Here is a 122,212-nt window from a genome sequence, read left to right as displayed (position 1 = left end):
GTCTGCACACCATGGCATTCACTGTTTTTGCTGCCACTGTCCCCGGGCTCAAGGGAGAGAAGTGGCTGAATCAACATGTGGATTGGCATCTGGTTCATGGGGCCTTTTGATTTTAAAAAATGTTGGAAACTCTTTTTTCTAAAAAGTAAATAAAATGTCAGTTCAGCAAAATTGGTATGTTTGGCTGTAGCTGTGTCCCTGGTCCTGAAACTGCTTCCTGTCAAGAGAATGTCAGTGGAAGGTGTGATTAGAGAACCGGCGACCCTGGACTTGAAGGGCTCTGGGCCACAGTGCTCAGCCAGTGCCACGTTTTGGGGCTGGAAACCACTGCTGCCTCCTCTAATTGGGGTGGTTCCTCGTTCACCCTCCTGAAGGCAGGTGGGGTGCTGACCACACAGGGTGGAACCACAGGAACACTTGCAATTGGATCTTCAGCCAATCTGCTGTTTCCCTCCAGCACCGTGAAGTTTAATGCCTACCTCCAGGTCTGCTCGGGCCCTCCTCCCTGGCAGTGATAACTGCCTCCAACATAGGGCTCTGTGTGTGGGCAGACTTAGAGTCAGCTCTCAGATCTCCAAGCAAATGGGGGTCTGTAGATATTGGGTATTACAGCTCAACCCTCCATGCCCTGTATGGGTGGCCTTGGCTAGACCTCAGGATGGCTCCTAGCATGTGGGTGAGATCCTCTACACTTGCCCTGAACCAGTCTTCTGGTCTCCTGCTGGGGGTCTGTACACAGCCAATGTGTTGGGGAGCAGACGGAGGGTAAAATTTTCCTGGAGATGCTGGGACATCTGGAACAAAGCCTGGTGGCTCTGACCCTTTGACCTGCTCAGGGTACCAGTTTGGGCTGGATTCACTCATTCTATCACTTTAGCCCAAACCTCCCATGGCAAGCCAGCGCCAGCAGCCAGCCCATGGTTGCAGGCGCTGTCTTGGTTGCCCCAAGATTGTCCTCTCTCCAGCCAGTGGTGGCTCTCCTCTGGAATCCACCAGAAGTTCCTGGCTCCTGGACAGTGTTTTGTGCCCTCCCATCCTTCCTGAATCTCCTAGTAACACCGTTTCAACCACTATGCTATGATATCCCCTCTTCATGAGGCTTCTCACTCATTGTCCCATTTAGAGTTACTTTCTCCCTCTCTCTGTCCTCCATGCCTTGACGTCAGGCCAGACATCAACCCTCTGCTACCGGTTTGTCCTCATGGACATGAAATCAAGAGACACATTTGTGTTTTTTGAAGACTTAGCAACATAAACATACCAGGGCCCAAGGCTTCAGTGATATTGGGGGCTAGTGACACCATGTTTCTTGCCTTTTAAAGTTCATCTACAGGGCGGACGGGTGGCTCAGTTGGTGAGAGCACAAGCTCTGGGCAACAGGGCTCCCAGTTCGATTCCCACATGGGCCAGCAAGCTGCGCCCTCAGCAACTAGAATGATGACGAGCTGCAGCTGGACGCATGCTGTCAACCACAAGGTTGCTGGTTCAACCCCCACAAGGGATGGTGGGCTGCTGCACCCCCTGCAACTAAGATTGAACACAGCACCTTGGGCTGAGCTCCCGGGTGGCTGGATGGCTCAATTGGTTGGAGCATGTGTTCTCAACTACAAGGTTTCCAGTTCGACTCCCACAAGGAATTGGGAACATTTTCAATTTAATACCATCCCTGCAACTAACAACTCCATCCAAGTCAAGTTGGCGACTGGACTTGGAGCTGAGCTGCACCCTCCACAACTAAGATTGAAAGGACAACAACTTCACTAGGATGGAGCTGATGGGTCCTGGGAAAAAAACACAATTCCCCAATGAAAAGTCCTGGAAATACACACTGTTCCCCTTCCCCAATAAAATCTTAAAAAAAAAAAAAAAGTTAATCTACAGAGGCAAAGTGCTTATTTCACTGTGGTATGTGACAGCAGGGCAGTGTCAATTTATTTTCTCACAGTCAACGAATAATTTAGTGACAGTTATGAACAAACATGCATGTCTTCATAGTAATTAGAGAGCAGGACTGAAATTCTGAACATCCTTAGTTTGATACCTGGTCTTATAAGACTGCCAACACCATTTTTGCTTTGAGGAAGCCCGTGAGAGGGACCTTCCTCATCTCTTAGTGTCTCAGTCTGTTCTAGCTGCTGAAATAAAATAACACAGACTGAGCAGTTTTAGAGGCTGGAAGTTCAGGATCCAGGTGTTGGCCAATTTCAATCCCGGTTTCTTGATGAGAACTCTCTTCCTGGCTTGTAGATGGCCGTTTTTTGTTTTTTTGTTTTTTGTTTTTTGCTGTCCTCACAAGGTGGGGAGAAAGGATGCTCTGGGATCTCTTCATTTCTTATAAGGACACTAATCCCATCACAGTCCCTACCCTCATGACCTCACCTGAACCTTGGTTATTACTGTCATATATGGGGCTGGGACTTTTGACATATGAATTTGGGGGCATGCAAGCATCCAGTCTATAACATCATATAAGGAAGCAAACTAATTCTTTGTGACTCTGGTACATAAAGAACTTAAGTCTTCACAGTGACAGGACACGATGTCAGTTTTATAAAATAAAACAAATTGGTGACAGTTGTGAATATTAACACCAGAAGAACAACACTGGAACTATTGGGAACATTTTCAATTTAATACCATCCATCCATGAGGAACATGCATCTTCCCAAGAAGACCAAACTGGACATCCCTCAAGGGCCTTCAACCAGTATGGGTTCAGTTCATTCCCTAACCCTGTCAGAGGCAATGGAAATGAAGCCATTCTAATGGGGCAAGGACAATCTTGATTCCCTCCAGAAAACCGGAAGGAAGGCACAGGGAGCCTTCTCCATGCATATGCAGATAACTGCTACAAATATTTGGATCCAGGCAGTCTGGAAAGAGGATTATGCTCCGACAGGGAGACAACTCTGCCCAGGTTCCTGGGCTGCTCAGACAGGCGTTTTCACATCAGTGGTACATGCAGGTAATTTCTCTATGGGAATTCTGGGGCATGAAGTTTTGACTTGGCTGAAGATTTTCTCACAATGCTATTTCCATAAGGCTCCACTCAGATATGAATCCTTTTATGCTGAGTAAGGTTGCAGAGGCGGCTGAAGATTTTCCCACAGTGGCCACACTCATAAGTCCTTTCTCTGGTGTGAACTATCTGGTGTCGCACAAGGGTGGACCTTTCACTAAAAGCTTTCCCACACTGGCTGCACTTGTAAGGCCTTTCTTGTGTGTGAATTCTGTGGTGACGAACCAGGTGAGAGTTATTGCTGAAGGCTCTTCCGCACTCACTGCACTCATAAGGCCTTTCTCCAGTGTGAACTCTCCAGTGATAAATGAGGCTGGACTTTCGGCTAAAGAATTTCCCACACTCACTGCACTCATAAGGCCTTTCTCCAGTGTGAACCTTCTGGTGTTTAATGAGAATGGAGTTTTGGCTAAAGAATTTCCCACATTCATTGCACTCATAAGGCCTTTCCCTTGTGTGAATTCTCCAGTGCTCAATGAGACTGGAACTGTGAGCAAAGGATTTTCCACACTCACTGCAGTCATAAGGCCTTTCTCCGGTGTGACTCCTCCAGTGTTGAATTAGGCTGGAGCTGCGGCTGAAGGCTTTCCCACACTCACTGCACTCATAAGGCTTTTGTCCAGTGTGAACTTTCTGGTGCTGAATGAGGGTGGTGCTGTTGCTGAAGGATTTCCCACATTCACTGCACACAAAAGGCCGTTCTCCAGTGTGAACTTTCTGATGTTGCAAGAGGTGGGAGCTTTGGCTGAAGTCTCTCCCACACTCACTACATCCAAAAGGTCGTTCTCCAGTGTGAACTTTCTGGTGCTGTATGAGGGTGGAGCTATTGCTGAAGGATTTCCCACATTCGCTGCATTCAAAAGGCCGTTCTCCAGTGTGAACTCTCCAGTGCTGAATGAGAGCAGAGCTGTGGCTGAAGGCTTTACCACATTGAGTGCATTCATATGGTGTTACTTGGGTGTGAACTTTCTGATGTCGAAGGAAATTGGAGCTTTGGCTGAAGGCTCTTCCACATTTGCTGCACTGAAAAGGCCTTTCTCCAGTGTGAACTTTCTCATGTCGAGTGAGGTGTGACCTGTTATTGAAGGTTTTCCCACACTCACTGCACTCGTAAAGCCTTTCTCCTGTGTGAACTCTGATGATGAACAAGTGTGATTTTGTGGCTGAAAGTTTTCCCACAGTTGCTACACTCATAGTATTTTACTCCACTGTGAAATTTCTTGTGCTTCCTCAGTTTAGATGCGTGACTAAAGGCCTTCCCACACTCCTTACACACGAGATGCTTCTCCAGTGTGAAACTTTTGGTAATTATCAAGGGTTGATTTCTCCTCTAAGAAATTTCCAATTATTGGACATCTAAACAGTATCTCTTCAGAGTGCATTTTCAGGTGGTTTAGGAGGGCGGAGCTCTTCTGGAAGTCTGTGCCACAGTCACTGCACTTGAGGAGCTGCACAGGATGGGAACTGTGTGGGAAGGCCCCCCTGCACTCTGTGCTTCTATGTGGCTTCCCACCGCTGTCGATGGCCGAGTGCCAGAGGAGGTCATGGCTGTCTGAGACATCCTTACTACCTTGCCTGCAAGTGAAGGGCTTCTCTGACAGACAGACTACAGTACTCTTCACAAACGCATCCCCGTCCTTGTTCCGTCTGAAGGGGTTGTCTCTACTGTGCTCCTTCTGGTACTGGGGAAGGCTTGCACTAAACCCAGATTCTCTTCTACATGTGTAGGGGGTCTCCTCAGGATGTGCTCCTTGCTGCCCATCTAGGTGCAAAATGTCTTTCAGGAATGGGCCACATGTGTCACAGATATCAGTCTTCTGGGTGAAAGAATGTGCACTGGGGATCCTGATCTGTGACACCCCTTCTACAGAAGCATTCTGCTTGGAACAGGCCTCCTCATCTTCCACTCCATGCCAACAACCTGAAAGCAGAGAAATTTACAGTTAATGGAGTGTCCCATTTGATGGAAAGGTGACTTCATTAGAAATGTGTAACTGACATATAGGAATGGCTCCAAGGGATTACTGACAGGCCAAGGGGGCCAGAATAAGAATGAAGGGCCTGCTGTGCAGGACAGTGCACAGCCAAACCACAGAACAGAGACCTCACCAGAGGCAAGGACTGCTATGGGCAAAGGACTTGAATGAACATTCCTCAAAAAAAAAAGATACACAGTTGGCTAATAAACATATGCAAAGATGTTCAACATCATTAGTGATTAGAAAAATGCAAATCCAAACCTGAGTGAGTTACCACTTCACACCCACTAGGGTAACTGTAGGAAAAAAAGACAATAATAAGTGTTGATGAAGTAGGAAATTGGAATGTTCACACTCTGCAGTGGGAATATAAAATGGTGCTGCCAGTTTGGAAAACAGTTTGGCAATTGCACTCCTATGTACCACCCAAGAGAAATGAAAATATAGCCACACAAAAACCTGCATGTGAATGTTCATAGCAGCATTTTTTATAATAGCCAAAAAGTGAAAACAAGCCAAATGCCCATCAACTGATGAATGCTTAAACAAACTGTAGTATTTCCCTAGAATGGAATATTTTTCAGCCATAAAAAGGAATGAAGGACTGATATGAGCTAGAACATGGATGAACCTCAAAAACACTACGCTAAGTGAAAGCCAGTCACAGGAAAACATATATTGTGTAAATCCACTTATATGAAATGTCCAGAATAAGCAAATCTATATATAATCAAAAAGGAGGCTGCCCGTCACTGGGGGGAAAGGGATGAGGGAAGATGGGGAATGACTGCTAATGGGTACAAAGTTTCCCTTCACGTGATGAAAATGTTCTAAAATTACGTTTTGATATTTATACAACTATACAAACATACTTATTTTTGTTTTTTAAGATTTTCAGTTTACAGTTATTACAATGATAAAATTTGGTTTGCTTTAATTTCAGGTTATTCTTTTTCATTTTTCCTCTGATAGTGTAGATAAAACATACACTTTAAAAGGGTGAACTTTATGGTTTATCTCAATAAAGCTGTTTTTTAAAAAGTCTCGGGGGAGGGGTAGGACCTGGGTATGGCCCCAAATTGGGTCAAGCTCAGTGGGATCCGTTAGGCCAACTAGAGATGCCTGAATCCGAACCTCTGCTCCCACAATGCCCCTGGGCATCAACTATTAGGATTGCTCATGAGGCTGCTCAGAGACAAAGCCTGGTCCCAGTACCCACAGCACCTATAACAGGAAACCTAGGAAAGAAGCAGCATCCATGGTCTGGCTTTGGGACAAACAGAACTTTCTATGGGAAAAAGCCTGGGCAGAAGTTGGTTACCACAGTGGAGCAGGGCATAAGGACCTTACCAAGAGAGGTCATGAGCTCAAAGTTCTCCAGCATCACATCGTGGTACAGGTGCATCAAGGAGGCCCCACTCCTCCTTGGAGAAGTACACGGCCACATCCTCAAAAGTCACTGGGCTCTGCAATGATGGGAGAGCTGAGTCAGGGTGCCAATAGATGAGCTGAAAAACAAAGAAACAAAATAGTCAAATGGACTCGTCCAGGCCCTTAACCTGTGACTACATTTACCACTGGCATCTCCTTGTAACCCCTCAGTCCATCTTCCCCTTCCCCACCTGCAACTGATCCTCCTTCTCAGGCCCCCACTTCAGAGGAGGTAACAGGTTCTGGCACCATTGGTCTCTCTCTCCCCTTGTAGTCCCACTGATAACTGCTTCCAGGTCACTCCAACCTAGAGGAACAAAAGGCAGGTGGGCATGCTTTCTGAGCTCTGGACTGGCATGCAGCCCCCCTCCCCTCACTGGCCAATTTCCAGATATGAGAAAATTGGGGCTATTCTTTCTCCCTTAAGCCTCTAGTACGAGGGCCCATTAGTTCACATTCCCTAACCTTGTACACATTATGCTTTCGACCATACCATCCTCCTATTTCCACCGACCCACACCCCTTGACCACACCACAGGCATCTCCCTAGAGTCCCCACATCCCACTATGCACATGGCATACCTGAGAAAGACAACCAGGATCCAATACTGAACTTGACCTGCCCCAGGATTCCCACCATCCCCACTGCCAGAGACAGTCATCACCCCTCTAGTTAATGCCTCCCCTCCTTGCCCAGCTGTTTCAACATTCAGCTCCCTGGAACCATTAGTATATCTTAAACACCCCTGGTTCTCTTCCACCTCTGCACTTGTACATATTGTCCCCTGCCCAGTCAGAGCTGTCCTCCCTCTTCCTAATACACAAATCCCAGACCCATGGGCCCCCAACCTTGGCTTGGGGACTCAGCTTGGCCTGACTCTTTCCCTGCTACTCCACCAGACGGACAAAATCCCCAGGCCCCAAAAACCTGATGAGCTGTAGAAAGGTAAACCAATCTAATCTCAGGCCTCACTGTCATCCTACCTCTGTTGCTTCTATTCTTCATTTTGTAAAAATTCCAGGTCTACTCTCTGCTCAGAGGCTTGGTCACCATCCTGAACCCAAGCCACAGCTGCACACAGTGTCCACACCCAAGCCTCCACTCCTTGGATGTCTCCAGCCTGGACATGTCATAAAGCACACTTGTTACCTCAATTTGGCAGTCTCTGGGACATCTCAAATACAATATGGTCAAAACTCAACGCTTTATCTTCCCTGTGAAATTTCCTCACACCAACTTCCACATCTGAAAAACCTATCAGCGTCAACCCTGATATCTCTCTGCTCCACATAAGGAAATCTAGTCCACCCTCTTTAAACTTATATGCACCTCCAAGCAATTTGCACATGCTGGTCCTTGTGCCTGGACACTCTTCCAGACCTTTTCCCATGGGATTCCAGAAACGTGAACCCCACCATATAACCTCTGGCCTGGACTCAGGATGCTAGGGGAAAGTAATGATCAAGGCCCCGGATTCATGTGTAGGCGGAGGTCCAGAACACAACCAGTTCCTAAACCGGGGATCCCGCGGGTGAGGGTCTGAGGCACCTCCACTCACCTGTGGCGAGTCCATCAGCGACGGCCAGCCTGGCCGAAACCTGCGGGCTCATCCGAACCCCACATACCACTGGACTGGGCGGCCGCAGGCTGACAGTCGCACTCAAGACGAAGACACAAAGCGTCGGTTCCACATCCGGGAAAACCGAGACTCAGGAAGGATGAATCATTAACTGCGAGTGAAAGCGCGTGCAAATGTGCGGCGAAAGTCCCGGAACTTCCCTGCTTCCTTCTCCTCGGGTTCCAGCGGCCCGCCTGTGCAGCGACCCACCGGGAGAAAAAAGAACACAGCAATGGCGACGACGGAAGTCCCGTCTAGTCCGCTGCTTCCCCCACGGAAACGCTCCACTCGTAGCCTGATTGGCTCAAGGCCCGCAGCGGACTATGACACTTTCCTTGAGTCAATCGCGGCTTGATCGTTGCCTAGGTGACCAACAGGGAGGCACCTCTCATCGCTGCTCACGATACACGAACTACATTACCCAGAAAGCCCCTCACCGTGCGTTGCAACAGTGCTGACCAATGAGAGCTCAGAAGAGGGGCATTTCTGGGCGGACCGCACGTACTGTGGTCAATGATAGCCTAGGGGTGGATGTTTTGGAAACCGCCACGCAGGCTGGAGTGGGACTTCCAGTGTCGGACCATTGTTTGGCGTCTCCCTATTATGTCCTTACAGGGCTGACGCACCAGATTGCCGGGCTGTGGGCGGCGCCCGAGAGGCTTCCCGGGAGCGGAGAAGGCGCGAGAGACTGGAGGTCCCGCCTCTGTTCCCTGTAACCCAGCGATTGTCATGCCTCCGCGAGCCCTCGTGTCCCGAGCCGTAGCGGGGCGGCCCCGGGCCCTCTGGCCGCACCAGACTGGGGTGTCCGCCAGGGCCTCCGCCAAAGCTCGTACGTGTCCTCAGTGTGGTGTGCGCTTTACCGAGCGGGAGACGGAGGCACAACAGTCACCCGTCCGGATCCAGCATATGGCTGGACTGCGAACGTGACCAGTGAGCTGATCGACTAGGCACAGACAGGTGAGGAAGTGTCTCCTGGCCCCTACCCAGCTGCACTCCAACCCCCGTGTCCTAAGTTCCCCACTGAGTCTCAGGCGTCGGCGTTCAGGACCGTGGAGCGTTCACAGGTAGGGGTCTCCATTTCAGAATCCAGCATGGTAAGATGTAGGGGATACAGGCAGGTCTGCACGTGCAATAAATGGCTCGCCGTGAGACCCAGAGCGTTTGGAAAAGTCCTCGTGTCCCCACTGCAGGGAACCAAGGGGGTGAGGAGAGGAGTCCTGCCTCTGTTGGCGGGCTGAGTAGAAAATTTTGAATAGAAGAAGGATGACCATGATCTAGGGTAGGATTTTGCAAGTATCCCAATGGATAGTGAGTGAACACACTACACTGGTGGGAGAGGGGTTGCAGAGGGGCTGAGAATAAGGAGATTCATGAGGATGCTGCTGCAATATTCTTCAAGACGGTTATAATGGTGGCCTGTCTGGAATAGTAGTAGCAGGAGAAGTGAGAAATTACGATTCCGGATCGATTTTCAGATGGAGTCGATGGGGTTTCCTGCTGTACTTGGGGAGTGAATGTAATTGAGGGATGAAGGGCCATCCCACATGTTTAGGAAGAATGAAGATGGAGGTTGGCAGGAGGAGAATGTTTTGGGGAAGATTAGCAGTTGGATTTTATAGGTATAGAGTCTGAATTGTCTGGAGACCTCTGAGTGGAGGTGACACATACGCCGGTGAACACACAGGGAGTTCCTGTTTGGCTACCGGGTGTCGAGGTTTCAGTGCACTGGTGGCTGGGACTTAGAGAAGGGGCTGAGAATGGGATTTTGGAAGGCGAGTCGTAGGCTGTGATTACAGATGGGCCATGAAGTGAGTGTGGGGTGTCCAGTTTAAGGACCAGTGACTGAGTGGAAGAGGTGGGTGCAAAAAGAGAAGCACTGTCCCAAGACCAGTAGATCTTGGAAAAGTGCACATGCAGGAAGAGGGCCAATGCTCTCAGATACCTCAGAGGTCAGGGTTTGGGAGACATAATGGGAGGTGGCTGGTAGGACAGAGACTGGGGTCCCAGGTCCCGTGCCCAGTGCTTAGATCACATCTATCTGCTCCACGACCTGGTGTTGTAGGAACCAGTGACCTTCCAGGACAAGGTCATATTCCTCTTTCAGAAAAAGGGGAGCTCATTAGTGAAGTCCAGTGCGGCTCCTACTGTGACATGATTCTGCCCTCACCAGGTCAGGCTGCTGTGCTCCCTGTGGGAGGTGCTGTTGGCCCTGGAGCTGGCCCATCTCCTGCTACCTCTTTTCCGAGACTGCTATATAAACAACCCCAACACCTTTTGCCTTGGCTTCTTGACAACCGTGGTCCAGGGTCAAAAGTATCATAACCCAAGTAGCAGATCACATCCAGCTCAATGATTTTCTAGCCAGGTAACCCAGACAGGGTCTGTGGCTTTTCTGTCCCCTCTATCACACTTCTTCAGTCCAGCAGAAATTTTCTGCCAGCTACCCCTTGTCAGCCCCCATATGGCATCATGGGCACTGACATGACCATTGATTATGAGGCCACTGAGCTTTTCCAGTGAGATCTTCCCTGGCTGTTCATTTTGTGAGGTTCAGTTCTCCCAGAGGCATACATGATCCTTACCCACCTTGGTCTGTCATGGGGTGAATCACCCTATCCTGGGGCTGACCTCTCACAAACCACTTGATCTCCTATAAGAATTACTTCCTCCACCCCAGTGTGGTCACCCAACTTGAATACTGCAAGGAGTCCTGGCTGGTGGACATGGCAGCTCGAATCAGTCCATGACCAGAGAGGCCCACAGAGCACCAGTCCTGGTGAGTGCAAGGCTGGTGTGGGAGGGCCTGGTCTCTGATCTTGTATCTGACCTGTGACCTCTGTTCCCTTAGTATCAAAGTGAATAGCCATGCCTCTTTTCTGTCTTTCTGACCCCTTCTAACACTTCATCCTACTACCCCCTGACTCCTGTTCCCTAGCTGACTCCTCTCTGTCATCTGCCTCACAGCTTTTCTCCTTCTCCCCTCTATGGCTAGGTCCTCCACCACTGGCATGTCCTCTCCTTAACATGTGCTGAGCTGATACTTATCTTTATATAGTTCTTTAAACCTGCTCCTTTGTTTGGTAAGCTCTGGCATAACCAGGGAAATACTAAGATTCCGATAAGCTGGCGGTGTGTACAGAGCCCTGGTGGGGAGAGCAGAAGGCAGGTTCAAGACACCACCCATGCACTGCAGGCAGCCATAGCCACACAGGTACAAGGAGCTGTGCTTCTGAATATCCATGTCTACCCTGAGGCCCCAAGTTTCACTTGGACTTTAACTCTGATCTCAAAACCTCCATGTTAATAGAAGACAATTATTATACCCAGAAGGGACAGCCTGAGTCAAAGGGTGCCCTCACCCCTAGGGATGCTGGGGAGAGCTGAGGCCAACTTGCCAAATGCTTGGCTGACCACAAGCCTGCCTGGGATGCTATCCCTTATGTGGTCAGCTTCAGGGAATGAGGGAAGAGAGTCACCGTGAGTGTGGTGGCTGCAGTGCCACTGCCCATGCTACATGCTATGGGGTAAATTCTGTGGGCCCACAGCCTTCATGTCTGGAGGCCTGGTTTGCTTATTTTCTGAGAGTCACAAATGTTGGCCCAGGAACACATGTGCAGCTTATATACCTTTAAACTTTGTATAAGTTTCTGGGAAATCGTTCTCAACATTTATACAATCAAAAGGCTCCACATAAAAATATGATCTCTCACTCCTCTAGGAAAACCAGAAAATGGGGAAACAACCATATGTTGATTCCACTATTTCTGACCCCTATACTCAAGGACAGCTCTGCCTCAGTGGCAGCAAAAGCCAGCATGTGGTGAAGACTGTAGCCACCACACTCACCTGGAATACTCGCAGGGCCACAGCAATCCTGGACTACTGGGTCGCTTCTCAGTCCCTTGTTCCTGCCTGTGCAGTGATTGCCTTGCAGTGAACAGCCCAGGGAGGATGTAGGAGTTCTTTATCGGACTCTTCGCTCGGGGAGTGAGCAGCAAACTGCTGGCCGTGCCTGTTCTAAAGGGGCACCCACACTTGTTCCAGAGGACAAGATGAGAGTGTGCAGGACTTCCCAAGACCTGCAGAGCTGAATCTCTTCTGTGGCCAAAGTCACTATCAGCAAATTGTGCACAATGCAAATCAGGTTTTCCCAGGGTTTTGTTTTGAGATTTTATTACAGAGAGCTATTGCTTGCTAATTTTTGTGGTATAAATTCCACTATGGCTGATTTCAGGCTACCCATGTGATGTCATTAAATGTGGACTCGAGCACAAACAGCTCCTATGAGTGGCTGTGATGTGGCCCAGGCACGCCCTGATGATAGATACCTCCTCCATTTGCCAGAATCTCCAGTTCCCTGACCTTAGAGCCACTGTTTCTGCACTCACTTATGGTCCCACCTGGCCCTGCAGATCTTACACCTACCTACAAATTCTGAACTCCAGGGTCCTTACTCATGGGCAGGTCCCAGGAGCCAGTCAGAAATTTCTGACAGGAAAGGGGGACAAAGAGCGGTGTGCACAAGCCCAGGAAATCCAGCTGCAACTTAACAGTACTGGGCCCCTTGACAGTACTGAGCAATGTGGGACATTCCCAGGAATAAGGGAATCCTGCCCAGAAAGTACTAGAAATTGCCACATCAAATACCCAATTTCCAAAAAGCTCTGGGCCCAACAGGTAGTCCTGGCTTCCACAAACAAGATAGCCCAGAGACCTTCAGTCTGTCCCAGGAGGCCTTGCGCCACAAGGCAAATTAGATTAAGCCATTCCTTGACATCCTGCTGTCGAAGTTGGGCCCCCTACAAAAGCCCTTCCCCGTTTTTGCTCTGTTAAAGCCCAGGTCTATTCTCAGTCTCGCCCACAACAAGAATGGAGCCCCAGGATTAAAGATGGCTTCAACAATAAGGCCTTTATCATCACACTCAAGGCAGGTGGTTCCAGGGCTGGGGAATTTGGAGACTGGATAGACCTACTGTCAGCATCCTCTGTAGATTCAACCATGCCTACAAAGAAAGGAAACCTAGTCAAGAAATCCTCAGACTCCAGTCCAGATACTGCTGGAACTAGGCCAGGACAAAGCCTGACCTACTGGGGACAGAAGGGAGGTGGAAATGAGGCCACACCAAAGGGCTCCCATCACTCACAGCTCCTTCCAGGGAATCAGAGAGCACAAGGTCTGCCTTCCCTGAGTATGCTGAGATGACAGGCACATGCTGTGGGGACCTGCCAGCTGGTAGAGGTGAGATGGCATCTGGCAGTGACATTATCTGGCAAACGACCTGGACAGGTTAGAAAGTGCAGTACAGCCCCCACATATCTGGAAGTAAAGCTTCCCACATATCTGGCACTCATGGCAATCTCCCAGTAGGGGTGTGGGGATGTGTAAGTTTACATTTTTGGCTGATGGCTTCCTCACAGAGGTTCCTTTCACAGTTTTCTCAGGAGCAAGTCCTTTTATGGTAAACAAGGAGAAAGCCCAAGCTCATGGTTTTCCACATTTGCCATACCTCTAAGGCCTTTCTCTGTTGTGACCCCTCTGGTGCTGAGTGAGGCTGGAGCTCTGGCTGAAGGCATTCCTGTGTCCTCTGCACTCCAAAGGCTCTTTTCCAGTGTGACCCTTCTGATGCTTAGAGAGGTTTGAGCTGTAGCGGAAAGCTTTTCCGCATTTGTTGCACTTGTAAGGTTTTACTCCAGTGTGAACTCTCTGGTGCTGACTGAGGATGGCGCTTTCGCTGAAGGCCTTCCCACACTGGCTGCACTCATAAGGCCTTTTTCCAGTGTGGACTTTGCGGTGCTTAACAAGGTTAGAGCTGTAGCTGAAAGCTTTCCCGCACTCACTGCATTCATAGGGCCTTTCTCTGGTGTGAACCTTCTGGTGCTGAATGAGGGCAGAGCTTTGACTGAAGGCTTTTCCACATTCGGAGCACTCATAAGGCTTTTCTCCAGTGTGAATTCGCTGGTGTGGGATGAGGTTGGAGGGGCAGCTAAAGGCTTTCCCACACTGGCTACATTTATAAGGCCTTTCTCCGGTGTGACTCCTCTGATGCAGAATAAGTTTGGAGGTCTGTCGGAAGGCTTTCCCACATTTACTGCATGCAAAAGGCCTTTCTGTGTTGTGCACTTTCTGGTGCCGGACCAGATGAGAGCTGTTAATGAAGGCTTTCCCACACTCACTGCACTCGTAAGGCCGTTCTCCGGTGTGGATTTTCTGATGCTCAACAAAGTTGGAGATACAGCTGAAGACTCGCCGGCACTGTCTACACTCATAAGGCCGGTCTGTGTTGTGCACTTTCTGGTGCCGAACCACATGGAAGCTGCGAGTGAAGGCCTTCCCGCACTGTGCACACTCATATGGCCACTCTCCAGTGTGGACTCTCTGATGCTGGACCAGCAAGTGTTTGCGGGTGAAGGCCTTCCCACACTCACTGCAACTGTGATTTGTTTTTCCAGCATGAACATTCTGGTGCATCCTCAACTTAGATGGGTGGCTGAAGGCCTTCCCACAGGCGTTGCACACGTGTGGTGCTTCTCCAGTGTGAACTTTTCGGTGATGAACAAGGGTCGCATTCTCTGTGGGGGCATTTTGACCTACTGGGCAGCTGAAGGGTGTCCCTGTGGAGTGAGTCAGCAGGTGATCAAGGAGCACGAGGGCCTTCAGGAAGGCCTTTCCACAGCCACCACACTTGAGGGGCTTCTGTACAGCATGGATCCCCTGCTGCTGGTGACAGGGGCTGGGTCAGGGGGATTCCCCGTGCCCCGGGCTCCTGCATGGCTCCCCCTCACTGTGGGAGGCCTGGAGGAGATAGTGGCTGTCCATGATGTCCTTACAACACTCCCTGCATGTGATGGTTTTCTCCCCACTGTGCTCCTCGTGCTGGCGAGAGTTTGCACTGAGTAGGAAGCCTTTCCCGCACACCTCAAACTTGTATGGTTTGTGCCTAGTGTGTGTTCCCTGGTGTTCAGCCATATGCAACATGCCTTTCAAGACCAGGCCACACATGTCACAGGGATTGACCTTCTGGGTGGAAAGACCTGCCTCAGGGGTCCTCAACTGGAGCACTCCTTGTATAGAAACACCCTGCTCAGGAGGGGTTTCCTCTGCTCCACACCGACAACCTGAAAGCAGAGAAATGCTGGTGATGTATATGTCCTACATTTGTTGAAAGGGGGAAGCCCCTTCACAGATGTGTGTCTAACACATTCAGAAATGAGTCTGTAGGATGAAGTCAGGGTGAAGTATAGCCAGTAGTGCAGGATGGGGCTCAGGAAGGCCACAGAAGGCAAGGCCTCAGCATGTGTGACAATGCAGGGCTGGGGTTCAGGCTGGGAGCAGAGGCAGGGACTCCAACTCATTCCTCAGCTCTTAGCAGGACCCAGTACAGGCAAGCCCCAGGAAATTTCTGACAGGAAAAGGGGACAAAGAGTAATGTGCACAAGCCCAGGAAATCCAGCTGCAACTGGGCATCTGGTGCTCAAGTCTATGAAGATAGGTGCACATTCCTGATACATTGACTGTAGGCAAGTGTGGGATGACCCTACAAAGGGACTGGAGGAGGAAAATGAGGGAAATGTAGAGATCAGAGCAGTGGGGTCATCTGTCATCCAGGACCCAGGGACAAAGTAGAAATAGCAAGAAGGTAGTGTCCAAGAAGGTGTGGCTACTGGCCCCAGCAACAAACACTAGTGGACACAGGGCAAACGCCAAGTACAATGTGAACCCAGCCCCGATGTCACCTCTGCCCCCAGCTCCCACTCACCAGAGCTAGGCCCCCTCCTGGCCTCTCTTGCAGTGGCTGGAGACATGTCCACTCTATTGGGTACCCAGGGCTCTTTGCCCTGTTTCAAGTGGACAACCACACAGGACTTGGTCCTATAAGTCCTAGGAGAAAGACAGGGTGGGTAAGTGGCTGGCCCAGCTCAGGGCAACCCACTCTGTGACAGACTAAAGGGAGCTCATGCCATTTTTCCAACTGGGAAGAAAACAATATTAAAAAATAAGCCTCTGAGGAGTGCCTCACAGGAACAGCCCAATGGTCAGTGTCTGCAGTCCATGGCATAGCCAGGTTCCTGGAAATGTCTGACAGAAAAAGGGGACAGTTAGGGCGGACAGGTGGCTCAGTTGGTTAGAGTGCAAGTTCTGGGCAACACGGCTGCTGGTTCGATTCCCATATGGGCCAGTGAGCTGCACCCTCTACAACTAGAATGAAGTCAATGAGCTGCCGCTCAGCTCCCAAGTGGCCAGGTGGCTCAGTTGGTTGGAGCACAGGCTCTCAACCACAAGGTTGCTGGTTCGACTCCTCGATTCCCTCAAGGGATGGTGGGCTCTGCCCCCCGCAACTAAGATTGAACACAGCACCTTGAGCTGAGCTGCTGCTAAGTTCCCGGATGGCTCAGTTAGTTAGAGCGCATCCTCTCAACCACAAGGTTGCCGGTTTGACTCCTGCAATGAATGGTGGGTTGCGCCCCCTGCAACTAACAACGGCAACTGGACCTGGAGCGGAGCTGCACCCTCCACAACTAAAATTGAAAGGACAACAACTTGACTTGGAAAAAGTCCCAGAAGTATACACTATTCTCCAATAAAGTCCTGTTTCCCTTCCCCAATAATAATAATAAGGGGTGGGGGTTACAGAAACTGGGCACAGAGGTCCCACCAATTTGGACAGACTCAGCCAGCCAGACTAAGGCTCCCAGCTGGGGAAGGCTTCAGAAGCAGGTGTTGGGGCTCCTCTGGCCCAGTTCTGCACACACAGTAGACAGTCCAGGGGAGAAAGCAGTGTCTGTGCTCAGCTGTGGGAAGACAGCTGCTCCTGGGAGAAGAGGAAGGGCAGAGCCTAGAACAGGAGTCTGGGTGGGTAGGAGGGCCTTACGCAGCGAGGCCACAAGTGCCAAGTTCTGCAGCATCACATTGTAGTACAAGCATCTTTGAGCCTCATCCAGGAGCTCCCACTCCTGAGAGAAGAACACAGCCACGTCCTCAAAGGTTCCCCAGCCCTGCCATGTTGAAGACAGCTAAGTCAACCAGACCAAAAGGCGGCAGACAAATGAACAACAAAATAAACACACACAGATGAACCCATCCGGACCTGTGCCTGTAAACCTACTCTCTCCGCCTCTTGTGGGCAGTCTGGGATCCCCAAACAATGCCCCTAACACACTCGTAGGTCACCCTCCTCCCCAAGCTCCAGTGCCATGAGTGTCACTGTCTCCTCATATTCCATTGATCACGGTGTCCTTCAAACAGCAGGCAGGTGGGCAGTAGATGCCATCTAAGCTGTGAGGATCAAGAACAGCTGGTGAGCCCATGAGGCCCAATCCCACTGGGGCTGAATAAGCACCAACGCCAGTCCCACTGTCATCCTACCTCTACCTCCAATATGCTTCAACCTCCACCCCAGGGACCTTGGTCACCTTGTGGACCCTCCTCTCCCACACACACCTTCCCTCGTAGCTGTTCCTCCCTGCATCTGACTTTGTGATACCCAGCACCGCTGCCCAGGTACACAGGCCAGCCACCCAGTCCTCAGCTGTCCTGTAGGGCATCCATTACCATGACCCAAAGATGCCCCCTCTTAAATCTGAACCAGAGTTCTACCTCAGGTCACAGGCTGGCTACTGCCAACTGGTTATCTCCAAGCCCAACCCCTCTGTACAACTTAGACCACATTCAGCACCCATTCAATGCTCAGGAGTCCCTGGGGCATCTCAGCCTTAACATGGTCAAAATCCATGTGCTGATCTTCCCTGAAGCCTGCTCCTCCCACCAACTTCCCCATCTCAGTTCATTCTCTTCTGCTTTCTCGTTGCTGAGGCCAAAATCCAGGGGGATGCCCCTACCTCCTCTGCTTCTCTCTCTCATCCTCCACATCATAAAATCTGGCTGGCTTAAGTTAAAAGATCCAAAATCCAACCCCTCCCAACTCCTCACAGCTCTAGCCCAGCAGCCACCATAACCCTTTCTCCTCCATCTGTTTTCCATTCTGCAGCCACAGGAAACCTGTGAACACCTGAGTCAAATCACCTCCCTCCTCTGATCCAAACCTTCCAGGGCTCCCACCCCTCTCACATTCCAAGCCTGACTCCACCAGTCATAAGGGAGACCTGCAGTTCCCTGAACACTCCCAGCTCAGCCTGGCTTCCAAACATTTGCACATTCGGGTCCCTATGCCTGTAGCAGCTTTCCACACCTTATTCCACTGGACTCCAGAAATGAACCTTTCCACCTAACCCCTGGCCAGGACTCAGGACCTTGGGCTTGGGGTGACTCTAGGGTCTCCAGTAGCACAGGAAGGGGTGGAAGAGAAGAGTCCAGGGATATCCCTCTCCCCTCTATCTGGGGTCCTGGGCCATCTGGGTAGGAGTCCGAGTGAGAGGGCCGCGGGGCGCCACTCACCCGCGCCGGGTCCATCAGCGCCGCCGCTGCCGCCATTGGACCTGGACTGGACCTGTGGGGTCAGCCAACCCCACACCTGCACTGGACTAGGTGCCCGCCCGCCGCCCGTCACACTCGGGGACTCAGTCTCCACGGTATAAACGCGCACGAGTCCAAGGGCACCGTCTCCGGGGGCCGCGGGGATCCAGAGCGGGGCGGAGGACGCCTCGTTACAGAAGATCATCTCGTAGAATGCGAGGGGTTCGGTCCCATCCTGCTGTCTGTCTGGTCCCGAGGAGACGCCTGAACAGCGGCTGGGACCCAGCGTTAGAGTTCCCAAAGGCGGCGTAAAACGACCTGTAAAGAGCAAAAAGAACGTCCGCAGGGGCGCTACCGGAAGTCCCGCACCCACCTACTAGAACCACAGGAAATAGCTCTTCTTGTAGGCTGGCTGTGATTGCTCCAGGGGCCGCCGCCATCCCCCCGGAGCCTTCTGGTCAATGTAGTTCGGCCCCAGCGGCTCCGCGAGGGTCGCTAGGAAAAGGAGTCCCGACATGAAGAATGGCAAAGTCGCGTTTTAGCTTCTTAAAGGATCCGCTCCTGGATTTTCTCCTTCAGAGACGTCCAGCAAGCGACCGGTGTACTAGGCGTGGGACTACTTTTCTCCAAGGATGTGAAATGATAATGTCTCCCTCACGGAGACTGCTCTGTAACATTAAATGTTTCTAATTCATAGGTCCCTAACTGTGGTCAATGAGTCAGTAGCATCAGCATCACTGGAGAACTTGCTAGAAATATAAGTTCTTGCCGCCACCCCTACAGAATCTGAAACTAAGGTGAGCCCCAGCACTGTGCCTTGACAAGCCTTCCTGGGGATTCTGATGCTTACTCAGAATTAGCTCTACTTCAGAGTATAGTGAGAAAATTTGGAAAATATAACTTTGCTTCTGAGTGGTGACATGAAACTTTATAGCACAGGGCCAGGCACGTAGTGCTAAATATATGAGAGCTATTAGTGCTCTCATGAACATCATCCTCGTACAAAGGCTCACACACACTGCTCGGAAGGGGAAATTGGAGATGCCTCTATAGAATCACAAGGGTCCTTAAAACTAGAAGAGGAAAGCAGTGGAGACAGAGAGAGAGTCGAAGTGATACAATGTGAGGAAGACTAAAGTCACCATTGCTGGTTTTGAAGATGGAAAGAGCCACAAACCCAGAGATCCTGGAAACCTCTAGAGTCTGGAATAGGCAAGACAACAGATTCTTCCCCAGAACCTCTGAAGGGAACACAGCACTGCTGACACCTTGATTTTTAGAGCAGTTGACATAAGTGTCAGACTTCTGACCTCCAGAACTAAATATTTTTTATAATTTGGGTTGTGTTTCTTTACTTTCAAAGCCTCATGTGATTACACTGGACTCACTCAGATAATCCTGAAAAACCTTCCCATCTCATGATCCTTAACTTAATCACACCTGTAAAATCCACCACGTGAGGTAACATATTAGCAGATTCTGGACATCATTGAGGAACCCTGATTCTGCTTACCACACTGAATTCACATGGCTATTAGATATTTTAAAACAGGTGTCAAAATTATAAAAGCAGAAATTTCCACACAGAAATCTGAAGCTCTGGCTCCTCCAGACACACGATCTGGCAACCACCTTGAAATTTCCTGCCTTCCTTCCCTTCTCCATCCCTGTGTTGGGCCGACCATGCCTCAGTGGCCATGAGACTGGACAACCATGAAGGTCACATTTTCTTAGGTCACCAGGAACCCAGCCTGGACAACAGAAGCCTCTTGGTTCCTGCTGGAGGGGTGATGGCTATCAGGAAGACACCTCAGAAGAATACAGGAGGCAGGACAAATTTATTTCCTCATGCAATGACCTTGGCTGTGGTAGATAGAAGCTCAGACCCTGTAGTTCTCTTGGTATCCCCATTATCTATGACCTACACCCACCACTGTCCATCGACTCTCAGTTCTGACCTGCCCCTGCAGGTTTTACAGCTGAGCTGGTTTTCCTGACCAGGCACAGAAAGACAGCTTCATCTCAAGCTTGTGGCTGAGACATGCCTGGGATAAGGAACCTGCTTCCTCATTTTCTCAGACCACTGTACCTCTGAGATCATCTACTTGCTCCTCAGGTGAGCTCTGGGCACACAGATAACTATGAAATCCATGTCACAGGTTCTTTCTGCAAAGTCTTTAGTCTCTCCCTGGACGCCTTGAGGCAGCAAAGCCTCTTGAACCACAATAAGACAGAGTGCCACCTCCTCGCCCTCCCCCTACATCCTCAGAGGCAGATGTTGTCACCACCGAGAATCCTACCCCTCTACTCACAGGCAGTGACCAATTCATGTACCCTGCCTCCCCAACCATACCCCTGGCTCAGAGGTGAGATAATCAACCTGGCTTTTATTGTCAGAGTCTGAAGCAGTCCCAGGTGTGGATGGAAAGGAAAGCTCAGGAGATTGAAAATAACCACATAGGATGGCGTGAGCATAAAAAAAATTTATAACTAAGTGGGACATGGCAGGAAGTCACATCTTTAGCTTCCTTCATAAAGTTAATCTGTGCCTTTAAGTGGGCCTGTTGTCGTTTTGCACCTAAGATAACAACGTTGGAATGTCAGTAATCCTTTTTCCGAGGATGAGGGCTGGAAACTGCAAAATTCTTCAATATTATGCTTGTCTCCTGATTACCATCTCCATATGCTGTAAAAAATGAACTGTTAACTATCCTGTTACCCACCTATGTAAAAGAAGTACCTGTCTCTCCAATTTATTTTTATCCAATCCCAGAGATTTCCCCCTTTTCTCGCACCCCCTTAATCTATGAACAATAGATTTCATGTAACCTTCCTCCTTTGATTTTATGTATAAAATAAGCTGCAAACCGCCATTTCGCTGAGCATTTTCTCAATCCATTGAGATTTTGCTTCCCAGCAATTGTCGTTCAGTTTGACTCAGATAAACTCATATAAGCGTTCTCTTAGGTTGGATGTTTTTTGTCGATGTTACTTGGTATAGTCGGCAGGATTCCAAAGAAGCCCACCCAGGACCACCCTGCAGACCCAGATTCGGTGCTAGGTACCAGCAGGAGCCCATTGTGCCCCACTGGCTTCCTGCTTCACATCATGCGAATTTGAGTGAGTTTTTCTGGAATCCTGGATCTCCCTGTTTTAAAGTAGGGGGACCTGACTTTATTTGAGCTGTTTGTTTGTTTCTTTCTTTGTTTGTTTGTTTATAAGTTTATAAATCCTGGAGGTGGCGTTAAAGGTTAAGGGTTGAGATAACCCAGGCTAAGGACAAAAGTTAAAGATAGCAAAAGGACAGAAGGGAAAAAATGCGTGGCTGGTTTTAATTTTGGCTTTTCAATTGGAATTGGTTACTGAGAGTCTGAACAAAACTTTTTGCTGGATAAATGAAAATCTAAACTTGTTCAACTCCAAAGTTAAGTAGCATTTACTCCCTCCAGCTTGAATTTCAGATATTTTTATGTGACTAAGAATCTTTGTGAAAAGAAAAAAAGAATCTTTGTGGAGGTGTTTGAGGGTTCTCCTCAAAGTGTGCAGTGGCCCCATAGGAATTCCAACACAACTGTAATTAAATATTTGACTCGTCCAGGGATGTGCACATAAAGGCTGGTTACCTAGTGCTCCAAGTCCTCACGGTTGTACTAGACAACCAGGGAGAGAAACTGAGGCACATAAGAGGTTTGAAGCGACTTGGGAGGTGACAGCCCCTTGGAGTTCAACCCATAAGCAGCACACTTCAAACCACTACATAATATCACTAGAAATTTGTTCAGACTCTGTAGATCTAAAAAAACAACCCCAAAAACAAACAAAAAAAACCCTAAAAATTAACATGGGAAATTGTGCCTCAAAGGCCAACAAGCTCCCCGACCCCAGCCCCATTAATACTCCTGCTGATGTACAGTTCCTAGGAGTCTTGCAAGTACTTACAGAAATGGAAAGACTAGCAGTAATATCAACTTAAGATGGCCAAAATGGAGCTCTTTTAACATCTAAATTTTTGTGTGCACAATTAGAAAAGGCTTGCTTAAAAATCCAACAAACAGGGGCGGCCGGATGGCTCAGATGGTTAGAGTGTGAGCTCTGAACAACAGGGTTGCTGGTTCAATTCCCAAATGGGCCAGTGAGCTGCACCCTCCACAACTAGATTGAAGATGAGCTGCCGCTGAGCTTCTGGAGGGGTGGCCAGATGGCTTAGTTGGTTAGAGGGCGAGCTCTCAACAACAAGGTTGCTGGTTCAATTCCCACATGGGATGGTGGGCTGCGCCCCCTGCACCTAAAAATTGAAAATGGCAACTGGACTTGGACCTGAGCTGCTCCCTCCATAACTAGATTGAAGGACAATGATTTGGAGCTGATGGGCCCTGAAGAAACACACTGTTTCCCAATATTCCCCAATAAAATTTTTTTTAAAAATCCAACAAAGGGAATGGGAGGTTTACCTCAATTGGCAAATAACAGCTGTTGAAATGGCAGCGAGACCTTCTTCTCTTCAGGAAGTTAGTAAGAAAAGTTAGTAAGAACATTTTAGAGACTGTCTCTGAACTACAGAAGGTTTCTGAAGCTGCTCAATGCCAACACCCCACTTTTCCCTCTTTGGCTATCTCACTGCATGCTTTACTTTGTCTGGACTTGCTCTCATTTTCTTCTCTCTCTCTTCTGCAGCTCTGTTGCAGCTCCCTTCGGAGAGGAGCTGGTTTGGGGCAGAGGGGAATCGTGGTTGTATGCAGGCAGAACTAAGAAATTACAAAAGATTCCCCCAACCCTCTCTAGGACCCTGATAAGTTCGCAAAATACTTTGAATTAACTGTTAGAAGATATAATACTGGCTTTTGTGATTTATTCCAATTAATGCCTCTACTGGTTTTTGAGAAGCAAGCAACAGAATTATTAAAGGTTTGCTAGGAAAACTCCTGTAGAGGAATCTGCTTTTATTGTAAAAAGACAAGTCAACTAAAGGATTGTAGAAAAAATAGGATTTAGAAACAGAAAGGAAATAGAAACAAGCATAGGGCTGCTCCAAGGACTGTGAGGGCATTTTCCCTTCCTACTAACACTGGGGCTACTTTACCTCTTAACACCACCTGGCTAAGTTGCCCTCTTCCTTGGAGTAAAGCTTCTGTATAAATGGTAAGGACATCTAATCAACTAATGTCTGTTTAAATCAGAACCTATTCCTCTCCAATTAGAAATTGTTAAGGGGCAACATCTATTTTTACTACTGAAATCTGCCCCAATTCACCTGATAGTGTGAGACTTTCTAACCAATGATGCTCACATATCCTCCCAGAAGGGTGACATGTATTTAGGACTAAATGAATCCGATTGGAAAAATAATGATTTTAAAAGAGACAGAAAGTAAGAGAACCTGGGAAAGTAATAGAAGGGTTGTAAAGAAAAATCTTGAAAGAATTTTATGTATGGTTAAGCTAAATGTGATTAAGTAAATTTAAATATCAAAAGTAAGCTGGTACAAAATTAGTTAAATTTTCTCTCTGCTAAGTAAGACAAAGTTTGTTACAAGACTTTTGGTCTGCTACTGATATTATAAAAAAGTTTTCTGCCTGAAAAGCAAAGATTATGTGTCATCAAAATATTTTTATATGTTTTATATTGTCTTAATTAGGTCTTTAGTTACTAAAAAAAAAACACACACCTAAATCTAAGAACTAAATTTTGCTAACAGTTATGTAAACTTTTGTATTTTAGAACTACTGAAGTTCATGTGCTTTCCTGGGGCGTCAGAGTATATGCCAGTGTAAGGAAACTTAGCCTCTTGGGTATTGTAATGGTTATGGCCCACTGTTACATCCCTGATAAAGAGGCTCAGATCCTGAAAAAGACCAGGAAATTTGCTTAAACGTCTTTAACAACCGAGACAGGGAAAACGACAAAAAAGGAACAGTGAGACTGGTAACAAGGCCAGAGACAAGCCAGATTTTTGGCTAAAGTTAATAAATAGGCCAAGTCTAGGGCCACCTCAGGGTCACCCCACCAGCCCCAGAAGAGTTGATACTGATGAAATGTTTATTACAGGATGTCCCAGTACAATTTTAGGCTTTTCCCAGTACAGATATTGACAATATTAAGTCAGCCACTCCTATTAAAATAACTATTGATAGTACTTTGCCTCTATCTAATATTTGCCAATATCCTTTGAGGCCTGATACACCAGCTGGAATTAGCTCATTGTACAAGATTACTTTTAAAAGAGGGGCTTATAATTCCATGTATGAGCACCTGTAATTCTCCCATCCTTCTAGTAAAGAAATCCAATGAGAAAGGATGGAGATTTACACAAGATCTCAGAGCTATAAATAGATATACTGTGGTTCCAAATGCACATACCCTATTATCAGCTATTCCTGTGTGTACTGCCAATCTTTTTCAGTGATAGAGTTATGTAGTGCCTTTTTCAGCGTTTCTGTAAAATAAAAGACAGAAAATACCTCTTTGCTTTTCCACCTGGGAAGATCAGAGTTTACTTGGACAATAATGCCCCAGGGGTATACAGAGTCCCACCTATTTCTCTCAGATACTAAAAGCTGATTTGAATAATGTTGAATTTTTCTAGAAATTCTACACTTATCCAATATGTGGATGATTTATTCTTATGCTATGTGCAATAACTTTCATTGTAAACATAAATTTAAGTTTCTTATTTACTTGAATAAGATCAGCCCAACAAGATGAATTAATTGATCTAACAGGAGCTTGTAAATGAGCCAAAGATCAAATAGCCAATATTTACATTGGTAATTGCTATACCTTTGGTATAGCTCATAACTTGTTGTGGAAGCAATGAGACTTCTTAACTTCCTTAGGGCAGTCCATAAGAATGGAAAACATGTTACAGAATTTAAATTAGATGTCATACAACAACTGAAACAATTGACAATTATCAAAATTCCAGGACATTCTAAGGCTGCCATCATAGAAGGAAAAGAAAATAATTTAGCTGATACTGCACCTAGACTGACAGTAATAAACAGCCAAATTATCCAGACTTGAGAATGTTTCTTCTCCCTATGAAATCAATGAAAGACTTTTACAGTTCCAATGGGCAGCTGCAGAAGAAAAGAAAATATGGCAACAAAAGAGGGAATTATGACCCAAACAGATATAGCTTAGCATGTACGTGAGCTAATGCATTGGGGTCTTGGAAAGATGGTTTCATGGAGTAAATATTAGAAACCCCTTACTATAGCTCATAAGCTGTATAACAGATGTTCTATCTGTCCAAAATATAACCCTGGGAAATCACTCCATGGGTCCCAAGGACATTTCCCATTTCCTTTAGGTCCACTTGAGGTATAGTAATTGGATTTTATCCAAATGCCACCATCTCTAAAATACAAATAGGTATTAGTCATGATTTGCATGTTGTCTCACTGGGTTGAAATATCCCCTTGCAGGAGAGCAACAGCCTTAATGGTAAGGAAGTTATTTAAAATAATAATAAATAATCCTGGGTTGGCCCGGTGGCTCAGGTGGTTGGAACGCCATGCCCCTAACGCTGAGAGCACCGGTTGGATTCCCACATGGGCCAGTAAGCTGCACCTTCTACAGCTAAGATTGTGAACAACAGCTCTCCCTGGAGCTGGGCTGCTGTCAGCAGCCAGAGGTTAGTGTAGGTGGCCCAGGCTGCTGAGTGCTGCCATGGGCTACCATGTGCCGGCAATGGCTTGAACAAAACCGGAGTGGGGTGGGGTGGGGGAGGCAGAAGAAGGGGGGAATAATTTTAAAAATAATAAAATAATAATAATAAATAGTCCTTAATTCGAAAATTCCATGTGAGTTACATAGTAACTGAGGGACTTATTTTACTGAGCCAATAATAATCTATTTGTAATATTTGGCTCATTTTATAGCATTTTCATTGTGCTTCTCACCCCAGTCCTCTGGATTAGTAGAATGTACAAATGGTCGGTTCGATTCCCACATGGGCCAGGGGGCTCTCAACTACAAGGTTGCCAGTTCAACTCCTCGAGTCCTGCAAGGGATGGTGGGCTCTGCCCCCTCCAACTAAGATTGAACACGGCACCTTGAGCTGAGCTGCCGTTGAGCTCCAAGATGGCTCAGTTGGTTGGAGTGCGTCCTCTCAACCACAAGGTTGCCAGTTTGAGTCCCACAAGGGATGGTGGGCTGCACCCCCTGCAACTAGAAATGGGAACTGGACCTGGAGATGAGCTGCGCCCTCCACAACTAAGACTGAAAGCACAACAACTTGAAGCTGAATGGCACCCTCCACAACTAAGATTGAAAGGACAACTTAACTTGGTAAAAAGGCCTGGAAGTACACACTGTTCCCCCAATAAAATCTTTAAAAAAACAAAAATAAAAACAAAACAAAACAAAACAAAAACCCAATTAGGTAAATTTTCAGAAGCTTTCAATCTCTCTTGGCCAAAACCTCTTATAGTGCTTCTCAACCTGAGATATATTCCTTTTGGTAAACATGGGCTTTCTCTTCATTAGTCATTGTTCACCCTATGTGCAAGAACATATGAACCAACCTTACTAAAAAGAGACAATTCTACATTATTATCAAGGACTTAATCAACTATCTTAAATAAATTAATAGCTACTTCACTTCAGTCGGCTCCTGGGAGATGAACACTTTAAAGACTATGACTCACAACCAGGAAATTTTGTCCATTTGACTCCAATCTTGTCAGAAAGGACCTATCAGTGGATAACAAAGAGTCCTCAAGGATGAGAAGCCGCCAACCTCAGAATAGACAGCTAACCCAAGACATTGAGGCAGACTGTATATTTACATAATTGATACTGAAGTTAAAATAACTATTTGTTTTTACCTGTCTGCTAATATTAGTAATGATAATTATACTTGTTCTTTAGGTGTTTTTCAAACCCTGTGCTTATATAGCCCAACTGTTAATTGCTAAAGATATACAAGATAACTTCATTATCAATATTATATTTATGGTTTTGAAATTTAGAAGGAATGCTATAGAAAGAACGGATGTGTATTTTTGAGAGAAGTTAAAAAAAGTCATTTGTCCTAGTAAGTTGATTATGTCTGGATGAGAAAAAGGAGAGAAATTGAAAAGGACGAGTAAAGTTGTAGGAAGGTTAGTGGAAAATATTGATAAATTTTATATATATAAATATTAGAGGGCCAGCCCGGTGGCTCAGGTGGTTGGAACTCCATGCTCCTAACACCAAAAGCTGCCGGTTCGATTCCCACATGGGCCAGTGGGCTCTCAACCACAAGGTTGCCGGTTCGACTACTCGACTCCCGCAAGGGATGGTGGGATGTGCCCCCTGCAACTAACAACAGCAACTGGACCTGGAACTGAGCTGCGCCCTCCACAACTAAGATTGAAATGACAACAACTTGACTTGGAAAAAATGGTGGAAGTACACACTGTTCTCCAATAAAGTCCTGTTCCCCTTCTGCAATAAAATCTTTTAAAAAATATATTAGAAACCAACTATGTTTACCCCCTAACTCAACATAGACTACTAACTATATTAATTCATATAGAAGTTGAAAAAGATGTATACTTAAAAATCAGTCCCCTATAATGGCTGCTGAGGCACAAAAAATTTATGAAACTCTTACTGTCCTGGCCTCTAGAAGTTTTTAGGTAATAATTGTAATTTACACCATTATGTTCTTTTAGCCTTGGCCCCTATTAAACCTTAAAGTTACAGTTCCCGGTTATACAACTAACAGAAATCAGATTAATAAATGCCACTTGAGTTCTTCCAATATAAACTAGATAGGCTATATTAAATCAAAAAGGTAAATGGTTATATCTATAATCATTTCTATATCTATATCTATAATCTATATAGAGTTCTGAATTCACCCAATCCTGACCTATCGTAGCCACCTCAACAAACTATATGTAGTATATGGGAAGGGGATGTTTTTATTGGGAAGAGTTAGAAAATTCTTGTCATATTAATGTCTATTGTAATGACACCAGATTTGTAGTAAATGCTATGAAAATAGGGTGTAATACTAAAATCAGACAAATTAACTTTGCCTGAGGTTAATGAAACCTATAATAATATTGATACTAAAAATCCAGTGTATTGGTAAATTGAACTTATCCTCCCCATGAAGTCATTTCTGTGGAAACTAATTGGCCAGAAACAAATTAGAGCTTTTAGATCATGAAATAGTAGAAAGTCTTCATTCATCTAGCCAAACTTATCATAAGGTACAAATAATAGCAAACGAGGGAGGAAACATACTTTTAATAAAAAATTATAATAACACATGTAAAGAGTTCTTTGGTGGTGTCATCTGGCCAAATAATTCTTCAGATAATCCACCAAAAGAAAATGGTTTGAGGCCGGCCCGGTGACTCAGGTGCTTGGTGCACCGTGGCCCTAACACGGAGGTCGCCAGTTTGCTTCTCACATGGGCCAGTGAGCTGAGTCCTCTACAGCTAAGATTGTGAACAACGGCTCTCCCAAGAGCCGGGCTGCCAGGAGCAGCTGGAGGTTGGCGTGAGATGCCATGGGCTACAGTGTGCCGCCTTGAGCAGCCGGCACAAGGCTCATAATACCAGCACGGGCCAGGGAGCTGTGTCCTACACAACTAGGCTGAGAAACAATTGCTTGAACTGGAGTGTGGTGAAGGGAGGCAAAAGAAAGGGGAAAAGAAAAAACAATTTGGGGAAAAAAAGTAGAACTACCAGAGTGCAAGCACACTCGCAGTTGGACTGCCTGCTGGCCACTCACATGGAAAAAGGGGGGAGCCCTAATGTTGTCATGCAGCTGCCTGCCGGTCTGTCCCCTTGTGCCTATTCCTAAAAAGAAAGAAGAGTCTGTGAAACTGTTCCTTTCAGGGACTTTGCTTCACCTTTGTGCTTACACCTCATTTATCTCTGTTTGGCCCCCAAAAGATGGCTGGCTGGCCAATGACGGGTAAGATTCCTCAAGAGAGGAATGACCTAAGACAGGCACAGTCACATAGGGGCCATCAGGAGAACTCACGGGGTCAATACAGGGGGGCACAGATCCCCACCTTCCACTGTCTAAGGCGAGCGTCTGCCTATGTGGCTATATTCCTTCCCACAACCTGCTTGGGTAGTGATTCTAGATGTGATAACATCAATTCTCCATCTCAGCAAGTTTCAGCATAAAGTTTTTGTCCCCTGGTGAGGTACAAACAATAATTACTAATACCTCATGGGACTTTCGGCAGGCAAGGGTGATTGGTTTGAACCAGTTTCCTGGTATGGTGTGTGGGACTCACAGACTGTAGAAAAAACAATGTTACTTCCTTGTATGTGCATCAATAAAAGCCACACGGTGGCCTGATTCGGGGCTCTCAGTCCTTTGAGGCTGTGAGACCCTTGGTCCGTTTCAAAACTTTCTTGATTTCTGTTTCTTTCTTAACCCTTCACCGCCCCTTCTCGTTCTCCCACTGCCCGTGTTGCACTGGATGCGACACCCTAACATGGTTTCTCCCTTTATTTGCATCCCTCACCCCTCCTGTGGTTACCATAGAGGTAAACAGGAAGTCAAGATTAGGCAGTTAAGGAGCCCATCTCCACCCATACCGTGTTTCCCCGAAAATAAGATCTAGCTGGAAAATCAGCTCTAGTGCATCTTTTGAGCAAAAACCCGGGTCTTATATAAGACCCGGTATTGTATGATATGATATATTATATTTTATTATGGGGACAGAGTCGAGAGAGCAGTTTCCAGGCTCTTGGCCTCGCGTGGGGGGTGCTGGTTCGGGTGGTAGTTGGCCGTTTGCTGTAGCCAGTTGGCCAATTGGCTGCTGATATAACTGCTGTGAATGTGTTGGTTGGTTGGGAGGCAGAAAAGCGGACAACGGACGGCGGACCATGTGGATCCTACTTTGTGTGTCTCGCCTGGCTGCCAGCGAGAATATAGTGGTATGACTCCCCTATCTATGTCTCCATAGGTGTTCCTTTTTGGCCTCACCATATCCTGCGTTCTTATGTGGGGAGCCAGAACTAAGACCTTGTATGACACCCTGCATGACACATGGCACAGCGAGCAGGACTTGGTGTTGGCCAAAACTCTCTGTAAGGTAATGGAGCAGTTTATACGTATGAAAGCTCAATTTTAGAGGAGCTGTACCAGGAACGGGAGGCGCGGTCTGCCTGGGAGACTCAAGCCTCCAGATGGCACACCACCCTCTTGACCATAGAAGGCGTCGCCTTCCTTTTGGTGATCTGCTGCTGCTGTAGGTTCCGAGGGTTGTGGACATCTTGCACTGAGGCCTCCACCCAATCAGATTCCTGGCATGGCAAGCCAGATTCCGACCAGGTAGAAATGGTGTCTGACTCTGGGCAAGAGGACAGGTGGCCCCACACAGTCTGTGGTACCTGGTAGCCACTGTTTTCAGAAGTTAAACCCCCAAGGAGGGGTGGGAGGACATGGATGGCTCTCTGGCCAGCATGGAGAGGGCCCTGCAGGTTCTAGCTGAGCAGTTGCCAGAGGAGGCAAAGGGTACAGCCAATCATGTGGGATGGATGTTCCTCACCGCGTTGCATCATAACATGGAGGATGCGCTTAATGAAATAGCTCAAGTGCTGGGTCAGCAGCCTCGGGAGGCGTTGGAAGCTCAGGACTGTCGGTTGGAGGAGATTCTCACCGCAGTGCATCTTAACTTGGAGGAAGCACTTGCTGGAACAGCCCAGGTGCGGGTCCAGGTGTCCCGGTGGGAGGTGTTGGAAGCTCCGGTCCACCTGTTAGAGGAGCCCCACAGTGGAGACTCTGAGGCAGAGGTAGACAACATGAGTGGAGAAAATGTAGCTCCCAACCCCTAAGACCAGCCCATCTTGAAGCAAAAGGTAAAGCATGAGAAACCTTTGGTTCCTGGGGGCACTGCTGCCAGTAACCCAGCTGTGACTAAGTTCACAACCTACACCCCTTACACTCCCACTGAATTGCAGGAACTGGGGAGGCAATGCCGACAGCACCCTGGAGAGCCAATCTCGGCTTGATTACTATGTTTATGGGATGAGGGGGCAGACAACATTTTCTGCTCCCCAGGCAAAATGGAAAAGCTAGCCTTCATGATGGGGCATCCGTCCCTGAGACAAAAGTTATAGAATTGCCATAGGTTGGCCCAAGACCAGAGCAACCACACTCTAATGGAGTGGCTCACCACTGCGGTACGCACAGTATGGGGAAAGGCTGGCAAGCTTCCAGACACTGTGAGTAAATGGCAATCATATACTGAACTTACTCAAATCATCCGTGAAATGGGTATGCCAGATGACAAGCGTTTTCCAACCAGCATTAGAGATCTGGTTTTGGATACTGCCCCTGCAAGTGCTTTTGGATCCTTGGTTGCCATTCTTACTCCCTGTGTGGGGAGGCAGATCCATGAAGTTACCATTGCCATGGCCACCCTAGGGGACATTGAAAGCTGGTGGCAAAGGAAATTAAGACAGGAGGTCCGAGAAGTTGAGACCTGGAAGCCCAAGCCGAAAGTAATGGTGCGAGGTCGCAGGCCTCAGAGAGTAACACGCACGCAGATGTGGCATGATCTCATGGCAGCTGGGGTTGATCGGGGAAAAATAGACCGACAACCCAATGCACTCTTGTTGGAACTTTGGAAACAGTTGTGTCTGGAACAGCAATTCCGGAGAAGCCTAAAGGAGAAGTCTGGGAAAGTGCGACCCTTGTAGTTTTAGGACTTTGTCGGAGCCTGCCGACGAGACGAACGGTTCCTGAAGTGGGGAGTGAGGATTGAGAAAAAAATAGACAAGAGACAAAGATGGGATCGGGAGGGCTAGCAGTTCTAATTAGACTGCAGCACCTGTTTTATTTTCCAGCTTTCTTTTATACACACAGAAACAAGAAGGTTATATAGAGCAGCTGAGGCAGCAAGTACAGATTAGTTATGTTTTTTCAAAGTTTGACCCTGACTGTCTTTACCTTTTTGATAATTCCTCATCCCCAGAACAGCTGGTGTCTGTTCTTTATGCTTATCGGAGTTCTCCTTAGCGATCCTCCCAAACTCTGCTTGAAGTTACATTTTCTTAACCCTTAATGTTCCAGCTCCCTACAGGACTTCATGCGGCCGCTTGAGGCCGACTCCTTTCAGCTTGATTAGGGGTGGGGCCAAGATACCTGGTCAGAGGGGACGAGCAGGGACCGGAGGCCCCACGTGGAACTGTCCATACATTGGTTCCCTCCTAATGTGTAGAGGGTTTTGGCCCTGACACTGGCGTAGACTGCAGTCTTGTTTATGGGAACCCTGGCTGTGCCCAGAAGGATTGACGGTGCCCGGGGAGCTCTGGCTTGCCCAGAAAGTAGGTGGACATCAAAGGACACCCCCTGAGACATTACTTGAACTGGACTGTGACCTTCTTTTCTCATGAGCTGGGTTCCTGACACAGGCCCCATTGTAGAAGATGCTTGTCATGTAGATTGTGAGGTGAGACCCTGGAGGGGTGGAGTGTGGGGACAGAGTTCCAGAGAGCAGTTTCCAGGCTCTCAGCCTCGCATGGGGGGTGCTGGCTTGGGTGGTGGTTGGCTGTTGGTGTAGCCTGTTGGCCAATTGGTTGCTAATGTAACTGCTGTGACTGCGTTGGTTGGTTGGGAGGCAGAAAAGTGGACGGCGGATTGCGGATTGTGTGGATCCTACTTCGTGTGTCTCGCCCAGCCGCCAGTGAGAATATAGTGGTATGACTCCCCTATCTATGGCTCCATGGGTGTTCCTTTTTGGCCTCACCATATCCTGTGTTCTTATGTGAGGAGCGGGAGCTGAGATCCCGCATGACACCCTGCATGACAATATTATATTATCCGGTCTTATAGTAAAATAAGACCGGGTCTTATATTAATTTCTGCTCCAATCGCATTAGAGGCTATTGTCTGGCCAGGTCTTATTTTCAGGGAAACACAGTAGTCCTCCCAGTTCTATGGTTAAGCATCTTAACACTTTGTAAGTGGGCATTTTCCTGCCAAATCGCGTTGTAATGCGGGGCTTTTTTGACATTTTCTCGCCAAAATTAGACTTTCCGTAAAATATTCATATCTTTCGATCTATTTGATATTTTTCTATGAAACTTTCAGTGTTTTAGTTTAAAAAGAGGTCTCTATTTATTTACTTTGCAAAATTTTTGCCGGTTCCAACTAGAGGCGATATGACGAGTTTACTCGTTTCCCGCAAAAAATGTGTTAAGATGTCAGTTTACTTTTGACATTTCCCTTCTCTTGCTCAAGATCTTTTCTCTAAAAGCATCATTGATCAACAGGCAGGTCTTCTAGTCTCAGGTTTCCAGTGTCCAGCTTTTTGTCCCTCGTCGTCAGAAGGGCCTCTTTTGGGTATCATCTCTTAAATCATGGGGAAGAGTATATGGATCAGGAAACACCTGGTGTCCAGTGTCCACCGGCATCAGAAGCAGAGCTTAAATAGATCAAAGTAAAAGAGAATTAGAACATAGAGGGGCCGGCCCCGTGGCTCAGGTGGTTGTAGTACCATGCTCCTAACTCAAGGTCGCCAGTTCGATTCCCACACAGGCCAGTGAGCTGCGCCCTCTACAGCTAAGATTGTGAACAATAGCTCTCCCTGGAGCTGGGCTCCCGTCAGCAGCTGGAGGTTGGCATGAGCAGCTGCAGGCTGTTGGGGGCTGCTGTGTGTGCTGCCATGAGTGACCGGTGGCTAGCGTGAGTGGCCAGCAGGCATCATGAGCTGCTGTGGGCTGCCATGAACCAACAAGAGCTCCAGCGAGCTGCTGTGAGTGGCTGACCAATGACCGGCAACCAACTGCCTCAGCTGGGGGCAGTGCAAGGCTCATAGTACCAACATGGGCCAGGGAGCTGTGTCCTACACAACTAGATTGAAAACAACGGCTTGAACTGGAGTGGAGAGGGGCAGGCGGAAGGCGGGGGGTGGGGGGGGAAGAACCTAGCAACCTAGCTTATGTGGCAGGCACAGACCAGGAACTCAAGTTCCTTAGAGGTCACCTGTTTTAAATCTTGACAGTTTTAGTTTCAGCTCATCAGACATTTTTTCAGTCAGGGTTTGCTGCCTTTTTTAGGTGTGACACACGTATCCAAGAATCTGCTCCCTGCAGTTTAAAAATACAGGGGTTAGTCAATAGTACCTGGTAAGGGCTCTTCCAGCATGGCTGGAGGGAATCCTTTTTGAGGTGTATTTTCCAATAAAAATCTCTAGGTTGTAAAGCATGAATTTTTAGTTTCACTTCCCAGAGTGTATGGTGAAATGATTGCTTGATTAAAGCATGATTATTGTCGATAGAATCAATTAAGCCCTTACAATATTCAAGTATGTCTCCTTTCACCAGCTGTGGATCAAGAGAAGCAGGGGCCAGATGCATAGGGTGTCCTGTAATTATCTCAAAAGGTGAGATCTCATGCATAGATCTGAGATTTAAAAGGATTAATGGCAATGCTTTTGGCCAAGGTATTTGAAGTTTCCATAAATTTTGCCAATTGAGTATTAATAATGTCATTAGTGTGTTCAACTAATTCTGAAGATGGGATGGTGAGCACAGTGAAAATGTTGTAGGAATGACCAAACAGCATAGACTTGTTTTAGCACCAGACCCGTGAAATGGGTTCCTCGATCACTGTGGAGTGAGTTTGAGTTCCCCAAGTAGGAATAATCTTTTCTAACAGTACTTTGGCTACTGTAGCTTGTCTGCAAGGGAAATCTTCAGTCCAGTGAGAAAACACACATATTATGACTAGAACATACTTATATCCATGAGATGCGGAAACTGTATGAAGTCTATTTGCCAGACTTCAAGGGGGCCATTTGGCAATTTAAAATGTCCAGGGGCAGTACAAATAGGCTTCCCTGAGTTATACTTTGGACAGGTGGGACACCTGAGGGAGGCACTTTTTGTGGCCTTATTAATATTTCCCCACCAATATTGGTGCATGAAAGCTACCCTTTTGTCAGTAAACCAATGGTTCAATGCATGTACAGTGGTTAAAAGTGGGAATTTCAAACTTTCTAATAGGGTTGGGTTGTTATTTGATCCAAACCAGAGTCTTTCTTCCTTATTAAACCAACAATTGTTGGATTTCCAGTTGTTTTTCTTCTTCAGAAGTTGGTTGTTGGACTTCTCTGGCCAAGTTTTCTGTCATCAGTGGGAGAAGATTCTCTCTGGACTATGACAGAGACCTGACTACTGTTGATGTCTTTAAGGGCAGCATTTTTAGCAGGAATGTCAACGAGGTGATTTCCTTTGGCTTCCAGGGAATCAAGTTTAGAGTGCCCCAGAACCTTTTTTTTTTCCCCTCTAGTTCACGTCAGATGGGTAATGTGCCGATTTCGTAACAAGGTTTGTGGGAGGCACATCTCACACAAAAGCGTGAACACCCAATCATCACACTTATGAACTACAAAAGGATCTCCCCAGAATCTTAATAATGGCTAAAGCATCAGGTAAAAGTATAGTGTCTAATAATTTCTGTACATATGGACCATTTTTAATTTTATCTCCATTGGAGGTAAGGAAACCACACTTTTTCCATAGCATTCCAAAGTCATGAGCCACCCCAAAGGCATATCTGCTGTCGGTATAAATGTTGACAGCTTTACCCTTTGATAAAATGCAAGCTCTAGTGAGGGCATATAATTCAGAAACCTGCTATGCCGAAGTAACCAGGGGCAAAGATGCTGCTTCAATAACTTCAGAAGGAGTTACAAAAGCATAACCAGCACAGTACTCACCATTGTCATTCCTTAAGAACAATTAGTAAACCATGAGAAATTAGCTTTACCAAGAGGAGTTTTCTGCAAATCATCTTGAGGAGTCAGGAAGTCATGAGGGGCTTCCTCAGTCTCATAAGAAATCCAGCATGATATGTCTCTAAGAAGTCTCTGTCTAATAAATGGCTAGGGGCAGAAGAACTAAGGATAAAACAATGTTAATGTTTATCTCTTAAGGGACCTAGACAAAAGGGAATAGCTTTAGATATGTAAACCTGTTTTTCTAAGATGATTTAGGGGAAGTACTGGAAAAAAAAACTCCTGTAATTCCTCAGAGCCCTGTCACTCTGAATTAGGAAAACCTGAAAAAGACTGGTTAGTTGGCAGAGAGCGTCTTGTACACTTTAACTTATGACAATCCCTTTTCCAATGTCCTTGTTTCTTGCAGTGGTGGCAAAAAGTTGTAGTTCTTTGATTTCCCACAGGGACTCCCTTTTGCCATGGCTGAAAGTCAAAAGTCTTGGCGATCTTGTGTTTAGGCAGCCCATCTAGGGTACTAGCAAGCTCCTTAGCGAAATTTACCAAGTCTAGGGTAGGCATAGTTCCCCATCCTATCCTGAGTCTCCTACCCAGAAGGTAAAGGTTTTTATTTAGCCCTTTTACAAAGAATTAAAAACTGTCCCTGTGTGGCCAGCATCTAAAGGAAAACCTGAATGTTCCTTAAAAACGGCCTGGAATCTTTTATAATAGTCATTAACAGATTCCTCAGGCTTTTGTGAGCAATCCTGAATTTTGTTCCAATCAACCTTTGGAAAAGCCTCAGGAAATGCTCGATGTTGTTTCCTAGCAAATTGCCTGGTTTCCTCCCAATAATCAGGAGTTTGCTTTTCTAAATCCCTTTCAGGATGTTCCCATCTGACAATTCTCATTCAATATCTGGCTTGGACTTCACCAACCAACATATTAATTAGCTGATATAAATCAGAAAATCCAGGCTGATAAGCTTGAATAGTAATATCAAATTCCTTAGCAAAATTACCAGAATCCTTAGTTACTATAGGAAATTCCTCCACTATAGCTCATAACTCAGCTTTAGTCAGGGAACGAAAGAGATGTGGGGTTTGCTAGGATCCCCAGGTGTCATCTTAAATGCGAAAGTACTGATAGGTTCTGAGGAAGTTGAGAGAAGATTTAGAAGTTTGCAGCCAGGGGCTGATTTGAAGGTGGTGGAGGTGGCAAAGAGGAACAAGATGGCATTGGATGTGGAGTTTGAGACAAAGAAGCAGTGGGGGAAGGACAAGGCAATGCACAGGAGGGAGGACACAAGGTTTCAGGTGCCATTCTTTTTAAATTTTTAACAGTCTCTGTTAGCTTTGAGACTTTATTTTGTAAAAATGTAACTTTAGATTCACAATCTCAATCGAAGGCCTCCATTTACCACTCCAAATAGGCTTCTATTCCTCTTCTTAGTTTTAGCGTTGTAATTACACAATCTAATTTTCAGAAATTCAAGTTTGGGAATATTGAAAGTTCCTCAAAGCGGCCACTGATATTTATCCATAGTCAGATCTTCCCATTCATTAAATACGTGCACAAAATTTCTCTGTGGGTTCCAAGCATATACTCGGCGGGTGTCCCAGGAGGAGGGACAGTTTGAGAAAGCTTGGATATCAGAGATCCCTTTAAAAAAAAAAAAAAAAAAAAACTGGGCTCAAACAATTTACTACTCAAATAACTTGCAGGTCCTTTAGTTCACCTCATATTGGAACAGCCGGATCACTGTGAACCAGGCTGAAGGCTAGAGCCAGTTCCAAGCAGATAGGAAGGCTAGAGCCAGTTCCTGCTTTCCGAAATCAAGCCAACATGCCATGAGTACACAAAGAAATAAGCCGTAAAGCCGTCACACATATGCACATCAACAAACAAATAAGTGACAAAAAAAAATTTTAAACAATTCCCAAATAAAACCTGGAGAAAGCCAGATGCAAAACCTATTGGCTCGGACCCAGGAAAGGAACTCACCAGAGGATTCTAAGCCAGGGAGCAAAAATCCAGCAGAAAGCAGCTCAGTTAGGCACCATAGTTTGCTCACTGGTCAGAAGCCGTTGGAGTGCCACTACTCTCTGGGCCCCACATAGGGCACCAATAATGTCGTCTGACCAAATAATTCTCCAGGTAATCCACCAAAATAAAACAGTTTGTTCAGGAAAAGAAAAGAAACGGAACCACATTCGCAACCAGACTACCTTCCGGCTGCCTACATGGAAAAAGGTGCAAGCTCAAACATGCCTTCTCCCTTTATTTGCATCCCTCTCCCACCCCCACCCTCTCACCCATGGTCACCATAGAGTTCAACAGGAAGTCAAGACTAGAGCGTTAACAAGGGGCCCAGCTCCACCCATAGTCCTCCCAGCTCTATGGTTAAGCATCCCAAGATATCAGTTTACTTCAAACAGTGGGCTAGGATGTTTGCTCCCCTCAGACTCATACTTGTCTAATATAGGACATTTTCTGCGCTTAATCGGTGTTACTGGTATAATACTATCTCTCTTGGTCCTAGTTTGTACATGTTATACTAGATACAAAAAAAACACATAAGGGCTGGCCTAGTGGCTCAAGCGGTTGGAGCTCCGTGCTCCTAACTCTGAAGGCTGCCGGTTCTATTCCCACATGGGCCAGTGGGCTCTCAACCACAAGGTTGCCGGTTCAACTCCTCGAGTCCTGCAAGTGATGGTGGGCTTCGCCCCCTGCAACTAAGATTGAACATGGCACCTTGAGCTGAGCTGCCACTGAACTCACGGATGGCTCAGTTGGTTGGAGCACGGCTCTCAACCACTAGGCTGCCAGTTCGATTCTTCGACTCCCGCAAGGGATGGTGGGCTGCGCCCCCTGCAACTAACAACGGCAACTGGACCTGGAGCTGAGCTGAGCTCTCCACAACTAAGACTGAAAGGTCAACAACTTGAAGCTGAATGGCACCCTCCACAACTAAGATTGAAAGGACAACAACTTGACTAGAAAAAAGTCATGGAAGTACACACTGTTCCCCAATAAAGTCCTGTTCCCCTTCCCCAATAAAAAAAATCTTTAAAAACAACAACAACAACAACATAAAACAGAGGAAAAAAAACTCGATAGCTCAAAGATTAAAAATGAGCTAGAATATATTTAATTTAGACATATAGGATCTGATTGCCTCCCATTTTCTCACATTTTCTTTTAAATATAAATAAATAATTCAGCCTTGACTGCCATCTAAGATTATGGTCTTCCCCACCCACAATGGTCCAACAATCAGCAAGACAAATACTGACACTAAGTCTTCTAGGAATGAGCCTTTCTAACACCGTAGGACCACATTATCCAACCAAAGGATGGTCATCAATGCATCCTTTGGGTTGATTTATGACCAAAAGAAGGAAGTGTGGACAGAAAAAGGGCCACATATTAAACCTGACAAGCTCAGAGACTGAAAATTTCGGGACTGTTTTTTCATGCAGGCACGGCTAGGAGCTCCATCCCCCTCCTCCTCCCATACCTTATTATCGGAGATGTCTCTGGTGGGCACCATAGTTAGAGGCCTCCCTGTCAAAACAATGTTGAGCGATCACAGCTGCTAGGGACGGACCTCCCCAGCACTCCAGCCAGATTTCCCCCTAACCCGGAGGCCAAACCTTATAAAACAAAGCACCTGACCCCAGTTAGTGCTCAGTGTTTGGGAACAATCCCACTGAGCCCGCTGGCGTAATAAAGCTGTGTTCTCCCTGATCTCTACGTGCCGCTTGAGTCTCTCAGTCTTCATCATTTTTCCGCAACAAAATAACCACATAACATGGCGTGAGCATAAAAAATTTCATAACTAAGTGGGACATGGCGGGAAGTCACATCTTTAGCTTCCTTCATAAAGTTAATATGTGCCTTAAAGTGGGCCTGTCTGTTGTCTTTTTGCACCTAAGATAACATCTTTGCAGTGTCAGTAATCCTTTTTCAGGACCAGAACTGGAAACTACAAAATCCCGCATTGTTATGCTTGTCTACTGATTAATATCTCTATGTGCTGTAAAAAGGGAACTGTAAACTATTCTGCACCCACCTATATAAAAGAAGTACCTGTCTCTCCAATTTACTTTTATCCAACCCCAGAGATTTCCCCACTTTGCTTTCTCCCACCCCCGTAACCTATCACCAATAGATTTCATGCAACCTCCTTTCCTTGATTTTATGTGTAAAATAAGCTACAAACCACCATTTCGCAGAACATTTTCTCAGTCCATTGGGATTTTGCTTCCCAGCAATTGTCAGTTTGGCTCAAATAAACTCTTATAAGCTTCCTCTTAGGTTGGATGTTTTTCACCGACACAGGTAAGGATGGGAGTGGTCCCCAAGATATTACAGGTGCATGTGTAGACCTAACTATGTATGTCCATGAAGCAGCGCAGCATACTATGGTAAACTGCCAGCAGACACTCCATGGTTCCCCTTAGCCAGAGTAAGTCAGTTCCCAACCACTACACACTGACGGCCCTATGGCTTCTCCCTTCTCACGGAGATTCCTGCTGAAGGGTCAGATCTGTCATGGGCGTTGCAGGTGGAGATCAGAAGAGGTACGCCTGTGCCCCTTCTGTAGCATTTCTCTCCACTGGCTGCTTCTGGTCCTCGTGGAGGTTGGTGCTGAACCAGGAGCCTCTCCTCTGTGTTCCCCACATGAACACTTCAGCCAGGAGTGCAACACTGGTGTGTGGCCAGGTAGCTTTGAAGATGTGTGCACACATGTCACTGGGTGGGCTTTCTGGGGCTGCCTGGTGGTCCTGGCCTGTGACACTGACCACGTTGGTACAGGTGCACTCTGCTCAAATCGCACTCCCCCCCACTGCCCCCCCCCCGCACTCTGTGATGACCTTGGGGTGGGCTGGGGACTTCTTCACAAGTGTGTGCCACACCCAGAAGGGATTCCATGGGCTCCAGGGCAGGACAAAGACACTGAGATTTGGGTGAGGTGGGGGCCCAGCCAAACCACAGCACAGAAGAGCCAGACTAGGGACTAACCCACAGGATTGGTGCATGTGAGACAGGTTAGAATATCCTTAGGTAGACAGGGAGATCCCTGGTGGAATCAACAAAGACAGCCATATCCTGAAACTTCAGGTTTTGAAATCACTCCTTCGCTCTAGGACATAATGTAACAAGGCCTTGAGGTTAATCATAAAATTCCTTTTGGCCTGACAAATGGAGCAGATCTGATAGATAAGAGTGGGTTACTTTGCTAATTCCTTCAGGATGGGCAAGTAAACAAACCTGGTAGACGAATTTCATTAGAAGGTGCCAGTTCCCTTCTTCAGACAGCAACCTTTCCCCAAACAGGCAAGGGAAGGTATAAAAGTAAGAGCTTTTGCCTCAGTCACTGGGCACCCCCATTTGGGACCCCCTCCGGCTCGGGAGCTCTGACCGTTTGCTTTCAATAAACGATCCTCTTTTTAAAACTCTTGCCTCTGCTGGGTCCGTGTTTCCATTCTTCGGTCTCACGAGACACGATCTTGACACTCACTCACTCACTCCAAAGTCCCCTACATCATTTGGGGACTCACAGAGACATATTCCTCCTTTATATGTGTCAACAAAAAACATCCAGGCTAAGAGAATGCTTATGAGTTTATTTGAGCCAAACTGACGATAATTGCTGGGAAGCAAAATCTCAACGGATTGAGAAAATACTCCATGAAATGGCAGTTTGCAGCTTATTGTATACATAGAATCAAAGGAGGAGGGTTGCATGAAATCCACTGGTGATAGATTAAGGGGGTCAGAGAAAGCAAAGCCGGGAAATCTCTGGGATTAGATAAATTGGAGAGACAGGCACTTCTTTCACATAGGTGGTACAGGATAGTTAATAGTTCTCACAGAGAAGTTAATCAATGCACAAGAATAATAATGAGGGTTCTATACTTTCCTGCTCTGGTCTGGAAAAAGCGATTACTGACATCCCAAGGATGTCATTTTAGGTGCAAAAAGACAATAGACAGGCCCACTTAAAGGCACAGATTAACTTTATGAAGGAAGCTAAAGATGTGACTTCCCACCATGTCCCACTTAGTTATGAAATGTTTTAGGCTCATGCCATGTTATATGGTTATTGTCAGTCTCCTGAGCTTGTCAGGTTTAATATGTGGCCCCTTTTCCATCCACACATGCAAGGAGGGCCTGCTTCTCCAGTTAGCCTGTCTGCAAATGGGATTCATCCCACCCTTAGTGATGGTGACAGGAGTGCCAAACTATTGAAAAGTCAGTGACACTAGGGCCCCAAATCCTCAGAGGGAACAAGTGCCTGTCTGCCTCTAAATAATGACTTTCTATGATTCAGGAAGTGAGCTGCTCAGTGTTGATAAAAAGGGGCCATGTACTGAACCTGACATGCTCAGGGGAGGCCAGCAGGGCAGGCCCTACAAACTCAGAGACCGTCTCATTGATAGCTTGTTCCCCAAATACCATCACTATGTGCTGTAAATGTTAATTATTAATCATGTCAATGAAAAAACATCCAGCCTAAGAGAAAACTTATTAAGAGTTTGTTTGAGCCAAACTGAAATAATTGCCGGGAAGCAAAGTCTTAATGGATTGAGAAAATGCTGCGGAAAATGGCTGTTTTCCAAATTATCTTACACATTAAAGGAGGAAGTGTACATGAAATAAAGCAAAGCAGGTAAATCTCTGGGATTGGATAAAAAGTAAAATGGAGAGACACACACTTTTTTTTACATTGGTGGGTACAGAATAATAGTATTTTACAGCACATATAGTATTTGGGGAAAAAGACAACAATGAGGGATTTTGTAGTTTACTACTCTGGTGTGGTGGGTTGTGCCCCCTGGGGGTTCTGGAAAAAGGGATTCCTCTGATATTGCAAAGGTATGTTATCTTAGATGCCAAATGACGACAGTCTCACTTAAGGTAAAGATTGACCTTTGTCAAGGAAGCTACAGGCCAAAGACGTGACTTTCCGCCATGGTCCACCTTAGTTGGGAATTTTTATGTTCACGCCATCCTATGTGGTTATCTTCAGTCTCTTGAGCTTGTCAGGTTTAACATGTGGCCCCTTTTCCATCCACAATTGTCATGGACTCGCCCATATAAAAGAAGTATGTCTCTCTGTTATACACAACCCCAGGTATTTCCCCGCTTTGCTTTCTCCCACCCCCTTAACCTCCTACCAACGGATTCTATGTAACCCTTCTTATGGCTTCTTTGATTCTAATGTATAAAATAAGTTCCAAAACTGCCATTCTATAGAGCATTTTCTCAATCCGTTGAAATTTGACTTCCCTGCAATTGTCATCAGTTGGGCTCAAATAAACTCATTTAAATTCTCTGCAGGTTTGGAGGACAGCAGAGAATGTATTGGTTTCCTATGCTGCTGTAACAAATTACCACATATTGGGTGGTTTAAAACAACCCAAATTTACAACTCTGGCGGCCAGAAGTGTGAAGTCAACTTCACTGGCTAAAATCAAGGTGTTACACTGTTTCCTCCTGAGATTCTGGAGAGAATCTGTTTCCCTGCCTTTCCCACATGTAGAGGCCCGTATGCACGCCCTGGCTCCCCCACCCTCACAACACCCCACCTCTTGCTTCAGTTTTTTCATCTCCTACTTCCTCTTTTCTTTTTTCATTGACATTTAATTTTTCAGGTAGCAAAGGGACTTGTTAACAAACAAAATCCAACCAAGTAAATTTGAAGACTAATTGATTTGTTAAATGATTCATGAATGGGCAGCATCCCATCTAGCAACTAGAGGGGCACTCTTAGGGGTGTACCAAATGGAAGGTTTCTATAGGAAGCAGGGTGGGGCAAGAGAGCTATTGACAAAGAAAAGGATGTTTTCTGAGCAAGGATGTCTTTTCTTTAGGGGAGGAGAACAGGAAGGGTTTTTATCATACAAGATTGCCTCTTTTTCTATTGAGGGGGACGGGGAAGGAGAGGGTCCACGTGACAGATTACCTTACTGGTGTTGACAGGAAAATTCAAGACCGGTTGATTAAGATTATGTTTCCGGGAAAGATTGAAACTGCGATGATATCAGGTAGTAAATCTAAGTTTGATATCTTAGGCTTTTAGCAGGAGTGACACCATCTTGGATCTAAGGTTTTCTCTTTGACATTGACCCACAGAGAAGTCAAACTGCTGGGGGTGGGGGGTGGGGGGAGAGCACACAGCCACCAAGAGCCAAAACTGGGTTTTGAACTCCTCCGCCTTTTAATCCACCCCTCTTGTTAACTTTATACTTAGTGCTCCGCACTGGGGTCGCCTCTGGAACCTCAGTAGTTTCTAGCGTTTAGTCTTGGGGGCCGCTTGTATGGGCGTGGGTATCTTAGGACCCCAGCAGAACGACCCCACAGAGGGTGGTGCGCGACGTGGGACTCCACCTCCCAGCATCCCGCGCAGTGATGTTTGGCAGTTGCCCTGGAGATCCGGAAAGGCATCACCTTCCAGCGCGGAGAGCTGCAGGAAACTACGCCTCCCAGGAGACGCTGCGCGTACGTCGCGCGCACATTGGGCCAATGAGGGTGACGGGGCCGGACTTCCGGCGTCCGGCACTGTCACTTTGCTGCCGGGCGTCGGACCACGCCGGTGTTGTGGGCCGAGCGCCGCTGGTCGGGCCAGGTTTCCAAGAGGTCTGGAAACCCGAGCCACGGGCACGAGGAAGGCGTGGGCGCAGGGCCCGCTTCGCGCCCCGACGGCTCCGCCCCCCAGCCTGGGTTTCTCCGGGGGTAGTGTGGGCGACCCCGTGGGGCCTTCGGGCTGTTCCCGGAGCCACGTGCTCTTCGGCCCCTGAGCGGCTCTGGAGGCAGCGCCCTGCTGCCTTGACGGACCAGGAGACTGAGTCCAGGGGCGTCTGGGTCGGCCGCCTCAAGTGCAGGTTTCGATGTCTGCAGCGGCACAGGTTAGTAGAACCTCAGACCCCTCACCCGCCGGGACCACACCTCCATGGACCTAAGACCCGACTGAGGGAGGGACTTCACCTGGACGTCTTGTCTCTTGATTCGCCTTAGGCCCCGGTGTCCATGCCTTTGGGGCATTCACGTGTGGGATTCCCCACTACTGGCAGCGAAGGGGGTGAGGTGTGGAAGTTCCAAAGGAAGGATCCCGCACGTACAAAAGTTGGGAGGGGTGACAGCCTAGGTGCTTACGCAACTGAGCTTCTCAACGTGGAGCTCGGGCGAGAAGATAGGTGTATCTGAAAGCCAAGCGGAGGAGTTAAGACTATCCCGAGAGCTCAGGAAGCCATGTAAGATTTTGACCTGAAGCTGGACATGCTTTAAATTAGGATTTTTAAAGTATCCCACCGTTTGCCGAGTGGAGAACAGGCGCAGAGGAGGCGGGTGGTGTGCAGGGAGGAAGCACGTGGACCATATTAGTTCAGTGGAGACAGGAAAGTGGTTGAATTCTGGATAGATCTGCTGATCATCAGGTACGGGGTATGAGTGAAGGACTGTCAAGTTTTTTAGTCTGAACACCAGAAGAATGGAGCTGCTGTAGACAAAGTAAAATTTAAAGGGAAAGCAGGTTTCGGGGGAAAATAAGGAAGAGTCTGCCGTGTCCCAGAGTGGAGGCATCACATGGACCTGGAATTGTAGATATCCAAAGACAGAGTCCTAGTATCCTGAATGGAGGCAGGACCTGGGAATCAAACGTAAGAGAGGATTTCACGGACTCAGCAAGGGATGGGCAGTTGGTGCTCTAGGGAGATCAAGAGATGCTGGCAGTCCCTGGGGCACTCAGGAAGTCTGGCAGGTGGCTGAGAAAAGGGAGGGTGGCAGCCCAGAGAGGAGGAAATAGAGGGAACTGGCTCCTGTGTGCCCACGCCATCGTTGGGGCCACCACTGTGGAGACTGGTGGGAATCAGCCAGTCCTTCAGGCTGGGGCAGCAGCCTTAAAAGGTCAGGCAAATTCAGCAGGGGCATCTAAGGCTCAGATAGGTGAGGGAAGTTGCATCGGCAGAGCCCTGGGGATGGAAGGTGAACGTCGGAGGGACATCAAGGAGGTATCATTGGGACAGGGAGTTGGGTCCTGGGTCACATGGCCATAGCTTAGATTATGTCCATCTTCCCCTACCCACTGTTATAGGGCCTGATGGTCTTTGAAGATGTGGCCGTGTACTTCTCCCGGGAAGAGTGGGGCCTCTTGGATGCTGCCCAGAGGGCCTTGTACCACCACGTGATGCTGGAGAACTTTGCACTCGTGGCCTCTCTGGGTAAGGCCCTGGGTCCTCCATGGGAAAGCTCAATTGTTGCCAGGTTGATCCAGCAGCACTAACTCCTTACCTCCTGGCGGCCTGTGAACAGCTCCATACCCAGTGGCTGAGTGTCCCTGTCTGGCTGTGGCACCTCTGTGCCTGGGCTCAGTACCCTTCCTTGGGCACTGCCAACACATTTCTCCTCACAGGCACCACTGAGCTGTTCCTATGAGTCCTGACTTGTGGTGCAACCTGTGGGTTTTCTTGGTTGCACAGATGACACTGTCTGTGTCCCATGAAGCCCTGACTCCTACCATCTGTTGGGCAGTTGGTTGTCCTGAGCTGGGGCTGGTCCCTCACTTGGTTGTTTCTCACAGGACTCTCTGCCTCCCGACCCCGTGTAGTCATCCAGCTTGAGCGTGGTGAGGAACCCTGGGTCCTCAGTGGGACAGATGTGACCCTGGCCAGGAACAACCAGAGGAGGCCCAGCCCTGGTGAGTGGCCAGGCTTCTGTCCCCTCTCCCCACCCTCCTGGACATGTTCCTCTCCTGCCTTATACCGATTTCCTTTTGTTCTCCTTCCACCATTAGCCTCTCCTGAAGGCTCCAGCCTTGGCTTCCCTCAGGGGAAGCTCCAAGAGCACCCCCAGGCCATGCTGAGACCTGCTCAGAATCCCACCATAAGTCAGGGTGTGTGGCGTCAAAGCTTCCCTGTCCTACCTCACCACCTCATCTGTGACGCCATTCCTTCATTCATTTATGTGTTCATTGTTTCTTGAGCACTTGCAGTTACCAGTCCTGTTTCCGGCACTGGGGGCACAGCCTTGATCAGGACGCTCCTGGTCCTGCCTTCGAGGGGTTGGCCGTGCTAGGGGAGAGGCAGTCAGTAAACAGTTTGTGAGTAAAACTATAGCATCGGGGAGCCATCAGTGTAAAGAACAAAAGGAGGCTGGGGTATCCCTCAGACAAGTGAGCTACATATAGGAAGGGTCTCTGGCTCCTCTTCTCCCCAGCTTCCACACCCAGACCTTAGGGTCCCCCTTGCCCACTCACTCGGTCTGCCTTGGTCACGCCCTCCTGGTGAGGATGACCCCCAGGCATCCACTGTTTTCTGTGTCTTCAGGTTCCCAGCATCTGGCAGAGGACAGAGATGTTTCTGGAGAAGCAGTGTGGCCAAGAACCTTCCAGAACACCAGGGTCCCTCCCACCACTGCTGTCAGTGTGCGTGGGAAATGCCTGGGGAGCCGGCAGGCCACCTCCTCATCCCGGGAGAGAAAACCCACGGGGGTCTCTGTGATCTATTGGGAAAGGCTCCTGCTAGGCCCTGGCAGTGGTGAGGCCAGTGTCAGTCTGCGACTGACTTCCCCGCTGAGGGCTACCACGGGCAGCCCAATCACGGAGAAAGCCCTCACAGACCACCTGGAGCCAGGCAAGCAGCCAAGGGTGCCCGAGCAGCAGAAGCCGTCCCCGCGGGAGGCCCCGGGGAGAACCTTCCCGAGCGACCCTGTTCTTGAGGCCGGTCACTCTGGGGGGGGTCGAGGAGTGCGGGTGGTGTGGCACGAGCCTCAGAGACTCCCCGCCGGCCAGGAGCCCCCGACCTGGGATGAGCTGGGCGAGGCCCTCCACACCGGCCCTGGCCTCCTCCCAGGAGAGAAGACCTTCGAGTGCAGGGCGTGCAACAAAGTCTTCGTGAAGAGCTCCGACCTGCTCAAGCACTTGCGCACGCACACCGGCGAGCGGCCCTACGAGTGCGGGCAGTGCGGCAAGGCCTTCAGCCAGACATCGCACCTGACGCAGCACCAGCGCATCCACAGCGGTGAGACGCCCTATGCATGCACGGCCTGTGGCAAGGCCTTCCGGCACAGCTCTTCGCTTGTGAGACACCAGCGCATCCACACGGCTGAGAAGGCCTTCCGTTGCGGCGAGTGCGGCAAGGCCTTCAGCCACGGCTCCAACCTCAGCCAGCACCGCAAGATCCATGCGGGCGGGCGGCCCTATGCCTGCGCGCGGTGCGGCCGCCGCTTCTGCCGCAACTCGCACCTGATTCAGCACGAGCGCACGCACACAGGCGAGAAGCCGTATGCCTGCGCGCTCTGTGGGGCCGCCTTCAGCCAGGGCTCCTCACTCTTTAAGCACCAGCGCGTGCACACCGGGGAGAAGCCCTTCACTTGCGCGCAGTGCGGCCGCGCCTTCAGCCACAGCTCCAACCTCACGCAGCACCAGCTGTTGCACACGGGAGAGCGGCCCTTCCGCTGCGGTGACTGCGGCAAGGCCTTCGCCAAGGGTGCGGTGCTGCTCAGCCACCGGCGCATCCACACGGGTGAGAAGCCATTCGTGTGCGCGCAGTGCGGCCGCGCCTTCCGCGAGCGCCCAGCTCTCTTCCACCACCAGAGGATCCACACGGGCGAGAAACCCATGCGGAGGCTCAGGGCCAGGGCGGGCCTGAGCTCCCATGCCAAGCCTCCGGAGGCACCCTCAGCTGGCACTCCTGGGAGGGAAGCCAGGCCCACTTCCAGCTCAGGCCCAGCCAGGGTGCCGAAGCCAGCTGAGGCCTGAGGTCCCAGCTCCCCGTTTCCGACCTCTCCTGAGTCCTTTCCACAGCTAAAGGGCCACGCGTCCTTTGCAAATCCACACTCTGGAGAAGCTCTGTGTGCACTCTGCAATTCCATCTGTATGTGGTGACAGGATTTGCCATTTCAGCCACAGCTGACTCCTTCATCCCCAAGAGGTCAGGCTGCGGAAAGGTCTAGAGGAGGGATATGGAGGCTGGGACTTTGGTGGGGCTGAGACATTGCAGAGCCAGTGGCAGGACAGCAGGATGGCGCCACTGCTTGCATGTCGTGACTGAACGCTAAGAGGAGGGCAATGCCGGGATGGGGTGGAGGCAGGCCGAGAAATTTTTTACATCGCACATTCAGGATATTCCCCCCAGGCCTGGATTCATCCAAGGCTTCCTGGGAGCTGGCCCAGTGGACGAGAGGTCATGTGTGGGTTGGGTGCTGGCCTTGGGTTAATAGCTGGGCTCTGAGCCTCAGCTTCCTCCTCTGGGGGAAAGAAAGGGAAAAAAGGGATTTCATCCTACAGAGGGTATTTGCCATACCCTGACAGACAGGCTCTTGATAAGGCCAACATGTGCCAAGTGCCAGTCCCTGTGAAATTGCTCCAAACAGCCCCGTGAGGTGGCTGCTGTGGCTGGTATCCCCACTTCTCGTAGGAGGAAACTGAGGCACAGAGAAGGGGTATGAATTGCACAAAGTAGAGCCAGGCCCCACATCCAGACAGCTTACCACTGCACATCTACGCTCTAATCTGCTTGCTGTGAGGGCTGAGAGAGGCCTGGCCTGGCTTCCTGAGCATGGCCGACCCATAGGAGGCGGAGGTCCGCAGGGGAAAGACAGATGGAGAATGATGGCTCCTTAACCACAATCGTTCCAATTCTCATCCAAGCCTCAGCATTTCCGTGTCCTACTACCAAAGTCAATGTGATAGGAGCCTTTATAACCTACTATCCTGACAGGAGGTGACTGAAGTGACAGGTTCAGAGGACACAAGATGGGGCTGCTCATTTCTGCAGGGCCCAGGGGCCACATGCCTACCTGTACTCTGCCCATATGAGGTACCCTCCCGAGATCCCTCCTCAGTGTGACACCTCCACACAGCGGGAACACTGAGGTAGACAGGTGCGTGGGTGCCCAGTTTACTTCCTGTGGCCCTTAGCAGACTGAGGCCCATCTTGACTTCAGGCCTCATGCCTAGGGAAGTTAATGGTCTTTTTACTGGGAAAAAAAGACTAGAAGTTACAACTTGGAACGGGCATATATTGTAAATTCTTGCACAGCGCTGTGGAATTCCACCACTTCAGCCTCCCTTCCCACCAAGTCCAGAGAGGCTCCCTGATAAAGGTTTCTTTTTAAAAACGTGTGAATGGTAACAGCCTGATTTCACCCTAGCACAGTGCAGACATGCCCTCAGGGCATATCACTGTCACAGAGCTGTGGGGACTTGGCTTCAACCTGAGTCCCTTTGAGAAGCCACAGGGAAGAGATGCAGCCTGTCTGTGGCCCTGAGGGGTTGGGATACCTGTGTCCCCTTGGCAGCCAGAGGTGGGTGGGGAGCCACAGGAGACCTGGGTAGGGTCTACTAGGAGTTGGGCCTTTGTGGATCCAAGCTGTGGAGTCTGAGTCAGGGGCCATCACAACCAAGACCTCAGAGCCATCTGCCATATACAGTGAGCACAGACATAATCTCCCTACTCCCCACCTTCCAGCAGGACCTATCTTCCCCAGGAACCTCACAAGTTCCTACAAGGAGGGGAGACTTGGAGGCATAGAGAGGAGTCATGCAGGACCCAGCTCCCTAAGACCCTTCAAGGGCAGGTCCTCCAAGCCAGGCCTCCTGATACCCTGTGGGCCCCTGAGCCATAGTCTGCCCTTCCTGGACTCATCCTCTCTGCTCTGCTCTGCTCGACACCCTCACCTTTCCCCAGGCTGTCTTCCACGAGGCAGCCTTGAACATGTCACATCTACCTCAGTCTGCACAGCTGTGAAATGCAGACACCCTCACCCTGATAAGGATTTTTCTGGGGACCCATAGGATTCAGGAACAAAAACATCTGTCGAACTGCAAGTGGGTACCCAGAATCACATGCAACCTTTTCTGCACTTGGGACACGCATAGGAGCCCAGTTTCCACCATGAGCCCTCCAGACCACTCATGCTGGCCCTGATGCCCTTTCCTGTCTTCTGACTAGCCGCCTCCTGTTTTCCTTGAGCTCCTCCTGGGTAAGGCCCTGGGTCTCTGTTCTTTCACCCTCCACCAATCCACCCCTACCAATACCCAGGACTGGTCAGTGGCCTCCACCCTGTTCCTGTGGGAACAGCAACCATGAGCACTTTCCTTCACCCATGTCTTGAGCACCCAACTTCCCCTAAGTTACTTTCCCCAAAACCTCTGTGGCATGTTGGGCCCTGTACTGCCAGACTGGCTGCTCTTAACCCTGAACAAGCTCTGAGTGTAAGTGTCCCTGGTCTTTCTGGGTCAAGATGGTGAACTGAATACATGCTTCTCACTTGGTTCAGAAGCCCACTGAAACCAGAGTTTAAAACACAAATCCTGTGGGTTGATGAGGATGAGAATGGTGAAAGAGGAGGCAGTTACAATGGTATTTTGAACCCAGGTGGGGATGCTGGAGCTGTCAGTGACTTACAGCAATTCAGATAATGAGTTGCTACTGGGTGAAGTAGACGGACGTCCCGCCAGCCTTACACTGCAGAACTTCAGAAGGCTTGAAAACCAGCCACCTCCTGGGAGGGGAGACCTAAAATATGACAGGTGGGAGAATACTAGAGAAAGCTATAAGAGCTTCAGCTCTCTATCTACATGGTGGATGGTGGGAGAGTCATTTCTGGGGAACCCACACAGTCCAGAGAAAAGACCTAAGCCCCCCCACAAAACAGCCCAATCCTGTGACACACTCCTGGGAAGACTTGACAGGCCCTAGGCTGAGAGCTCCCAATCATGGCAAGATGGCAGTTAGGGATTCCTAGGTATCAGAAAGAACCATGACAAACAGTTGCAATTTATGATTGAATATACAAGTCACAGTTCAGCCACCTGATGTATGGAAGCAAAACTGGCCCAGTCCCAGTCAGATTTTGATAACATTGCCTGTTGAGATAAACTAAAAGGTCACCTTACTGGTTCTGGCTACCCAATTAAGTAAAAGGTTGAGCATGTCCCATAAGCCTGGACAAAAACTTCCATCCTTCACTTTGCAACACAATACTGATATCTGAAGATATGTCAGACTAGGTATAAATCATGGGACAGTTCTCTCATCAGTAAATGGGTGCCCACTAGGGGCAGGGCCCTCAGCGGAGATCGAATGAAGGACTTCCTCCTCCCTGGAGAATGCCCATGGATCAGGCCGGCCTTCCCAGGTGAACCCCGCTTCCTCCTGGGACCACCCGGAGGTGCTTTCTGCCGAACTATTAACAGTATATTACCTAGGCCGTCACTTCTGGCCTCCCGGGAGGGCAGGGCGACGCTCCAGCCGTTGCCTTTGAAACGTATGCAGGCGGGGACATGCTTTAGTGGTTACCAAGGGGACCGATGAGCGACCAAAATGAAGCCTCCGGAAGAGCGCTGGGGGAGGAGCCTGGACGGAGTGCAAGCTCTGATTGGTCAACACATCATGCTCCTCACCTCGCTTACCAATAGGAACCAGGTGCGCTGTGCACATGCGCAGGATTCTAACGACCCGTCCAGCTCGGCAGTTGGTGAGTCCTAGGGCTCGGATGTAAAGGAAGAGCGGCCTCCAGTAAGGGGAGGGAATTCCCCCCAAACTCTGTTCCTCTGCAGGTTACAAGGAAGAGAGCACCTCAGTTATGAGCGGCCTCTAAAAGTGAGCATCTGCCGACAGGCCGCGCCTGTCCTTATTTGCTAAGGCTCATGGGAAACGTAGTCCGGAGCGGGGGTGGGGGGCGGTGTCTTCGGAACATGAGCGTGATTGGCCAGGGCAACGAGCTGAGGGGCGGGGCGGAGGGGGGCGCTGCCATTTACCGGAAGTGGCCTTCCAGGCCCGGCGCTGAGGCTGAGGTGAACGTGGTCCCCGCTGGGCTGAGAGCGATTTCCATCACAAGGACCTGCTGCCTCCTGCTCCTTGCGCTCGGAGCGCTCACCTACCTTCCAACGTACCCTGCGTGCCCCACTCCAAACTTTTGCCTAGGACTTTCCTCCCACCCAGAGCACCGTTCCGCCGCCTCCAAGAAGACTTCCTCCCAGTCTTCCATTTTTTGGAGACCGACTCCCGGGGTTAGGCCTAGTGGTGCCGGTCTGACAGGCCCCCCCAGGTGGGCGTTTCAGTCCAGACCCTCTTCAGGGCCAGGTCACAGGTGCCTGCTCACGACTCCATGCAGCTCATGGTTTTGCTTTGCTTTAGCTTTTTATATGCACGGCGCAGATGGTATCCACAGCTCGCTGTGGTCAGCAGGCTCGGAGTCCACAGCAGCCCCTGCCTCAACCTAGGGTGCAGATGTGCCCCGTCCGTGTAGCCAGCCCCTCAGGGTGCCCACTTCAGTCAACATGTCTCGCTATAGCCCAGCCTGGTCCCACAACAACCGTTTCCGTTCCCACCCTGGTTCACCGCCTCCCTGGCTTCAAGTCCCCCAGTCTCCTGTGAACTGACTACTTCCCTTCCTCCTCTGCTGAGCACTTCCCCTGGCTCCTCAGCCTGACCTTGGAAACCTGTGATGACTCCCCGTGACTACATGTAAACCATCATCTCCCAGCAGTCCTCTGTTCTACCCAAATGTTGGCATTTTCCTGGAATCTCCATTGGACAACCTGCTTCCAAGCATTTGTCCATAAGGCTTCCTTCTGTTCTCAGTTCCCGACAACAGCCAGCTCCTGTGACCCCTCTCTCCATGAAGCATCCCCACCAGGGTCCTCTGTCCTGACCTCAGCCCCCAGGCTGGGCCTGTCTGCAGGTGTCTTCCTTGCCCAGGTGGTGGCCTCTTGGCTAGCATCCTGACCCCTCCTTTTCTGCAGGTCTCTCAGAGGCTCCAAGAAGACTTCCAGCACAATGCTATCCTCACTGGGCCCCCCATGCCTGCCCTCCGTGGACCCCACAGCCACCCTGGAGGAGATCGATGCAGCTCGCCTGCGCTTCCGGGGGTTCTGCTATCAGGAGGCAGCAGGTCCCCGCGAGGCCCTGGCCCAGCTGCGTGAGCTGTGCCGTCAGTGGCTGCAGCCCGAGGTGCATACCAAGGAGCAGATGCTGGAGCTGCTGGTGCTGGAGCAGTTCCTGGGTGCGCTGCCCCCGGAGATCCAAGCCTGGGTGCGGGGGCAGTGGCCAGGCAGCCCTGAGGAGGCTGCAACCCTGGTGGAGGGGCTACAGCATGACCCTGGGCAGCTGCTGAGCTGGGTGAGTATGGCCAGTTTTGGCTTGGAGGGACAGAGCAAGACTAGAGCCCCTGTGACTTGCCTCTCCCCTTCAGATCACAGCCCATGTCCTGAAGCAAGCAGTGCTCGCGGTAGCACAGAAGACAGAGGAGTCCTTGGGGAGCCCCCACCCTTCACGGATAGTGGAGCCCCTCAGGGCAGCCTCTGGGGAAGGACCACAGGATGCCCAGATCGAGGGGTCTGCCCAGCTCAGTTGCAGCGTGAAAGAGGAACCTGATGCTGATGGGCAGGAGATGGGTGAGAGTGGGGCCACATTAGGTTGAGCTTCTGGCGGGAGTGTGGGCATCCTGGGATGGGGACCCAGGAGGGACCACAGACTGCAGAGCTGGGTCTCTGGGAGGCAGAAGGAAAGGACTAGCTGGCTGCATGCCATGTGACTGGCACACAAAGTGGTCTCCTGCCTGCTGGCAAAGGAAGGCCAGGGCTGTAGTACCAGCTCCTCCTCTGCCATGGCTCACCTGGGCAGCCCCTGACCCCCGTCTGCCTCACTTCCTAGCACCCTCCAGTGCCCCAAATCAAGCCCAGTCCCGCGAGGGGCCCCTTGGACACCGGGCACCAGACTCCGAGTCCTTCCACCCATCCAGGATTCAGGTGAGCAGCCCCAGGTGAAGGTGCAGGCAACAGTGGGAGGACAATGTCCTGGTGACCACTCCACTCTGCCAGTTTTCCAGGCTCCTTGGTCAGCGGCTCTTGTGCTGTTTGCTGCCCAGAGTGGAGTTGGTATCAGGGTGCCCTGCAGGGCCTAGGGGACAGAGGGACAGTCTGGTGGTCTCCAGTTGGGAAGGCTTTTAGAAATCTGGTTTAGAGTGACTGGAACTAAAGTGAGGGCTGGCTTCATCACTTGGAGAGATGTCAGTCAGGGGGTTGCAGCTCTCAGCAGTCTTGAGCTGGCACCCTCGTGTGCAGTTGGGGAGGGGACAAGATGCCCAACCTTGGCAGGAAAGCCTGAGCACCACGCAGCTGTCCGGCCTCCCCAGTACACCTGACATCGGAATGGAGAGGCTCTTCCTTGGAAATGCCAACAGCCACCTCTCCAGCTGGGTGGAAGCTCAGCTGAGGGCCCTGCTACCTGAGTGGGTAACACGGATCCTGTCCTCTCCCAGCAACCTTGCTCCTAAGCCACTCCCCTCTGCTCATCCCAGCCAAAGAGCTGGTTGAGATGTGCTTGGTGCCTGAGAAGTGGCACAGCAGGAAACAGGCAGGTGGCAGAGACACCCTCCACAGTCTCTTCACTTCCAGCCAGCATCACCCTGGCTGTGGGTCAGTGTGATTGCCGCCTCCCTGCCCCTAACTTGTTGTGGTTTGTCTGTCAGGACTATTTTTCCCAACCCAGCAAAGCCCCACCTAGATGATGGGAATTCTGGGAGGAGAGGAGGAAAGACCTCTCCCCGGAAAGTCTGCAGACCTCACCCTCTGGCAACAGGCAGGACCCAGCCCACCACCCCCACCCCCACCCTGTCCACACACATCATCTGCGACCGGTGGGCGTGGGGGGGGGGGGCCTGCATCTCCTAACACAGGTGCCCACATCCGGGAATGCTGGCAGCCCTCCACAGCTCCCCAAGAAGTGTCTGTTAGGAGAGGGGGCTGGGGCCCCGAGGCCCCTGGCCCTTTGCTTTCCATGCAGCACACCACCCAAGGCCCGGAAGTGGGAACAGCCACATTTGTCCCTGCCACTCCCAAAACCCAGGAGGCCTCAGCTCAGCCTGTCCGCCCAGAACGTGGGGTGGGGGCAGCTGAGGAGGACGGGTATTGGCAGCTGCCAGGTTAGCTTCACGCCGTTCCCTCCTCACCCCGCTTTCCCAACACTCCACGATGCGGAGTGGAGGCCGGCAGTGATGGGCTGTGTCCCCGCAGGAGGAGTGGGGGCTACTGGATCCCTCGCAGAAGGAGCTGTACTGGGACGTGATGCTGGAGAAGTACGGCACGGTGATCTCCCTGGGTGAGGACCGTCCTCGACCCCCTGCTCTGCTGCCTACTTCCTGCTTTCCTTTGTGCGCACCCGCCTTCTCCCTCCTTCCCAAGGGGAACCCCTGTTACCCGCCAGAGCCCCCACCCTGTCCCTCTTTCGCGCCAGCCCTTCACCTGCAACTGAGCCGGGACTGGCGCCTGACTTCCCCTCACCCCAACAGGTTTACCGCCCCCCAAGCGGGATGCGCTGGTGGAGTCGGAGACCCGGGCGCCGAGGGCAGGGACGGACAGCAAAGGAAGCCTCTGCCTGGGTGAGTGCTGCTCCGGGTGACGCGGGTCACCCAGTTCTCGGGTGGGTGGGAGCTTGTGCTACGCGGGGAGAGGCAGGCTGACATTCTGGGGCCACTGGGTCCGCTGCCTCTCCTTCCCCCAGGAGACGATAGCGAGAGCCACCGCGAGGGTCCGCCCGACTGCCCAGAGGCACCGCTGCCCTGGGAGGGCCCGTCTGAGACTGCAGCATCCACCACACCTCCACGGGTGCTGAGCCCTGCGCTGAGCAAGCCCTACACGTGCGACCAGTGTGGCCGCAGCTTCGACTGGAAGTCGGTGTTTGTCATGCACCACCGGACACACGTGGGTGGGCAGGGTGCACAGGCCCTGGCGCTGGCCGTTGGGGATACTGAGAAACCTCCTCAGGGCCCCCGGGAGCCAAGTTTGCCTCACCACCATCGGCGCACGACCCCGGGGCCCCAAGGCTATGTGTGCGAGGAGTGCGGGTGCAGCTTCAGCTGGAAGTCGCAGCTCGTCATCCACCGCAAGAGCCATACTGGCCAGCGGCGCCACTTCTGCGGTGACTGTGGCCACGGCTTCGACTGGAAGTCCCAGCTAGTCATTCACATGAAGAGCCACAGGCCGGGGGCCCCATGAGTGGCTAGAGAAGGCAGCCTCGCCTTGGGGTCCTTGGAGTCCTTGGATGCAGCCCCTGGGCCTGGGCCTGGGTCTGGGAGAGGCAGCAGAGGTCACCAGAGTAAATCAGGAGGGTCCCTTGCCCCTGGCTGTCTACCCCCAAGAGCCACCTGGGTACAGGGAAAGAAGCTGCTCCTTACCCTCTTGCCTGCCTTCTGGAGTGAGGCCTGGGTTCGAATTCATCACCGAGCAAGCTCGGATCGCCCTGCCGGTGACATGATGCAGACTGACGACTCTCCCTACCCCTGGGACCTCACTGGCCGCAGGTAGATTCTCAAAAACTGCCCCTTCCCACCCCTCCTGAAGCAGTGGGGTCCTCAGTCTCTGTTTGGAAGGTGCACAAGAGCATGGCCTGCTTCTATTTGCAGGCAGATGGAAAACTAATGCCCTTCCATGTGTGTTGTAGATTTTTAACAAATTGCACTTTTATAATATGGAAGTCTCTGCATAGGAATCCTGATTCCTGGTTTCTGCTGGTTAGAAGGTCAGCAATGCTGCTCCTCCTGCCTGGCAGCCTGAGCCACAGAGCACCTACCCATGAGAAGGTCCACTGGCCCTGGCCCCTGGCCCCTGGCCTACCTTGTTTCTGAGCTGCCCACATCACTCCCCTGGCCTCCTTGTCCTTTGAGTTCTCACATCCCAAATTGAGTGGACACTAAGGGAAGTTCCTTTTCAAATACGGGTGGACAAGGGTGTTCTCCGAGAAAAAGGGCCACAAACAGATGTCACTTAGTCCATGTACACATGCAGGTCAGGGCTGCATCCCTACAGCCCACACTTTTGGTCAGTTGGTCACAAAACAGGAGAACAAGGGCTCAGCTGCCTACTGTCCACAGAGGTCCGTCTGGATTCCTGCGCAGTCATTTGGGATTTTAGTCAATGTACTGTGCTATTTTTCTGTTGTTGTTCTAACAACTTGGTGGCTTGAGACAGCAAAAATGTATTCTCTTATGGCTCTGAAATGAGTCTCACTGGGCTAAAATCAAGGTGTCACAGGTCAGGTTCCTGGAGGTTCTAGCGGAGGATCTGTTCTATTGTCTTTCCCAGCTTCTAAGAGAGTGCTGCATTCTTTGGTTTCCTGCCGCTCCCGCCATCTGCAAAGCCAGCAGTGGTGGTCAAGTCTTTGTTATGCTGCCATCTCTCTGGCTCTTATACTCCTGCTTCCTCCTTATAAGGACCCTTGGAGTGGCCTTTAGGGCTCATCTAGTAATTCATGATACTCTCCCTATCTCAGGATCCTTAATCACATTTTGTCTGCTCCTGACCTGCACACCTGATTGATCTGCAAAATCGCTTTTCCGAGTGAGAGAATGTATTCACAGGTTCCAGTGATCAGGACCTGGATGTCTTTGGGGGCCGTTATTCAGCACCCTTCTCTGAAAATAAGGGGCATTTTTGTGGGGGATGGTTTTAGGAAACAGGTGCACTCAAGAAATCCTCTGCAGCCTGGGACACATGCCGGAGTGGCAGGTGGGTGGTGAAGGTGGCTGCTACCATGGCTACCCAGGTAAGAGGGGGGCTATCTGGGGGAATCACTTGGGCTGGGGGTGAGCTGAAGCCTGAAGCTAGGAGTGGGAAGTCTCTGTTTGGGGTGGAGTGTTACCTCTTCCATCCACAGCCTTCTGAGGACTTGTTGACCTGTTGCTCTCACACTGGGGCCTGGGGAAGCACTGACAGGCTGGAGATGGAGCTGGGGGCGTGATCTGATGGGCAAGCAGGAGGCGAGATCACACTGGGACATGGAGCAAGAGGATGGTGGATCCCCTCGTCCCTGATAGTCCCAGGTGTCCCTGGGGAACCCCAGTGTCTCTGGTGGATCAAATCATCCCTAGTGGACCTTAGAGGATCCTGGTGTCCCTTGAATCTGGTGGTCCTGGGTGACCACTAGTCCCTGGTGGATCCCCTTGTCCCTGGTAGATTCTGGCAGCACTTCTGGACCGTGAGGCCTCTCACTACACATCCCAGAGGACTAGACATCCACTGCCCTCGCAATCTTCCACAATGCTCTGGGTGGTACCTCCAGACCCTGTGGAGGCCCAGTCTAAATCACAGCAGCCTCACCATCTGCTGGCCTCTACCTACAGCTCCCACAATGCCCTGAGCAGCACTTACAAACCTTGATGGCCCTCCTACAATGTTACTGAAGGCACAGTCAACGTTACAGAGGATTCGCCGTCGACTGTCCTCTTCCTACAGCTCCCAAAATGCTGCATGCGGCACTTACAGACTGACAGCATACCTCTACATGTCACTGGTGGTGGAGTCTACATGTTCACAGAGGCTTTGCTGTCTGCTGGCCACTGCCTACAGTTTCCACAGTGCTACAGGTTGTACTTCTGGCCCATGATGGCGGGCCAGTATATAGAGCATTTAAAATATATATGTAGATTGAGGTTTGCAAAACAAGTTGTTTATTAGTAGGGACAGGACTATGGCCACATATGTGTGAAACTGATAAGAGTGAAGTAAAAAACATGTTTTTGTGTGAAACTGAGCATAACAAAATTGAGTGATAAATACGTTCACCAAAACAGCTTCTGCTTATCACCTAAGAGGTAAACAACTCCTGGCAAACAACTTCTGGTTCTCACCTAAGAAGTAAACAAGTCCAGAAAAAGAGGATAAAAGCAGACCTCCAGAGCAATGCCATGAGTAGTCTGACTGGGCGCTCCAGCTAAGACCCTCTGTGAAGCTCTGAGGAAGACATTCCAAATGACCCTCCAGGACATTCGTCTGGGCGATCCCACAGAGTCCTCTGTGAGATGCAAGCTGCAATACTCTGGAACTCTCCAAAGTTCTTCCTTGCGAGACCAGCTCGCCTCAGACCCGTCCTGGGCCCAGTCGTCTCTCCCAGACCAGGGACCTTCTCCACCTCGATTTGACTCTGGACTTGGGTTCGTTATTAAATTCTATTTTATCTGTATAACCTGTGCTTGCCAGATCATTGGCCTCTGGAGGGACATTGGTTCCCAAATAAAACTGTGTTATTCACTCTATCTGAACCTGTGTGCCTGGGACTTTGTTCCCCACTCACGTCACAAGTACCATGTAGGGATGTAAGGCCCTGCTGCGGGGTTAATGTCCCCTTGACTTTCAGGAAGAGACTGAAATGTGGCGACTGCCCTTCCAGAGCTAGAAACTGATGGCATAGTCGGCATCATAAAGGCCACAACATCCACTGGCCTCTGCCAACAGCTCCCACAATGCCCCAGGCAGCATTTCCAGCCTTTGAGATACTCCATGGAGGGTTGGGCTATTGGGGCTGCCTCTTCTTCTTTCTCTTTTACCCTTCTATCGATCCCACAATGCCCCGGGGAACACTTCTGGCCCCGAAGACACTGTGGACCCATTTTTCAGAGGACTCTGCACCTGCTCCCCTGCTCCCCAGGACTTGCCTCCGGGGTTTTGCAAGTGTACTTTACTGGGACTGCTCCTCTCCCAGTTACTTCCTGTTCACCCTTCATGCCTCAGTCCAATGCCTCAGTCCAATGCCTGCAGGCTCCTGTCACATCACCCATCGGACTTTTCCCCACATCCTCCGGAGCACATGCATGTCCGCTGGCCCAGGCCCATCAGAGGCCCAAATAGACCAACAGATGGAGTCAGTGCCCTCCTCTCTCCACCCTGGAGTGGTTGTAAGGTTGCTGGCTCCTCCCACACCCTTTGCCTTGCCCACAGGACTACTCCTTGAGGCTAGCTGAGGTCTTGGTTGGGAGACCAACGGGGGCCCTGAAGTAAGGTTTTTGGAGAGCCACTGGGCCCTGCATGCCTCACTTGTTTCTCTATCCATACATGTCACGTCCAGCGCAACATGGGCAGTGAGGGTGCGAGAAGGGGTGGCTTTGGGTTAAGTTTTTAAGAAAGAAACATACAGAGACTTAATGCAGTTAAATCTCAGAAGGCCAGGGGTCTCACAGTTCTGAAAGACTGGAGCCCAGATTTGAGCCAACTGGAGGTTTTTATTGATAAGTATACAAGGGAGCAGCAGTGTTTTTGGCACGGTCTGTGAGACTCAATTATCACGTTATAGAAACAACCCAAACCAATTATGTTGATCTTCAAACAGCTGAAGCAGAAAGTCCTTGAGGTGAAGTATGCAACTCTTTTAAGGGACATATATTATATGTTGAAATTGTTTCACAGAGCTGAGCAGAGAAAGTTTAATCTTAATCACTCTCAAGACTTTTCTCCCAATTAGGTGAGAAGGGAAAGCCAGAGTCAGCAGTCGCTTTTCTCAGGCAGGGGGAAGGGGAGACAAGGCCCCTTCCCAAATCTTTCTAAGGCAGCTCATGGGGGGGAGGGGGTCTCCATGGGGTTCCGCCTGGCTTGAGTTGTCCCCCTGGTGGGGGATCTTACTTGTCTTTGGCCACAAACCCTCTTTTGGAGACTAAATAGAGAGAAATATATAGTCCCAGAGATGCACAGTCTCACAGACTTGTCTTTCCTTAAGGAAAGACACGGGGGGACAGTCTGCTAGGCTGCTGTGTGACAACACATACAGACATCTGTGTACATGTGAGTTTATTCTCGCTGATGCGGGGTCCAGTGTCAACCCTCTCTGTGCAGCTAGGATTCGGGATGACCCATGAAGGTCCATGGTGGAGAAGACACTTCAAGCAAGCGTGGTGGTGTTAAAAACAAAAAGGCCTTACAAAGTGAGAGGAAACAAGCATTTATTTGAAATTTTAAAAGAAAGAATAGACACTCAGGAAGAAGCCAAATTTGCATTCCAAGTAGGACACAGAGACAAGAGGTATTTATGGGAAGGGGAGGGAAACAATTAGATTAACAGAAGGAAGTCATTGGTGCAGATTAACACAGTGATGTTAATTCTAAAGAATGTTTTTAATTTTCAGTCTGGTAGTCATCAGTCCAGTAATCATAATATGTGCTTTCTTCTTATCTTTGAAAACAGTTTTGGGACACAAGTTTCCTTTAGTCTCAGTCCAAAGGTTCTTTTGCCCTGTTTTAACATCCAAAGGTATGAGGCATAAGACATGCAAGGCAGTTCCTCTGGGATGGCAGCTCCTGCTCCATTTTAAAGTGGCTCCATTTATTATTTATTTTTTGACAGAGGCCAGCATTGGGCCCTGCCCCTTCAGATGTCCTGTTGACTGGCCAAATGGTCAGAGTTTCCAGGTACCCTCACACACAGCCTTGTACGTGTCAGGCGTCAGGGGCCGGAAGGTCTGGGCTTGGCTGTCCAGCACGAACAGGGAGTCGGCAATGACGCCCACGTTGAAGCCCTCACGCACCAACTGGGACTTCACCAGTTTGAACGTGCTGGTGATCTCCATGGTGTCCTGCAGGGGCAGTGGCTGTAAACTCACTGTGACTACCACCGCCAAGACTTCCCACCTACCGACTACAGCCACCCTGAGCTCACCTGGATACGGATGAAATGGGGAACAGCATAGGCAGGGAGCCAAGTACAGACGTGCTGGTACAGTCTCTGCCCATCGAAGGTCTGGCCGGGTGCCAGGTGAACAGCCGCCATGCCCACCTTTCCCTCACACCCTGGGAAGCACGCCAGTCACTCTTGGCTGACCCACCTCACAGAGCCCACTGCTGATCCTCTCCCCCTCCCAGTTCTGCTCACTGATTGTGTCCCAGCAGCTCCCCAACCTGTAAAATCGTGGTAACACACCTCCACCCACAAAGCTGTTGGAGGTTAAAATGAGGTGACCCCTTCGCACCTGGCACAGACACACCATACACATTCACCTCCTGCAGGAAGTCCACCAGCGACAACACGCCCTCCACCTCCCGCGTGGACACGTTCTCACCCTTCCATCTGCGGGGTGGAGCTCGTGCGTGTGAACACGCCCTTGGTAAAGTGGAGGCCCCGCCTCTTGCCCACCAAGCCCCGCCTCCCAGGGAATCTGATAACCCTCTCTGCCCAACTCCACCCCCTTCATGATCGAGAACCCCGCCCCCTCTGGCACCCGGAAGTCCCGCCTCTTCAGCCAGCCTCCCTCCAGGATCAGGAAGCCCCAGTGGCCCCGGCTCCCAGTCCTGCCCCGGGAAACCCCTCCCCGGACCGGAAGGTGTCCCCGAGGCGGTCGCAGAAGTAGAGGAATCCTTCACGGTCCATGGAAAGCAGGTCCCCTGAGTTGTAGTAAACGTCGCCGTGGCGCCGTACGTCCCGCACCAATTTCCGTTCCGACAGTTCTCGGGGCCCGTGGTAGCCCACAAAAGGGTGGCGGCCTAGCACCTGAGCCAATAGGAGCCCGGGCTCCCCTGTGGACCAGAGTAGGATTTGGGACATTTACTATGTACAAGAACCTCAGGAGCCCAGCAGCCCCCGGCCAGAGGTTTCCGACAGCGATGGACTCCATCACCCAGGACCCTGCCAGAGAAGAGACAGAGACCCAGAGATACAGACGGCGAGATCCGGAAATGGGAGAGACAGAGACTCAGAGACACAGGGAAATAGAAAATGAGAGACAGGAGAGAAAAGGTGGCATGGGAAGCCCACTTAAAAAACAGGAAACTGAGAACTAAATGTATTGACCAATTACTTTCCTCACCAATGCCTCTTCCATTCTGTTCCTTCCATTTACATTCCAAATTTTTCTTACAGTCTTTAGTTGAATTACTGAATTGTGAATGTCCCTGAGAACTAAGCTCTGTCCAAAAGGGATGGAGAGGGACAGAGACAAATGGTGGGAAGAAAGAGATGTGTCTAGGACCTTGCGAGGCCCCAGAAGAGAAGACCCTAGGTAGAAGGCAAGAGATTGATGCCTGGGAGGATGGGGCTTCCACAGAAAGCTCGAGATAACTCAAATGGACACCCAAAACCCAGGCGAGCAAGAGATTGAGGCGCGGAGCTGGGCAGAGTTCAGAAGCTGAGAGGCAGAACGTCCCAGACAGTGGTCAGACAGGCTGGGGACTAAGGGTCCAGGTGAGAACTGCCGACACCACCACTGGGCACTGACCTCAAGGCTTTGGGTAGCTTGTTCCAGCCAAGGAGGAGACAGGGTCCCCATCTTTCCCACACCCAGGGAAGGCTCCCCAACCCCCTACCTGGCCCCACAGGCACACAGAAGCCTTGTTTGTCCCTCACAGGCTCTACGCCTTCCGTGTCGAACTGTACAAGCTCGAAGGGGGACAGCATCTGAGTGGAGGGTGGGGAGGTGTCAGCAAAGGTCTTGTGGGCTCAGCCTCAATCAGGACCACTGTCACACCAACCCACTCACTCGAAGAAAGCAGCTTGTCTTGCCCACTGCCCCACAGCGCCCTGGATAGTTGACAAAGCCGATGTTGCCTTCTGTGGAGCCGTAGACTTCCAAGATCCGAATGGGGCCAAAGCGCTGCTGGAAGGTTTCCCACACATCTGCCCGGAGTCCATTGCCCATTGCCAGGCGGACTGTATGTGTCTGGTCCTCTTGCCGCTGCAGGGACATGCCAACGCAGGTGACAAGGAGGTGACCTCGGGTGTGCCCAGATACCATTTCTGCGGAGAGCTATCTTGGGTCCTCACCTGGGAGGTGATGGAGGGCCATAAACCTAGGGGAAATACCTGGGGTTCTTACTTGAGAGTAGTTACCTGGAACCTGTACCTGGAGATTATCTGCAGAGGTTGCTTGGGGATGGAGGAGTTACCTGGGGGCTTTACCTGGAGGTAACCTGGGGAGTAACGTGAAGCTTCATCTTGGGGAGTTACTTAGGGGCCTTACTTGTGGGTAGTTACCTGGAGACTCCCTGAGGGCTTACCTTGAGGCTTTATCTGGAGGGATATCTGGGCACCTTGCTTGGAAACAAGTTACCTGAGCTCCATACCTCATTGCTCTGGAAGGATAAGGCTGGTTCACGTCTAATGAGTTTGCCCTGAGTCACACCCTGTTCTAAGCAATTTAGATATGTTTAATTCTCACAGTACCCCTTGAGGTATTATCCTGTTTTCCAAATGAGGACTCTGAAGCAGTGCAAGGAAGTGCAGCTGATCACCAAAGGATCCATGATTAGAAACCTTGTGTGGGACTCATTAAAGTGGCTCTTGCCTGGGGAGTTTTACCTGAGTGACATTGCTTGAATCCTGTACCTAAATCTACCTGAGACCTTTACCTGGGATGACAGCTGGGGTTTCATACCTAAAGTATGGAGCCCTAATATTAGCCCCTCACCTGGGGAGTGTTACACAGGTACCGCAGGACCTCGCCCACATACTGGATCACAGTCACACTATGCTGCCGACAGTCATCCCAGAAGCAGGAGGCAGAGAACTTAGGGGCCAGGACACAGGTTGCTCCTGGGAGGCAAGAGAGGAAAAGGTTTCAGGTCATGCTTCCAAGCCACTGTGAGAAACTGCATTGATCCCTTGACTGTGGCCCCCTGAAGCACAGGATGGTATCAGACTCCTGTTAGACTCATCTCTGCGTCCCTGGCTAAGCCAGGACGGCCTCTATGAGAAAAGCATAGGCGGGCCTGTGTTCACATCCTGGATGTGTGGAAAGCTCGGTGCCTGGTACAAAGTGAGTGCTGCTAAATAGGGCTATAAATATTAATCATTCTTGATTACAAATGTTTTATGAATGTTTAGCTGAGCAGATGGATGGGTGGGTGGGTGGATGGAAAGGTGAGTGGATGGATGGATGAAGAGGTAGGTGGTAGATGAATGGGTGTTTTGGTGGATGGATGGATGGATGGATGGACACATTGATTAATTAATTTTAGGTGCCACAACATTCACTCCAGGAAAGCGACCCCTCCTTTTCTGATCCTCTTCTCTACAGCTGGCTCTGTGGAAGGCACTCTCCCTAACTCAACTTTTATCCTCAACAAAACCCTACAAGCAAAATATCATCTCTGCACCCAAAGGGACAGTTGCGCATATGTTTGATGAGTAGCAAGTGTGTGTCTTCTTTGAGGCTGGATTTTTGACAGGGAGGTAAATACAGTGCCCTTTCTGTGAAAATGGGTGCTGGGTCCTTGGATAGCTTGATTTGCAACCCCTGATGAAACACCCGATTCAGGAAAGGTCTTCAAGAGGTAGTAAAACCAGAAGGAAGGTTGATGGGGAGTTTTCCAATTAAAGCTCCCCAATTCATCTTAGTCTCTTGAAGGAAAAGTAACAGTTATGAGCTGCCTCCAGTGTGACAAAGTAGGAAGCACAATGCACCCCAGCCAGGTTCTTGCCCAGAATGACTGAATGACTCTAACAACATCTCTAGAGGGAATTTCCAGTCTAACAGGAAACACAGGAAAGAGCAAAGACCAAACCATGACGAGATTAACTGTAAAGACAACGAGGTAACTAGGGACATTTGAGCATGAAGTGGGCATCAGGCAATATGTTAATTGTTAAGGCTGGGTAAGGACATGTGAGACTTCATCCAACTATGTGCTCTACCTTTGTGTATATTTGAAATTGTCCACAATAAAACAAAAAATATTTTAATAAAATATGAGAGTAAAAAAGACAAGCAGGAGTGAGGAGGTGATAAAAGAAATAAGTACAGCAAAATGCTGATGGTGGCTGAAGCTGGGTGGTGGGTACATGAGGATTCATGTGGAAACATTTAGAATTTTTATGTTTCAAAATTTTTGTGATAAAAATTTGAAGGGAAAAAAACAGACTATATAGAGATCCCAATGTGGATTCCTAGTAGGGGGTTCAGGGAGACAGCACAATGGCATGGACTATCTGGGTGTCCCAGGCTCTGCCCAGGATCTCTTGGGGCCCTCTGCTGCATGTCCCTTTTTAAAGGTAAGAATCCAGGGTGTTGGGTAAGGTGTGGGTTCTTGTCACCCTGACAGCCCCACCCTGACTTCCAGTCTGGCAGTCCCATGGATTGGAGGGGTCTTCAGGGAAGGGCTTACCGAGCTCCAGGCAACCAAGGACCCCAAGGACAAGCCCCATCACATGGTACAGAGGCAAGACCGTGTAGACCACGTCATCAGCTGTGACCCCGCTCAGGGACAGCATCCTGCACATTTGTAGAACCCGCTCATGCGTGAGAATGGCTGGTTTCGGTAGCCCTAGGGGATGAAGGAATGGGAAGGGTAGGGTGGTTAGGACAGCACAAGAGGGACCAGCACCCAGGGGTGGGTCTCCATGGTCAGGTCTGCAGGGCCACAGGTATGGGAATTTGTGGGTGGGTTCAAGGAACTCAAGTTGGGTTTGGGGTTCAGAGGCTGAATTCTAAAAGCTGTTTGCTGGGAAGAGGCAGGGTCCTGGCGCTGACCACTCAAATCACACTGGGAGTCAGAGTTCAGGCCAGATGTCTCAATCAAAGCACATGGTAGGTTTCAGAGGTCAAGTTAGAGGCATGGGTCAGTGTGGCTTGGGATCAGGTCAGCATGAGAGTTCAGAGGTCAGGACTAGGGTTGCTGGGTGCCCTCACCGGTGGTCCCTGAGGTGTAGATGAACAGGGCAGGGCTCCGCGGTGTGATCCCAGCACGCAGGTCTGCCGGCACAGGGTCCGGGGGTGCATCCTGCAGGGCAGCCCCCAGAGCCCCCACCCCCGGTGTTGGGGAGGAGAGACTGAGGTAGAAGCAACGGATGTTCTCTTCCTGCAGTCTGGGAAGGACCTCCTCCAGGTTTTCCCGGAGGTCTGCAGGGATGGATCAGAGGAAAAACTGAGGCAAGGCCCACCCAAAACCCAGAGATGGAGAACAGGAGCCCACAGCCGGCCACAAAGGAAGCAGCCAGCAGAGCAAAGCTTCGGTGTTCTTCTGTAAAGAACCCCATGGTTAGTATTTTTTGGCAGAAAGGATTGAAATAGCCACGGTGAATAAAAAAACAAAACTGTGGTGTCCTCAGAATTACTTTGTAGAGGCTAAGTACTACTGCCTGTGGGGGTGGGTGGGGAAGAAGGCGCTTCTTGCCCAGGACCCTATGAGCAGCAGGCCTCCACGTCCGTCCCCGCCCCTTTCTTCCTCCACTGGCCTCTGGGGTCCTCACCTGCGTCCACCACCAGCACCCGAGCCCCAGAGCTCAGTACCGAGTGCACCAGGGGCGCCCCTCGGCTGTGCGGATTGATCCACGCCACGGGGCAGCCCAACTTGGCCAGCCCCAGCCACAGGCCAAGGGCGGGAACGACCTGGGAGGCCAGCACCAGGAGGGCAGCGGGCTCCCTGGCACCCCGGTCCGTTGGACTGCCCAGCTCCGCCTTCAGGGCCCACGCCGCACGGCAGGCCCTGGCGTCCAGCTCCCGGTAGGTGACCGAGCGGCCCCCCGGTCCTGTCCACACCAAGGGTGTGTGACCCGGCTGCGCCCGCGCGCGCCGCTCAAAGGCATCCACGAAGGTGTCGGGCGGCATGCGGCTCAAGCGCGTCCTGATATCCAGGCCCGCGTGGAGGATCCCAACGATGAAAGCCACGTCTGCCGGCAGCCAGCGCAGCCCCGGTGGTGGCCTCACTGGCAGCAGAGCCAACGTGAGGGCCGCGGCCGCCAGACTGAGCCAGTGGGGCATCCAAGGTCTGAGCCAGGGCCGCGCCAGCGCGGCCAGGCCCAGCAGCGCACAGCAGGCGGGGTCCCCCAGGAGCCAGCGCAGTGCCAGGGCCACAGCGGCCGGCCACGTATGCTGCCCCAAGCCGCGCAGCAACAACAGCAGCAGCAGCAAAACGGCCAGTCTCGACCAGACGCCCATGCTCCGTCTTCAGAGGAGTTCCTCGGAATGCTCTCCTCCGCGGGCTGCCAGCCTCAACCTCTGGCCCGCTCGGGAAGCCCATCAGCCCCGCCCCGTGCTGTGGCCCAGGCGCTGTTGACAGCGGGCTCCTTGCCCCAGACTCCGCCCCCAGCCCTCTGTATTTGTTCAAATACAGTTCACATTCAATATTATATTATTTTCAGGTATACAGCACAGTGGTTAGACATTTATATAACTAAGTCATCATCCCCATAAGTCTAGTGCCCACCTGGCACCACATTACAATTTTATATTCCCTATGATTATTTACATCCCTGTGACTATTTTGTGCCAATCCTTATTTCTTAATCCCTTCCCTTTTCACCCAGCACCCTAACCCTGCCTCCAGCCCTTCTGAACCATGTTTGTTCAGCTCTGCCCATGTGGTCACCTGCTGTGGACCAGACACTTGGAAAACAAGCCCAAGCACACAGAATCAGCAGAGCAAAGCGAGTGGGCTTCAAGCACTGCTTGCTGCTCTTCACAGCTCACCTGGAGGTTCTCCTGTGACACCCACTTAAGCTGCACTTAAGATGGTGCTTGGCCAGACCGAGCCTCTAGCCAGGTATACAGCAGCTGCTCAGTAAATGCTGAAAGGGATAAATGCAATGCCAGCCCTCCCACCCATGTGCTGCACTGACAGCCATACCCTGGCATAGGAGGGGACTGTGCTTAGGGTTCAGGAGGCTGAACTCTGCCTGGAACGTGGGAGGTGCAGTCAACACATGGTGGGATGCCCCCTCACCTCTGAGAGGCAGTCACAGGGTGGAGCTCAGAGATGTGCTGCCATTGGACCAGGAGTCAACAGGTCTTCTGGGGAACCTCCCTCCAAGCTACACCCGCCCCGAGCTGCCCCAAATCCTAAAGGCAGGGCACCCAGGTCAGCTGTCACACCAGCACTGGAGGCGGGAGGTACAGCCTTGCTCTGGGCTGGCAGTTTAAGTGACACGGGGTTGCGTGACACCAGCTCACCACCACAGATTGCCCTCAACAGCAGCCCAAGGGTGTAGCTGCCACTCCCCACCACCCTAACCTGCCCAGCACTCAAGCTTGTCCCCCTGAGCAGGCATCCAGGGGCTAAGGTCTTCTCATGGCAGTCTGGCCCCAAAGACCCCCTGGGTCCTCCAAAAGGAAGTTCAAAGGGTTTGGAGGATCTGGGGGCAGAGGCCTCAACATTTTCAACTTGGACTGCAGCAAATGTGACTGGGGTGGGGTCCCACATGTGGCCTCCCTCCCTGAGACCCACCTCGTATGGAGTTGGCCTGTACCCCACCCCACAGGACCAAGGGCTCTAGGACGCAAGCACTGATCACATGTGCACCCCATTGAGGCATGAGATGACCAAGCCCAAGTGGGGAAGCAGGGGTGTGGCCCAGGGAAGGGGGCGCTGAGCCCTGATGCCCACAGCCAGTCTGTGAGTGAGAAATGCACGGTTTTGGCCCCATGGGCCACAGTCCTTTATTACAAAGTGGGTATCCCAAGGTCTGGCCCCAGTCCATGATGGGTCCATCAGAGCCCTCTTAAGTGCCAGATGAGGGAGGGGTAGCTTGGGGTGGGGCACCCAGCCTGACACTGGGTTAGAGAAACAGGCCTAGACCCCACCCCACTCATGAGAGGTGGGGTGCGAGACAGTTGGAGCCACGAATCCTGGGCCCTGCCCCAATTCTGAGCGTCCAGTTCAGACTAGAGATGATCCAGTTCTCAGGTGGTTAGGTCTCTCTGACCAGCCCCAGCCCCAGCCTGCCACTACCTGGAGGGTCCGAATGTAGGAGTTAGGCAGGTTGGGCTCCTGGTTGATGGTGAAGAGGGTGGGAGCAGGGGGAGGGTCTGCACTCAGAGGAAAGCCTGGTCTGGTGGTGGGAATATGGTCATGGTGCCCATGGTGTGACCAGGCTCAGCACGGATATTACTAGTCCTGCAGTGGGTCTGACTTAGCTCCACAGGATATACAGACCCCGCCGTGGGTATGGCCAACTGCGGAGTATGGTCAAACCCACGATGAGCGTGGCGAGACTCCGGCCTGGATCAGGGCGCAGGGTGGGAGGCCAGGTGGCGCTCCAGCAGTGCGCGGTGCGAGAAGACCTTGCCGCAGGCAGGGCAGGGCGCGCGCTCTGGCCGGTGCGTGCGCATGTGCACGTTGAGCGAGCTCTTCTGCGTGAAACGCTTGGCACAGACAGCGCACTGGAAGGCACGCACTCCCGTGTGTGTGACCATATGCTTGAGCAGGTAGTCGCGCAGCGAGAAAGATCGCCAGCACACGGCGCACTGGTGGGGCTTCTCCCCTGCGGGCGACATGGGGGGCCGCGCACGCAGGGTCAGCTGGGAAGGAACCCCAAATGCCTTTGCCCTGCATCCCCTCCCCGACCAACCATCAACCCGGAATCCCCCACCCAGCAGGGACACCTCCTCCACTCTGGGACCACCCCATCACTCCCGCACCTTACTACCCAACAAGGGCCCTCACACATGGCCTGGTGTGTCCCCTCACCTCCGCCCAGCTGTAACATCCCCCTCCAGACCCTTATCATTATACCAGGACAGTGCTGTCAGTGTCCCCCACCTGCAACAGGTAACCTCCCTGCAGGGAACCTCGCCAGTGTGGGACATCACTGCGCACTGGAACTGACCACTCAGGTCTCCCCTGACGTCGAGGGATCTTCCCTCACCCGTTCCTCCCATGCCCATAAAGCATTCTGAACTCTGATCTCTGGCCATTCTAGGGACAGTCTGGCAAGGCTTAGCAACCTTACACTGGGAGAGAGCCGGGTACACCCGTCCCCTTTCTTCTGGGAGCCCCTGCTGCCCAGAACCCCTGCCTGCTGGTGGGTATAATGTCCCTCAGGTGTTAGAGCAGGCTACCCCACCTCACCCTGGATCAGAGAAACGGAGGCCTGCTGTGTTGGCCTCTAGAGTCAGCCAGTATTAACAAAAAGCCTTTCTGAGCAGCAAGCGGCTGCAGGGAAGTGTCTGGGAAGGGGTTCTCCCAGACCACCTGGGCCTGGCACCTAAAATCCCAAATTCCTGGCCCAGCAGTCCTCCCCACTCTATTCCCACTGGCCTTCCAGCCACATCTTTGCTTTTCTTAACAGCCAGCTAGGCCTTTGGAATTCCACACCTCAGTACCCAGGGAGCACCCTAGCATCCGCCCTTCAACATGCCAGCTACTACCTTGGCCCCTCACTCCACAATCCCCAGGGCTCTACTTCTCCCCCAGCGACTGAGGAGCTGCCTCCTGGACACACAGAGGTCCAAGGGGCCCTCTCTGCGGCCATGGGGAGCCCCATCTCTCTTTTCCAGCCCTGATCAGGCCACCTCTCTGCTGGCTTTCCACACTTTCCCAAGGCCGGCAAACCCACCCTCCCATGCATCCAGTCTCAATCACTGGACCTGCTGACAGCCGACTAGACCCGGGAGGGTCCTTTAATCACTGCTCCCGAAACTGGCCATGTTCCCTCCCTCCAACCCATCTCAAGCTCTGTCATGGTGACTAAAGGCTCCACTGCCAGCTTTCCAAAGGCCCTGGGCAGGTTACTTGCTCCACAACCCAGCCTTAGGATCCCTGCACCAGCCCCTCTGGCATGCTCACCCCAATAAATTGAGGTAGGGGACCAGCAGGAGAGCCTGCTGCTGCCCACAGGCATTGTACTTGGGGCTCAAATTCCGGGTTCCCCTGGGGACATGAAAGAGCAACAGAAGTGCATCACTGCCCCCACCCAGCACCCAATCCTGCCTCAGGTGTGAATCTCAATGACCCAGGGGCTCCGAGACCCCACCACGGCTCACCGGAGTGGATGAACATGTGCTTTGTGTAGTTTTTCCGCGAGCTGAACGTCTTGCGGCAGTGACTGCATTCATAGGCGGGTGGCTCAGCACCCGAGGCACGTGCAGGTGTGGCAGCAGGAGCAGAGGGTGGGTCGGGAGCCTCTCCCAGAGGCACACTGGAGGCCCCATCAGGCTGAAGCGCAGTGTAGAAGGCAGGCGGGGGTGCAGCGGCTAGCCCAGAGGGTGCGGAAGGGGGTTGAGCCGATGGCCCTGAAGCGCCCAGATGGAAGGGGAAAAGCGTGACAGGCGACCCGGGGGTCTTCACACCAGGCGGTTGGGATCCGGACAGAATGCAGTCTGTGGAACAGCTTTCGATGACTGTACCGTCTTCCTCTTGCCACGGGGATACGTAGCTATCGGGGAACACGTCCTCTGCACCCGAAGGCCCCCGAAGGAAGTCCCTCCCGGCGCCACCATAGTCAGAAAGGACTGCAGACGCAGGCGGCTCCTCTCGCATGCTGTCAGCCGCGGTGGTGAGGAAGCTGGCGGCGCAGTCAGGGAAGGATGGGGGTGCCTGGCCCTCACCCCTGACGCCGCCTTCGCCTTCCTCACCGTCGGTCTCATCATCGGTCTCGTCGTCGTCGTCACCACCGCCGTCTTCTGGGGCCATGGGTAGGGCGAGGTCGGTGTCCGACCCCTCTGTTTTGGCGGGCGCCGAAGGCGCAGGCAGCTGCAGGCGTGCGGGCTGGCGCTGCTTGCGGCTATGTGCCGCACCAGGATGGCTCAGGGGGCGCGCGGCCAACAAGTGGCGCAAGCGGTGGCGCAGTTGCGCGGGTGCAAGTGAGGCCGGAATGGGAGTGGGCAGGGGTGGGGGCACGGGGGTGGCAAGGGCGGGGGCGCGGGCGCGGGCGATGATCTGTGTGCACTCGTCTATGACGGTCTGGATGCGCAGCACCGACGCTGCCGTGAGCACCTGCAGCGCTTCGCCTTGTGCCACCACGAGCGAGCCGCTGTAAAGGAACTCAACCAGCTGGCGTACGGTTTGCGCAGGCACCACCGGCGGCACGCGGATCTCGGAATGGCCAAGCAGCAATTTATCCTGGAAGAAGGGCGAGCCAGCGGCCAACACGCAGCGGTGTGCACGCAGCGAAGCCTCACGGATACGCACGGTCACGTCACAGAAGTGCCCACCCAGCCGCTGCCCGTTGAGGGTCTCAAGCAGTGAACGTGAGAAGTTCTGCAGGTGGATGTGGTGCACCGCCTCTGCCGCTGCCATCTACACCAGACGAGGGAGGGGGGGTCAGCCAGGGACCCCCCCTCTGCGCTAGCGTTCCCAGTCCCTTAAGCCTTTTTTGCAGGACAGGGCCCCAGGGCAAACCTCAGCCCTCCCCAAGGGACTTGCGCAGTCCTCTGCCCAGCACACAGGTCAGAACAGGACTTTCTCTATTCCAGGACTTACGCATTTCCCTCCACCTCTGCAGCCCCCAGTGAGGGAGGGTTAGGAATATCAAAGGTCTACTTGCTCCCAGTCTTGCTTACTGCCCAGGGGAGGGTCCAGGGATCACTCCCCCTACTTAGGCCGTCACCCACCCTTCTACCAACTCCAAAATCTACAAAGGCCATCCCCACAGGCCCCTCTCAGGGGGCAGCCCTGTAGAGAAGAGACCAGCACCCAGAACTGGCTGACTCCCCAACACGATGGCTGCAATTCCCTCTACTCCTGGTCTTTTGTTCTGCCTGTCACACTGTCCAACCTTAGAACATCCAAGGCCCTATGCAGACCCAGGTCTGCTGCCTCAAACAGGTTATGTTAAACAGTGTACACCGAGATCTTCACGGGTGGGGTGACATGACCTGCCTCTTGGACTAAGCAATCAGAAGTCTGCATAGTCACAAAGGGTTGAGAGATTAGCCTGGCAGGCGCTCCACAGGAGGAAAACACAGCCTGGTGCTTCTTGGAATACGGAGGGGCCAGTGGGAGCATAGGGCATGTGTAGGGGGGTCACAGAGAAGGGGCTTCTGTGGACTGGGCAGGGGTGTGTTGATTGGGTTGGTGCAGTGGAGCAGCAACAGCCTCAGATCAGCATGTCTGAGCAATCCGGATACTTGTCCAAATGTGACAAGAGGAGGGGTTACCACCACCCCCTGGGGACTCTGAAACCCAGCCTATTTCCCCTCTATCGAACAGCGGTGAGATACCTGGTTTATCCCACATCCTGGCCATACACATCTCCAGTGTAGGGGGAGGAGAGTCAGGAGACCAGACAAACCCTGGGACCCGCCCACACGTCACCAGGCCTCACTCAGGCAGGGTCATACAGTCCCAGGGTGAGACCTCTCTTAACCCTCAGCGTCTAATGGGGTCTCAGACTCACCCCATCCGGCTCTTTATACCCAAACCGCCTTTACTGTGACCAGACCCCTTCGTTTCTTGTATGCCCCACATCTGACCGCTCAGACTACTTCGCACACCTCCACTGCCCGGGTAATGCGGGTCTAGACTGATGGCAGTAACCGCCTCGCGCGTTCTCTTACCTCCGGGTCTCTAACCCACGCGACAGCCAGAGGGAGCCTGTTAACACCTAACGCATCTGGACCCTCTGCTCACAGCCCTCCGTGGGAAGAATTCTTGGCGATTCCTCAAACAAGCCTAGTCTTTGCACGTGCCGTTGCCTCTGCTACAACACTTAAAGTCTTTATTCACCCAGCATCCAAAGGACTTCAAATCAGTGCCCGGACGATGAGGCAGAAACCAGTGCATCGGCCCGCAGGGCCTAAGCCCTTCCTTTTCCGATCCACTACTGCGCTACTCTCCGACTCCTCGGTCCAGATGCAGCAGGGCCTTCCTGGCGCCTCAGAACAAAGGTCCACCTGGAGACGCGGCTCCAGGCCCACCTTCCCGGGTACGCGGCGCATTCTCGCCGCCACGCCTTTGCCCACGCCATACACTTCGCTCACAGCACCCTCTCCCTCACTCTGCGCCACTGCGCGCGCCCTACCCTGAGACCACAGCACCCCTCTGATCCGTCCTGGCTGCATCCGCTGCAGCCCCGACCAACCTAGATTTCCAGCGTCCGCGACCTTGCCGGCGCCGTGCCCCCATACTGCAGCGCCCCCTCACGTCCGCAGCGTGCGCTCCACCCCTAGCGCCGGCACCCCTCCCAGGCACGCCCCAGCCTCCCTGCCGGTCTTGCGGCAGGGGGATGCCCGCTCGACCCCACCTCCGGCTCCTCCTCAGGCACCAGGCTGCCGTGGCCGCCTCCAGCTTACCACCGCCAAGGCCGCACTTCCGGGCCTCGACAATAGCAGAACTGAAGCCCGCAGCCGCTGCGGCACTGGGAAGCACTAGGTGGGAGCACGTTTCCGGCGTTTCTATGGAGATCAGCTGCCGCCGTCAGTCAGCACTTCCGGCTCTCGTCAGAGTTGGAACCAAAGTCGCAGAGGCGGGGACGGAGCGGCGAAGAGGAATCTCTGGGCCACAGCGTGCTTCTGGCGTCGCCGTAGAGACGGGGCGGAGGCGGGGCCTGAGCTGTCAATCCGCGGGCCACGCCCCCGTGCGCCGCGGCCGGCTGAAGCTGATGCCCAGTAATGAACGATGGGAAAGCAGTCTGCGGTCTAAGTTCGCGATCGGCTTAAACCCCACTGCGACCTCGGAAGGCGGCTTTCTCCCCATAACACGGGTAGAAGGAGTAGGGTTCGCGAGTGGGATGGGGGAGCAGACGCAACCCTGGCCTTGGTGGCCACCTTCTGCCCTGCCTGAGCTGGGATCCTAGGTAGAAGGTGGAGACAGCCTGACTGGATGCCCCCCTACCCCACCTCCCCAACCAGGCCCACTCTCCCCAGGGTGAATAATGACAAATAAATGAAGTGATATCGAACTGAAAGCCTTCTGCACACCACTATGGGCCGGAACTCAGAAAAGAAAGGGAGTGGTGGTGGGGGGGTGAAATGGCTGGTACCTCTGCCAGGAGAGTGGTGAGCAGCCAGACTCCAAAGACTGGAAGTCGCAAGGGACAGAATCTGTCGGAACAGCTGTCCAGACAGGGAACAGCATAGTCTGAAGAGACCTTGAGATAGGGCTGGCTGTCCAGGACATGCATGAACCATGCCCACTAGATGGTGAGGCTGGAGTGGTGGGCTGGCCTGGCTTGCTCTACTCATGGGGGCTGAAGGGAAGCAGCAGGGCCTGGACCTCACGGTCGGAAGATGCCCCCGGGACCTTAGTGGACCCCATGCCTTATGCAACAGGTGTGGAGTCCAGTGGGAGGGAGGGGGCTGACTTTTCAGCCTTTAGTATTGGGACAAGGTCAGAGTGCCTGTCTCCACCTCTGGCAGCTGCTGGGCATGTATTGGAAATGTGTTGAAGGTCAAGGAGGGCAGGGGATATACCAGGCAGGGAATCACCATCCCCACTGGCAGCCCATCCTGTGGGCCACGATCTGAGAAACCTTATGAAAATCCAAGTGTAATGGCCTCATTGTCCTTGTTCAGAATGTGGGCCACTCACAATGGCCTGCCTCGTCTACTGGGTCTGCTCCATCTAACCTCAAAGATGCCTCTTGATTCCTCTCCTCCCCAATTCCTATTACTGATCATTCCTCTCTGGCTTCACAGGCCACTTTGCTGTTCCCACTTCAAGGACTGCCCTTGTAGTTTCCTATGTCTATCGCACGCTTTCACACAGCTAGCTGCCACCACCTTCCCCAGGGAAACTCCTTGACTTCAAGCCCATGGCCATCTTCTATCACAGCACCTATGAGAACAGGGTTTCATCTGTGTCCATCACCTTGACAGTTGCTGCCCCTACAACTTACACAGGTGCCAACAGCTGCTTCACCATACCCTGGATCTGATTCCATTGCATTCAGGGGCATTGTAAGTGTGGACGGAAAAGGGGCCACATATTAAACCTGATAAGCTCAGGAGACTGAAAGATGGCGTGAGCATAAAAAAAAATTTTTAATAACTAAGTGGGCCATGGCGGGAAGTCACAGCTATAGCCAAGAGCTTCCTTTATAAAGTTAATCTGTGTCTTTAAGTGGGCCTGTTTATTGTCTTTTTGCACCTAAGATGACATCCTTGGAATGTCAGTAATCCTTTTTCCGGACCAGAGCTGGAAACTGCAAAATCCCTCATTATTATGCTTGTTTCCTGATTACCATCTCTATGTGCTGTAAAAATGAGCTATTAACTATCCTGCACCCCACCTATGTGAAAGAAGTACTTGTCTCTCCAATTTACTTTTATCCAATCCCAGAGATTCCCCCCACCCTTTACTTTTTCCCACTCCTTTAATCTACCGCCAATGGATTTCATGTAACCCTCCTCCTTTGATTCTATGTATAAAATGAGCTGCAAACTGCCATTTCGTGGAGCATTTTCTCAGTCTGTTGAGACTTTGCTTCCCGGCAATTGTCATCAGTTTGGCTCAAATAAACTCATAAACTTTCTCTTAGGCTGGATGCTTTTCGTTGACATAAATCATCTGATGTAGGGGGGTAAAATTTTTTAAATGCCCGCCCCCCCCAAGATCCCATGCCCAAATCCCCAGATCATGGCAGCTATAATTAAGATTCCTGATCAGCTGACCTCAAAATATGGAGACAATCCTGAATTGTTTGGGTAGGCCCAGGGTAGTCACAAGGGTCCTTAAAGGTAGCAGAGGAAAGCAGACAGACTTGAAAGTAGGACTCCAAGTACTTTGGAGGTGGAGGGTCCATGTGACAAGGAATATGAGGGTGATGGTGGACTCCTGAGTCTGAGAAGAGCCCTGGATGACAGCCAGCAACAAAATAGGGATCTCAGTCTTACAACTGCATGGAAGTGGATTCTGCCAACAACGTGAATGAACTGGGAAGCTGATTTTCCCCCAGAGCTTCCAGATAAGAGCCCAGCGCTTCCTGCAACTTGACTGCAGCCTTTGTGGGAACTGGAGCAAAGGATGCTGCCTGGGCTTCTGACCTACAGAATGGTGACCGAATAAATAGGTGTTGTTTTATGCTACTGAGTTTGTGGTAATTTGTTAAGTAGCAATAGAAAACCAATACAGCTGCCAGAGACCCAGGGCGTCCACAGAGAAAGTGTCTGATAAATGCCAGTTTCCCCATCTGATTCTGATGAATGCCTTCCCATTGCCTCTCTCTTGACAAAGGCTTCATGTCTGCCTCACCAGCATTTACCTGGTGGTCTTTCATCCTACAAGCAGAGGGACTTGGGCATGAGAGGGGGAACCAACTGTCCAGACACAGGACTAGAACAGCATCAGGGCAGGTGGAAAGGCATGTGTGAGGGCTCTGAGGAGGGAGGGTGTGGGAGGCAGGAGGGAGAAAGTCAAACACTGACTCTTCTCAGGCAACCAAAGAGGTGAGAGCTGTGGCCTCCAGCATCACAAGCCTCTAGAAACATGTTTTGCTTTCCTGTCCAAAGACCTTTGTCACTGTGGTTGTGAGGGCATTTTGGGGAATAGTGTAGCTTAGCGCACAGGTTTAATAAGACAGGGAGGGCCAATGTGGCCTGCAAATATTGAAAATTCCTTGATCTGAGAGTCTTGAGAGTAGTGGGGGATAACAAGGGACAGGCCACACTGGCTCTCCATCCAGGGAAGAACATGTGAGGTCACAAGGATCACAGGGGGCAGAAGAAATTGAGTTCCTGAGTGGCTAGTCCTCCTCAGCTGGCAGAAGCAGAACCCCCCACCTCCACCCCCAAGGCTTAGATTAGAAGTCAGAAGGCTCAGCCCGATCCAAGCTCAGTCAGGGACCCCAACCTCCTTCCACCCTCCATTGTTACTAGGACAGCTCCTCAGGCAGGATCCCCCACTCTAGCAGAGTAAAGCCCAGCAATCAGGCCCTAGTGTCTATAAACCCAACTCTCTCCTAATGGGTGTGGGCTGTGCCAGGTATGTGATGCAGGTTCCAAGACCCAGGTACACACCTCTGTCAGCCAGGTGTTTCCCCTTGGCCCAGGGGTTAGATGCTAAGCATGTCCCTAGAAAAATGCTTCCTGGTACAAGGTGGATAAGGTGGAGACTGAGGGAGGTCCCTGGCAAGACAGCTACCAGCAGTTTAACTCTCCTGACTGGATTGAGAGGAAATGAGGAGCCCTTTTGGGTGGTTAGGGGCAGTGGCAAGATCCCATTCAGACACCAGAAAGGCTGACCTGGCCCGGTGGAGATTACTGAGGCTAGGAGCAATGGGTGGGACCTAGAAAAAGCTTACCAAGAAAGAAACATCCGGCTGATCAAGGACTGTGGATGAGGAGGTGAGTGAGGGTGGGGTGAGGAATATTTGCAACACAGAGAAAGGTTTAATTTGCTTTCATATGTAAAAGAAAATCCTATTAACTTTCTAGACAGAGGCCTAAGGAAGCCAAGTGGGAAGGAGGAGACTTAAACTGAAATAATCTTTAATGACACAGCTATCTCTGTCATTTTTGCAGGGCCTCTACACCTGGGCCATTAATTTTGAAGTAAAAAACCTGATAAACACTACAATACACACTGGAGCGCTCACATCCTCAAATTAGCAAATTTGTTTTCTAAAAAACATATATATATTTTTTTAATTAAATTTATTGGGGTGACAATTGTTAGTAAAATTACATAAATTTCAGGTGTACAATTCTGTATTACATCATCTATAAATCCCATTGTGTGTTCATCACCCAGAGTCAGTTCTCCTTCCATCACCATATATTTGATCCCCCTTACCTTCATCTCCCACCCCCCACCCCCCTTACCCTCTGGTAACCACTAAACTATTGTCTGTGTCTATGAGTTTTTGTTTCTCATTTGTTTGTCTTGTTCTTTTGTTGTTTTTGGTTTACATACCACATATCAGTGAAATCACATGGTTCTCTGCTTTTTCTGTCTGACTTATTTCACTCAGCATTACACTCTCAAGATCCATCCATGTTGTCACAAATGTTCCTATATCATCTTTTCTTACCGCCGAATAGTATTCCATTGTGTATATATACCACAACTTCTTTATCCATTCATCTATCAAAGGACATTTTGGTTGTTTCCATGTCTTGGCCACTGTAAACAAAGCTGCAATGAACATTGGAGCACACGTGTCTTTATCTCTAAATGTTTTCAGATTTTTTGGGTAGATACCCAGGAGAGGGATTGCTGGGTCATATGGCAATTCTATTCGTAATTTTTTGAGGAACCTCCACACTGTCTTCCATAACGGCTGCAACAGTCTGCATTCGCACCAACAGTGTGTGAGGGTTCCTTTTTCTCCACAGCCTCTCCAACACTTGTTACTATTTGTATTGTTGATGATAGCCATTCTGACTGGGGTGAGGTGATATCTCATTGTGGTTTTGATTTGCATTTCTCTGATGGTTAGTGATGTTGAGCATTTTTTCATATGTCTATTTGCCATTTGTATGTCCTCTTTGGAGAAATGTCTCTTCAAGTCCTCTGCCCATTTTTCAATTGGGTTGTTTGTTTTTTTGGTGTTGAGTTGCATGAGTTCCTTGTATATTCTGGATATTAGCCCCTTATCGGAGGCACTGCTTGCAAAAATCTTCTCCCATTCAGTTGGTTGCCTCTTTATTTTGTCGATGGTTTCTTTTGCTGTGCAGAAGCTTTTAAGTTTCATATAGTCCCATTCGTTTATGTTAGCTTTTACTTCCATTGCCTTTGGAGTCAAATTCATAAAATGCTCTTTGAACCTAAGGTCCATAAGTTTAGTACCTATGTTTTCTTCTATGCAGTTTATTGTGTCAGGTCTTATGCTTAAGTCTTTGATCCATTTTGAATTAACTTTGGTACATGGTGACAAATAGCAGTCCAGTTTCATTCTTTTGCAAGTGGCTATCCAATTCTCCCAGCACCATTTATTGAAGAGGCTGTCTTTGCTCCATTGTATGTTTTTAGCTAAAAAAAAAAAAATATTTTTGATGCAGTGTTTAGTATATTAAAAACAAAATTTAAGTAAAAAACAACAAAAACATTTTTATTTATTTATTTTTTAAGTAAAGCTTGTAGGTGAAAGGGAAAGCCCCTCGAGGTGGCACGCCTAGGTAGTTCTGTTCTTTAAGGCCTCTAGTTCCTTCCCGGTTCCGCCACTGGACACCAACACTCAAACAATGATCATTTCAAGAGTATCTATGATCCTATCATTTTCAGTAAATTTACCTTGTTGTGTGGCCCTTAGCACCCTCCCTTTTTTGGACACCTGCGCTTTCACTGGGAGTCCCTGTGCCCACTCTTGTCCCAGGATGCCGCGAATCTAAGGTCACTGTATATTGGCCTCTGCTGGACATTTCACATCTGTGTCATCACACAATGAGGTGTAGGAGATTGTGCCTCCGGCTCCTGTGCCATCTGTAAGTTGTGAATTTTGTCTAGTTAGAGAGTTTTCCATTCAGGAGCTGTGTCCTTGGCTTCTGGTCTGAAAAGCACTTCCTGCCATTTGAGATGGGGCAGAACACCACCCAGCCCTGATCTTTGTGGCTATCCTCCATGGTGGCTGACAACACCCTGACCTGGTCCTGTCCCCCAGGATAAGGGCTGTTCTCCACCCTGCCTTACATTGATTAACTCCTTTTTTAACCTCCCAGTGCTCCTTTTAAAAACAAGTATGAAAAACAAAAACAAAAACAAGTATGGTTTCCTACTTGCCTGTCTTCTGGAGAGCACTCACGCCTTAGCACACCTAGTCTACATCGCCATGTCACAAGCTGTCCACAAATGCTCCCTGATGGCTGGTTTCTCTCTGCCTGGGACCCATTCAGGGCTGGGCCCTGTTGACCCAGAAGTCCCACTCCCCCATTTAAAATTAAAGTGAAATTCACATAACACATTTAACCATTTCAAAGGAAAACATTCAGTGGATTTTAGTATACTTACAATGTTATGTAGCCACCACCTCCATCTAACTCCAAAAAAGTTTACTCCAAAATAAAAACCTGTACCGGTTGGCAGTTGCTCCCAGCCCCCACCCCCAGATTCCCCACAACCACTAATCCACTTTCTGTCTATGAATTTGCATATTCTGGATAGTTCATATAAATGGAATCATATAACATGTGGTCTTTTGTGTCAGATTTCCTTCAGTGCGTAATGTTTCTAAGGTTGATCCATGCTCTAGCACATATCTGTGTTTTCTGCGTTTTTATGGCTGAATAAGACTCCATTGTATGGAAAAGCTCATTGTTTTGTTCATTCATCAATTAATAAACATTTGGGTTGTTTTCCACCTCTGACCACCGTGATTAGTGCTGCTATGAACATCCCTGTATAAGGATTTGTTAGAACACCTAATTTCTATTTCCCTGGGTATGGACCTGGGAGTTAATTCCTGGATCATATAGTAAATCTATGTTTAATTATTGGAGAAAGTGCCAAACGTTTTCCCACAATGGCTGTACCATTTTACATTCCCAACAGCATGTAGGAGGGTTCCAATTTCTCCACATCCCTGCCAACTCTTGTTATTGTCCATTTTTTTAAAGCCATCCTAAGTGGCTGTCAATCGGTATTTTCGTAGTCATTTGATTTGCATTTCCCTGATGACTAATGATGTGCAGTCTTTTCATGAGCTTATTGTCCCGGCCATTTGTACATATTCTTTGGACCACTACTAATCTGGTGTCAGGCTAGAGATTTACAGCCCCCTCTTTGAGGACTGGTGGAGGACAGTGGACCCTAGCTGCTGGCAGGACATAACACTGCTTCTGGATGGACACACTGGCGGTTGCTCTTTCTCCCTCTGACATCCCCTTTAGTTCCCATAGACCGGAAGTTAGATCTAAAGACTTGGTTTTCAGGTCAAACATTGCTGGCTAGAACATCTCACAGGGCGTGTTGGGTGGGTCCCACTGCATTCCATGTAGGATCTCAGTGTTGCTGACCCTAATGTGGGGGCAGTGACAGCCTGACTGTCTACTGCCCACTCATGTGTCCACCCCGGATGGCCACAGTGACACCCCACCCTCCATTCACCTTATAGTGTATACAGTAGATAATTCTGGCCTGCTCAGGAATCTCATTATGGGTTGGGGAATGATGTTTTCCGAATTTCAGCATGTAATTATCTAAGCAAGAAGAGGACCATGTGTTCCTCTGAAATACAGTTTCCCTTGGGAAGACAGGATCAGTGCTGAGTTCTCAGAGTGAGGGGCTGGCTTGAAAGTGGCATCATGTGGTGACAGATGGGCTTATTTTTCTCTTTTTTGAGAACCTTTAAGGACTCACAGATAGGTGGATTCATTGTGAGTCAGTCAATAACAGTCTTTTTTTTTTTTCTGATTGCTTGAGTTATATATCGTCATTCAGATGAAAAAAGGGGGTTCTAGGGAAAGTAACCCCACAGGGTGATAAGATCATAAATTCCTACCTGGGCAGGTCATGGTGGGTAGTCACACCCCAGGTCTATAACTTCTTTAGTGAAAGGTTTTAAGCCAGCCCTGTCTATTGCTCCTGTGCATTTAGGTTATCATACCTTTATAATGCCAGAAATAATGCCCTCAAAGGGGGCATTAACCCTCAAGAGAACACATAATCTGGTTAGCTGTCCTGTAATCCATCCCTGCCTTACTTTCTCCAATCTTCCTTATGTCCTCTCCTTAATGTCAAATGCATAAAAGAAGCTGCAAAAGTGTCCTTCTCCAGAGCATTTGAGATCTTGCTCCCTGGCATATATCATCAGTTTGGCTCAAATAAACTCATAAAAATTCTCTACAGGTTTGGATGTTTCTTACGTTGACAATCATGTTTGGCTTCTGTGTCCTTTTAACGTGTTCCTGTCATTCTTTGGGTACTTGTTACTTTGTGACATAACAAGGTGTTCCAGGCTCACCCGGGAATTTCTCTGTACAGTCCTCGAATCAGTCATCTCCTCTGGTTCCTCTCTGCAGAGAAAGGAATGACACTTCAGGTTTTGGAAGACTCCTGTCCTTTCCCTCCCCACCCTCCCTGGGGGACATAGATTCCTCCAGAAGGCAGCTGATGGGAGGGTGAGGGCACCCACTGAGCCCAATAACTGGGTTGGACTCATATAGGCTGTGGAGCTCTGGACAACTCCTTTTGGTCTTGGGCATGGGCTTGCCTATCTGAAATGTGGTAGGAGGGGAAAATGGCCCCCAGGGATATACACAATCTAATCCCTGAAACCTGGTAGTATTACCTTATAAGGATAAAGGATCTTAGCAATTGTACTTAAAGATCTGGAAATGGGGAAATTACCCATGAATTATTTGAATTCACATACATCCTTATTGGAGGAGCAAGGCAGAGGGAAACTGGACAACTGTCTTAGTCTGCCAGGCTGCCATAACCAAATACCATAGACTGGGTGACATAAACCACTGAAAATGTACTTCTCATGGCTCTGGAAGCCAGGAAGTCCACGATCAAGGTGCTGCCATGAAAGGTTTCATTCTGAGGCCTCTTCTCTGGGCTTGTAGGAGGCTGCCATATTGCTGTGTGCTCACATGACCTCTGATGGTGACAACAGCAAACTTGCTCTCTGGTGTCTCTTCTTAATAGGACACCAATCCCATCATGAGGGCCCCACCCTCTTGACCCCCACCTAACACTAATTACATCACCAAGTCCTCATCTCCAAATACTGTCACATTGTCAGAGCTTCGATATGTGTATTTTGGAGTAGACACAATTCAGTCCACAGCAAGGGCACACAGAAGAAAAGGCAATAGGAAGGTGTTGGTCTCGAAGACTAATATGGTGCAGCCACAGCCAAGGGATCCCTGGAGCCACCAGAAACTGGAAGAGAATGTCGACAAAAAAAATCCAGCCTAAGAGAAAGTGTATAAGAGTTTATTTGAGACAAACTGATGACAACTGCTGGGAAGTGAAGTCTCAATGGATTGAGAAAATGCTCCAGAAAATGGCCATTTTGCAACTTATTTTATACATTAGAATCAAGGGAGGAGGGTTACATGGAAATCAATTTGTTGTAAATTAAGGGGGTGGGAGAAAGCAAAGCAGGGAAATCTCTGGGATTGGCTAAAAAGTAAAAAGGAGAGACACACTTTTTTTACATTGGTGGGTACAGGATAGTTAATAACATTTTACAGTGTAAATAGAGATAATATTTGGGGAACAAGATAACAATGAGGGATTTTGTAGTTTACTGCTCTGGTGTGGTGGGTTGTGCCCCCTGGGGGGTCCAGAAAAGAATTAGTCTGACATTCCAAAGGTATATTATTTTAGATGCAAAAAGACAACAGATAGGCTCACTTAAGGTAAAGATTCACCTTTGTTAAGGAAGCTACAGGCCAAGCATGTGACTTCCCTGCCATGGCCCACCTTAGTTAGGAATTTTTATGTTCACACCATCCTATGTGGTTATTTTCAGTCTCCTGAGCTTGTCAGGTTTAACATGTGGTCCCTTTTCTGTCCACAAGGCAAAGAAGGATTCTTTCTCCCCTAGAATCTTTGGAGGGACTGTGGTCTGGCCCTCCCTGTACCTCAACCTCAGAATTCTGGCCTCTAGGACTGTGAATTAAATTTTTGTTTTAAGCCATCAAGTTTGTGGTAATGTGTTACAGTAGCCACAGGAAACTAATGGAGGAACAATCATGATTTTAAAGGGTGATTTAGAGGGTCTAGTGCCTTCTCTGCCTTACCTGCATGAATGCTTATCTCTTGCTTTCTGTCTCCAACCCATCTACTCCCCACCTGGAACCCTTAAAATGGGAATCAGATCATGTCATTCCTCACAATTAAAAAACAGCCCAATCAGAAGCCGTATGTGGGACAGCGTTTGTGTGCATTACAGCACAAGAAGGAGGGAGGCCCAAATGTGATCAAGAGGAGGATGCACAAACCAACTAGGGTATTTGCGTGATGGGGCCCTGTCGTGCAGGAGACCCTGCTCGCTGCGCCATTTGTCGTGCGGGGCGGCCTGCGGGGTCTCTGCTCCCGCTCCCCATACAAGAACGCAGGATATGGTGAGGCCAAAAAGGAACACCCACGGAGCCATAGGTAGGGGAGTCATACCACTTTATTCTCTCTGGCGGCACTATACTCTCACTGGAGGCTGGATACACACTGTCCGCAAACCGCCATCCACGCTTGCCAGCCCAGCCGCCATCTCCTTGCTAGCCCCATCCTTCTTCTCTTTCTCTTCCCTCCTTCTCCTCCTAGCGTAGCCACAGCAGTTATATTGTGGCCAATGGCTCACTGGTTACAGCTGACGGCCAACTAGCCACAGCTGATGGCCATGCAATCACAGTTGGCCATTTACTACCTGAGCCAACACCTTTCTATGTGAGGCCGAGAGCCTGGAAACTACTTTTTTTGGGGCTCTGCCCCCACAGGCCCACATACAGCCACACGGATGTACACTCAGGGAAGGAAACCAGGCAGATGTGCAAACTCTGCGTTTCATTATACAGACCAGCGAAGCTTCTGTGTTGAGAGAAGTCAGGATGGCAGTGGCTATGAGGGGCATGGAAGGCTCCTGGGAGCCAGAGACGTTCCGTTTTTTTTTTTTTTTTTTTCTCTCAGAGCTGATTCTGCAGGGAGCTTGCTGTATGTAAGATGTGTGTGCTTTCCTCTACTTATTAAAGCTTCCATCAAAAAGTTAAAAAGTTCATAGAAACAGAAAGATGATCAGTGGTTGCCAGGGGCTGGTGGGAGAGGGGAAGGGGAGTGCTGATGGATACAGGGTTTCCTTTTGGGATGTTGAGGTGGTGATTGCACAACATAGTGAATGTATTAAAATGCCACTTACTAACTGCATGCTGTAAAATAGCTAACATGATGAATCTGAGGTCATGTGAATTTTAACCACATTTTAAAAACAGCTTTAAAAGTAGTAGAACCCAAAACTCATCTTGTAGCCTACAAAATTGGCAGACTCCAGACAGTCATCATCTCCATGCATCTGTTTGCCCTTTTATACATGTACTGAGTGCCTATGGTGGACTAGGCCCTGGGCTAGGCATGGCAGATAAACTGCAGTGAGCACAAACAACTTGGAGCGCCTGTCTTTGTGATTCTCTGTAGTTGAAATGTGTAGGAAGAGGGGAACCAGGCACAACCCCAGCTCTTATCAAAATCTGATTTTCATTTGTGTGGTAAAATATACACAACATGAACTGTCCATTTTTACTATTGTAAAGCATGCAATTCAGTGGCATTAAGTATATTCATGATGTCCTACAACAACTACAACTGTCTAGTTCCCAGATGAAATCTGTGCAGATGGAGTAAGAGATTGGTGTGATGCAGTCACTAGATCTCCCAGAGAAATAGCTTTGGGGGTGACACCTGAAGATTGGAAGGAGAGCCAGGTGTAGGTGTGGGGTGTGGGGAAGGGAGAGGGTGGCTGCCTGCAGGCCTTGGCTGCCCTTGGTGCAGTATGAGTGATTCCTATAGTCTCAACCCTTGAGACCTGTCTGCAAAGCCAGGATGTAGACAATTTCTAATGAGCAAGGACTGGAAAGGGTGAGATACTGTAAAGGATGGACAGGGAGCACAGGGGATGAGAGCACAAATGACACTGACTGCTCTGTCAGACCTAGTAGCCCGGGGTGGGGGTGGGGGGCAGAGCCAAGATGTACCTGTGTCTTCTGGATCTCTGGATAGGCTGACTCCTCAGAGAGGACCTTTGAGCAAGGGTTCTGCCCTGGCCTTGCTCGCTTGTATGCCCACTCTAGCTCAGCTAGTCTTGGGATGCCCCTTTTGCCCGAGTCTGCCTGAACCTGGTTTCCAGTTGATCCCCCTGTCCCAATGCCGTCTTGGCACTTCCAGAAGCCTTGGTTTCCCCATTTGGACAATGGGGCTGGCAGTGGCCCAGCATTGGGTGGTAAGGCGACTCTCCAAGGCCTGCTGCTGGCACCCTGCCTGTGTGGCCATGTACTGGGAAGGTCCCGAGTCCAGGAGGAAGGGGGCTGTTTAGAGAGAACAGGATAGGCCTTGGCAGGCCGTTGAAACCACAGGACCAGTTACCAGAGTCTAGTGAAGGGCCTGTAACCAGGCAGCTGTCTGGCAACTTCTAGGTATGATGCACCCCTGCTCACTTCCCTGCTCCGCATGTGCCCAGTCAGCTTCAGGCCTTTGCACTTGCTTCTGCCTTAACTGTCCTTCCTTGAAGGTGTTTGGGGACAGCACCTACGGAAGTCCACTTCTACACTCTTTACCATCAAGTACTTATTTTGACTCCCTGACCCACGTGCCCCCCTACCCCCCCTCCCTCGTCTGCCCCTGGGGCCAGGGTAGGTATGGGTTACACCCCCTTTGGGGCCCAGCGCGGGACGGGGTCGCCCAAAGTATCCAGCGAATATTACTAAAGGACGTCACATCTCACCCTATGGGCGGCCAGCTACCAACTTTCCCTCCCAATTATCAGAGAAAGGAAAAAAGAAAACAAGGGCCCGCGGCCAGAGCCTCGGAGGGGGGTGGGGTGGGGAGGGGGCGTGGCCCCACCCGACGAAGCTTAGGGGGCAGCGCCAGGGTTGGAACAAAGGCAGGCACCGAGACAAAGCCCCAAGGCCCCCAGTACCCTCCGGGAACAAAGGCTACGTCAGTCTCTCCTGGACCAGACACGCCTCCGCCGCCAAGGGTGGGCGCCTGAGGAGCTAGGTGAGGGAGGCCGCAACTGCTCCCCCTGCAGCCTCGGCGTGTGCGAGCCGGGGAGACTCCGAGCAGTGTCTTGCGGCTGGACGCCCAAGCCCCCGGCTCTGCATCCTCTAAAGAGCTGACCCCCGCAGACAGGATTCACTTCTCCAACCCTGCTTCCCTGCTTAGAACTCCACCGCTGTTGAGGTTCGGTTCGGCCACCTGGAAAAGCATCCAAGTCAACATAGCTGCCGGCTGGAAACGGAAAGGGGCGCTTGGTGGGCCAGGCGTGATCTCAAGACTCACTGCTCTGTAGCCCCTTGGGACCTATTCGATTCGGGCAGGTTTCAGTGTTTCTCATGTTAAACAATGAAAAGGTTAAAACCGAAAAGTCAGCCGGCCGGATCAGAACGCAACTTCTTTCTGGGATGGGAACCCTCCGCCCCTTTCTCGGGCCCGCCGTCTCCTCCAGATCTCGGCCCCGCCCCCTCTCCCGAATGCCTATTGCAATGACTGGAGACGTCTCCCGGCCGCCAAAGGGGCGGGGATTGAGGCGGAGGCCTGGGCTGACTACGCGTGCGCAGCACAGCGGCCAGACTGTGGGCCAGAGGGGAGGTGAAGCACTCTAAAAACCGTGAGCGCGGACTATGTTGTAGCTATAACGTCAATGATGCTCCGCCCTGCCGCACAGGCGGCGCCAGGGTGGTGCCGGCGAAGGTAGGAGGCTCCAATTCAGGCGCGTGCGTACTCGCTGCCTCGTCTATAGCGATCGGCCCGGGCCCCGCCCCCAAGCTCAAGGCGCCCAGCGCGCGTGCGCAACAGCGTCGGCGCCAGTTATTTCTGTCCCGCCCCCGAGCCGCGGCTCTTTCTGCGAGTGGGCGCACGGGCGAGCGGTTGTTCGCGTTGCGTGTCTTGGGTCTTCGAGGCCACCGAGAAGGAAGCGCGGGCGTCGGCGGCGGCGGGAGGCGAGCAGGCGGCGGCTGGCCGTGCCTCTGCAGCGCCCTGCGCGCAGCGGGCGGAGGCCCAGGCGGCGCGTGGCGGCGCTCGGCCTCGCGGCGGCGGCGGCATCGGCAGCGACCCAGCCGTTGGCGGCGAGTGCATCTGCGCCTGCGCGGCGGGCCCCGCGCCCCTCCTCTCCCTGGGCGCCCGCGGCGGCGTGTGAATGGCGGCCTCAGCAGCAGCGGCCTCGGCCTCGGCGGCGGCGGCGGCAGCCGCTTCGGGCAGTCCGGGCCCGGGTGAAGGCTCGGCGGGCGGCGAAAAACGCTCCCCTGCCGCGGCCTCGGCCTCGGCCTCGGCGTCGGCTTCCGCCTCTGCATCGTCGCCTGCGGGGGGCGGCGGCGAGGCGCTGGAGCTGCTGGAACACTGCGGCGTCTGCCGGGAGCGTCTGCGGCCCGAGAGGGAGCCGCGCTTGCTGCCCTGCCTGCACTCGGCCTGCAGCGCCTGTCTTGGGACCCCGGCGCCCTCCGTCGCCAACAGCTCTGGGGACAGCGGCGCGGCGGGCGACGGAGCCGGTGGGTACAGTTGGGTCCCGCTCTCCACCCGGCAGCTTTCGATCCCACCTGGCGTGCAGATTGGGTGTTTGTGCTCAGTGTGTGGCGGGTGAATCGGCTAGGCGAGAGGATAGGGTCCTAGAGAGTGCTCTACCGGGCGCTGAGATGGGGCGTGTGCTTCAAGTTCGATGAAAGAAGGGTTTGGCTTCTGCTCTGGGAGGGGAGGTCCGGCCCAGTATGGGATGTCTGAGATGGAAGCTGGGGTCCAGTGGGGCGATGGGTGTATATATAGTCTGGATGTGAACATGGAATAGTTTCAATTCTTTTTATCCTCAGCAGTCGTGGATTGTCCTGTGTGCAAGCAGCAGTGCTTCTCCAAAGATATTGTGGAGAATTATTTTATGCGTGACAGTGGCAGCAAGGCTGCCGCTGACTCCCAGGATGCAAATCAGGTATATTTTGTTCTAGCAACAATTAGGAGGCTTTGGGCCTTGGGGGCGGGGGGGGGGCGGGTCATCAGCTCAGGGGCATGGTTATATCTCCAAAGTTTACTCTTCTTACACTGAGCATCTGGGTAAATTGTTAGGCTAGGGAAAGGCACCACTTAACATTTCTTGGATTGCAAATGCCAGCATTTCTGGTGGTTCTGTTTCCTGACTCTATCTTTGTCTGGCAGTGCTGCACTAGCTGTGAGGATAATGCCCCAGCCACCAGCTACTGTGTGGAGTGCTCTGAGCCACTGTGTGAGACGTGTGTGGAGGCACACCAGCGGGTGAAGTACACCAAGGACCACACCGTGCGCTCCACTGGTACACAAGGCGGATGGAGGGGGGCCTTGGCTGCTCTTCTACATAAGTCCTCAGCTGCTCAAGTGGGTTGCAGATGGTGGATGTGTCCCAGGAGCTTCACTAGGGGGCACTACCTGAAAGGCCTGGTGGCAGAACTCAAAATCAGGAGATTGGGGCTCTGGTATGCGGTCTGATGGTCCAGGTTCGGGAGGGGAAGAAAGGCCCCAGGCAGGGGGGTTGGTGCTGGGGGGAAGAGGAGACAGAAGAAGCTTACAGGGACCTACCTCATTGTGTCTCAGCGTGTACAGAGGGTTCAAGGAAGCTCATCAGGGGAGGCTCCCCCCCCCCCCCCGTGGTGGAGGAACTGCCCTGTGCAGACAGGAAAATGCAGTGTATTTTGGAGAGCGATGTGAGGGGCCTTTTTGACCTGGGGTTCCTTGGCACCTGCCTTAAGGCTCTGTAGGAAAAAGGCCCCCCAGCCACAGCGTCTTGACAAGCTGTGAGGTCTGGCCTTCGGGCCATTACTGACAGTCCTGTTTTATTTTTGGGGTGTGGGTGTCTTAAAGCGCAGCTGGGTATTTCTAGATTTTCTGTGAATGTGCTGGCAGTGGTATGGTAACCGACTTGTTAGCTTTCTGAGTGTAGCCTGGTTTTTCATCTACAAGTTCTGAGTGGCCTTTGGGTAGTTAAACTGGCAGCTTCAGCACAGAGGACAGTACTGGTGGGAAGATGAGGATGGCAGTGGTGGCTGTGCGGCATGAGGAGCGAGGAGAGACAGGCAGAGGATCCTGGATTTTAGGCAAAGGTCAGGGTGTAGGATGAGTTAACATTGAAGGAGCTGATGCCTGGTTTGTATCCCAGTGTCGCGTAACTCAGGCTGGGTTGGTATTGCCAGGATGTTTTTGGGATTGGGGAGGAAAGCGGAACAGACTCCCAAGCAGCTTTCTAATGGTGACAGACTCTGGGTGGGGCAGGGGTTGTCAACGTGGTATACTGGTCTTTGGGTGGTGTAACAGCACCAGGACCTGCCGCCCCCAGGGGGCCTGACACCTTTTTGAGAGTCCTGGTCTGACACCTCATTTCTGCCAGCCTGAGGAGGCTCTGCAGTGCCGCCTGTGGGCCTATGGCTTGTAAGGTACACGGCCTTTTCTGACCAAAGAAGAGGGGAGGTCAGCAGGCATGGCTCCTAAGGAAGTTGCCTGAGTGGTGCCTCTAGGCCCTGATTCGCTTTCTGTCTGTGCCAGAAAGCAAATGTTCTTCGTGCCCGGGATGCCTCAGTAGCCAGAAAGCCCCCCTGCTGGACAGAGCCTGCTGTGAGTGGAAGAGAAAGGGAACCCAGTGGGGGGTTCGGAGGCGGAGGAACTCTTTGGAGTGTCCACCTGGAGAAGGTTCCAGTAGAGGGACCAGCAGGGGGGAGGTATCCTGTCAAAGGCCATCATCCTCACAATGCCAGAAGCTGGAGGGGGTGGTCTCTTGGTCAGGCTTGGGACAGGAGGTTTTGAGAGGAAGGGTCTGGGCTCGGGGGCCTGTGCTCTTCCTGGGCCCTGGTTGCAGGGCCCCTGGGTTTTCCCAGTAGGTAGCCCAGGGCTGCAGGACAGGCAGGAAGTGAGGCCCGGAGTTGGACATGCTGAGGTTGGGCTCCCTCCTTAAGGTACCCATTTCCCAGGGCCAGCCAAGTCCCGAGATGGCGAGCGCACAGTGTACTGCAATGTTCACAAGCACGAGCCCCTCGTATTATTCTGTGAGAGCTGCGACACCCTCACCTGCCGGGACTGCCAGCTCAACGCCCACAAGGACCACCAGTGAGTCCTGCGGTAGGACCGGGGAGGGGGCCCTTCTTTGTCCAGCGCCCAGGCTCATCTCTTTCTGCCCTTAGGTACCAATTCCTGGAGGATGCAGTGAGGAACCAGCGTAAACTCCTGGCCTCTCTGGTGAAGCGGCTTGGGGATAAGCACGCCACCCTTCAGAAGAACACCAAGGAGGTTCGCAGCTCGTAAGTGGATGCCAGCGCCATGGGGTGTCCCCAGGTGAGGCCTGCCCGGCTTGTCCTGACCCAAACTGCCCCTCAGGATTCGCCAGGTGTCTGATGTGCAGAAGCGTGTGCAGGTAGATGTAAAGATGGCCATCCTACAGATCATGAAGGAGCTGAACAAGCGGGGTCGCGTGCTGGTCAATGATGCCCAGGTGATCTGTGTGGTGGGAGGGTCCTGGGGACTGGTCCCCTCTGCTGGTCACTGGCCCCATGTTTGGCGGGAGGGTCCTGTGGCCTGGCTGCTGATGCTCCCCTTTCCACCCGTGCCTACAGAAAGTGACTGAAGGGCAGCAGGAGCGCCTGGAGCGGCAGCACTGGACCATGACTAAGATCCAGAAGCACCAGGAACACATCCTGCGCTTCGCCTCCTGGGCCCTGGAGAGTGACAACAACACAGCATTGTTGCTCTCCAAGAAGCTGGTGTGTGCTGGGGCAGCAGGCGGGATGCAGGCAGGTGCCCCTAGCCCCCTGTGGTGGCCTCTCACTGCTGTGCTCACATGCGTCCCGCCCCCAGATCTACTTCCAGCTGCACCGTGCCCTCAAAATGATCGTGGACCCTGTGGAGCCACATGGCGAGATGAAGTTCCAGTGGGACCTCAATGCCTGGACCAAGAGCGCGGAGGCCTTTGGTTGGTCCTTGTCTGTCCCCACGCTGCTCCTTGCCAGCACCTAGGCACTGTGACTCATGTCTCCCTCCTTCTTGCAGGCAAGATTGTGGCAGAGCGTCCTGGCCCCAACTCCACAGGCCCTTCGCCCATGGCCCCCCCACGGGCTCCAGGGCCCCTGAGCAAGCAGGGCTCTGGCAGCAGCCAGGTGAGCAGGGGAGGGTCCTGGGTGGTGGGATGGTGTGGTCCTCTGGGATGCCTGCCCACTGAGGCCCAACCTGCTTTGTCCACAGCCCATGGAAGTACAAGAAGGCTATGGCTTTGGGTCAGGTGAGTGAGTGTGCTGGTAGGTGGGAGACCCCAGAGCACTGGACCACCCCAGCCCACTGTCCGTTTTCTGTCTTTGAACAGACGACCCCTACTCAAGTGCAGAACCCCACGTGTCAGGCGTGAAGCGGTAAGTGTGGCTGTTCTGGGACAGCGGGTGGATGTAGGGATAGAGGTGTTGACACCAAGCTATATCCATAGGTCCCGCTCAGGTGAGGGTGAGGTGAGTGGACTCATGCGCAAGGTGCCACGGGTGAGCCTGGAGCGCCTGGACCTTGACCTCACAGCTGACAGCCAGCCACCAGTCTTCAAGGTCTTCCCAGGCAGCACCACGGAGGACTACAACCTGATAGTCATTGAGCGCGGGGCTGCGGCCGCTGCTGCTGGACAGCCAGGGACTGCGGCCCCTGGGGCCCCTGGGGCCCATCCTCTGCCCGGCATGGCCATTGTCAAGGTAAACTTGCCTCCAAATGACCACAGCTGGGAAATGACTACTGCTGCTTAGGCCTGCACCGTGCTGAACACCCATCATTTTTCTTCTAGGAGGAAGAGACAGAGGCTGCTATTGGAGCCCCATCTGCTGCCACTGAGGGCCCCGAGACCAAGCCTGTGCTGATGGCCCTGGCGGAGGGCCCTGGTGCTGAGGGCCCACGCCTGGCCTCACCCAGTGGCAGCACCAGCTCAGGCCTGGAGGTGGTGGCTCCAGAGGGTACCTCCGCCCCGGCTGGTGGCCCGGGTGCCCTGGATGACAGTGCCACTATCTGCCGCGTCTGCCAGAAGCCAGGCGACCTGGTCATGTGCAACCAGTGCGAATTCTGCTTCCACCTGGATTGCCACCTGCCCACTCTGCAGGATGTGCCAGGGTGCGGGGCTGTGGGCACTGGGGTAATGGGCTGGCCGGGGTGGGGGCAGCTCCTCATTCTTTGTCCCATGTAGGGAGGAGTGGAGCTGCTCACTCTGCCATGTGCTACCTGATCTGAAGGAGGAGGATGGCAACTCGAGCCTGGACACTGGTGACAGCACTGGAGTGGTGGCCAAGCTGTCACCAGCCAACCAGCAGGTGAGGGTGGGACCTTTCCTTTGATGGTTCAGCAGCTCTGTGCCCCATACCCACTAACGTTCTCCATATTGCGTTCCTCTATAGAAGTGTGAGCGTGTCCTGCTGGCCCTGTTCTGCCACGAGCCTTGCCGGCCCCTGCACCAGCTGGCCACTGACTCTAGCTTCTCCCTGGTGAGTCCTCGGACTTGTGGGGAGTTCCGGGCAGGACTGGGCACCCTGCCTCACCTCCCACCTGTGGCCTTTTACTGTAGGATCAGCCTGGTGGCACCTTGGACCTTACCCTGATCCGGGCCCGCCTCCAGGAGAAGTTGTCACCCCCCTACAGCTCCCCCCAGGAGTTTGCCCAGGATGTGGGCCGTATGTTCAAGCAGTTCAACAAGCTGACAGAGGTGAGCCTCTGGAGAAGGGCAAGGTGGGGGTCGGCTGGGGGAGGGGGAGGGGCTGGAACCCACCCTACCATGCCACCCATCTTGCTCAGGACAAGGCGGATGTGCAGTCCATCATTGGCCTGCAGCGCTTCTTCGAGACGCGCATGAACGAGGCCTTCGGGGACACCAAGTTCTCTGCTGTGCTGGTGGAGCCCCCGCCCCTGAGCCTGCCTGGTGCTGGCCTGAGTGCCCAGGAGTTGTCCAGTGGCTCTGGTGATGGCCCCTGAAGCTGGTCCCCTTGAGCCAGCTCAGCCTATTGGTCCTGTCAGCCCTGCCCATCCCCCTCTGGTGACCTGGCTCCCACTCCTTGGTACCCCATTCCCCAGCCCTTCACAATATGGTTTTTACTTCTGTGGATTTAATAAAAACTTCACAAGTTCCTCAGCCTTGGTTGGTGGGGGCAGTGTTCTGGGGCTTGGTCTCTTTCTGCAGCTATCTCACCAAGCCCTGGTGGGCCCTGCAGGGGTAGGGCGTCCCTCCTGGACAATCCCTGATGTGGTGAGTCTCAGTTGAGTGGGAGGGGGTGCCCTGTGGGTAGGCAGGGGGAAGCCTGTTATCTGCTTAGTGGTGGCCCCTTTTTCTGAGCACTTCCTGGACTTGGCATGACTAGATGATGCACTGGTGAGCTGGATGGGCTGAGGCTCCAGAATTCTACCAGAGTATTAGGAGCCTGCTGTTTTGGTAGTGATAGTGCAGTGTTGAGGCCAAGGTACTGGAGGCCTGGAAGGGATGCTGCAACTGGACCCAGAGCCCCAAGTGTGAACATGGGTGAGCTTGGCCTGTGTACCCCTTCCTTCCCCAACCCACACCCCAAGTAATCTGGCACTTGTCCTCTTGAGAGCCATGCCCTGAGTGATTCAGGCCCCAAGAGACCTATGTGAGGCCAGTCACAGGCCCAGGAATAAGTGTCCAGTATCTTTTATTACAGACAGGGTAAAGTGAAAGTGGGTGTCACTGGCCTTGGATGGGATGGGGCAGTCAGTCCCTCCGCAGGTTCTTGAGACGTTCCTCCAGGTCCGCATCTGCATCCACAAGGGCTGAGGCTGAGGCCGCAGCCTCTGCCTTCTTCCCACTGGCAGCCACACTGAGTGAGCCTCCAGTGGATGGGAGGTCTGCAGAGAGATGGGGGTTAGAGCCCCTTGTGGGAGACAGTGTTGGGAGGGAAAACCGAGCCCAAGCTGTGGGCACTCACTGGACAGCTCGTCTGTCAGGCTCAGTCCCAGCTCATCCAGGACCTGGGACACAACTGCGTCACTAGATGAGAGAAGACAGAAACTGAGGGTCAGGCACGAGAGGGGCAGTATCCACTCCCACCCCTACTGGTGTCCGTACCTCTCCTCTTCATCTTCCTCATCGCCCATGGCATCGTCAATGGCATCATTCATCATCTCCTCTTTCATGTCCATTATCTCTGCCTGCCGCTCAAACTCCATCATGATTTTCTGGATCTGGGGCAGCTTGAGCTATGGGAGGAGGGGTGTGTGTGTGTGTGTGCACGCGCGCGTGCGAGCCTGGTGCCTGAAGGGTATGGTGGGGGCGGGGGCCCAGGGCGGGAACAGGCTTACCTACCTGCCTGTTCATGGTGCCCATGGCCTTGGTGACGCCTTTCATGGCTTGTGCCATGGAGTTGTTGGACTTGAGCGTCTGAATCTTGAGGGACACAGCCTGGATGTTGGCCCGCATCAACACAAACTTGCGCACGTAGCGCCGTGTGCGCACCAGATCCTTGGCCATGATGCGCACAGCATCCTGAGAAGACGGGACAGGTGGCAGGCAGAGGCCCTGTGGCTAACCCCAGCAGTTACTGATCCCTCTTTCCAGCTTGGTCCACAGGCTCCTCTCTGAGCTCACATGCTGGGAGGGAGGCTGGGCCACACAGTCACTGCCTTGACTTACACACCCTGTCTTGGCCATCTCACACCTGGCAGTTGCAAACCTGCCCAAAGCCAGCTTTTCACTTCCTCCCCAAACCTCTTCCTTGCCTTGCCCATCCCAGAAAATGGCACCTCCTCAACCCAGCTGCTCAGGCCCAAACTGTCACCCATCACAGGCTTTGCTCACTCCTGGTTCAGTCAGGCTGTCTCCTCATGGCCCAAAGGTCCGAGTACCCCAGGCCCTGTCCTTCTCGCAGCAAACCCTTCGGCTCAGCTTCCACTGTGGCCCAGGTTTCTGAGTGGTCTGAGCTCAACCATCACTTCACCTAACATTTGCTGCCTGGATCTTCACAGGCACGCTGCATTACTCATGGTTCAGCTCTGATCACTTCCTGGGAGGCCATTTTCCTCAAAGCACGTATCTGTTGGTGTCCTGTCCCACTTGCTGCAGTCACAGCAGTGCCTGGCCCCGTGTCCCAGCTCCTGCCCAAACGAACTCACCATCTGGCCCTGCTTGGCCATCTTCTTGATGTCTGCAATGATTTTCTTCTCCTGTGTCTCCAGCTTCTGTCGTTCACGGTCTAACTCTCGCATGGCCCGGTTCAGGGCCCGTTGGTTCTGCCGCAGTAGCTCCTCCGGTGTCTTCCGGCGCCCAAACAACAGGTCCATGGCAGCAGGAGCCTGCTGGGGGGCCTGGGACAAGGGCAAAGCCTAGCTGCAGGGTGGCAGAGGCCCAGAAAGGTGGCCAGAGGCAGAGCCAGGGTCATGGCGTGTATTGGGGGAGGGATGAGGGAGCCAGCAGGGAGAGGAGTTGGGGATGGAAGACAAAAACAGTGCAGCATGAAATATCGGGGTAGGAACAGGAATGGGAACAGCCAAACCTGAAAGTCATCCACAGCGTACCCACACAAGCCCCATCTCCATCACAGAGCCCCAACAGAGGCTCAAGGTTTCAGCCTCCCTCTCCAGACCGGGAGGTGAGGTCTTGTTGTCTCTGATGTAATGAGACTGGAGGTGGATGTGTGTGGGTGCACTGGGGGCATTTGGGACCCTGAGCGACAAGGGCAAGGCAGTTGTGGGGGCTTGTGATGGCAGGGCAGGGTAAGTGGAGACCCTCGGTGCCAAGTTGACAGCATATGGATCTTATTCGTACCGGGAGGTCCTTGAATGCTGAGGGAACCTGGTTTTGGAGAACACGGTTGGGGGCGGTCGGAGACCCCTGTACCACGAGAATGGTATGGATGTTGGGGCGCCCTGTAAACACAGGCCAGGGTCTGGAGTCGTCGGGGACCCCTGAACATCGAGGACGGGATGGTGGGCATTGGGGCGCTCTGCACATTCAGAACAGAGTCTCGCGGTGTTAGGGGTCCTGCGCTCCAACAGCAAGGCGGCGTAAGGCACCCCGATGGTGAGGCCAGGGTCCCAGGGAAGAGCAAGGTCCTCGACGCCGGGGCGAAGAGGCCCTCGTACTTGGCCGCCCACGAGCCGCCCCCCGGACCCAAGGCCCAGCAGGGGCCACTCACCGGAGCTGGGACAGGGACCCGCTTCCGCTTCCGGGCCTCTCGTTCGGATTTCGGGCGCGCCCACCGACAGCCCCTCCGATCTGTCGCCTCTACCGTCGCCGTTTCCGGATTAAACGACCTGACGTCATATACCCCGCCCGCACCCGGAATGCTGGGAGGTGGTAAGAACGCGCGTGCGCACGCGCCGTGGAGCAGGCCGGCGTGCACGCGCATGCGCACTATTTCCCGTTTCTCCGTGTCAGGCCTGAGGGTGTGTCACACGTTTGTGTCCCGCCTCAGGAAGCCGGGCCACACCCGAAGTCCCGGTGCCCGCAGGGTTGGTGCACCTTCCGACACCTTCTCCCAAGCCACCCCAGAGGTCTTGCATTCCATCACTTCACACACTAGAGGGCCCAGCTCATCCAAGGGCCCCTGAAGTCTCCCTGATGTTTTTGGATCTCAGGCACCTGGTAGTACCAGGCAGGGTCCTCTCCTGTGGGTCCACCAGGGCAGGAGGGGGCTGAGGTGGAAATGGCGCACTTTCCCCTAACCTAGTCTGCTAGCCAGATAGTCAGTGCTTACTGGATCCCACCCCTGCCTCATCCCAAAGTGGGAATCGTCCCACACAGCCCAAGACTTGGGGCTTGATCTCCCCATTGCCCAAGGTAATGGACATCCTGCTGAAGGGTGCCCCAATGCCACCTGGGACCACACACCTCCCAGCACTCTTGTCCAAGGAGCCCTGCTGGATATCACCTGCCCCTCCCCGTCCACAGAAGGAAGAGGCGGAGGCCATGCAGTAACATTCCCCTTTAATAGCCTGGAGGAACCTCCAGTGGTGGAGGGATGGGGTGGCAGGGCCCAGGCCACCCAGTCCCCTTGGCTACCCACCCCAGTGCCCAGAGTGGGGGGTCGGACGGCACCCAGCGGGGGGCTAGACAAGCCAATTCATTTCCCATTGCTGAGCAGGTCGGGGGGAAGACAGAACCGACCTTAATCACACGGTGGTTAAAACAAAAAAAAAAAACTAGGAGTGGGTGGTAGAGAGGAGGCAAGGCCAGGGCATGGGATCTCCCCCCACTTGCCGCCCCATGCTCCCCACCTGTGGGCCCCAATAAATATTTGCAGGGGACGCCAGGGCTGTTGGCCCTGGCAGGGGTGGGTACGCGCCAACCCTATTTCAGGCAGCGCTCGAAGTAGGTGGAGCCGATGTAACCACCTCGCATGGAGCGCTGCACATTCTGCTCAAACAGCCGCCGGTTGTTCTGCAGGACCTCAGCGGCCTCCTTGTTCAGCGGGTCTTCAGGGTTGGGCTCCTGTGGCCAGTATGGGCAGGGGTCAACATGCCCAAGGGGCCGACAGCTAACCTCCCCAAACCCTACCCATCCAGCCCTACTCACCAAGAAGAGATACTGCAGGCCATAAATTATGGAGTTTATCGTAAGGACTGGCTTCCAGTCCTCTCTGTGGACAGAGAGCATCAGGTTCAGGGACTGGTGAATGTGCGGCTGCCACACGCCCTGCTGGAACTGGACATGTCAGGCCCAGGGCGTGGGACAGTGCAGATGTGAGAGGCTAGGGGGAGGGTGCAGAGCAGCCCAGGCCAGGGAGAAAGCCAAGGTCTAGCCATGAGGAAGAAAACATGGAGATGAAGAGAGATAGGGACACAGACCACAGGGGGAGGGAAGGGACACTGGTTCAGTGCAAAGCAATGAGGGGGGCCTGATAGGGCTGGGTAGAGCAGTGGAGGGCCAGCGCCCTCACCTGAGGATGTTGAGGCAGACGTTGCCCTCGAGGTCAATGTTGGGATGATAGACCATCGTCTCACACTTCACCTTGGGGGGGTCATGCGGGTAACCCTGGCCCACCTGGCTCCAGGAAAAGAGAGGGGGAAGTGGATAGGTACCCAGGCAGTGCTTGGCTGGGGCTTCAGCTGTTGCCTCCTCAGCCCAGGGAGCCACCCCTGCCCACCTGGAACTCACCTTAAAACTGAACACAAACTTCCCACTCTTGTAGAAGCCCTGTGCGGAAAGAGAAAAAGGTGTTAGGGCCCCATCCTGCAGGGCCTGACAGGTGAACCAGGTCTCCCTACTTGGGAACCAGCCCCTGGACTGTGCCTGGGAGTCCAGCTGAGTGTGCCCTCACCTCATCAGGACAGATAACCAGTTTGAAGTTGAGGAGATCGTCGGGATCTGAAAAGCTGATGTCACACGTCTTGGGCAGGTTTAGCTCGTTTATGTCTGGGTTTGCACAGCAGAGAAAGGGAACAAAGAGGGAAGAGTGAGAGAGGAGGGTGCTCGGAGCACGTACAGGTGCCAGCAGAGCCCCTATGGCTTCATCCAAGACTCCCGGGGCTGTCCTGGGCTGTGCCCCACATCCCCAACTCTCTCCTTGCTCTTTCTGCACCTCAGTCTCCAAGCAGGATCTTCTGGGTCCACAACAACACCCCAAATATGCATCTTCAGTTGTGGCTGTGCCCTAGCTCCCGGCCCAGGATAAACTCTGACTCTTCTGAATACACTGCTCCCAAGTGGCCCCCAAGAGTCTCTGACAACCCCAAACCACAGGATCCCCAGCCTTGACCTCCAACTTTCTAGTGGACCCTGCTCGTCCCCACTTGTCCACCCAAACTCAAGGACCCTGGCACCTCCATACTCTAAATCATCCCCTCACCAGTCCCAGGTCTCCAGCATCTCTCCTCTGCCTGTCATCCCAAACCCATGTTCCTATCTGACCTCCAGACCTGTGAGTCCCCAGCCTCAATCTCCCTGGCACCCACTATCCCTCCCTCCTCTACCTGTCACCCCAAACCCCAAATTGCCGTATGATGACCCCCAGTCCGTCTCTACCCATCTGACTCTCAGATTCCCAGTGACCCCAGCATAATATACGAAATCCTCTCCCACTCTTATCCCCAATCGGTGGCTCCCACTATCCCCATCTCCTTTGCTTGTCATTCAGGTTCCCGTTTGACCCCCCGACTCTCAGTCCCCCGCCCCCTACCACCACCCTCCACCGCCTGATCCTCAGATTCCCGGTCCGCAATACCAGACGCCTGCCTGGCTTTCCAAATATCCTAACTGCCCCATCCTGTGCCCCGCTTCTCTGATCCCCTTTACCCCCGTGACTGCATTACCCCACGCGATTCCCCCATCACTCCATCTCAGGCCCTGACCTCCGACCCCCCACATCCATGGCCTCCAATCTGACATCTCTGGCCCTGGGGGGAACATTATCCAACTCCTGGTCCCCCCATAACCCGACCCCGGCCCTGACCCCCGACCCCTACCCTTCTGGATCCGCAGCTGCGCCGCCGACGCCTTCTTGCTGCTGCCCTTGGTGCCGCCCGCCGACTCCTCCTCCTTCTTCTGCTGCTTCAGCGAGAACAGCTTGATCATCCTGCCGCCGCCGCCGCCGCCGCCGCCGCCGCCGCGGGGCCCGGGACCCCGGCCACACGGCCGCCCGCCGCTGCCCGCGCCACTCGAACCCGCCGCCGCGGCCTTCTCCGCTGCTGCCGCGGCCCGTCCGGCCTGCCGCGCCGCTCCGCGCCCACCGCGCGGCCCGCGTCGGCTCCCGTAGTCCAGCTCCGGCCTGCCCCGGCGCCTCGGGCTCGCTCGGCAGTGCTCGAGCAGACTCGGCTCTCCTCGGGACTGTTCGGCCCCGCCCCCACCCGGCCGCTCCCTCCGCCTCCTCGCCCGCTCAGGTCTCGGGCCCAGCTGTGGCTGCGGCTGCGGCTGCGGGCTGTCTGGGACGCGCCGTCAACTCGCTCACTCACTCCTCCGCGAAGGGGTTGCAGCAAGGGTGGAAGGAGGCGGAGGCGGTGTATAGGAGTCTCGGCAGCAGCGGCTTTGGCGCGGAAGTCCGCAACGGCCTCGGGCGCCCTACCACTTCGGCTATTTCCGCCGCCTTCCCGCTTCGGCTCTTCCCGCCCGGCCTGCGCTGTGCGCCTGCGCAACCATCGCCGCCATCCCCGCCCCGCGTTGCTCAGCGATGGTGCATAGGGTTCGGGCTCTTTCGGCTGGGCTCGAGTATTTCCGCTTGTCTATGCGTCTCGTGGTCACTTCCGGAGACGCTCGCGGATACAGGCCAGGGGCGGTGTCGCCGCCATCTTTAAGTGGGGCAGATGCGGCTGCTTCGCTCGCTCTCGCCTATTCCCACTGGCACTAGTGCAGACCGCGGCGGGTGTGGGTCAAATGGGGTTTTTTCCCCGGAGGTCACAGACAGGGGCATGGTGATCGCTGCGGGCCAGATCCCAGCGCAAGGCCAGGGGCGTTTCCCAGCGAGTGCGGAGTCTAGTACTCTCGTGTTCTATCTTAAATCCAATCAAAGAACCCGCTCGGGGAGATTCTAGTTGAGGTAAACTAACAAAATGTATTGTGCCAGAGTGGTCAGCACCCTGGACGGCAATGCGGGTGGACACTCGGGTGGGGGTCGTTCTCGGTGCCTGTCATGAGCTCTAGGGGGGCGCAGGACGACCTTACGCCGCCTGCAGGGGCGCTGTGGGCGGGGCCAGCCTCCCCTTCAATCACAGCTCAGGCTGTCCCGCAGGGTTCCGCAACTTCCTGCTGTCACCGCGGAAACCGTGAGGTGGGTCAGGAGTGGCGTCACGAGGGTTGGCCAGCACCCGGGCGGACCTGTGGGGGCACCCGGGGCTCTGCAGCTCAACCCTTCCGCGACCCCTTCTGTCCCTGAAACAACTTGCCGTCCCCTCCCAGAGTATTGCGGGAGACATGGTCCCGGCGGTCCAGTTGGGGCCACGCTACGGTCGGCCAAGTTCCTCTCGGCTGCCTGCCCTGTCCCAGGCCCGTGGCCCTCATCTTGGCCCCATCCCCCATCCTCACCTCAAGGAGTCGCCTCCTCCTCATCGCACCTTGGTCTGGCGTCTATCCCGGTCCCAGCCTCCGCGGAGGCTCTGCCGTGTGAGTGCCGGTTACCCTTAGCGTCCTTGGTCTCCGTGGACTGATCACAGCTGTATTTCTGTAATTGCTCCCCCTTTCGGACCTTCCATTCTCAATGTCAACCAACCCTGATGCCCCCTTCAGCCCCCTGGTTGTTCCAGCCTCACACTCCTAGCATCGTTTCTTGACTCCCGTGACAACTGAGCGCTGGAGGGGAGCCAGGGGCTAAGGATGGGGGCTCAAACCTCAAAACAGCTCAGGTTTGGGGCTGACGTAATTGCAACCGTCCCAGCGTTCTCAAGCTTCAGACATAGTTGGTCCTGGGACTCAGAGGTCCCCTCCAGACTCAAGCTCTCCCTTTAACCCTTCCTCTCCGTTGTTCTTAGCTGTTCTGCTTTTGCTGATTATTTTCATAAACACTGTCTCCACAATAGGGTTGATGACCATCATGCTGTTTCCAGCCAAAGTTTCAAGGGGGAAGTTTCTATTGGGCAACCTGATCCATGTGTTCATCCTCAGGCCAGTTGCTGAGGCCCATCAGCTAATGGCCCATCTGGGGGTAGGGTATTGGTTCCCTGGAGAAGTGACACTGGACTAGCCAAAGCTAGACTTTCGTGGTCTCTAACATCGTGGCTTACCCACAGTGCAGTGGGACTCAACCATGCAAGCAATACGAAGCCATTGGGTCCAGATTAAGGAGGTAGGGCATGGCCAGACTGAAGTAGAGGGGCGGGTTGGAAGTGGTGCATCTGTGTCTTCCTTGTCACCCTCACGACCACCCAAGTGGTAGAAGGGCACAGGTGGTTTGGGTGTCAAGAATTCCTGTAGGCCCTGGGCCTGCAGCCTCTTCGGAGGCACAGGGCTTGGCATGTGTAAAGGTCCTGAAGGAAGCTGGGGTCAGAGCCTTGGAGGAATGAGGCAAAACATGATGGGCGAGGAGTGAGGTGTTAGGGTAGCTTTTGGGAGCTGACACTGGGAAGATAGTGTCCATTTTTTAAAGGAGGGGCAGGAGCAGGCAGGGAGGCTGAGTGCTGTGGACCTCCAGGCTGGAGATGTGTGGCTGGGATCAGAGCAGTGCTTCGGAGTGGACAGAAGTGGACAGATTTGGAAGGCTGGGGTTGGGGTGAGAATAACCGGGTTTATATTGCATGGGGAGGCTGGGCTTGGGAGAATGGGGTAAAGTCCTGAAAGAATGTGGATTTCCAGATAAATCCTTCCAGGCTTTATACCTAAGAAATGTATTCCTAGGTTTCAAGTTTTACAAACACACATCCCAGGCCGGCTGTGGTCTGCTGTGCATGTTTGCTACTTATATTGTATGTGATAATCTTGGCTGGCTGGGGAGAACTGGGCCAGTCCAGGTCCACGCCTGGCAGCTGGCTTGATGTGGATGTGTGAGTCGAAGGCATCTTGGGCAAACAGTATACAAGAGCCATGGTACAGGGGGCACCCTGCAGACGAGGGCAGCTGCTGCTAGGAGCCACCTCTGCAAGGGGACATGGATCTCCTAGGGTTGCAGTGGAAGTGGTGGATGGGTGGGGTGGCAGGGGGACCCGCGCAGGTGGGGAGGCACGTGTGTGTGAAGACCCAGACCCAGGGTTCCTTCTACTGTTTATTGAGCACTTACTGGGGGGGTCAGGCCCTAGGTGGACCTGCTTCTATGTATGCGATCGCAGGCACAGCAACCCTGTGAGGTAGGTGTTCTGTCCTGCTAATCCCATGCACAGCACCGAGGTGGATGCAGACGGGGTGCACTGAGCACTGGCTACTCCATGCTATGGACGCGCTGGTGCTGGATGAGCTTGGTGCTCTGGTGGAAGCGCCGGCCACAGTCTTGGCAAGCAAAGGGCTTCTCGCGCCGGTGGGTGCGCAGGTGTTGTGTGAGCGTGGGCCGCTGGCGGAAGGCCTTGCCGCACTCGGGGCACGTGTAGGGGCGCTCGCCTGTGTGGATGCGCCGGTGCTGCGTGAGGTTGGCGTGCTGCCGGAAACTCTGGCCGCACTCCGGGCAGGTGAAGGGCCGCTCGCCCGTGTGGATGCGCTGGTGCTCTGTCAGCCGCGAGACCTGTGTGAAGCCCAGCCCACACTCGCTGCAGTGGTAGGGCTTCTCCCCGGTGTGCGTCCGCTGGTGGCGCGTGAGCTTGAGACGCTGGCTGAAGCGCTGGCCGCAGTCGGGGCAAGCAAAGGGCTTCTCACCCGTGTGCACGCGCAGGTGCTGCGTGAGCGTAGGCCGCTGACGGAAGGCCTTGCCACACTCTGCGCAGGCGAAGGGCCGCTCGCCCGTGTGGATGCGCCGGTGCTGTGTAAGGTTGGAGCGCTGACGGAAGCTCTGGCCGCACTCGTTGCAGGCGAAGGGCCGCTCGCCGCTGTGCACGCGCCGGTGCTGCAGCAGCACCGAGCGGCGGCCGAAGCGCTCGCCACATTCCACACAGCCGAAGGATTTGTCCTCCGTGTGCACTGCCTGGTGCTCCAGCAGCACGGCGCGCCGCGTGAAGCTCTCGCGGCACTCACTGCACGGGAAGGGGCCTGGTGGCTCGGGCACACTGGGAGGCGAGGGGAGTCCAGCACCTGGGCCCGGAGGGTCGCCGTGAACGCGCTGGTGCTGCAGCAGGTTGGAGCGCTGCCTGAAGCTCTGGCCGCATTCGGCGCAGTGGAAAGGCTGCTCGCCCGTGTGCACGCGCCTGTGCTCCTCCAGGCGCGCGCTGCGAACGAAGCCCTGGCCGCAGTCGTCGCACACAAAGGGCCGCTCCTCCGTGTGAGTGAGCTGGTGGCGTAGCAGGTGTGAGCTGCGGCTGAAGCTGCGGCCGCACTCGCCGCACATGAACGGTCGTTCTCCGGTGTGTATCTTCTGGTGCCGCAGCAGGTTGCTACGTTGGCTGAACACCTTCCCACACACGTCGCAACGGCCACCTCGCACGGCCCCGGCGCCTGTGCTCGGGCGGCCCCTGCCCCGGCCCCGTCCCCGTCCCCGGCTCCTACCCCTGGGGGTGTGCCAGCGGGCAGTGGCCAGTATGTGGCCCATGCCTTGGCAGGGATCCTCGTCCATGGGGTCCTGCTCACCTCCCGGGTCGCTGGGGAGCACGAGTGCATGTGAGAAGCCACCTTCTCGGGAGGGTGACTGGAGTTGGCCCATGAGGCTGGACACACCGAGGTTCCAGGGGATGTGTAGGTGGGGGTTCATAGTGCCTGAGCCAGCAGAGACACTGTCCATCTGGAGCGCAAAGCCTGCATTGCACAAGGGGACCCACTCCTTCATGACAGAACCCACTGTGTGGCCAGACCACACCAGCCCTGTGAAAAGTGTGAACTAGAGGGACCTGAAACTGACCAAGGAGGTAACAGAGCATGAAGAGGGAGACTGAGAAGCTGGGGACAAGCTTTCCAAGTCTGACTTAAATTTGCAAAAATTGCCTTTCTCGAAGGGCTATAGTGCAAAGGTGGGGCAGGTGGCCCTTGTACTATCCAGATGGGTGAGGATGGTTTCCACAAATGCAAGGAAGCGGGTGGGTTTGATGTGCCTTGCTTGATGCCCATGAAGCATCCAAGGGACAGAGATTGCAGGCAGGCTGTGGGGTGTGGGAGTTGGGCCCAGCATTCAAGGAAACATAGACATGGGTGCCATGGCACATCCATGGCACGTGGATCCCTCAGCCTGCATGAGAGCAAATGTACGGGTGTCTGTAGAGAAGAGGAGCGGGCCCCAGCCGTGCCCTGAGCACTCCAGCATGAGATGCTGGGTGACAGATGAGGAGTGAGCAAGGGCAAATGAGAAGCAGGGACCAGAGAATGGAAAGCCCAGGGGAAGTTAAATCAAGGAGACCAAGAGAGTAGCAAGGGCTTTTCTGGGTGACAGAAAATCCGCACCGTCCAAAGTCAGATATATGATACTGCATCAAAAGAAATAACTTGTGCTCAGCAGAAACAACCTGTGAGTTAAAAAATAAACTGAGAAACTCTCCAGAGGCAAAGAGCTAATGACCTTTTTAAGAGTTCAATTAACCAACAAGACCAACAACCTGACAAATGTGGGCAAAGGATGCAAACAGGGGAAAAAAGTCACTAACACTTAAATCCCATAAAACATCCTTCACTCCCTCCCAATAAGAAAACTACATTAGAGGTGTACTCATCTACCATTTCCATACCCACTGTAGGAACCCAAGCGTTTGTGTGTATGGCTGGTGAACATAAATGGGAAGCCAGTGTGGCAAAACATCAAAATGGGAAGTTTCCCACACTTTGATCCAGCAATTCTTTTAGGTACTTCTCGAATGGTTGTGTTCCCGTCTGTATGAAATGACCTGCGTTCAAGGTTTCTCACTTCAGCACTGAAAAGTAACTCAAATGTACGTCAGTGGGAGCCTGAATGTACACAGTGGGGCTCTACGCAGCTGTCCAAAGACGAGGTCACTTGCATAAAAAATGTCAGGTGTGGAGCAGGATGAAGAGTAAGCATCCATTTGTGTTCTAAAGAAGGGAAATAAGTATGCATCCGAATTTGTGTTTGCTCTTCTATGCACAGAATCTTTCTGGAAGGACACATAAGCCGGTAATGTTGGTTGTTGGGGAGCAGGACCATGTGACACAGGCAGGGGAGGGGCATTTCACTGTGTACTCCCTCGTGCACTCTGAATTTTCTAACGTGAGTGCATTAGCTATTCAAAATATTCTCATGATGAAAACACAGAAAATGTTCAGTTGAGGGGCAAGGGGAGGGGGCAGGAGCCTGGGGCGGGGGGGAAGGCTACAGTGGCAGAGGGGAACCTGTGTTTGAAGATACAGCAGTGCAGCCTGAGGAGAAAATGGGGCTGCAAAGGAACCCAGCAGAGAGTCTTGCAGTGGTAGTATGATGGGTGGTGGTGTGGCTGAAGAAAGCCGAGACGGGCTGTGAACTGAGAGAAGCAGGTCCAAATTTAAGGGAGTGACCATCCAAATGGGAGGAGGAGCACATGCCAGATCCTACTCTCTGCTCTGACACAGAGCATAAGAAGGGACAGCTGGTGAAGTTCGGGGATGCAGAGCCTTGAGCAGTGAGCTGTGGAGGCCCAGGGACTGAAGCGGGAGGTTGAGGGTATGGGCTGGGTCGGCCCAGGGCACCAACAGACCTGAATACGAATAAACTGCCTGCTTTCAGTGGGGCTGCAGAGGCACTCACACCGAATGGCCTGGGGCCCACATGATCCTTCGCTTGACGGTTTTGATGGGCCCTGTGGCAGCCCCTCACTTAGGATAATGCTTAGGGTGGGGACAAACAGGCTCCTAGAGCTGTGATGGGCAGTGCCTCCAGTAGGAGAACGCACAGCCAAGCTAACCACCCAGTCTGGAAAGGACACAACTATTTCCAAGGCCTCAAAGGAGGGACCAGCATCCAGGAATAAAGGACATTATGAAAAAAGAATGGTAATAACCATGGCATGTATTTAAATTTGTTCCATCCTGAAACAACAGTAAACACCACAATAAAGTTCCTTTTTTTTTTTTTAAAGCCATAAAATCCACAAAGATAAAAAGGAAAGGGAACAAACCCCTGACCTTTTCTACTCTGGAAAGCAGATGGGTAAGTGGTGACTGTAGCAGACTGGAGAAGGGGAATACTAAATCAGCAGTGGGGAAAATTGAAAAAAAAAAAAAAAAGAAATCAGCCTGTTTTATTCCAAAGAAGACTAGAAAAGTTTAGGAGTTGGAGGCACCAGGTACCACTGGCTGTGCAGGTGAAAGAATAGGGGCACCATGCAGATGGGGGAAGCTGTTTTAGAAGCAGAAGCTGGGCAGGGCTCCTGTACACGACAGCCCTGGGCTCTGTCTGCACAGGATTCTGAGCAAGTGGTGAGCTCTGCTGTGGACCTGATTCCTGGCAAATGGCTGGGTTGTAAGTGGGAGACAATACTGAAGAAGTTGAGGAATTAAGTGAAGTCATACTGTGTGCTGAGACACCAGCCTCTCTTCTGGGATGGTGGCAAGAAGCTGCAAGTATCTTCTTGGAGGACTCAAGAAAGCCCTGAAGATGCTCAGAGCAAGGGGTGCCCCCAAATGGCCCAGCCAGATTGCCCTACAGACCCTTCAGTGGCATCCACTAACACTCCACCCTTACCCTCACATCACTCAAGATATGGGTCTCCTTGGGGAGTGGCCCCCCCATATCCTTCCCAGCCCCACACCCATCTGCTCAGAGCCACCAGATTTGTGGTCCCCCTTCTTACACATAAGCAGACAACTTAGAGGGAACAGAGACCATATTACAAAACAAGTTATTGCTGTTCCCAGAGAAATAAGAAAAGGTGTTACAACAGTAAGAACAACAAGAAGTGGCTACAAAAACATGAATGTTCAAGGAATGAAAACACTCTTGGAAATCAAAACTATGCTGGCAGATATGGCAATCTCAACAGGTCTGGAAGATGTAATTGAAAAAATTTTCTGGAAAACACAACGAAAGGGATGGAAGATGGGAGTGAAAAGATAAGAACATTAGAGGACCTCCTCCAGAGGCCGACAGCCAAGCAACAGGTATTCCAGAAACAAGAACAAAACAATGGAAACGGAAGTCCAAGAAACAGTTCTAGCCAGTTTCCCACAACTGAGATGTGGTTTTCAAATGGAAAGGGCTCTCCAATAATGAGATAAAAAAAGTTGAGACTGCCAAGGTAATAAAAATAATTCTTCATCCAGCTAAACTTCAGTCTAATGTTGAGTGTTAGACACATGTGTTATGCCCCACACCAGTTTATGGAAAGGTCAACCAGAACAAGGGAGTAAACCAAGAAAGGGGTCCAGGGAGCAAGTCCAGGAGCCTGGATGATGGCTGACCTAGGGCCGAGTGGCTGAAGTAGACAGCAGGGGCCTCTGGCCTGAGATGCTGCATGACTGGGCAGAATCCTATTGTCCTGCCCACCCTCTCTCTCTACTAACTTGCTCTCCCTGCAATCCCAACCCTCCCTGCCCCGCCACCCTGTCAGTGGGATGTGAGCCGAGTCTCAGGACCAGCTGGGATACCAGGGCTGGGAGACATGGGTATGGGGAACGCAGGTCCCTCTCTTAGGAGATTTTACTATGGGGGGAGCCGCAGTGCAGGAGGGGTGTGAGGGCTTGGCTTTTGAGGCCAGTGGAGGGCTTGGCTTTTGAGGGCAGGACAGTGAAGCAGGTTGACGTTGCAGGGAGCAGTCCAGGTAATAGGGTAGCAGGGTTACGTAGGAGTGGGGCAGGCGGATGTGCTACTGCCCACACAGAGGGCCCAGCCCCACTGTGCCCTGTCTTACTCACCTGGGGAGAAGATGCCCCCAGCCTCCTCTTGCCACAGGGCCTCAGGGTGTTCTCTCCATGAAGGCCCCTCAGGTTCAGTCTCACTGTGGGGCGAGGCCTGGTCCAGTGCCATCCCACAGCCCTGAAACCAAAGTGGTCACGGCTCGTCTGTGCCCTACTAGGCCCAGGGGGGTACCTACCCATTCCCCACCCACGGTGGCTCCTGGGGCAGGGAGCGAGACACAGCCTGTGCAGGGCTCACCTGGGCCTTCTTAGGCAGGAGAGTGGAAGTGGCCTCCTGGGGGTTGGCTATAGGCCCAGAATCCAGAAACTCTGGAGAGGAAGGGTGGGGTCAGTAGGCCCAAGGCCATCTCCACCCCTCTGCCCTCCTCAGTGGTGTGCCAGATACTGGGATCAGGTGGGGTGAGAGTTGGGGGCAGGCTTGGGGCTGGACACGGCAGAGTAGCTCTAAGGGCCCAGCTCAGGGGTGGAGTAAAGCAGGATTAGGCAGGCTCAGGTTTGTACCCTGTACTCTTGCATAAAACGGGGGCCGATAGCCAGGGAGGGCAGGAGGGGCACTGCACAATGGACCACACAGGAATGGTGGAGAGTGTGGGCGGTCAGCTGTGGCATCTGCATGACACGTATGAGTGGGGTGTGCCCCACCAGCACTTTCGGGTCCTCCCTCAGCTGCACCCACCCATGCTCCTCAGTGACTGGCCGATAAACTGCCCACTGATCTTCTCGGGGAGTGAACCCCACATGCCTCTCACACATGGAAACCCAGTCTACACGTGGAAACAGCCTGGTCCATGTCAGGGGAGTGTGGGAACACAGCTTTGACAGTCAGGCTTGGCGTGGGAGGGATAGTGACAGCTACTGGCTGGGTGGGATGTGGAGGCCACCAGTACATGAGAATGGTTCTATCTAGCAAGTGACTGGCCCTGTGAGCTTCAGGCCAGGCGTCTATGGTCCATCCAGTTAGGCCTTGGGCCCTGCCCACTTTGCCTCCCCTCACCTGGGTCCTCTGTAACCTCGGGCTCCTCTTTCACCTGAAGGCTCAGCAGTGACTTCTGCGTGTCCCCAAAAGGCGTCTCAGGCCCAGGTTCTGTAGTCTGAGGCTTGGTTTGAGGGTGGGGCTGGAAGTTGAGGGGCTCCATCTTCTCTGATAGCACCTCCTGACCCTGCACCTGGACTGTGACCTGGGGAGGTACCCCATCTCGATCAGTGGCCCAGGCAGGGCACTGGGCCAGGCATTCACCCCACTGTGGAACTCCAGGGGTCCTGACTTACTAGGTCCTCCAAGGACCCACTTTCCCTGGGGACTAAGCAGGGAGTGAGGGGACCACATGTAGCTGCTCTCCTGCGGTTGACACCCACGGCTGCCCAGTGCCCTCCCTCTCTCCCCCCTGCATCCCTTCCATGACTCCAGGTGATGTAGGAATGGGCCAGCAACGCTGGCCCTGGAGCCATCTACCTTTGTGACCACTTCCAAACTACAAGGGACAGGCGTCTAGCAGAGCATGGCACCCCCGAGGGTAAGGCAGAGCTGGGCACATTCCAGCCCTGATCCTGGCCCAGGGCCCCTGACTCACCCATCTGCGGGGACCTCCCGACTCCCGACGCAGCCCCTCGACCAGGGCTGCAGCCTCCTCAGGGCTGCCTGGCCGCTGCCCCCGCACGCGGGCTTGGATCTCCAGGGGCAGCGCGCCTAGGAACTGCTCCAGCACCAGCAGCTCCAGCATCTGCTCCTTGGTGTGCACCTCGGGCTGCAGCCACTGGCGGCACAGCTCGCGCAGCCGGGCCAGGGCTTCATGGGGACCTGCCACCTCCTCGTAGCGGAAGTGCCAGAAACACTGGCGTGCAGCCTCTGGGCCAGTATCCCACAGAGTAGCCTCCTCCTCCTCAGAGTCCTCCAGCTTTACCACGACAGGCCTCTTGTCCTCTGGGGGTATGTGTCCTGCAGGCCTCATTGGAACTACGGGGGACTGGGCTCTGAGGCTAGTGTCTACCCCTGGGGGAGGAACAGGTTGCTGCAGTGAGGACAATGGCACGGAATGGCTATTGAATGACTACTGTGTGCTGTGCTGTTCCATCCTCAGACCTGCCCCGAGTGGAGGGCAAATGAGAGGCAGTCACATGCCAGGAACCTGTGGGGCTGGTAAACCCTCCATGAGCCACCTTTTCCTGATCGCTCTAGCTCAGCCTGCAGAGTCTCTGGTAGCTCCCGCTCCAAAGACTTCTTAGGGCCAGAAGTCACCTCCTCTCCCCTGAATCCTGCCCTTCTTCTACACGCATGTCATCCCTGCCCTTGAGCTCTCCCTGACAGGTAAAGAGCATCTACAACAGCCACCACTACTATCGCCCCCATGCTAGTCCATCATTGCACCATCCACTCTCTCACCCAGTCTCAAACCATCCCCTGCCATCTTGGTTCCTTCCACAGGGCAGCCTACCTTCACCTCCTCCCGCCTCCCGCGACTGTGCAAGCCCCCAGTAGCATCCTCCCCAAATTAAGCCCTATCCTGAGCCCAACTTATCACACCGTACAATGCCCCATCGTATCCTATTTCCTGATTTAGGTGGAGCTAGGAGGTGACGGGGGAGTTCCCATAGGACCCACAAAGGCCCTGAGACCAAGGGAGCGGGAGTCTGTGAGCTAGGTCGAAGATTCTGATCTCGCCTATTTGCCACGAATCCCTGGTAGGTCGCTGTGCCTCTGTGAACCTTAGTTTCCTCATCTGCAAATGGGGACGCCCCTCCGGTGTTGCTTCTGCAGCTGCGGGTAAGGCACGGGCTTTGTGAGGGAATCTGTTTATTAAGGGGATGGATTCGATTTTGAGGGCCGCCTGGTCCCGTGAGCCAAACCTCTGATCCTCAAGGTTCCAGTTCAACCTGCAACTGGCAGAAAGTCGGGCTATCGCCCAGCTGGCCGGCTCCTGCGGAGGTTCCTAAATTACATTTACCAAAAGTCTTAGAGGGGAACTTCCGCTTTAGGGAGTTCTCCCCGCAGGTCCTGGCGCCGCCATAGCAACCGGGGCGGGGCTCCCAAAGCCTGTCGCCAGGCAATGGTCAGTGACTGATGGGCCTCAGGCGACAGAGCCAGGCCCGCCTGGAGGGAGTGCCCAGGTCCCAGCTCCATACTCCCAGTCCCGCAAGGCAGCCGGAATCCACGAGTCGGCAGCCGCCACCCGGGTCCCCGCCCAAACCTTTCCGGGAGAGGTCCCCGCCCTCACCTCCGCGCTCAGCGGGCCGCTTCCCGCGCTCCTGCGCATGCGCACTCGCCGACTTCCCCTCCCCGGCCGGACTGTGTCTCCCAGAATGCTTTACGCACCAGCGCAAGCGCCTCCTTGCCCTTCCCCCCACCCTCGCCTCTGTTTCCACCCTCCTCCCCGTTCCCCGGGGGTTGCGTTGTTCCCAATCTGGTTACACTCCCGGACGCCTCTTCCCGCGGTCCCCGCCTCAGAGCCAGGCGTCCGGGCCCCCGTTGACGTACGCAAGCTTCTCAGGGGACAACGGACAGCAGCACCTCCTTCCCAACGGCGCATGCCTCCCACCACCTTTCCCTCAATTCTCTCCGGGCTTTCCAGGGATTAGCAGGGTTCTGCACCAATCACGGACCTCGCTAGGACGCTGTCAGCCTGGGTCTCCATGGCAACCCCCTGGTGAAGAGGACGCACCTCCTCCACTGCCTGTCCCGACCTCACAATGAAGCGGCTCCGCCGGGTGCTTTCTGGGAGGTGTAGTCAGCCGGGACCCCAGTGCGCGCGCGTGCGGCACGACGACGTTCCTCTGTGCTGGCGGGAGGTAGGCGGACCTGTGTGTCTCCATGGTAACCATTTAGGCCGACCTGGAGGTCTCCAAGGCAACCCGGGGACTCGGCGGGTGTCAATGAGAAAGAAAGGTGAGAGCGTGGGGAAGAGACTGGGGTTGAGACGCCCAGAGGGAGGAAGGGAGGGCGAGAGGGAGGGGTGGAGAGAGAGAGAAACAGACAGGAGAGAGACACTCAGGGGCAGGGAGAGATCCAGAGCTTGCGAGGGTAGAGACTCAAGTAACTGAACAGACTTAAGAAACACATGGAGAGGGATTTCTACTCTGAGACCTAGAGAGTGTGATAAGACGCCAGCGCGTCAGGGAGTCAGGCCCCGGGAGACAGGTGTGTGAGAATAGTTAGCAAACAGGGATGGAGGTTAGGAAGGGATGGAAGTGAAAGGAGAGACAAGTGGAGAGGAAGATTAGATTCACAGAGACAAGAAGTGCAGACATGGAGAAATCAAGGGACAGATAAGGATACAGGAGCACAGAGACGAGGGGAAAAAGGGACAGAAGTCAGATACAGTAAGATGGATTGAGCGTTTTCAAAGATTAAGACAAGGTGACAAGTTGGAGGGAAACTTGTTAGGAAAACTTATCTAAAACTTGACAGTAAGACAAAAACGATGACTGGGAGCCCTGATTCACTAAGGAAAACAATTCTTTTTAATAGTACTTTGGAATCCGGATACTGTGAAGTTAGATGCTAACTTGTAAAAGGTTGATAGGTTGCAAATGCTTTCTGGTTAGAATGGTCACTTGGTAGGATTCCAGGCAGGACACTGAAATGCCCGGGCTGCCCACTGCCCTCTAGGACACTAATGCGACTTTGCGTTTTTATTTTAATGTTCGTTTCATCCTTTCAGTTGTTCCTTCTCTCTCATCTTACCGGAACCACCAATGTCATCCTTATAGTTCCCTTCATGAGGTAAATCAGTCCTTGAGATTTGTTTTTAAATTTTTTGAAAATCATATGTTGACAGCCTGAAGGGAACCAGTTCTCCAGGATGGGGGGACAGACAGGAAAAAAGAGCCAGGAAAGGAAGGAGGTAGAGAGGATGATGAAAATACAGAAAGTAGGCTGTGGGAAAGAGGCAGAAGGGAAACCGTGTTTCCCGGAAAATAAGACCGAGCCGGACAATCAGCTCTAATGCGTCTTTTGGAGCAAAAATTAATATAAGACCCGGTCTTATATTACATAAGACCCCATATTATAGTACACTGTTATATTTTATTTATATTATATAAGACCAGGTCTTATATTATGGTAAAATAGGACTGGGTCTTACATTAATTTTTGCTCCAAAAGACGCATTAGAGCTGATTGTCCGGCTAGGTCTTACTTTCAGGGAAACAGAATTAAGCGGCGAGAAAGCCAGCTTTAGGTAGAGACAGCCTCCGGCGCCCCTCCCTGGACTTGGCGCGTTTGGGCTTCGTGGCCGAACTACAGTTCCCGGCAGCCCCGATCGCCAAGAGCGCAGCCGGAGGCGCGTCCCACGTGGCCGCCTCCAATTCCGGCCCCCGCCAGACAGGCTTAGCCTCCGCCAAGATGGAGGCTGGGCTCGGCCGTCGCAGGGAAGCGGCGCTGTGAGGCAGGACATGGGGAAGGGCCGCAGCCCTACCGGCCCAGCTGAAGCAGCCGACCTGCGTCGCGGTCCAGAGGTGAGGGCAGTCGACCATGGCTCGGGACAGGGTAGGGGGAAACCGGAAGGCCGCTGCGCGCGCAGTCGGGGCACGCGCTAATGCGCAAATCGGAGCTTTCGGCGGCCCCCGCGGCCTTATGGGAAATGTAATTTCGAGAGACGAGCCCTGTCTTCCACGGAGACGTGGGGGCGGCGAGCCTACCCCGGAGGCGCGGCGAGACTGGGGACTTTCAAGACGGGGAAGGACAGAATAAACGAATGAATGGTGAACTTAAAATTTTGGTTGAGTAGGCGAGGGCATGGTTGTCGGACAAAGATGGGCGCGAGTCGTCGGGAATTCTGGGCCTCCCAGGCAGGAGCCCTCCCATGCCCACCTGCCTCCCTGGCTCGAGGGCCTTGTGTGCTTTGTCACCTGGTTTCTAGCCAGGTACAACGAGACCCTGAAGTACTCGTCCTAGGTGCCATATCCTTTCCAGAAGTCCCTGCGTTTCACACGCACTCCTTCAAAAAAATGTTTTTACTGTTTTGATCAGATGCTACTTTGACCTGGACAGGCAAGAAACCTGTCCCACCACTGTACGTCATTTAATAATGTACTCAGCAAGCGACTACTGGATGCTTGCAAAGTGCCAGGCACTATTCTGGACCTGGGTACACACCAGAATGTTCAACAGACACAACTCCTGCCCTCAGATAGTGTATGAGGGATGCACAATGAAACATAGGCGGGGAGGGCCTCTCTGATTTGAGCAGAGACCTGCAGAAGGAGAGGGAACAAGCCATGCAGACCAGAGGGAAGACCCTCCAGCTCTGGACCAAAGGAACCATGGGAGCAAAAGCCCCGAGTCAGGAGCCCCCTTAGTCTGCTCCAAGGATGTGGTCAGGAACTAGCAAAGGAGAGAAGGAGGCTTTGATGCCTTTGAGGAAGTTGGTGGGGACTGTGGCTTTTACTCAGAGGTGGGAGGCAGGAAGGGCTCTTATGTGACTTAGTTCTTCAGACTCATTCTGGCTGCCATGTGGAAAAGCACCTTTGTCGTGCCCAGGTACTCCCAGGTATTAATTAGGGATGTTCCCTTGAGTTTCCTGTGACTGCCGTTAAGTATTCTTACAAACTTAGTGGTTTAAAACAACATGGATTTATTATCTTAGAGTCTTGAAAGTCAGAAATCTGAAATGGGTCTCACTGGGCTAAAATCAAGGTTTTGGCAGGGCTGGCTCCTTCTGGAGGCTCTAGGCTACAGTGGTCACATTGTCTTCTTCTGAGTGAAATCTTCTGCCTTCTTTTACAAGGATTCCTGTAATTACATTTAGGGCCCATTTGGGTAATCTCCCCATCTCAGGACTATTAACTCAGTCACATGCAGTATCTCTTTCGCCATGTAAGGTAATTTATTCATTGGTTCCTGGGATTAGAATGTGGACAGCTTTAGGAGACATCTTTATTCAGTCTCCTACACTGACGATGGATGTCTCTGAGTGAGAAGCATGGAGAAGGGTAGCTCATCTGCTCATCAGTGTCAGGGAGTTGGGGGGTCAGGGTTTCTAGATGCTCTTGGCTCCCCCTTGTGGTTGCAGGTGGTTTGCTCGGGAGAGTGAAGCCTGATCTCATGATTTTATGAGCTAAAACTAAGTGACACGCTTTTCTAGATGCAAAGAATGCTTCAAAGTGATTGTGCAGTGCCTTTAGCGTAGGGAGAGAAGGACCAGGGCGTGTCTCTGAGCAGGGCTCAGTGCTCTGTATCAGCATGGGAAGGCTGGGCAGTGGTTGGGAGTTCCATGTGCTCACATATTAATGCCTGTAATATCCCTCTCTTACAGAGAGGCCAAGAGGCTGCCATCCTGGGCACAGTAGTAGCTACTGTGGAGAGGCAGGGGGTAGAAAGCTCGAGGTGTATAGCGCAAGAAGGTAGAATGAAGACAACCCCCCACCTGCATGTGTCGGGGAAGGCACCCCTTGGTGGGATTGGCCTCCGCCATGGTAGCAAGCGGGACCGGAAATCCATCACCCTGCATGTGAAGTTGGAGGTGCTTCGGAGGTTTGAGAAGGGTGAAAAGCTAACACAGATTGCCCGGGCTCTGGGACTGGCCACATCCACTGTCGCCTCGATCCGTGTCAACAGGGACAAGATCTGGGCCAGTTCCCAGGCAGCTACGCCCGTCAGTGCCAAGCAGCTGACCCGCTGCCGCGGTGTGGTGATGGGCCACATGGAACGCTTGCTGAGCCTGTGGATCGAGGAGCAGAAGCAGCAGGACCTGCCTGTCAGCACGCTGCTCATCCAGGACAAGGCGCGCCAGCTCTTTGCACAGCTGCAGCACGAGCAGGGTGCCAGCGCCCAGGCTGCGACCTTCGGGGCCAGCAATGGCTGGTTTGCCCGTTTTAAGGCACGCCACAATGTGCTGTTGACAGACGAGCCAGCTGTGGCTGATGCCCAGGCTGCCGCCTGCTACCCGCCAGTGCTGCACACCATTCTGGAAGAGGGCCGCTACTCACCACACCAAGTCTTCAACGTGGATGAGACGGGCCTGTTCTGGAAGCGGCTGCCCGAGCGCATGCTGCTGGTGCTGGAGGGGGTGGCCAGCCCCGGGCCCAAGGCTCCTAAGGACCACCTGACCCTGCTGCTCGGAGGCAACGCAGCTGGTGACTTCAAGCTGAAGCCTCTGCTGGTGTACCCCTCAGAGAACCCGCGTGCACTCAAGGGCTGCTCCAAGGCCAGCCTGCCTGTGATCTGGCGCTCCAACCGCAACGACTGGCTGACACCCAGCATCTTCCAGGAGTGGTTTACTGGCTGCTTTTGCCCCGCTGTGGAGAGCTACTGCACCAGCCACGGCCTCCCCCACCGTGTCCTGTTGCTCCTGGACGGTGCGCCCTGCCACCCTGCCAACCTGAGAAGCCTCTCAACCCACGTGCGCGTCGAGTTCCTCCCAAAGAACACATCAGCCCTGATCCAGCCCATGAACCAGGGCGTGATCGCGGCCTTCAAGACCTGTTACCTGCGCCGCACCCTTAGCCAGCTGGTCCAGGACACAGCTGGTGGAGACCGGCCCTCTGTGCAGGAGTTCTGGCGCAGCTATACTGTCATGACTGCAGTGGATAACATTGCCCAGGCCTGGGCAGACCTGCAGCCTGCTACCATGAACAGCGCCTGGAGAAAGCTCTGGCCCCAGTGTGTACCCGCCGGCACTTCGGAACCTGATGCTGTGCCCCAGCTCCACTGCAACATTATAGCACTGGCCAGCCACGTGGGCCTTGGGGACATGGCTGAGGCCGATGTTGCCAGCCTGCTGCAGGCCCATGTGGAGGCCCCACCCTGCGGGGTCCCGCAGGGTGCAGAGAATGGGGATGCAAATGGCTCTGGGCTGCCCTGGGAGGCAGTGCAAGACCTGGCCCCCAAAAGACCAGAACTGGATCTCACTGAGGCCATGGTGGGTATGGAGACTGAGAAAGCTGGGCCGGGTGCCCTAAGCCCTGAGCACCTGGCTCAGGCCCTGTCCCACTTCACTGCTGGCCTACGGGTCCTCACAGAGAACGATCCCAACCGGGAGCGCAGCCTGAGGGTGTCCCGGGGCGTCCACTGTGCTCTCACCCGCCTCTGGGAGCTGTACCGGGAAGGGAGGCGACAGGCTCAGGCAGCTGCATCCTCAGGAGGCCCTGTGGTGGCGGCAAGGGCATTGGCAGGAAGCCCGTGCTTGTCCCAGGCAGGGCCTCCAGTGGGTGGGCGTGTGGCTAAGGACACCGACGCGGAAGGACAGACCTCTGCAGCTGTCCTGCATGATTTGGGGCTTGGGCCTAACCTCAGATGAGCCCTGTCTGATGACATTTTGTTTCTGGAGGGCAAACACTGCCACTTCTCCCCCATGGTTCTTATATTTCATGTCCTGCAGTTTTTGTACAGTGACAAACACACTGCCACGCTTGGAGAACAGGATGGTGATGTTCTTTGACTGGCAGCTGAGCTGCAGGGCCCGGGCGTGCCCATCCATGACAGGGACACCCTGTAGTACTGTGGTGGCCCAGCACAACCCACCAGCGAGGTCTTCCTTGTGGTGAGGAGCCAGGGTCGAGACCAGCCCTTCCCATTTGCCAACCCTGACCTGTCACTCCCTACACCATTGTGTTGGCCTGCCCTACCCAATTTTAGATGAGGGTTTCCTGATCTCGGCATTTTCTTGTGTATTTTCCATGCCATCCTCACCCCCTCTGGCTTCCATGGCCTCTGTTGTCCTAGGTCTCTCATACCTTCCCTGCCCAGAGCCCATGGGCACGTGGCTTTTGATACTAGGGGTCATTTCTTTGGTTTGGAGATGTTTTCCTCCTTGGGTTTCTGTGGTATGGTCGTCTTGGTTTCCCTCCAGCCTCTGAGGCTGCAGCTTTTGTGACCCTGACGGTCTTCCGGGTCTGGCTCCCTGTGGGAAATCCCATGCACTCCTAAGGGCTCAGTGGTCACCTCAGGATTGGCTTTTGGTGCACTGGCTGCAGCCCAGCCTCTCTGTGAGGTTAGACCCACAGCTCTGATTGTGCTGGATGGCCACCTTGGACAGTTTCGATCTCTCCCCTCATTCCACCTTGCTCTCCTATCTCCCACATAGTAACAACAGGCACTCCGGAGTATCCACTCTGCATACACAGCACATGGGCCACCAAAACACCCATTTTTAAATTAAGAACATACTGAATGTGCATTATGTAGTAATTCAAACCTTAACACAAGTATATAAAGTTCAAGCCTCATACCCATCTGCCTCTCTGGAGAGGGCCACGTTAACCATTGTGTGTCCTTCCTCCCTTCTTTGTGCACACGTGTGGCACACGTGCATGTGTGAACGAACATGGTTACATAGACTTTCCAAAGGAAAACCTGCACCCCGCTGTTCTCCGTCTTGGGTTGGGGGAGCCCTTCCTCTGGCACAGCAGCCCCACCCTTTCTCCTCAGTGGCTCCATCGGAGTCATTTGCCCAGCCTACCTGGGGCATGTGGGCTACTGTCTGTTTTCATCCCAGAACACATGCTCCTGTCCTGGCTGTTGCCCTTTCTCATCTCCTCTGCCCTCCGGGCCTGCCTGTCCTCTGGATTGCCCCCAGCCTCCAGCGCCTGGATGTCCCGGGGCCCCCGCTTTGGTGCTAAGCACTGTGGAGGCCAGTTCACCTGCAGTCCTCACGGTAGCTCCATGTGCTTGTTCTTTCTGGCCAGAGGACAGAGCCTAGGTGGGTCACAGCCGAGAGCTCTCCTCCCATTCCCCTCAGGGTTTCCTTGATACAGGTGCCTCTTGGGCCTTGGGCACATGCAGCCTCCCCAGGGATGGCTCTGCCCATGAGACAGGGACCAAAGCTTGTCTCTGTCACAGGGCACTTTTGTGTGTGTGGTCCTGGCAGGTAACCCAAGGGCT

At 52.4% G+C, this 122,212-nt stretch overlaps 10 protein-coding genes, 2 long non-coding RNA genes and 1 other non-coding gene across 36 annotated transcripts; 4 read left to right on the top strand and 9 right to left on the bottom strand.

Annotated features, from left to right (window-relative positions):
- Positions 1-2,611: 2,611 nt before the first annotated feature.
- ZNF132 (zinc finger protein 132) lies at positions 2,612-8,120 on the bottom strand. The gene is given in 7 exon segments (XM_019711577.3): positions 2,612-4,157; positions 4,159-4,296; positions 4,298-4,940; positions 6,349-6,401; positions 6,403-6,506; positions 6,621-6,736; positions 7,989-8,120. Coding segments are annotated over 7 exon segments (2,214 nt in total). The 5' UTR covers positions 8,041-8,120; the 3' UTR covers positions 2,612-3,049.
- A 747-nt stretch (positions 8,121-8,867) lies between these two features.
- LOC109434534 (uncharacterized) lies at positions 8,868-50,275 on the top strand. Of its 3 annotated transcripts, none has more exons than XM_088800431.1 (4): positions 8,868-9,005; positions 46,248-46,374; positions 46,734-46,850; positions 47,479-50,275. In XM_088800431.1, exons 2-4 carry the CDS (start codon positions 46,254-46,256, stop codon positions 48,909-48,911), a joined length of 1,671 nt encoding a protein of 556 aa, XP_088656557.1. In that variant the 5' UTR covers positions 8,868-9,005; positions 46,248-46,253; the 3' UTR covers positions 48,912-50,275. The 3 variants fall into 3 exon arrangements, with proteins under 3 accessions (XP_088656557.1, XP_088656556.1, XP_088656558.1); XM_088800430.1 differs by lacking the exon at positions 8,868-9,005 and adding an exon at positions 44,926-45,063; XM_088800432.1 differs by lacking the exons at positions 8,868-9,005; positions 46,734-46,850 and adding an exon at positions 44,926-45,063.
- LOC109434553 (uncharacterized) lies at positions 12,939-18,834 on the bottom strand. 4 transcript variants are annotated; one of them, XM_074315577.2, is made up of 4 exons: positions 18,442-18,834; positions 16,919-17,042; positions 15,806-15,927; positions 12,939-15,164 (listed from the first exon to the last, which is right to left on the bottom strand). In XM_074315577.2, exon 4 carries the CDS (start codon positions 14,515-14,517, stop codon positions 13,558-13,560), a length of 960 nt encoding a protein of 319 aa, XP_074171678.1. In that variant the 5' UTR covers positions 14,518-15,164; positions 15,806-15,927; positions 16,919-17,042; positions 18,442-18,834; the 3' UTR covers positions 12,939-13,557. The 4 variants fall into 4 exon arrangements, with proteins under 4 accessions (XP_074171678.1, XP_074171679.1, XP_074171677.1 ...); XM_074315578.2 differs by having other exon boundaries at positions 16,919-17,000; XM_074315576.2 differs by lacking the exon at positions 16,919-17,042.
- On the bottom strand, positions 30,677-52,489 carry LOC148757467 (uncharacterized). Its single transcript, XR_016022163.1, has 7 exons — positions 52,361-52,489; positions 51,562-51,672; positions 47,409-47,489; positions 47,076-47,223; positions 45,467-45,653; positions 38,150-45,357; positions 30,677-33,850 (listed from the first exon to the last, which is right to left on the bottom strand). It is a non-coding gene; the product is annotated as an uncharacterized LOC148757467 (long non-coding RNA).
- Positions 35,723-35,826, bottom strand: LOC141567738 (small nucleolar RNA U13). Its single transcript, XR_012490573.1, has one exon. It is a non-coding gene; the product is annotated as a small nucleolar RNA U13 (small nucleolar RNA).
- Positions 52,490-52,507: 18 nt separating the features above from the next.
- On the top strand, positions 52,508-60,190 carry ZNF446 (zinc finger protein 446). Of its 5 annotated transcripts, none has more exons than XM_074315558.2 (9): positions 52,600-52,633; positions 52,716-52,758; positions 53,904-54,279; positions 54,353-54,554; positions 54,814-54,908; positions 56,175-56,259; positions 56,450-56,539; positions 56,662-58,701; positions 59,279-60,190. In XM_074315558.2, exons 3-8 carry the CDS (start codon positions 53,938-53,940, stop codon positions 57,153-57,155), a joined length of 1,308 nt encoding a protein of 435 aa, XP_074171659.1. In that variant the 5' UTR covers positions 52,600-52,633; positions 52,716-52,758; positions 53,904-53,937; the 3' UTR covers positions 57,156-58,701; positions 59,279-60,190. The 5 variants fall into 5 exon arrangements, with proteins under 5 accessions (XP_074171660.1, XP_074171659.1, XP_074171656.1 ...); XM_074315560.2 differs by having other exon boundaries at positions 52,622-52,758; positions 56,662-57,460; positions 58,609-58,701; XM_074315557.2 differs by adding an exon at positions 52,934-53,206 and having other exon boundaries at positions 52,623-52,758.
- Positions 60,191-61,850: 1,660 nt separating this feature from the next.
- SLC27A5 (solute carrier family 27 member 5) lies at positions 61,851-69,288 on the bottom strand. The gene is made up of 10 exons (XM_019711582.3): positions 68,101-69,288; positions 67,541-67,750; positions 67,017-67,175; positions 65,321-65,445; positions 64,394-64,588; positions 64,221-64,311; positions 63,236-63,434; positions 62,891-62,988; positions 62,581-62,711; positions 61,851-62,497 (listed from the first exon to the last, which is right to left on the bottom strand). The coding sequence occupies exons 1-10, from the start codon at positions 68,786-68,788 to the stop codon at positions 62,321-62,323; spliced, it is 2,073 nt and encodes a 690-aa protein (XP_019567141.2). The 5' UTR covers positions 68,789-69,288; the 3' UTR covers positions 61,851-62,320.
- Positions 69,289-70,255: 967 nt separating this feature from the next.
- Positions 70,256-75,991, bottom strand: ZBTB45 (zinc finger and BTB domain containing 45). Of its 4 annotated transcripts, none has more exons than XM_074315543.2 (3): positions 75,860-75,991; positions 72,611-73,865; positions 70,256-71,109 (listed from the first exon to the last, which is right to left on the bottom strand). In XM_074315543.2, exons 2-3 carry the CDS (start codon positions 73,863-73,865, stop codon positions 70,853-70,855), a joined length of 1,512 nt encoding a protein of 503 aa, XP_074171644.1. In that variant the 5' UTR covers positions 75,860-75,991; the 3' UTR covers positions 70,256-70,852. The 4 variants fall into 4 exon arrangements, with proteins under 4 accessions (XP_074171644.1, XP_019567171.2, XP_074171643.1 ...); XM_019711612.3 differs by having other exon boundaries at positions 75,811-75,965; XM_074315542.2 differs by lacking the exon at positions 75,860-75,991 and adding an exon at positions 75,649-75,857.
- Positions 75,992-89,800: 13,809 nt separating this feature from the next.
- TRIM28 (tripartite motif containing 28) lies at positions 89,801-96,246 on the top strand. 4 transcript variants are annotated; one of them, XM_019711572.3, is made up of 18 exons: positions 89,801-90,643; positions 90,959-91,074; positions 91,299-91,431; positions 92,655-92,723; positions 93,077-93,212; positions 93,287-93,403; positions 93,480-93,594; positions 93,716-93,862; positions 93,957-94,071; positions 94,149-94,255; positions 94,341-94,377; positions 94,459-94,504; positions 94,576-94,828; positions 94,918-95,237; positions 95,311-95,434; positions 95,519-95,605; positions 95,686-95,823; positions 95,913-96,246. In XM_019711572.3, exons 1-18 carry the CDS (start codon positions 90,295-90,297, stop codon positions 96,087-96,089), a joined length of 2,586 nt encoding a protein of 861 aa, XP_019567131.3. In that variant the 5' UTR covers positions 89,801-90,294; the 3' UTR covers positions 96,090-96,246. The 4 variants fall into 4 exon arrangements, with proteins under 4 accessions (XP_019567131.3, XP_074171551.2, XP_074171552.2 ...); XM_074315450.2 differs by having other exon boundaries at positions 89,802-90,643; positions 90,962-91,074; XM_074315451.2 differs by lacking the exon at positions 92,655-92,723 and having other exon boundaries at positions 89,808-90,643.
- A 518-nt stretch (positions 96,247-96,764) lies between these two features.
- CHMP2A (charged multivesicular body protein 2A) lies at positions 96,765-99,417 on the bottom strand. Of its 3 annotated transcripts, XM_019711628.2 has the most exons (7): positions 99,260-99,398; positions 98,890-98,990; positions 98,238-98,429; positions 97,432-97,611; positions 97,195-97,325; positions 97,055-97,116; positions 96,765-96,974 (listed from the first exon to the last, which is right to left on the bottom strand). In XM_019711628.2, the coding sequence occupies exons 3-7, from the start codon at positions 98,403-98,405 to the stop codon at positions 96,841-96,843; spliced, it is 675 nt and encodes a 224-aa protein (XP_019567187.1). In that variant the 5' UTR covers positions 98,406-98,429; positions 98,890-98,990; positions 99,260-99,398; the 3' UTR covers positions 96,765-96,840. The 3 variants fall into 3 exon arrangements, with proteins under 3 accessions (XP_019567187.1, XP_019567185.1, XP_019567186.1); XM_019711626.2 differs by lacking the exon at positions 98,890-98,990 and having other exon boundaries at positions 99,260-99,417; XM_019711627.2 differs by lacking the exon at positions 98,890-98,990 and having other exon boundaries at positions 98,238-98,451; positions 99,260-99,392.
- A 616-nt stretch (positions 99,418-100,033) lies between these two features.
- UBE2M (ubiquitin conjugating enzyme E2 M) lies at positions 100,034-103,213 on the bottom strand. The gene is made up of 6 exons (XM_019711631.3): positions 102,528-103,213; positions 101,384-101,478; positions 101,221-101,259; positions 101,003-101,106; positions 100,639-100,702; positions 100,034-100,554 (listed from the first exon to the last, which is right to left on the bottom strand). The coding sequence occupies exons 1-6, from the start codon at positions 102,634-102,636 to the stop codon at positions 100,414-100,416; spliced, it is 552 nt and encodes a 183-aa protein (XP_019567190.1). The 5' UTR covers positions 102,637-103,213; the 3' UTR covers positions 100,034-100,413.
- An 86-nt stretch (positions 103,214-103,299) lies between these two features.
- On the top strand, positions 103,300-104,566 carry LOC109434556 (uncharacterized). The gene is made up of 2 exons (XR_002135832.3): positions 103,300-103,594; positions 103,787-104,566. It is a non-coding gene; the product is annotated as an uncharacterized LOC109434556 (long non-coding RNA).
- A 1,169-nt stretch (positions 104,567-105,735) lies between these two features.
- On the bottom strand, positions 105,736-115,127 carry MZF1 (myeloid zinc finger 1). 7 transcript variants are annotated; one of them, XM_019711570.3, is made up of 6 exons: positions 114,994-115,127; positions 112,968-113,386; positions 112,391-112,574; positions 111,635-111,705; positions 111,394-111,514; positions 105,736-107,358 (listed from the first exon to the last, which is right to left on the bottom strand). In XM_019711570.3, the coding sequence occupies exons 2-6, from the start codon at positions 113,343-113,345 to the stop codon at positions 105,902-105,904; spliced, it is 2,211 nt and encodes a 736-aa protein (XP_019567129.2). In that variant the 5' UTR covers positions 113,346-113,386; positions 114,994-115,127; the 3' UTR covers positions 105,736-105,901. The 7 variants fall into 7 exon arrangements, with proteins under 7 accessions (XP_019567129.2, XP_088656551.1, XP_088656553.1 ...); XM_088800425.1 differs by having other exon boundaries at positions 112,968-114,267; positions 114,994-115,012; XM_088800427.1 differs by lacking the exon at positions 114,994-115,127 and adding an exon at positions 114,869-114,958 and having other exon boundaries at positions 105,736-107,424.
- Positions 115,128-122,212: the final 7,085 nt, after the last annotated feature.

Source organism: Rhinolophus sinicus, chromosome 8, assembly GCF_057876585.1.
Source record: "Rhinolophus sinicus isolate RSI-liver-muscle chromosome 8, RSI-T2T, whole genome shotgun sequence".
In the NCBI taxonomy this organism is placed as follows: domain Eukaryota; kingdom Metazoa; phylum Chordata; class Mammalia; order Chiroptera; family Rhinolophidae; genus Rhinolophus; species Rhinolophus sinicus.
The sequence above is the reverse complement of the archived record's forward strand: the minus strand, read 5'-3'. Positions and strand labels throughout refer to the sequence as shown.

Coding starts and splice junctions, on each gene's coding strand:
- LOC109434553 (XM_074315577.2), bottom strand. CDS start 14,517: ATGCACCAGAATGTTCATGCTGGAAAAACAAATCACAGTTGCAGTGAG.
- LOC109434534 (XM_088800430.1), top strand. Junction 46,375..46,733: donor TGCACTCGTGGCCTCTCTGG/GTAAGGCCCTGG, acceptor TGTTTCTCACAG/GACTCTCTGCCTCCCGACCC. Junction 46,851..47,478: donor CCAGAGGAGGCCCAGCCCTG/GTGAGTGGCCAG, acceptor CTGTGTCTTCAG/GTTCCCAGCATCTGGCAGAG.
- ZNF446 (XM_074315559.2), top strand. CDS start 53,938: ATGCTATCCTCACTGGGCCCCCCATGCCTGCCCTCCGTGGACCCCACA. Junction 54,909..56,174: donor TCCACCCATCCAGGATTCAG/GTGAGCAGCCCC, acceptor GTGTCCCCGCAG/GAGGAGTGGGGGCTACTGGA. Junction 56,260..56,449: donor CGGCACGGTGATCTCCCTGG/GTGAGGACCGTC, acceptor TCACCCCAACAG/GTTTACCGCCCCCCAAGCGG.
- SLC27A5 (XM_019711582.3), bottom strand. CDS start 68,788: ATGGGCGTCTGGTCGAGACTGGCCGTTTTGCTGCTGCTGCTGTTGTTG. Junction 67,751..68,100: donor GGTGCTGGTGGTGGACGCAG/GTGAGGACCCCA, acceptor CCATCCCTGCAG/ACCTCCGGGAAAACCTGGAG. Junction 62,498..62,580: donor CCCATTTCATCCGTATCCAG/GTGAGCTCAGGG, acceptor CTGCCCCTGCAG/GACACCATGGAGATCACCAG.
- ZBTB45 (XM_074315543.2), bottom strand. CDS start 73,865: ATGGCAGCGGCAGAGGCGGTGCACCACATCCACCTGCAGAACTTCTCA. Junction 71,110..72,610: donor GCACATGTTCATCCACTCCG/GTGAGCCGTGGT, acceptor TGTCGCCCGCAG/GGGAGAAGCCCCACCAGTGC.
- TRIM28 (XM_019711572.3), top strand. CDS start 90,295: ATGGCGGCCTCAGCAGCAGCGGCCTCGGCCTCGGCGGCGGCGGCGGCA. Junction 94,505..94,575: donor CACGTGTCAGGCGTGAAGCG/GTAAGTGTGGCT, acceptor CTATATCCATAG/GTCCCGCTCAGGTGAGGGTG. Junction 94,829..94,917: donor CCGGCATGGCCATTGTCAAG/GTAAACTTGCCT, acceptor TTTTTCTTCTAG/GAGGAAGAGACAGAGGCTGC.
- CHMP2A (XM_019711626.2), bottom strand. CDS start 98,405: ATGGACCTGTTGTTTGGGCGCCGGAAGACACCGGAGGAGCTACTGCGG. Junction 97,612..98,237: donor TGGCCAAGCAGGGCCAGATG/GTGAGTTCGTTT, acceptor CCGTCTTCTCAG/GATGCTGTGCGCATCATGGC. Junction 97,117..97,194: donor GAGGAAGATGAAGAGGAGAG/GTACGGACACCA, acceptor TCTCTCATCTAG/TGACGCAGTTGTGTCCCAGG.
- UBE2M (XM_019711631.3), bottom strand. CDS start 102,636: ATGATCAAGCTGTTCTCGCTGAAGCAGCAGAAGAAGGAGGAGGAGTCG. Junction 101,260..101,383: donor TGGTTATCTGTCCTGATGAG/GTGAGGGCACAC, acceptor CTTTCCGCACAG/GGCTTCTACAAGAGTGGGAA. Junction 100,555..100,638: donor GCCTGCAGTATCTCTTCTTG/GTGAGTAGGGCT, acceptor TACTGGCCACAG/GAGCCCAACCCTGAAGACCC.
- MZF1 (XM_088800427.1), bottom strand. CDS start 114,920: ATGCGCCGTTGGGAAGGAGGTGCTGCTGTCCGTTGTCCCCTGAGAAGC. Junction 113,387..114,868: donor TTGTCCCCTGAGAAGCTTGC/GTACGTCAACGG, acceptor TTCCTCCCCCAG/GGGTAGACACTAGCCTCAGA. Junction 111,706..112,390: donor CGAGGTTACAGAGGACCCAG/GTGAGGGGAGGC, acceptor CTTCCTCTCCAG/AGTTTCTGGATTCTGGGCCT.